Source organism: Pogona vitticeps, chromosome 3 (genome assembly GCF_051106095.1).
Source record: "Pogona vitticeps strain Pit_001003342236 chromosome 3, PviZW2.1, whole genome shotgun sequence".
Classification (NCBI taxonomy): Eukaryota; Metazoa; Chordata; class Lepidosauria; order Squamata; family Agamidae; genus Pogona; species Pogona vitticeps.
Window position 1 is genome coordinate 168,443,634 of NC_135785.1, and position 112,557 is coordinate 168,556,190.

The 112,557-nt window shown below is 42.0% G+C and overlaps 1 protein-coding gene across 8 annotated transcripts; it reads right to left on the reverse strand.

The window, feature by feature from the left end:
• Positions 1-4,413: 4,413 nt before the first annotated feature.
• On the reverse strand, positions 4,414-105,403 carry LIMS1 (LIM zinc finger domain containing 1). 8 transcript variants are annotated; one of them, XR_012085282.2, is made up of 11 exons: positions 33,518-39,932; positions 31,745-31,904; positions 25,754-25,820; positions 23,488-23,608; positions 22,335-22,484; positions 21,677-21,827; positions 19,451-19,543; positions 15,776-15,824; positions 13,454-13,529; positions 11,435-11,641; positions 4,414-7,556 (listed from the first exon to the last, which is right to left on the reverse strand). XR_012085282.2 is itself a non-coding variant. In XM_072994551.2 (11 exons), exons 1-10 carry the CDS (start codon positions 105,065-105,067, stop codon positions 11,494-11,496), a joined length of 1,047 nt encoding a protein of 348 aa, XP_072850652.1. In that variant the 5' UTR covers positions 105,068-105,403; the 3' UTR covers positions 4,414-7,556; positions 11,447-11,493. The 8 variants fall into 8 exon arrangements, 7 of the variants coding, with proteins under 7 accessions (XP_072850652.1, XP_072850655.1, XP_072850651.1 ...); XM_072994551.2 differs by lacking the exon at positions 33,518-39,932 and adding an exon at positions 105,036-105,403 and having other exon boundaries at positions 11,447-11,641; XM_072994554.2 differs by lacking the exon at positions 33,518-39,932 and adding an exon at positions 68,605-70,971 and having other exon boundaries at positions 11,447-11,641.
• Between the last annotated feature and the right edge of the window lie 7,154 nt (positions 105,404-112,557).

Sequence of the window (112,557 nt, forward strand, 5' to 3'; positions counted from 1 at the left end):
TTGTTGTGAGAATAAAGGAGAGGAGGAAGGGGGCACGCTGAAAAGTGGGGAAGACATGTACTTAACCCCTGATACACAACTAACAGCTATTCATTAACCTGGAGTGCTGCTGTAATGACAGGCATAGTGGGAAGAGGCAAGGCCCGTCTCATTTGGCCGTTTTTCCCTCCCATAAAAACACGACTCATGACGCCCGTTGCGGTCCCCGCGCGTGCCGAAGCTCGTTCGTTTATAGAACAGTTTTAAAAACAGACAGTTGAGAAAACCATTCACCAGTTGCTTTAGAACGCTTCCAAGAATAACGGAGAAGAGGGGGAAAAAACCGGAAGGAAGCGGCGCGCTCACCCCCGCCCCTCCCGCGCGCACACATCCCACTCGCGTTCCCCACCCCCTCCCACCCACCCCCCTCACCTCTCTGGGCGAAGACGCCGAGGCCTGCAAGGAGGAGACATAGCGGTCTACTTCCGCCCTGCTGCGCCTCATCATGGGGGCCACCGAAGAATGCCGTGGGGCTCCCGACCCTCCACCGTCTTTTTAGTCTTGGTTCGTTTGTTTTTCCCCTCAAGCCTGAATCAAGCGCAAGAGGAAGGCGGGCGGGAACCCGAGCCGGTCTCGCAGCGACGCCTCTCGCCTCCCAATGACGCCAAATCGAAGCGCCGGCCCGCGCAGCATTAAATAGCGCTGCGGCGTCAGCGGTGCCCCGACGGAAATGAGGCGTGAAACACAGGAAGTGATGTCAGCACGCTCTGACCCATAGAACTTGGCCGTATTGCTTGTGTCCCTTTTTAGACTCCAATGCGAATATGGGGCTTTAGTGTGAGAAAGTGAAAGTGACTACTTATTTTATACGCTTTTCAAAATTCCCATAGGCAAAAAGGAGAACTTCGCATGGCGAAGAGGCTAGGAGTTTATGCAGAATTGTCACCGAACAGCTGGGCGTTTACATAGGAGGAAAGGAAGATTACGTCTTTATTAGCACAGCTCTTACGTTTTTTTTATCGATCTATAAAATCCCTTGGGGTGTTCTATGGTAATTTATCTAATACGTACCTCAAGGAATTACACACACACACACACACACACAGAGAGAGAGAGAGAGAGAGAGAGAGAGAGAGAGAGAGAGAGAGAGAGAGAGAGAGCGAGCTGCGCTAATAATGATGTGATCTTCCTTTCCTCGTATGCAGAGAAAAAAATGTAGGCGAAGGAAAGAGGGTCTATCACTCCTCTCCGAAATCCAGTCATTTACTTACAGTTCTTCCAAGCATATAGCTAATAAGGGCACTGCTTCACCGAAACGCTGGATTTCAAGTATCTTTTTTAAAAAAAATTCTATATGAAGCATTGCTAATTAAAAAAACTAGGCTTTTATTATGGAATTGCCTTGCCAAACAACTTTGCAACACTCCCAGACCAAGAGTTTATTAATTTATGGACATGAGTCCCACAGGCTTGAATGGGAAGTGGGGGTGGGTGAGTGAAAATAGCGATCCCAATACTGAAAACCATTCCTTTCGTATGTCCAGCAGATCACGGGACATGGCACAACTGAACACACAGCACATTATCACTAGCATATTGACCTCACAGAACATGACAACTCAGAAAACCCACTACAGTATTATGTTTATTTACCCCGACTTTCTCCTTTAAAAGGATCCAAAGTGGCTCACATCATTAAAAAGACAATATTTAAAAGTAAGATCAGTTTTGTATATGGATATTTCTTCAGTGATTCCCAACCTTGGGTAACCCAGACATTCTTGGATTGCAGTTCCCAGAAACCTTCACCAGCTGTGTTTGCTGGGATTTCTAGGAGTTCCAGTCCAAGAACACCTGGGTTACTTTAGGCTGGAAACTACTGCTTTAGGTTCATGTATGCATGCATAACTCACAAGATGGAACTATAACAGGAGAAACAGTGGCCAAAGGGAAAAGAAACAGTAAATAACAGCCCGGCCTCAGAACAAATATGGGAACTTTCATGGAACACATTGCTAATGTTTTTTAACTGGAATCCTAAAGAGTATCTCACCTCAGGATATTCAATGTGGTGCAGAATATAGAATGATGGATAGGCCTTGGGAGACTTGGGTTCTAATTCCTGCTCAGCTATGGAAATTCAGAGGGGGTGGGATCTGAACTGGTAAACAACTTTTTAAAGATTTCCCATACCTTGAAAGCCCTATTAGGGTTACTGTAACACACATCATCCTAGGTTTCCAAATGCAAGTCAGCACTAAATTCCACTCCAGTGTACTTACCAGTGATTCTAGGAGAGAACACTCTACACAGGGAAGCTAGGGATGTGTTATACACTATGTATGCTCTGCTTCTAGTATCTTCTCTGATCCTCCTTAGCATATATGAGCACTGTATCTTGTGGGAAACAGAGCAGATGTGTGAACAATCTTTTCCTTCTCTCTACATATACCATGATACAGAATTTATTCAATGAACAGTGTTCCACAAAACCAAGCCCCATGGCCCACAGTACCACCTGCTGCCTTATGAGTGGGCCCTGAGAGAAATAAATGCCCCATATGTCTCTGCCCTCTCTAGCTATGACTGAATTGTTAGGGAATGGCTCTGTGATGTTTGCATGTGGATTCAAGTTACTCTCTTTTTCTTCAGATACGGCTTCTCCTTGCCAAAGCATAGAAAATATGTGTGAGGATGTTTTCCTTTTTCCCTCTGGTTGGGCCGAAACTTCTAGTCTTGGTGTTTCAGCCCTCAGCCTTACTCAGGAAGCCACTGAAGGCTGCTGCTCAGCTTGTGTCCACTAGACCTACCCTTATGGCTCACCGCCTGGCTGCTTCCATAGCTACTTGGGAAAAGGGTTATTCCCTTGATATTAATCTGACCGTGCCAACCTTGAGAAAACATTGCCATCAGCAGCAAGCATCAGAGCAGCCATTGTGGACAATTAGAAACATACAATCACAGTGGAAAGTCTAGCTTTGTACAAATTGTAACTTTCGTTGAAGCAAAGTGACAGTCAGTATGAGAGCCTGGTATCTGGCCCGAAGAGTTGCAAAACACTTAGTAAGAAGCTGATCACAATATCATCAAGTGGTAAGGAAATTGTGAAAACATAATGCACTTGGGCTGTTTTGAAAAGATGCTGATATGAAACATCTATGTGACAATGGAAGGCAATGTTATTCTTCCTCTAGGAATATTTCTGAGGTGTACAGAAGTTGGATATCTATCTCATTGTGTGTTTTATAAGACAAGTGCCAGCTTGGGTGGCCTTGGGCAAGCTACATGATCCCAGAGTGCCTCTAGAAGAATGGAAGGAGAAACCACTTCTGAATACTTTATACCTAGAAAACCCTGGGAAAGGTCACCGTAAGTTGAAATCTAAATGATGGTACACAAGTATTATCACTGAAACATTCTAATGTCCACCTCTGAACCAGTTGCACAAGAGTTTGATTCCATCAGAATTCCCTGCTTATTAGAAGAAGGGGGTCTTGTGCTCTTGTCTGAGGAAGAGCCTTGCCCAAGAAACTGCGTAACTGGTGTTTCTGTAGGCTTTCATCCTTCCCAGTGCTCTTCATTGCATGAGTTATGCTCAGAAGAAACAATGGTGAGAACAATCCATTTCTGTCGAGGATGGCTAGGAAAAAGCAGCAGTGGGTTCACCACTGGGTTCACATGGGGTTGATGAAACATCGTTTTGCACGTTGTATCTGCTTCCCACATGATGCTCTATTTGTTGCTTCCTTGGTTTGTTCCATAAGTGGATGGCATCTGAACATTGCTGCTACAATTGTATCAAGTGGACATCCTCTGGTAGCATTTGCTGGGACAAATGTTACAGTATTTGTATTTTGTAGTGTTATGTGGTTTTCTCCTCCCGGTCTTAGTACATGGTGGACATGGTGGCTGGTGCACCGGATTAGCAATGACATCTTCTTCATCCGACAATCATCTCAGATGAATACAGGATTGCTCTGCCCAGAAATTGTATTTAGCAAAGAAAAGTGCAATATAGATCTACTAGGTGGCCCACACTGCGGAGTAAGTAGGAAATACGGCAGTATGTACGTTTATTCTTTCTTCCATGACCCATTTAAGAAAAAGAGAGATCCATTCTTGCCAGGACATTTGATTGTCAGCTCCAGAATATTTTTAACAATACTTTTCAAAGAGAACTGCCAAATAGCTCAGTGGTTTAGGTATCTAAACCTCACTGTGCCTCCTTGTCAGGGGCTGGACTTGATGATCCACAGAGTCCCTTTCAGCTCTGCAGTTCTAAGATGATAGCTATATAAAATGAAAGGAGTTGCAGCTACCATAGGAAACGAGGCAATATGAGATGGTTCAGACATTTTGTATTTTTGGAGTGGCTATGAATTTACAGTTAAGATTCATGTTGAAGAAATGTTGAATTTTTATATCACTATAAAATGTTTTTTGGATTTTTTATTTTTATACTGTAAGAGGCCCTGAACTTTTAAGACAGCAATGGTAGTAATAATAAAATTAGTTATAAACAAGAGTTCCTTTGTAATTCTCCAACCAGGACATGCTTATTACAGTAGAATCTTACAGAAGACTATTCAGAAGTTAGTCCCATTAAATGCAGCTCTACAATACACAACCAACAACAAACTTCACTGAACTGGATGGGACTTTTGATTAGATTTATACAGAACTATAGTATTAATAGAATTTAATTCATATCTAGAACGTTTAGAAATTTCAAACAGTTGACACTGTATTTTATTGACTAATTGACACAAGATAATCTCAGTTTGAACTGGGACATGTTTAGCTTTTACCTCAAATACTATTTTAAAATAAGGAAGCTGAGGGAGGAAAAGAAGAATGCTTTAAAAAAAACCTCAAGCATCCTCCTTCATTAAAAAATATGCAAGTCCAAAATGTTTAGTACGGTGTATGACTTCTACTGAAAGACATGGTATATATTTTCTGCACAAAAATACAAGGCAGCAGAATATAAAGGGTAAATATTTTGACTAATATTGCATATATGTGGCAGAATAAGGCACAACAAGGAAACAAAATACAAAATTATAGCGGAACATTGCACAAAAATTCAAGTAGATCCATGCATATATATTTCTAGTGATATAGAACTCTTGCCATTTTCCACTTGGGTTTCTAATCTTGAATTTATGCTTTCTGGTGTTATCCTACTATAATTTTATCAAACCTATAACCTTTAACCTTTTGTATACCGATCAACTGAAAAAATATCTGAAAAAAAATCTGCATTTATTACATTGTGAAATAAGGCTTCTTTAACATACACATCCCAGGAGCTGTAAAGTACAGAATCTCAGCAGACCCTCAATGTGGACCCACCAATCTACCCATAATATACTGAAGCCTCTCTGTTTTGGGAAGCTGACTATGTTCCGGGCTCGTTAGTACTTGGATGAGAAGACTGACATAAAATACCAGGATTCTTAGCTACAGCTAAAAAAGAATCCAGTCTGAACTCCTGGACAGATCCTGCCAGTCAGTTGACAAAACTGCACTGGATGCATTAATGGTCTAACTTAAAGCTAAAATACTATTGCTTAGTGTGGTAAGATGCAACTAAAGTAGGCCCACTGAATCAGTGAGGATTTTGTAAGTCACCACCTACATAGGTTCCACTGATTTAAAGGGTCTATTCTAGTTGCAACTTAATATGCTAAACAACAGGATTTCAGTCAGTATTAGATAGTACTCTGAGTTTTTTCTTCAATAATGTAAATATCTCAGGTTCTTTCTCATAATTTAACAAACAAGACTAAAAAGACTTCCTGATGGCATATGGTTTCTTCCGAAGTTTTGAGACTGCTATTTCAAATTTATTACTACTATTATTAAATCTATAGCCAAGGCAACAGCATAACATTTTTTAAAATCTAGCTGGTATTTCTCATTAGCTCAAAAACAGATATTAGTTAATGAAAACTATTGGTGTTATGTGCTGTCAAGCACATTGTTTTTATGTGCCTTAAGATCCCATCACTTTAAGTTCTGCTCAGGTTTTGTAAACTAATTCTGTACCTTTGTTTTCTCTGTCTCACATTAGGTCTTCCTCTTTATCTACTGCCTTCTACCCTTTCTAACCAGAACTACCAGTTTCAGAGCCCTGATCATTTCTAGGCACTGGTGTCACAGATTTTAATATGACTACACACAAGCTCACAGTGAGTAAGAGATATTCCAGCAGTTAGAATGATCCCCAAACCAAGCACAGGCAACTTGCCTCCCTAGATTTTTCTTGGACTGAAACTCCTTCTAGAACAATGAATGGCAGAGGATGCTGCAATCTGTAGTCCAACTCCATGGGGGAGGGGACAGGTTGCCTTAAATTTTCATTTACACTGCAAAGGCTTCAGCAGAAGAGATTCTTTGTGATACAAGAATGCCTTAAAACACACACATGTATATAGATATTGGTGACCATTTAATTATATGCCCATGAGTAGGTGATTTTTTTGGACACTTACCAGTTTATCTTATATTTTCTACTCAGAAATAAGCTCCATAAATTAAATGTAACTTAATGGCTGAAATCCTTTTGTTTAGCATAAGAAGACACATTAAAGCAGGACCACTGAATCAGTGGGGATTTGATGATTCAATTTCTCCATATGTTCCATCGATTCGAATGGGCCTATTCTAGCTGTGACTTGTTATGTTAAGCAACAGTATTCTTGTCAACAATTCCAGCCTCTGATGATCTATTTGCACCTTTTGGGTATCCCTCAGTGCAGTCCCCCATGCACCCCTCAAAACCTATTCTAGAAGGATGGAAAATGTTCTAGAGCCAGTTTTGGGGGTTAGGTGGGAAGAAATCTGTCACATAGGCTGCTGGGCACATCTATGACTCTAGATGTAGGCTTTAAATATCTTTTCTATTTTGCTCAACTATCTTCACTTGAGAGACAAATTGTGTTAAGAGTTTAAAATGGGGTTTGGTCTATTTGTTAAGGAAAATCTGCTAGATTATTCCCAGTTAAGCTATTTAGCACCAGCATCAACTCATTTTTCACTCACTATCTACTGAGCAAATATAAATGTATTTATCTACAAATTTATATAAGTGTAATATATAATTTAAATGGTTGGATATGAGGTTACATAATATGAAGAGTGGAGCTAGGGAATGCATGGGGTTCTAGATGTTATTGGATTACAACTACCATCATCATTTATTATGCTGGCTAGGCCTGATTTTATCTGCAGTCCAACTACATCAGGAAAACCACATATTCCTCAGATGTTAAGGGGCTTCGAGGTATTTTTTTAAAGGCAAGGCAAACATTTTAGTATGAAGCTAATAATGCCAGAAGAAAAGAGAAATACTTTTTTTTTTGAACTTAAGTTTCAAATACTTAACGAAATGACACTTGTAACAAAGTTATCCATTCATAAATGTTGTACTGCATGATGAAATGTGAAACAGGGTGTCTCACTTCCTTCCCAAAGTTTCAGCTAACTTCTTTAGTCTCTTCTTGAGTTCCAGAGGAAATTTCTCATAGCACTTCTTACAGACAGGCTTCATATCAAATTCCACAAACTTGTTCCTGAAAAAAAAAGGGGGGTGGAAAAAAATAGTTTCAATGGTGATGATGATCTCCCCTCTATGTGTTTATACAGTCAACTGAATACAAATTAAAATTCAACATACATTTTTAAAAGTTTGCAAAAACAATGGGATTACCAAAAAAAGGTTTAGTACTAATCCACAAAAGGATTAGTGGATTTAACATTATAGATAGGTAGGTATTTTATTTCCATCACTAGACCACTACACACAACTTATAGCATAAAACACAAAATAAAAACCGTGCACACAAAAAAGCCAAGTGTATAAACAACCATTAAAAGGTAAAATTTAGTACAGTGGTGCCTCGCTTAGCGAGTGCACCGTACAACGACGAATCCGTATAGCGATCCCCTTTTTCGGGATCGCTATACGGAGCACCCAATCGCCGCAACTCGCTTTGCGACGATTGGGCGTCCCGTGGCCATTTTGGAGCCGCCGATCAGCTGATCGGCGGCTCCAAAATGGGCGCGGGAGGACCCGAAATCGCCCCGCGCTGTGTTTTCGCGCCCTCGGCAAGCGAGGGGAGGGCACGAAAACGCGGCGCGGGGCCATTTCGGTTCCGTTTTGAAGCCGCAAAACAGCTGTTTTGCGGCTTCAAAACGGCCGCAGAGGACCCGAAATGGCCCCGCGCCGCGTTTTCGCGCCCTCCTCTCGCTTGCCAAGGGCGCGAAAACACCGCGCGGGGCCATTTCGGGTCGCCCGCGGCAGTTTTGAAGCCGCAAAACAGCTGTTTTGTGGCTTCAAAACGGCCGCGGGCAACCCGAAATGGCCCCGCACGGCGTTTTCGTGCCCTCCCCTCGCTTGCCAAGGGCGCGAAAACCCCGCGCGGGGCCATTTCGGGTCCGTTTTGAAGCCGCAAAACAGCCGTTTAATGCGTTCCAATGGCTTTTTACTTCCCGCTTAGCGAAGATTTCGTATAGCGAAGGTTAATCCGGAACGGATTAACCTCGCTATACGGGGCACCACTGTATATACAATCAAAAGAAATGAATCCTGTAAGTCACTTTATTAACTGAAGGCCACTAGTTTTAATTTTCCATTTTCTCTATCATGTATTAAAAGAACATAAGCATTTTATGCTTTTTGCAATGCCTTTATTAGTTTATTTTTCTGGATATAATAGTCCTCCCAATAAAGAGGTGTGTGAGAGAAATAAATAAATAAATACACTCCAGTGTATTTACACTCCAGTAAAGTTTACACTCCAGTAAACTTTATGTCAGATGGCAGGGAGCAAGGCCCTGAAATATTCTACTAACACACAGATGTATTTAAGAAGCTATTAAAAACCTGGCACTGTGTTCTAATTCACAGCACTGTGTTCTGATTCACAGGTATGCCTCAAATGGAACAAGACACAAAGAATAAGCCCCCTAAATGCACACATAAGCCCATTCTTTAAGGGTGATTAAGAAAATGTATGTAGAAATCAGAAAAGTAGTTACTTTTTATTTTGTTAAAACTTTTTTGGTTAATATTTTGCTTACTAAAATTTTGTTTAATACAGCAGTAATCTAATGCTATAATGCAATTTAATAGTTTTGTGCTAACATTAATAAGGTTTCCTGTCATTAAATATTGTTAATCGTCATTTAATCCTCTGCTTCACAGACCCCAGCTTGTTTGACATGGTAATTCCTACGGTATCTAATGGGAAGGGTGCTGGGATGAGGGACTGATGCATTCCAACCCAAACTGAGAAAGTCAATTAGATCAGGGGTTGTCAACCCCTGGTCCATGGCCCATTGCCGGTTCGTGGGCTTCCTGCAGCTGGACCGTGGACACGGATCTCCGCCCCCTTGGGCGTGCCGCCCTTGTGGAGGGGCATGCCTTGTTTGCCCCCTTCTCAGCTGGCTGGGTGGCTCACTCGTCCCCCCCCCATCCGCCTTCCCTTATGTGCTCCCAGGATGATCAGAAGGAAGCCAAGTGAGCCAACGGGCGCTGGGTGGCCACCTTGGGGAGAGGCCATGGGCTCCACAGGTGTGTGACAGGGGTGATGGCCATCTGTGAATGAGAGTCTCGGTCCCCCCTCCCTCCTCGGGCTGCACTGCAGCTAAAACTGTGCTCACGACCTGGGGTTCAAATCCCAGGTAGCCGGCTCAAGGTTGACTCAGCCTTCCATCCTTCCGAGGTCGGTAAAATGAGTACCCAGCTTGCTGGGGGGGGGCAATGTGTAGCCTGCATAATTAAAAATTGTAAACCGCCCGGAGAGTGCTTGTAGCGCTATGGGGCGGTATATAAATCCAATAAACAAACAAACAAACAAACAAATAAATCAGCCACCGTGGCAGGCGTGGCTACGGTCGCCCCGGCACACAAAGTGCACGTGCGCCCAGCAATTGCCAGCCACAGGGGTGGCCAGGTGCAAGATGCAGTGCGGCGTGAGGCGGACGGGGCTCAGACTCCAGGAGGCCAGCGTAGAGTCTCCACCTCATGCCGGAGAAGTTGCGGCGGGGAGGAGCCTGCGCCGGCTTGTGCCATTTTGCCTGGCCGGTGGTGGCAAGGGCAGTGGCAGCATTGGTGGCTTTGGTGTGCTCTGGGCTACAGCTGGGCTGGTGTGCCTCTGATCCCCGGAGTGCCAGCGCCGCTGCCTCCTCGCCCCCCTCCAACACAGGCGTGTGTGTACCCGCGTACCCCCTCCCTCCACACACACACACACCACTGGGCGCACTGCCTGGCCAGCAGCGAGACGCCCCTTTCCCCTCCCTCACTCTCCCTCTCCTCCCAGGAGACCCCAGCGAACAAAAGGCGAGCCCAACAGCCATCCAGACCAGCAATGGGCTCATCAGGCAGGCTTTCTGACCTGGGCCCCAGCGCCAAGCTGTGATCCTTAGCTCTTTTGGGGCAGGGAGCTTTTGAACCCAGGACAGGTGGATGTTTTGGGTGAGCAGCCACTTAATCCGCGCGGCCTGAGCGGGACTTGGCTTGACCTTCCTCGCTCGCCTTGGGTGGTAGGCAGTGTTGCTATGGCAGATGGTTGCCCAAGCCCAGCAAAAGCCGTACCGGGCACCTTGGCGGGGTGAAGCCAATGGGTCCGCCCAGAGCGGCGGCAGGGGGGATGGGACAGATCAGTCGAGTGGTGAGACGGGCACCCACATGTAACCCCCCCCAGCTTTTGTGCACTTGCTTGTTTGGCTGTTGCTGCCGAGGTTTGCCCTTTACACATAGAACAGGGGTGCCCACGCCCCCCCAACCGGACCACGCATGGACCCTTCATCCCCCAAACAGTCTGTGGTCCCAAAAAGGTTGGGGACCACTGAATTAGATGTCAGGACTGAAAAGTTTTTGAAATGGAGAAAAGTCAGTTTGCTCAATACTGAATAAGATGTTGCCTCTTAATTTTTGGCATTGCTTTTAAGAAAATCATGTTTATATCCATGCTACACTTCTGATTTGTTACCTAAGCAATCTCAGTGTGTGTCATGAGGTATTAAATGATAATCGTTTCTTTCTGTTTATTCAACCAGAATAAAATGATAGCCCTGATTTATGATTTTAAATAAGTTCCTATTTCTAAACCACTCCCAAGTTATAAAAAATTATAATGGAACAAAACAATAAAGTTAATTGAGGAAGGTGGGTGGGAAAGATAAAGAATAGTCGTTGTTTAGTCATGACCGACTAAGCAAGGGCCACTATATGCACAGCTCCTGTGCAATGCATAAACCAACCAAGGCATTCTCTTAACACAAAGCTTTCGTATTTAAGAAATCTGATTAGTCAAAACAAAGTTGTGTATTTTGCAATTTGCTCACCATGCACAAAAGTCAAGCTCTGCCACTGAACAGTTTGATTTAACCACTTCACAATAATGGAAAATATAACACAAAACAAAATGTAAAAGCAAAGCCACACCTTCAAACTAACCAAAGAGAAGGAAAGAGCACGGTTGGTGGGAGATAGGATTGATACATTTACAAACAGACAGGTTTTTTCTTTTTCTGTTTTTCCTTATCCTTTGCTTCACGCTCCCGTTTGGCCAGTCTCCGCTTAAATTCTTCAGGCATTTTCTCATAACAGTGTTTGCAGACAGGTTTGAGATCGATTTCAACAAACTTGTCCCTTTTAGGTTATGCAGTGGAGAAAGAAGAGGAGAGAACAGGAAAGAACTGAGATTCAGGTCAGGTGGAAAACAGATGGAAAAGAGAATTCAGCAGAAGACAGAAGTGAACTGAAAGCAATAGATATAAAAATAAGGAGGGACAGTCCTACTGTTTACTAGAGGCTACATTACTGCAGTAATAATGGCTACATCACTGTAGAGTTAGGAAACAATCTCCCATTGATGCAAACATCTAAAGTTTCTTAAGGTGTTATAGCCTGAATTTATGCAGAGCTTTACATGTTATAGAACTGGTTGGATAGCTCAGTGGTTTAGATCTGCCTGTGGAGCCACAGCTTGGGAGTTTAATTTCCTCCTGTGCCTCCTGTGAGTAGAGCCAATCTGTGTAGCCTTGGACAAATTGCAGACTCCAAGCATAACCCCCAGAAAAAGGACCTGGTAAACCACTTCTGAGTACTCTCTAACTGAAGAACCCTGAAAATCCAAGTCAAAATTGACTTGATGGCAAGATTATTATTGTTATGTGTTTGGTGCTGCACATATTAGTTATATGCCTTATAATTCCGCCCCCCCAATCCAGAAGTTACCCAGATCTTCATGCATTTAGTGCAAAGGTCTGAAAAGATGCCCGTAAGTGTGTTTACTGCAACATATTTGCATCCGAGACCTTGTCAGGGCAACCAATCATACAAGTGCTGTTAAGTATGCTCAGGTGAGTGCCGTTCCCAATTCTTCTTCAAACCTTCACATGGAACGTGTGAAATACTGTGTGACCTCTGGGGGAGAGAGAGCAGAACTTACTTGCACTTCTCTACACACTAACACTTAAAAGTTTTACTGTGTAAGTTATCATTGTTTCAGGTTAAAATGCATGAATACCTTTTAGTTTATCGAAGCTTCATATGTTAAGACAACAGAAGCAAACATGACGTAACTCCAGATACCGGGGAGAGAAAAATACTAAAACCAAAGCACTTGCATATACTGTGGAGAATTGCAGAGCTAACTAAATGCAGAATGGATAGACAGTAAAACATAAACATGGGATGGACCGCTCATCTTTTGTGTTCTAAAGATACGTACATAGGTTATGCCTGTTAAATCTAGATTGTGTCTAGCAACCCTAAGTCTCCAAATGGAAGCTTCCCTTGAGGCTGAGCATCACTAGCTGCCTCCCAAACACAGAGATTAACAGAGAATTTATAGTAATTGTTATTAAACGGGAGCTGCAACACCATCTTACCTACATGATTTTGCAGAGAAGCAGAGTCATGACCTTTATGCATTGAAATTTCCTCAAAGTAAGCAGGATGGTATTCAAATAGGTAATCTTTTGAACTGGTTCTTCTCACCTTCTCCTATTCAAGAACATCAAACTGTTTATATGCAGACACAGGACTTTTGTTTTTTGACTACAGCCACCAGGAGTCTATAGGAGTTCCTCCAGCCAGAGGTCGAGGGGCTTCAGCCAAAAAAAAATCAAAGTCCTCTTGGGTGTTTTCAAGCACTGAAAGCTGAGGAATAAAGGCTGAGAGAGGCTAACCTCTGTGAGAGCTCCAAGGTATTGAGGTCCTTGCAGTTTCCTGAGAGACAATGATGGGCAAGGAGGATACTAAACCCCTAGCCTAGCCCTTCCCAGCCATCTCTTCCAAAGCCCCAAGGCTCATCATGTCTGAGATACCATTTGGGAGCTATAGTCCAAAAAATGAAAGTCCCAGACCTGTTCATATATAGAAATATACTCTAGTGGGCCAGAAAACACAATCAACATCACGACTTTTTTCACTGCCACAAAAATCTAAACCACTTACTTGAGTGTTAACTTTGTGTTGCAAGTAGAACATGCGAAGCAGTTCACACACCATGCCTTGTTCAACGCAGACACAACTGAGAAGAAATGACAGGATCAGCCAGTTTTTACAAAGAGCAGAGATATTTACATTTCTCACCCTACTTCATTGCATATATTGCCACAATCTATTTAATAAGATATTTGTTGTTGTTGTTTAGTTGTTAAATCATGCCCGACTCTTTGTGACCCCATGGACCAGAGCACGCCAGGCCCTCCTGCCCTCCACTGCCTCCCGGAATTTGGTCAACATCATGTTGGTAGCTTCAATGACACTGTCCAACCATCTCGTCCTCTGTCATCCCCTTCTCCTCTTGCCTTCACATTTTCCCAGCATCAGGGTCTTTTCCAGGGAATCTTCTCTTCTCATGAGATGGCCAATGTATTGGAGCCTCAGCTTCAGGATCTGTCCTTTCAGTAAGCACTCAGGGTTGATTTCCTTCAGAATGGATAGGTTTGTTCTCCTTGCAGTCCAGGGGACTCTCAAGAGTCTCCTCCAGCACCACAATTCAAAAGCATCAATTATTTGGCGGTCAGCCTTCTTTATGGTTCAGCTCTCGCTTCCATACATCGCTACTGGAAAAACCATAGCTTTGACTATGTGGACCTTTGTCGGCAAGTTGATGTCTCTGCTTTTTAAGATGCTCTCTATGTCACCATCTGCAGTGATCATGGAGCCCAAGAAGGTAAAATCTGTCACTGCCTCCATATCTTCCCCTTCTATTTGCCAGAAGGTGATGGGACCAGTGGCCCTGATCTTAGTTTAATAAGATATAAAGTCCTCCAAATCATTATATGCTGTTTGTAACTACAGATTTGCACAGCTTTTGCTAACAGAATCCTAATGCAACTACCCTGCACGTTTAGTGTGATGTCACAGTTTGACATGCTATGCATACGTCCTGACCCATCGGGTCACCCTCACTTAGTGTTTATATGTCTACATACCAGGCTGAATTTCAGCACCTGGTGTCCTTGGGCAGCTGTCAATGCTGGCATGCAGCCCTATACTGAGACCTCTTAACCACCTCTAGTCTCTGGACTCAGACTCACTGAGCAGCAGGGGACTGGAAAACTGCTACAAATGGCCGCAAACCAATGATATACTAAGGAACTTTGGATGATTATGGTAAGGACAACGTCCTCAGGCTCATAAGTGGTTCACAGGTCTAGTTTCCTTGTTGCTGTGGCTGAAATTAATACCAGGTTCACCAATGAGGAAAATTAAGAAAAATCTAATATCTGCATTGGGGATGTATTTATCACATCAGCCAAGTCTCAGAAGCTCTGCTCTACATCCCACATACTCTGCCTTTTTCGCAAAACTGGGATGCAAGATAGTTTATGTAAGTAAAACCAATACTGACAAGAAAATCACAGGAATAACTACAGTGGTGCCTCGCAAGACGAGCGCCCCGTTTAACGACAAAATCACATCACAACAAACTTTTTGCAGTCGCAAAAGCGATCGCTTTACGATGTTTTAAATGGTTTTTTTCGCTTTGCAATGATCAGTTTCCTGCTTCAGGAACCGATTCTCGCAAAACGACGATTTTCGGCCAGCTGATTGGTGGTTTCAAAATGGCCACCGGGTTAAAAAAAATGGCTCCCTGCTCTTTTCTGGGAGATTCCTCACTGCACGGGCAGCGAAAATGGCCGCGTTATGGAGGATCTTCGCTGGACTGTGAGTTTCAAGCCCATAGGAACGCATTAATTGGGTTTTAATGCGTTTCTACGGGCTTTTTTATTTCACATTACGACGTTTTTGTTCTACAGCGATTTTGCTGGGACGAATTAATGTCCTAATGCGAGTCACCACTGTATAAGCACGCAAAAGGTTGGCTGTGTTAAATTAACGATAATATTACTGCTGAGGAACATTTTCAGACAAGCTATAGTCTATAAGGAAAAAAGGGATTAAAACACAGCTGGCGCTCCTTTGTGGTTTCATGTTGTTGGAAAAGAATTTATTAATGGTAAACAACTTTTCTTCCACAGAAATTTTCCTGCTCCTGATGTATTTATCATTGACAAGTTCTAAGAAATTCTAAGCTTTCCTTGAACAAGGGAAGATTGGTTACGGTGACCAAGTCCACTATATTTTTTGCACTATATTGATTTATGAATGTTAGTTGGACTTTAACTTGTGAGTCCACTGGATTAAAAAGTATTTGGTGCCTATTCTGGAATTGACTTGATCATTTGCTTACATTGATCTTCTTTGCTAGATACAAAGTGCCCTTTACTGGAATGGTGGAACATGCAAATATCTGTGGAGACTTACCATCTCCTTCAATGACACGATTGCAGTGGAAGCAAACGTCACCAAAAAGCTGTGGAAATGGAAAATATTTCTAAGTAAGACACCTGTTTCACAGAACTTTAGAAGCATGTCATCTTAATATTACATATTTTCCCACTGTTCCTTGTGCTTTTAAAATTTCAAATAAAATCCAAAAAGTAGGCTGAAACAGTTTACCTACATGACAACTTTGAGCTGGTCATGCTAGAAGCTGTACATCTCAAAGTACTCTGGGTCTAAAGCCCACTAAACTCAGTAGGTCTTTGGCCCAATTCAGTGTACTTAGGATTGCACTACCCAAATAGTAATCATGGCTAATTTTAAAGAAGTTATACAATAGTAGCTGCATATATTACATTTCCACTATATACCTGCAAGTAACATTTGTATTTCATTCACACAAGTCTCATTTGATTTTGGAAGCGAAAACATGCCTGTTTAACAGTTAGACAGGAGATCACCAGGGAATACCAGGGGCTCCAGCTAGTGCTGCAAAAGAATTCTATCTGAACGCTTGGACAGCCATTGCTAGGGTTGACAATTCTAGAATCGACAGGCACATGGTTTGACTTACTGAAAGGCAGCTTTCTCTGTTACCATGTGTGATACCAGAATCTTGATGTAAGAAAACCTGGTACTTAATGAAGTTTATCCTAAGATTGTCTTCATGCATATGCCAGGATTTGGCTCTTAATTATCTAATTAGTCTAAACTGCTCATTTTTGCAGGTCAATCTGATTAGGCTAATCAGCTTCTGACAGCATCCATCTCCAGCCAGTTTCATTGTCTGCATCACTATTAAGTCACTGCTGCACTAAATTTATAAAAACCTGGAAGGAAAAGCCAGACAGAATTTGTTTTATGATGAGGGAAATGAAGCACATGGGAAACACTCAAGTCTCCAATAAAAGTAGTACATCTGCTTCACCACATATTTGAAATCATAAAATTAAGCTCAGACTTAGATATTACAGAGACATCAACGTAAATGATAGTGTGTGAAAACGTAACAAAAACACTACCACAGAATTAACAGTATCTGTTAAGAGAGAGAGGGAAAAAATGACACAGAAGCAAGTTCTTGGGGTTGGTGAATGGCTGTTTCTTTCATACGGATAAGCACAATTTTATTCCTGCATATTATCCCTAGTAAAATAGTACAAACATTTTGGTTCCAATTCTAAAGGGAGAGCTTCTGAATGTGTTTTGGATAGAAGTGTGTTAAGAGTGCCTGTATGTATCTCCAACAGAGGAATTTAGTTTGCAAAATTGTGACAGGCAGGCACTTCAGTACGATCCAGTTGAGCAAGGAACCCACGGTGAAGGTGGTTGCAAACTGCCAACTTTTAAAATTACAATCACTGGGCACTCATCTGAATCTAGTTAGAAAATTGGAAGTGTTCCACTAAATAGATATGTTGTCAAAACTGTAAAATCAGAGACATCAGCCCAAGTCCTAGTTACGCTGGTGTAACACAAATTACATGACTTTTAAAGGAAAATTGTCTCAAGTTAAGAAACCACCGCAGGCGTTATTTGTTACACACTGAAGAGAGGGATTCAGCATGCGATCAATAGCACCTATGACGATTTCTTAACTTGGGGCAATTTCCCTCCAAACATTATGCCATTTGCATAGCTATGCAAGTGGATTTTGGTCACAGAGTATCTGTCGTTTGCTGAGGTCCTTAAAACTCTCTACTATTCGTTCAGGAGAAAGCACAATAGGTCTCAAGCACCAGGTCAATCACCGACCTACAAAACCTGAGATTTCACAGGATCGAATCATGGCAATTAAAGTGGGATCAAACTGCAGCAACAGTGTAGATCAGACACACGCATTAAGTTATTTGATGGTGTGTCAAGCTGTTAAGTTCATTTAGCTCAGCACTGTCTGCACTGACTGTTGACTCTCGGTTCGGGCATGTTGTTTTACCTTTGCAGAAGATTCAAACTTGCACCTTCAGCACGCAGAGCATGTGCCCAAAGTTATAGCCCCAAATGGCCACTTGGTGGTGCACAATGAAAGAGCAATTTGGTGCCTAATTCCATGTAGATGTTCTTAGGAACGTAAATCTTCACTTATTTCATTCTCACAGGAGGGAATGAAAAATTTAAAAAAACCTTCTCTTTGCTGAGATTACAGAGTTTTTTGTACATTTCATACCGTTCAAGGATGTGTTCTGCACAGAAACCCTTGTATTCAGCCGAAAAAATTATATTCTTCCTAAAATAATTTTTCTGTGCAAAATATGTTTTCTGTACAAAATCCAGTTGGATGTTTTACTCCATAGTTTGTGACTTCCTAAGGCATAACAGTGAAGTTTACATTTCCATATTTAAGACAAGATAAAATGACCAAAGAGAAATGCATCTGAATTTACAAACATGATTCTCACATTGCAACATACTGCGAAATTAGCATGCAAACATAGAAAAGGGAAAGTTTTTAAAAAATAATGACGGAAAGAATCCTGTTCACATTCATATAACTCCAGACAGCTGACAAGGAGCTCGAGGGAATCTTGGTTGTGCAATCAGGTACACAACTGGCTATGTGATCAGATCACGCTCTGGCACTTTCTCAATTAGATGCAATCAGTTGTTATGCTGACCTTATATAAAGACCAGACAGATTATGGGCAATGAATTACAGTTGCATGTAGGTAGTCATTATTTCGGTTACATTTTAACAGTAACTCTTTGTTACTTTAGAAAAAAATCTAAAGGCTACCTTGTACAAGACAATCTAAGGTACAAGACCATCCACTTGTAAAAATAAATAAACATTGCAACAATGCAAAGAAGCAGTGCCGTAATTATTGCAGAAAGGAATAAATTATAAGTAACTTGTTAATTGTGATAAAATGAGGACAAAGTGAAACAATTATGCCTTTCCAAATTAAAATTAGAAACAGCTCTCATCTCAAATTATGTTTTGAGATGAGAAACCAGTGAATAAGATATATTCGCAAAGGCTTTCATGGCCGGGATCTAATGGTTGTTCTGGGTTTTTCAGGCTCTTTGGCCGTGTTCTGAAGGTTGTTCTTCCTGACCTCTCGCCAGTCTCTGTGGCCGGCCAACTACACCAGAGTACAGGTTGCTGTCCTCTGAAGATGCCGGCCACAGAGACTGGCGAAACGTCAGGAAGAACAACCTTCAGAACACGGCCAAAGAGCCCGAAAAACCCAGAACAACCAGTGAATAAGACTTTACCTTCTAAATGTGGAGTAGTATGAAACTGGTTTTTAAAATAGATCAGTATTAAGACTTTTTAAACAAGAAATGCTGACAATCTGTTACATTTCAAATCTACATGGTCTTCTATATCAGAACTTGTTACAAGATATTAAATGTCAGAACAGAAGCTTCTGCTGTAGTATCCTGAAAATATTAGGAAAAGGTTGTGTGGTGCTTAACGTAACACAAATGCACAAGTAGGCAAGAGCTTTATTTAGACCACAAAAATAATAATTAAAGAAACATCAAGCTTTCATTGCTAAAATCCACTTCTTCAGGCCACAAATATTTTATGGATAGTGCAAAAATAGTGTAAATAAGAATCTCAAAAATTCATGGCAGATGTCTGTGTCAGGTCTATGCAGGAGTCCTGAAAAGAGTGGCTGAATGATGAAAATACACCAAATGAAACCATACCTGGTTGTAGTGAGTTTCACAGTATGCCAGTCCCTTCCTCTCGTAGTGACGGTGGCCTAGGAATGGTTTTTCACATTTCGCACATACAAAATGCTAGAGAAAAGGGAAAAAGGGCAGGGTACCTTTAGTCCAGTTCCTGTGAAGTATCAATTGCTATGTGGCATTGATCCCATTAAGTTTAGCTCTGGTTCTTCATATACAATCATCAGCCATACCTCTTCTAGTACTCTATGCCTCTCTCTTTTTCTGACTTGTGGGAATAAATACAGCTCTCTCTCATTCTCTCTCTCTCTTTCAAACACACAAATAAATAAATAAAAATTAAAACTAGTATTTTACAGTATGTTGAAGATCTTCCTTATGGACCTCACTGGCAGCTTAACAAAGCACTAATACAGTATATCCACATTATACTGAGTGCTCACTAGAAGGACAGATCCTGAAGCTGAGGCTCCAATACTTTGGCCATCTCATGAGAAGAGAAGACTCCCTGGAAAAGACCCTGATGTTGGGAAAGTGTGAAGACAAGAGGAGAAGGGGACGACAAAGGACAAGATAGTTGGACAGTGTCACTGAAGCGGCCAACATGACTTTGACCAACTCTGGGAGGCAGTGGAAGACAGGGGGGCTTGGCGTGCTCTGGTCCATGGGGTCACTACTTAACAACTAAACAATAAAATACTGTCTAAAGTGGCTGCAGCAGACATGTGCACCTATACAGATCACATGCAGCTGTCAGACCCTTGCCACACCACCAAATTTATTACCAACTTTTGCCATGCCAGCACTGCGGCTGCCTTGTCTGCCCTGCTGGCGATCCTCTTCTACCTCTCCCCAGCTGCCCCTCCCTCTCCCTCCCAGTTTGCAGATACCATTATAGTGTCACCACCCTAACAACAACTCCTTGGCCTCCCACAGTGCTGTCTTCCAGGAATCACATCTGGCAATTGCAGTCAAGAGAGCTTTAGGGTCCTCTCAGGGCTGCTTCTGCCAGTATTGCAGCTGTCATCAGGAGAGTTAGGAGTGCATTCTTCCAAGAAGCAAGCAAGACAGAAATTAATTTAATTAGCATGTAAATGTATAGCAACTGAATTAGTTACTTTTTTGCTTACTTCTTGGAAGAATGCACTCCTAACTCTCTGTGGCCACTTTTATAAAAGGCTTTCCTGCACTGTACTGTGTTAAGTTTATAGAATGCGACGGCGGCAGGGGGAGATTAAAGTGTGGGATAAATGTTGATAAAGTAAAAAAAAATGGATGGCTTGGAGCACCTGACTATGGAATCAGGAATGTGATTCCCCCTTGGGAGAAGAACCAGCCTGTGTAGCCTTGGACACATAACACAGTCACAGAGCACCCTCAATAGGAGAGAATGATAAGCCACTTCCGTTAGGATTACCATAATGCAGGACTGGATTGACACTACACGGTAAATTACCTTTAAAAATTAAGCTTAAATGTAAATAACTATGTGTGCGCGCGTGTGCACCACCAGAGGATATGAAGTTGCTGCTGGAATGGGGGAACAGTGGCACCATTCTGTATGTAGCCATGCAGGGAAGTGTTCTAGGTTGTGTGCCTGTTGTCATGAATCCACTGCCCCCTTTTTATGGATGGCCTGCAGGTGTCTTTGCTGACAAGAGTCTCTGGCTGCTGTGCTTTGAGAATGTTTCTGTGGACGCTGGGGCATGGTTTCCAAATTGTGCTATACTGGCATTTTCCTCTAGTACATGAACAAGACCGGAGCTCAGTGCAGTTGTCTGCCTGAACATGTAAAGATTTTCAGTGCACAGAGGGCCCCAAATCCTATCTTCTTGCACCTACCCTTCTCTCTCCAACCTTGCAGTGTTGAGCTCAATAATGTGATGTCCTGCTTACGCTTCCTTGAATGTGAGTGGAATGCTCCACAAGATTAAAGACCTTGACAGAAGAGGGTTCCCAGTCATACTCTTATAAACATTCAAATGCAGGCACAGAACCCCTCCACACCTCTTTGTTTAAGGTGGAGAGGTTTGTGATGGAAGGAGTGGCACCAACATATGTGCCCCTGAAGCATCCTGACACAGGCTTTGCAAAGCTTTGCAAGGTGTTTTCAGAAGGGACCAATGTTTCTTACTGACGGTTTTCTATGGCCAAGTATTACAATTTGCTGAGGACTCCATTCTCTAACCTAGCATTTTCCAGGCCAAAGATACTCCCGCTTACAAGAGTACACATGAGATTTACCTCGACATGCCACTGCTTGCCCATAGCATTCACTACACGCCCTTCAATTGGCCTCCTGCATGCTCCACAGATGGGGACACCCATTTTGTCATGGCAAGGCAAACAGTACAGTTCCCCTTTCAGTTCTCGAGCTTCAGCAGTAAGTTCCTTCCTGTTCATGAGTTAATGAAAGAAAAGTGAAGATAAAGCAACTGAAGCAGAGAAATTCGTTTCCACTGATAGATATTCTGGGGTGGGGCAGGGAGGGGACAGTCTGAATGTATTAAGCTTGAATTATTATATGGTTAGTTACCAGTTTGGAATTAACAATGCAGCAACATATTTGTGAATAATTGGGCTGGGCCCAGATCCAGATTTGGGCCACTTGGAACAGGGCACGGAAGATTAAAGTTTAAAGTTGCTCTTATAAACTGAAGAATCCCAATACAATTTGTTCCCCGCAATTACTTCAGAATAAAGGAGAGAGGCAAGACACAGCTTCTAGTTGCATCTTTAAAACAATATGTATCTTTAGCCTCAGTACACATATGCTGGATATGGCTTTTATCCAATGCTTACTTTCCAAGGGATTCAACCATACCAAATACAATAAGAATTCCTTCTAGGTAAATATATAAGAAAGATGGAGTTTTATTTTTAAAAATTCAGTTCCTGTTACCCGCAGTTCGCACAGCTGAAGTGATCAGGGTGGTATGGATCGTTCTTGAAGATGAGAGGCTGTTCATCAATGATAGCATGGCACTTCTGGCAAATGTATTTACCAAGGCCTCTGGCTTTCTCCCGATTATGGCAGGGACGACAAAGGTGTCTAAGAGAGATCAAAGGAAGGAAAACCCTTGTAGCAATGTACTTCCCCCCAAAAATAAAATAAATTAAAGGCTTTTATTTCAGTTTTCCAGGTTCAAAAGCAACCGATAACCGTCAATAGGAGAACAAAGCTCTTCTGTGGAAAATATTTTTTAAAAATCAGATGTCATTCAAGAGAGAGACATTTCTCTCTGTGTGTGTTTCTCAAATATAAGATTTAGAGAGGGGAAAATCTTATATTCAGTGAAGAACACTGAAGTTGTCCAAGCAAAGCAATCCTGCAGCCCATGGGTCATACGCAGCCTCTCAAGGCCGTATGTTTTGCAGCTCCCAGATCTCCCTATTAAAAAAAATCCTGCCAAGGAGAAAACTGCACCTCCCTGAGGTATGGTTCTCCTCTAAAACAAGTTGTTGAGATCGGAAATGGTTTTTGGTTTCTGATTTTACTTGGAGAGTTTGGTACATACCATGGAGGGTCCTGGGGGCTGGGAAGGTCCCAGCTCCCTGCCACTTGGGTAAAGGGCAGAAATATGTTTCTCTACATCTATCTGGCAGGACAAAAGCATGGGCAAGAGACAAAAAAACATTCACAGGGCTAGCCCTATTAAGTCTGTCACAGCAAAAAGCTACACCCGTCTGCACCTTGTTAGGAGTTTGATCCTTCACTGTGTCTCCCGGGGGAGAGTCAGCCTGTGTAGCCTTGGGCAAGGTGCATGGTCTCAGAGCACCACTATAAAGAGGGACTAGTACTTCTGAGTTTTTTAGACCCAGAAAATCTTGGGAGGGTTTTCCATTAGTAGGAAACAACCTGACGACACATAAATGTTAACTAGATAGTTCTTCAGCTACATGGAGTGCTATCTGAAATTTTGTTTGCATCCCTAGAATCCATGGTGGGAGGAATAAATTGTTTTTAATCAAATGCAAGAAGCAGTGACGCTGAGAATCACAACATTAGCATTGGCCATTCGCACAGTGAAAGAAAAGAAAAGGGGAACACCTACCTGCCGGCATTCTTCACAAATCCAATGTCTGCCAACACCTGCTGGCAGATGTCACAGCAGAAGCATTCCGGATGCCAGCTGTTGTTCATTGCTTTAATAACGCGACCAATAATGAACTCCCCTGTAAATGAACAGCATATCAGGAAGTTTCAAAAGAGTCTGAAGTGTCAAAAAAAAGTGCCATTTGTATTCTATGCTGAATTATAAGGGAAAACACATTATTTTAATGTCACTGTCTAATCCCGATAACACAGACTGAATAATTTTCCTGTTGGAAACTGATACCAGATTTTGCTATCAGCGGATTTTGATTCCGAGGTGTGTGGCTCTTGTAATAGCTCTTGTAAAAGCTCAACTGACCAGACATCCCAGTATGTGGCAAATTGATACTTCAGCAATTTTTCTCTGGACCAATCTTGCATTCATTTTACAACTCTAAAATGTGTGTATCTTCTCCACCTTCTGATTTCTTGCTATATGCACTACCTTTGCTTAGGCCACTTTTGTAACATTGCAATACTCCTTATAAACACTGTTACCCAACACTACATTTTTTCCTTCCTTTTAGACTACACAGCTACTTCGTTTTTAATCTGATTTTTGGTGCTCTGAAAGCCATGGAAGGACATTGCATAAAATGTCTCCAACTTTATGTGAAGAAGCTTCTCATGTGGACATGTATAAATGTATTGTGGAACATCCCACTTGCCTCCCCACAGCAAGTGTTTGTAATATGGTTGCAGTCCCTGATTTGAACATGTCATCAGCACCCCTAAATACAGTATTTCTTAACTGCAATAATTTTAATACTCATACCCCAAACTTTCTTCTACCCAAATAAACCACTGACACCAAGATGATAAAGGAGATTGGAGAAATAATTGGACCTCAGTGGATAACATAATAATCAATAAAGAACTTAGGGTAATTGTTCTCAGTTCTAAGTATTTCCATCACCTGCCATCTTCTGTTTGAGAGCTACCTTTCATTTTCCAGCCCATAACAAAACTTATCTTTAACTCTTCAACAGTGTCTGCTGCAATCCACACTGGGGCCTGTTTCAGACTAGGAATAAACTATCTCACAATTCTTCCTACTTTTAGGCCAGTAAACATAATTGCCATTATGCAGGGTTTTCTATTATTGGCTATGGGATATGGTGGATACCTGGCACACTTCCTCCTTTTCCAATGGCAAGGCCATAATTAGGGAGAGACAATTATGAAAGGGAAATGAAGTTATTTAATAACATTTTACTTTCAGCCACAGGGGACAGGTTTCTTGCCTTGTGTGTAAAAAAGAAAAACTGTCTAGGGTTGGCAACTAGGCTTCCTGAGCTGGCACAACAAATGAAGCCTGTGCCAGTCCTGCTAGCTGGCCAACAAGAAGATCCATTTTGGCACATGGTTGCTTCAACAAAGTGTGACCCGTGACTGGTGATCACTGCACACAAAAAACTAGCTAACGACACCCATTAATCACAGTGAAAGATCATCTTCCTCCTTATCACAACAATACACCCTAAACAAAAAACACCCTGATCATAATAATCACCCAATCTCCTGAAAAGAACAAAACCTGATCCCACAGCTACAAATACTCAACAATCCCACACACTACACCAGAACACAGACAGAGTTCTAGCTCCTGTCCTCTGAAGATTCCAGCCACTGAGACTGGTGAAACATTAGGGAAAAAAAACCTCCAGAACACGGCCAAACAGCTCGAAAAACCTACAACAACCACTGACAGAACTCCCAATTTCTTCCTATTGATCTGCAGGAATTTCCCGTTACTCCCAGAAAAAACAAGTTCCTGCTTGACAAAAGGAATATTCCTCTCACTTCATTCTCAACTGACAGAAACTTGGGAGGTTTAAGCAAGTTTTTACATGTATCGAAATCTACTGCCCCAGTTCAGTGCAACACAGGGATATACAGTACCTCAATTTTCTATAGTATGTTATGGAAGACTTTCAGGCACTACTACCTCATAAAATATTGCAGAATTAAGAGTATTGATTTTTGAGTAATTCATGGGTTGTTGTTTTTTATCAATAGCATTTGGGTTGGAAAAGTGTTTAACAGACAAAACAACTATCATCGTTCTAGTAGATGTACTGTATATCCTAACAGATGTATCTTGTGTTTGAGTTACAGGCCTTTTAAAAGTTCTTTTACTTTATAAACAGTGCATGAAATGTTCCTCTCTACGCACAATGGACTTTGCGTAAATTAACTTCACAAAGCATTTTTCTAAAACTTACCACATTGATGACAGCAAGGGGCAAAAAGCATCTGAAAGTCATGCTCACAGTACTTCCTTCCTTCAAACTGAAAACAGACAAGAAATGCCATAGAAATTAGAAGATCAGAATCTATCAAATTTCACACATGTAAACAATGGGTGTATCCTGCTAAATTGTAAAGAGGATCCAATGCATGTTTATGGTAGAAAGGAATTGTTTCTATATAGCATTTAACATAATGTGTCTGAAGAAGTGGATTATATCCGCAAAAGCTTGCACTGAAATAAATCAGCTAGTTTTAAAGGTGCCACAATATTTTTAGTTTGTTCTTTCTTTCATTTTTGTTAGTTCTTGATTTGTAAGGTGGCTGAATTCTGTCAGGATGATCAAAATCTGGGCACAGGTAATCAGACTAACATTTGCTTTGCTGAGTCCAAATGACGAATGCCTGTTTTGCTGCTGAAAACAGGAAGACTTTTCTGCTCACTCATCTGATCTTTCTGTCTTTCACATTTCCTGAAATGAGGCTCTAGGAAACATATGTGTAAAGATGGAAATGTCCATGCCAGAAATCTCTATAAATGGCCATACAAATCCTTTACTCATATACTGCAACCCCCGCTTCAGAGTGGCAAAGTATGAATGTCAATTGGATTACTTCCAAGTATATGTAAAAATTAGGTACCACTGAGCAATCTTAGAGGCAACTGATTTTATCTGTATCTACTCGGAACTAAGTCCCACTATACTTAATGGCACTTCCTCCTAGCAGAGTGAACATGCAATTATGGTTCCAGAGAATAACAACTGTGCAAAGGGGGTCCATGTCTAAGATTTCCAAATGGTGGATTGAGAATCAGCTATGAGATGGTAGAATGGAGTGGGTAAATTTCTCTGCTTGTTGTATTTGGGGGTGTATTTAATATTGCATACAGAGTCTGTACTCAGAAGTATGTCCAACTGTGTTCAGTGTGTTAGTCCCAGATAAACAATCATAAGCCTGCAAGCTAAAGGAGGATTGTAGTCCAGATCAGGTATGGAGTCTAAACAAATGCAATATTTCAGTGGTGGGCAGATGTAATGAGTTGATGTATACATCACCTACATTTGGAAAGAAGAGTGGCTGGCAATTTGGTGTATCTAAGTGGGCTCCAAGAGGGGTTTCCAGACACACTTTCAGATGGTTGCTTCCCTTACCTCAATGGATAAGGACCAGAATATCTCAGAGGAAGAGAGTGATAAAGTGCAAGACGACTTGGTAGACCTAGTAGGTCATGGGAGTATCAAAGAAATGAGAAAGGACAATGTAACCCAAAACATACTTAAAATGACGAACATATTTCAGGTGTTCTCAGTATCTTTCATAATTACATTTTAATATGTTTTGGCTCATCACTCCTGTTTCTCTGGCCAAGTCTACTTTCATCTTCTCCTTGATCTGTCAGCAAATACTTCAAAGGTCTGTAACAACAAATACTTTGAAATAAAGTTTGACACTGATATACATGTTCCCAGGAGTAAAAGCTTCTAAGAAGGAATCTTGCCTCAAGTTTCCATAAGCCAGTTGCAAATCTCTAGGGCATTCACTAGCACTCTGGAAACCCCCAGTTTTCCCCACAGCTGCTTTGTGTCAAATGTTTCCTTAAGTGAGAGGTGTCTTCAGGACTATTATTCCTATATTAAACAAATACACTGACACTATTCGTAAAAGCAGTATCAATTGGTATCTGAGAGACCTGCAGCACAAACCTAATACAGTGGTGCCTCGCATTATGATTGCCCTGCATTACGACGAAGCCGCATTACGACAATGTTTTTGCGATCACTTTTGTGATTGCAAAACGATGATCTAAATGGGCTTGTTTCGCTTTGCGATGATTGGTTCCCTGCTTCGGGAACTGATTCTTCGCAAAACGACGATTTTTCTACAGCTGATCAGTGGTTTCAAAATGGCCGTCGGGTAAATAAAATGGCTCCCCGCTGTTTTCTGGGATGGATTCCTCACAAGACAGCCACCAAAAATGGCCACCCTATGGAGGATCTTCGCTGGATGGTGAGTTTCCAGCCCACTGGAATGCATTGAAGGGGTTTCAATGTGTTTAAATTGGCTTTTTATTTTTGCATTACGATGTTTTCGTTCTACAGCGATTTCGCTGGAATGAATTAACATCGTAATGCGAGGCACAACTGTAAAGATTTACTCAAGCAAATCTTATTAATTTTAGTGGAACTACTACCTAGTAAGAAAATTTAGGAGTATAGCCTTTAGAAGTTGACTATAAAAGAAACACAGGAGCTCTCATGTTGTAAAAATGGTTCTTGGCTGTTCAGTCTCAGGGAAAGTGTATGAGCTCAAATAACATACACCACAAATAGCATACTACCATGTTTCCCCGAAAATAAGACAGGGTCTTATTTACTTTACTTTATTTAGACTTATACCCCGCTCCTCTAGACAAAGTCTACTGTATTAATTTTTGCACCAAAAACCGCATTAGGGCTTATTTTCAAGGGATGTTTCATTTTTTTCATGTACAACAATCTACATTTATTCAAATACAGTCATGTCATCTTCTGGTTGCTGCATAATGGTGGGTTTTTTCACTTAACTGGGGCTTATTTTTAGGGTAGGGCTTATATTATAAGCATCCTGAAAAATCATGCTAGGGCTTATTTTAGGTTAAGTCTTATATTTGGGGAAACAGAGTGGTTGCAATGACCAAATAGGCGGGGTATAAATGGAATAAATAAATAAATAAATATTTTGTTTTATTTTATTTTATTGTGTATAACATTATGCTGGAATATTACAGAGAGCACTAATTAAATAATTAACATTTTAAACCAGGCATGAGCACTCTGTGTCCTTCTAAAGGTATTGCCGCACTGCTGAGAGGAGTTTTAGTCTAGCAACCTTCTGACAGAGCCAAATTCTAAAACATAATGTCTTGAGTTATCAACAACAAAATTGTGATAGTGATACTTAGTTATTGCTGATAACACAGAGCTCCAACACTGTGCTAGGGCTGAAGTGGTTGGGTCAAAAGGAATAACAACATAAAAACATTCTGAATCCCAATGAGATTAAAGATCATTGCCTCAACTGTACGGGAGGAGTGAGCAGGACGGAAATCTTAAAAGTCCAGAGTAGTGCCCTTTGGGGCTGGGTCAGGGGCAGCTTAACTCCCTTGTGTTGTGCTACACAACTAACAGAAAACACCTGAGGAAGCTATATAGTGCAGAAAAGGGAGTTTAGCTATCCCTGGCTTAGGATAGCTAGGATATATTTGAGAGAACTGCTTCAAGTGTCCATTCAGCCATGGAAAATAACCTTGGGCCAGTCTCCTTCTTTCACACCTTGCTTTGATTGTCAGAGTTGGGAGAATAAACTACATATGAAGAGAGTCATTATATACACTGTTTTCTCATTGGAGGAAGGGCAAAAATGTTAACTACCTAATAAATAAATAAACTGATATATCATTTTAAAATCCTCCCGCCACCTCTGCCTTGCAAACTGGAAGCAGTTTTTTTTTTCCTAGTGGAAACAAACATAAAAATGGACTAGAGCGTTTGATCCAGACCCACATTTCAGTTCCCTCCATGACTCTCAAGAACGCCTCTCTGGCCTGCCCTAACCAGGTTGGCAAACATTGTCTTAAACATTCAGTGTGTTCCCCACCTTACACACTGTCGAATACCCTGTTGCACAGCATAGTAAATTATGCTAGAGTAGGTCCATTTAATCACTTGGGATATGCGGAGTCAAGTCCTCCGTATGTTCTATTTATCCAAATGGGTCTACTTTAGTTGCAGCTTACTTTAGGCGTACTTGAATCAGAGGTACACATGGAGGAGTTGGCTCCCCCATAAATTCAATCGGCCTGCTCTAACGCTACTTCCTATGCTAAGCAGCAGGATTTTAGCCACTGCTAATTCCACCTTTCACCTCTGATTTCTCTTCCAGACTACAGCTTTGTTGTCACTTCACTAACCAACACTTCAGATAGGAAAGTCTGTCACATACTATATTTGACTACTGTGCTTGACACACCACCTTAAAGTCCACAGTGGTGTTGGACATGACGGGCATTTCTTAGCCGTGTGCCAATGTTCCCCTAAACTTCCCAGTGTACAGTCAGCAAATGTATATTAGCACAGTTAGGGTTTCAGTTTCATTGACTCCTGGGAAATCATGGCACCAACACTCCTAATTTAAGTAAGCTGTTATTACTACACATGTATATAGTCCAGTCTCCTATGCCAGAGGACTGGAAAACAAAGCTAACTAATTCAACAGTTATTTGTATCAGAGCCTGGAGAAGTTAATTAATAAGTGGGGTTTTTGTGGTATCATTACACAAACAGAGATAATCAGTCACTTATTGAACTGTAGAATTTGATAGAACTGTGCTATTTGTGGTGTTGTTGTTTTGTTTCAAGTTTAGATCCCAGAATTTTCAAGAATTCCACAGGCAGAATTCTGGGAATTCCAGTCCACAGACCCATAGCTGCAGACACCTGTATTAGATACATGTGTTTCTCTTGCATGGAACAAGACCTGGTTCAGAGGCTACATTCTAGGTCTTATTTCCTGCTGCAATGCTTCCTGGGATTGTAATTCTTCAGGAGCACCCTCTTGGGACCCTAAAACAGCGGTCTTCAACCTTTTTAGCCCTCCGGACCTGCCGGGGAAGGCGGGGCACCCCCCTGTGCTCATGTGCATGCACGAAGGAGCGCACACGTGCTCATGCGCATGCACAAAGGGTGGCACAGTGCTTGTGCAGATGGGCACGTGCTCGTGCACATGCACAAAAGGTGGTGCAGCGCTCCTGTGGGTGTGCGCCTGCTCACAGGTGCAAACGGGCTGTGTGTGGGGGAGTGTGTGCAGGGGTGGGGGAAAGGTCTCTCTCTGTGGCCCGGTCCGGCTCAGGCCACGGACCAGCACCGGGCCACAGACCGGGGATTGGAGACCTCTGCCCTAAAGGTCATTGTGATTATGACACCCAGGAAGTAATACAGCAGGAAAAGAGGCCTAGAAGGAAGCCACCAAGGTAGGATTTGGGAAATGAGGTAGGATGAGGGAAATATAGGTTTTTATGGATGGAAACTCTCAAAATTCTACCTGGGGAATTCTTGGAGAATTCTGGGAGTTGGAGTCAAAAAGAAAATATAACACACACCAAACAAACAAAAGGCACATTCCAATTGAAGCTAAATTTTGTTATCTACATCTTAGTATCTAAGAAGAAGGAAGCTGGGGGCAATAAGGTGCATCATCTGATGAAGAGGCTTGGTTTTCTAATTCCACAATCATTGGAACAGACTACAGTGGTGCCCCGCATGACGACGATAATCTGTCCCATTGAAATCGCTGTTTAGCGAAAACATCATCTAACGAAAACTGTTTCCCCATTGGAATGCATTGAAACCCATTTAATGCATTCCAATGGGGAAAAATCCTCATTGTTCTGCGAAGATTGCCCATAGGGAAGCCATTTTGCGAAGTGCTGATCAGCTATTAAAATGGCTGCCCTGCGAAGCATCGGTCCCAAAAACACCTGATTGCAAAGCGCCAATCAGTGGCAAAATTGCCATCTTGCGAAAATCGGTTTGCGAAGCAGGGACCCAAACATCGTCCAGAGAAAATCGCCCATTGGAATCACTATAGCGACCGCAAAACCTCGTCATGCAGATTGGCCGTTTTGCGAGCTCGTTGTCTAGCGAGGTACCACTGTATATGTTGTGATTTTGCAACATGAAACTGAAGTGGGCTCTAACACCGAGAAACAGATTCAAGGGCTGAGGTGAGCCCACATGAAAAACTGCCATGTTCTGTGGTCAAATATGAGCAAAGAGAGCAACCATGGATCAACAACCACCTGTGCCACTTCAGGGAACGAAACTATTTTGAATGCATGCCACCAGCCATGCACATAAGTGTTTGATGTAACTGTTAACAGATTTGTGAAATGTCAACCAAGAACCAAAAGGCTCAGGGACACCAACCTCGTAGAAGAGTCCTTCAGGGAACTGCTGGAAGCACTGGGCACACACAAAACACTGTTCGTGATACAGCTCACCATTGCTGTTCACAATCTTCTCTGCAGGCGCAAAGCCTCCTCGACAGCGCTCGCAGATGGCATTGGCAAGAGCATTTGCCATGTTGCTGTAAGAAAAACAACAGATAAAATACCGGACAACATAGATTTGCTGGTCAAATGTCTATGTCAATATGGTGGCTGCTCCAATTCAGGGACAAAGAAAAGAGAAGTATTATCTATCTTTGGTTATTCTGAGAAATGCAACAATTTATTTCAGGCTTCTGGCCCGACCTGAAGACTAGCGATAAACAACATCCTGCCTACTGAAATTATGGGAAAGAGAGGAATACAATATTTCCCATTCCCGTCCATTAGCTTTGCATCCTATTCCTGGCATGGGGAGAAGGAAGGCGAAGGCAAAGGTCTGTTACACCCAGCCTGCAAGCTAGCAAGGCCTGGGACACAACAACCACTTTGCCTTCATAGGAAAGGCTGGTGGTATGGCAGAAGGGAGGCTTTTGTCACTGAAGAGACTCTGGAAAACTTAAGGGCCCTCACTTCTCCTTTCCTTCTCCAGCCACCCTCTCTAGTTTTGCATTGTAATTCATCTTCTGGAGTAGATTTTGGGAGAAAGATAACACAGCCATGACCCTCCATTGTTAAACAGATGTGGAAACGGCATTCTACGCAAAGACCAAAAATAAAGATTTCTGCCACCATGTTGTGGTGAAGTTTACCACATCAACAATCAGGTGTTGGACATCCTCTGTCTTTATAATAGCTATCCAGCATGTCATTGCACAACCCAAAACTCAAGTTTAATGGTAACAACCGAAGTATGAGATTTCTATATATGTTGCCATACTTTGAAATCTGTTCCCCTAAAGTTAAATCTTAATTTCAATGAAACTTATTTTTAAGCATTTAAGTCTGGGTAATGATGAACAGAATTCTGCAGGGACTTCTAGATGTGCACTGTTGTGGCAGGTGGCATAATGTATACAAAACCCTCCTTTTTTGCAACAAAAAAGTCTTTAAAAATGGAAGTATGAGTGCAATATTGATTTTATACCTGCATTTTATGAATCATAATGCTTCTGTGCAGAATAGCAGCCTAAGCTACAAACCTATACACAAGTAAGTCCCACATTTCAAAGCAGGCATATACGTCCAGATGCAGTCTTACAGACACTAACTAAAGAGCATAAGAAGAGCCAGGTCTTCCTGGCTGAGCAGTCTGCTTTCAAGACATCTATGGAAAGCCCACAAGAAAGAAAATACTGTAAATAAATCAGTATCCTCCCATTTGTGTGGGACTTACTAGTGGGTAAACACAGAATCGGTATGCCTGACTATATCTATATCTGCACCCCATCTCAAATTTCAGCTGCTGAAATGAAGAAACATCAGTAAGATTACATTGATGAAGCAGCATTCAAATGACTGCAACCTAATACTGTATTTAAGGTCATTATACGAAACAGAGCTGCTGTCCTTCATATATGTAGACTGCAATGTGCCCAAGGAGGATTATGTAACCTGCTGTTAAAAATCCCACCAAACATTTCCCTTGTTCCAGGATGAGAAATGGATACAAACATATACACTCATACTACACAGTACCAGGACTGAAACACAATTTCTCAGTACTGCATTTATAACAAATTCTAAACCTGTCATAAAATGATGATTGAGAAGATGCTAGCAGTTCAATTAATGCTGACCAAAATAAACTTACAATCTTGCATAAAAGTCACATATTTCTTTGTATACTTTGATGTCACTGTGCCTTCTCTGCAATTTTGACACGGCTCTCTCGCCTTCGTTTCCATGATCGTTGTGCCCATTCTGGCAAGTGTGCAAGACTTCTTCATTCTCTGGAATCGCATAGGAATGCCCTCTGTTTTGGGAATCCATCCTCCACTTGCAACCGTCTAAATGTTACTGCACCAGAAAGTCCCAAAGAAGTTGCAGAGAGCAACAGTAAGAACTAAAACAATCTGTAGCGTTTAGCTGCTGTGCTGTATTAAGAGCTCCAAGTTAGAAGTTCAAATTGCCAGAGCAGTCTGAATGTCACAGTGAGCTTCCGATTCACTGGAAGCAAAGCAACGCATTCCATAACAAGGTGGTAACACCAACTTGGGCGGGACATATGATCACTGCTAGCTAACTGCTAACAGTAAGAGTTCCAGTAAGGCAAAGTTGTTTAGGATGAATGTAAACTAGAGCATGGTAGCTGCCACCATCAGTTTAATGCGGAAAAACTTACTCCACTGTGTTAGTGCTTCTTTTATAGGTAAATAGATCTCATTAATGTTAATGTCTGGAAAATTAACAAGCAAATAGGAAGAGGGTTTTTAAAAGCTCTTCCTTGCAGATAACTACATATTTCCAATTTCTCTCCTATATGACCCATTGGGAGTCGTTGATGGCAAATTATTTCCCCTAAAACTGGCAAACTCAGACATCCAGAGTTCGCCAGGATGCAACCTCTTCTGCTTCAGCACAGCAGCTGTACTGCTGTTCTGTGACCAGGAAGACTATGAATATCATTCATAGGATGCTGTGTTTTGAATATGGAAATGAGTTGCCATGTGATGAGAAAAAAATACTAAAGATGATGAAATGTTGTTATGGTTTCTGAGACAAGGCAGGATATAAATCAAACAAACAAACAAACAAATAAAGCCTTTTCTCCTGAGTTCTCAAAGTGTTTCATACCCGTTACTGCATTATGGTATAGTATGCCATGCACAACTGATTGTGAATGATGACAACAGTGAGGATGTAGCCACTTGATCTTAGATGTTGCTTCTTTACTGTTCTGCTTCTGAACTTTCTGTTGCAACTGATTTTAACAGAATGGAATTAAATAAGGAATTGCACAGAGTACGGCACTCTTATCGATGCTCAGAGAATGATGAGCTCTTGCACAACAATTCTTCCACAGGTCAGGTCACAAGCATAGCAAATTGCTTAAGGCTACTTAGTTATCTAAATCAAGAGCTGAAGCAGACACTTCTTGATCCCAATCTCTTAATCATTGCCACAATTCTGCACCAATAATATAGCCCCAGCCACCAGATCTGGTGTCTGGAAGGGGTTCTGATAGTACAGAGGCACATATCCATTGCCAGGAATGTACACGTGGGAGAAGGCCTGCCAGTCTACATGGAACACTGGTGCCGGCCTGTTTTTATTTCATTGTCTGCCTTGAGACAAGGTGATAGTAGGGGCAGGGGGAGTTTTGGATTTGCTGGATCCAAAGCTCCTCCATTCCACCTGAAAGCCTTAAGACTTAGTTTCCTCTCAAGCTTGCCATTTTCCCTACAATTTGTTTCAGTGGAAAGGAAAATCATTAAACAACTGGAAGGAGGGGGAAGAGGGAATAACTGCTGCCCCCTCCCCAAATAACAGAAAGAATTCACAGGCAATTTCATGGCTTAGGAATGCAAACAATGATCAAAAGACCCATCAGTCTCCATTAGAATCTAGAACAAGCAAGCACTGAGTCAACCTTTTCTTCTAGAATTACTGACTTCATGTATCTATACAAGCGGGAAATGTGGAAAGCACCAAAGGTGCATTTGAGCATTCCTGTCCTATCCTTCAGGTGGGGAACGGTAGAATCAAACTTTGCAGATGCAGGAATACTCCAATGCAGTAGTACTCTCTGAATCTGCAGTAGAACTCTGATATTGCCCCACATCAAATCCTAATCCTCCATACCTCACTCAGAAGGTCCATGTAAAGTTCTCTTATGGAAAAGGCATTGCTGTTGCAAAACTCTTAAAAAGAATCAAGTTCAGTGGAATCTGATAGATGCAGTTTCCCAACAACAGAAGCTCTGGGAAGCTCCTAAGATAAAGGAATAATATAGCTGTCCTTGCACCAATCTTCTGACTCAGGATAACATAACTCCTCCATAACAGGTCTGCGTCTTTTCCAGTAGGAACCACAAATACACATGCAGTTCTGATCCGCTGGCTGCCAGCTAATCCGTTTTGAAATGAAGTGTTATTTAATATTGCACAGAAAGAAGGCAAACATCATTTTAGAATCCTGTCTTTATTATATTTGCTGTTAAACTAGGAAACAGAGTCTTAATCCATTTCAGCCATATGTTGTATCAGAGAGTACCACCTCCACATTCTTTTTTTTTTTTTGTGGAGCAATCACTAACTTCCCACAAAGCAAAACTGCGTGTCTGCTTGAACATAATGTACCAGGGATATTCTAACAATTGAAAAGATAAACAAGATATGGAAATGGAGATGTTGACAGAAGTAAGAGCACATGTTGTACCTGTTTGGTAAAAAGCAACTGACTGGATCCCTGTTCAGTTGCTTGGAACAATCATACATCTATCTTTGTGTCTGGTGTGCTAAGGGTCAAGCTGCCTTACATATTAAAGACACGATATTTCAAAATGCAGTTAGGCCTCACCCAACTTTCTTCCTCAACAAAAAGCAGCCACCACAGCCTTTGACTCCAGAAGTACAATTTAACTCCTTCCCTGTGCCATTCTCCTCACTTCAGGTTCTCCCTGAAACAAATTAGCTTTGAAGCTACTGCTTGGTGGGAGTTAGCTGAGGAGGAAAAAAGAAGAACTCTGATCCTCCCCCTTTTTTGGACTACAGTTCCCAGATTCCCCTAGCCAGTAGCCATGCTAAGAAAATAGCACTGGTAAGAGATTAACCTCCTGCCCTCAAGGACCACACTCTCATTCTGGTTCTTCCTAGGAAAGAAAAAAGGAGTGGCAACTCTTGATCATATAGTACTGAATTCTTTCGACTTCAATAGAAGGACTGATGCTCCAAGGGAGTAAAAAGGCAGGGTGTGAAACTATTGTGAGCCCCGCATAAGTGGTAGAGGGAGTGAAACAAATCCAATAAATAAATAACTTAGCTTCTCAGCATTCCCCTCCATCCATCCTATCAAGTGGCCCAACATTCCAGACACGCTAATTATCTGTCACAGCATACTCACACATTAAAGCCTGCCTTACGACTCTTCCTGTGTTGGCAGTGTGTGAAACCATTATGTGGGGGGAAAAGTGGAAAAGAATGTACTGTATACACTTCATTCTAACTCCACTTGCTAACTGAGAGCCAATTTTAAAAAGTAGGGGTTTACTATAGTTTGCATTTTTTTAAAAAAAGTAACAACTACATACTGGTTCTGATTGCCACTGGAATAACAATGGAGAAAGGAGGTAGCAAGAACCAAACATTCAAATATGTATCAGCTTTGAAAATAAATCTTTAGCCAATAGGATGGGCGAGAATTTAATTTCAGTTTGTTCTTGATAAGAATTTAATAAAATTTGCACATTCCTTCACATCTGCTAGGAATACTTTTTAAAATATATATATATATATATATGAATATGGGAGAACCTGAAAAGGACAAAGCTATGTGCAACCAGACTCAGAACCTTGAATGCTTAACTCTTAAAAGCCTGGAGCTGAAGCCAGCTGAATTCAAATGCCATTTTATAGCAGATGGTATATAGCAGAACATCGAATCTTCCATGCTGGGAAGAGACATGCCTGCTGAATTTAGCCAGTGCAGATCACGAAGATTTCTACTTCAATCTAATTTTGAAGAATTTATCCTAAGTTGAAAATTTCTTCATATTCGAGATACACAGAAGTTGAGTTGCAAATACAATGTTGAACAAAAAGAAGCTGACATATTTTCCATCTCTAATAACCAGTGACCAGCCTACCTAGGAATACAGGTGCTGCCATTTCTGAAACACAGATACAGTAGTTAGAAAGGACACAGAGAACAATCCTGATTACAAACGGAGAACTGCAGTTTTCCCACAAAATTGAACATCTCCAGTCTGTTTTATGGTGTTTGGTTTCTTATTGTTCTCTGCCTTGCTATTCTGGTGGAGGTGTTCTGTTTCAGGTTGTGATGACATGCTTCACATGTATCCCTAGAGGATGTGAGCATCTGTGCAAGGGTGTGCACCTTCTTCCTGACCAGAATGTCATTGCTATTTCCTGTCTATACCCAACTACTGTACTTCCCCCAATCTGCCATGAGCTTTGTCCTCATGGCATCACAGCTAAATCATGCCATTTCCTGCATCATCTGAGTGCACTGATACAGGTCCAAGTATAAGTCTACTCTTCTCTTCTTGGCACCGACTACCTATGCGTCATGACAAAATAGTAAAAATTGTCTTAAAACCATGACTACCCCGAGGACAGGAAACAAATATGCAGTGCAAAATTCTGGCCTCATGGTATGTTTGAGATAGTTTCACTCTAGTTTCATATGTTTGACTCATAATGTTGACACCATGTAAACATAATGGAAAAGTATTATCATCAATTACACAACCTCCTTACCGCCCAATTGTCCAGCCAGCAACATAATAAAGGAAGTGAACATGGCACGGGACACACACAGGTGCGAGGAAGCTTTGGAAACTGCAGAAATGGTTTCACTTGTACAGTTCCCCCTCACCTATGTGAGAGTGGCAGACACTGCAACTGTGTACTGCAAGCCATAAAACTAAAGAAGAAGGGCGAGGGGAAACAGTATGACTACTGGGGAAGTGCCATGCAGTAAATTGTGGGAGGAACCACAGGGGAAAGAAATAAGCACACGGAGGACTAACATCTCTTTTTCTCTCAGAGATCAATCCTGGACTAATAGTGCTTCAGCTAAGATAACACCAGTGTTCCTATTCTGCAGTTTTCCTAAACGTTTCAACTACTGTGGGCCGCTTCAACTTAAATTAGGATGTTGCTTAGAAATAAGAATATCCGTTCCCTCAAGTGAGGTACAGCATCTAGGATTCATGATACCAGCCTCATTGTGTGCAGTAAGGATTCTTGCTAGAATCTTCCTCCATTCACTGGGCTGGTCTTTCATCTTTCAATATAGTGAAATATGGCTGTAGTATGTTAAATCTGACCATTTTTAATAAGCTGCTTTTAAAGCATGGAACAGTTTTTCCACACCAGCACTTGCTCTAATAAACAACTGACACTAATACACTTTAAAAAGAAAAGGTAAAGCAATTCTGCTGCAGCTGTGCATTTTTTTATTCCTTTAAGACAATGATTAGAACAGTTCATCCAGTAGCTATAATTAATACTCTGACCAGACCAGACCAAACATCCAGTCTGCCATGAAGGACTTCTTGCATGTCCATGAAGTTCCTTATACGGCTGGGATAACTGTCAACACCAGACTTTCTGGCTCGAAAGGACATTCTTATTATAGCAACGACTCCATCACAGATACCACACTGAAGGCTGACCTTCAGCTAAGGTGGCAGGGCCAATGCGGATTCCATTACTAAGTAGCACGTCAGTCCCTCAGGTCCTATACTACGTAAACAATCATGTACTAAGAGGACTGAAGCATATTATTTATTTTAATAGGCACATTTAGGTCTTATAAAGACAGTGATCAAACAACCGCTTCCAACTAACCGTAATTTTAGCCTTCCTTTAATAAAAACAAAGGAAAACACTGAGCTCATGGCCAGTTAATAAAATTTCAATTCTAGTGTTTCAAGCACTTATATTTGGAATAATGTTGGAAGAACAGATGAGTAAAAACCGTTCACTGAGATGAAGCAAGAATGATTCTTGGCGGTCCTTTAAGACTAACACATTTATCCAGGCACAAGCTTTTCTGAATTAAAATCTACAAAATGCCATAATATTTCTTATGTACTTCAGGAATTCTCATTCACAAGGAACTAAACATAGCTACTCCAAGCCAGAACCATTAACAACTGTTTTATTCTGTTCAAACTGTTTTTGAGCTTCATACATTGGGCTGGACCCAAGTCATGCAACAGCCCCATCAAAATAAACACCGAGGAGTGTAAGTACAATGTTTGCTCTAAGTTCCAAATTCAAGTTATATTTGTTTCTTTTCTCCAGTCCAAAAGTAATATTTGTGTAGCAACACTCGTATTATGCAACCCTAACTGCATTCAGTGCAGAGGGTGAATGATGAAAGCAATCTCCTTTAGCCATTGCCTTCTCTCTACAGAGCTTCAATCTGCACCTGCCCAAAAATTCTGTGCAGAGAAGTAAACGTTGAAAAGCTTCATGTATTGGCCTTAGTCAAGCCTGGAGCTGAATTCAACAAAATCACATAGCAGAGGTCTTCCTGGACTGTGGTTTTCAAGTGCAGGTTAGAGATTCTGTTTAAGAATGTTAGCCCTGAGGGTGTGGGAGGTGGGATCTGTACATAGTAAATACCTGTAAAGGGAACGAGGAAAATATTCTAGTGTAGGGTTACTCCAAAGCCAAATCAGTTGTTAAGCAGAGAATCTGGGACACAGAACTACAAGAACATTTATGTTTGCTGAGTAAACATACTGCCTTAGGAAGTAAGATCTTTGTGCCTTCTGCCTAGTTGGCTAATTTAGCTTTTCCTAAACTCAGGAAAGTGTTTTCACTAGCCCGATTTAATGCCTAGACTTCCGTGCTCCTGGAGAGGAGGTATTTGGGAGTATCTTATAAGGATCGTTTATGTCCCAGCAATAGTGGGGAAGTAGAAACTGTGGGACATGTTCTTTCACACTGTTCCTTCTACCAGGACCTTCGTAAAGAACTTTTTAAAATCTATTCTTCAAAAATTCCCAGGTAGGACAGAATAATTTTATGTCTCATTGTTTCTTTCTGATCAGATCCTCCCTATGACTAATAAAGTGACCAAATTTTGTGAAGCTGCCATAGTTTGCCACAGTTCTCTGATAACACAGTGATTCCCACCTAGCCCTGCCCTGGTTTTGATTACTTGTGGTATACTGTGTGGATGCAGCGTTTGGCATAATGTATGTTGCATGTTCTGTTTTCTTTTGTACTGTACAAGTTGTTTGGTGTTGACCTTTGACTGTAATAAATTCATTCATTCTAGTGTAACTTACAGTCACTGTTGTGCATATTTCTACACACAAGTTTTTTTTTAAAAAAGTTGGAGAACTAAAACAACAACAAGTATATCTTCATCTGCAACATTAAGTGGTAGAGTTTTGTAAATAATCTACTATCAAATTTCCCTAAATATACTAAATACTTTGCTAAATACTTTAGCTTTTAACTAATGCAGCAGGCTGCAGTACGATAATTACAAGCTTTGTCTGGATTATATGTAGCTCTTGTATGACAAACACAAGTTGCAAGTCAACTCACTATATTCACTGTATAACTCCAAAATACTAATATTTCAAAGAACAGACACAAAGAGCAGTCTTCTTGAATCTGGGCCACATTCCCCAAACATTTTGACAGCTGATCTCCCTTGCCAAAGGGATTTCCTCCCAAGGGATGCCTGCTTCTTTTCCTCACAAAGACTTTCCTGGCAGCTACCCCTTTTGGGAAGGCTTGAAGAGTGTCATTTTATTTTTGCCATTTAAAAACTCTCCACTTCTTAGTATTTTACCTATTTTTGACAGCTGCTGCATTTTGTGTGTCTTTGGCTGCTGTCTGGGACTGACATGCTATGGTGCAAACTTGGAAGAAATTCTAAATTGTTAACATATGTACTGTAGTTGTGAGCTGCCTGAAAACTCTTGCAAGACAAGAGTATCAACACTTAAGGGCAAGCAAACTGGGCAATCTCCAGATATGTCAGGCTACAACTCCATCCTTCACAGTCAATGGCTTTTCTGGCTTGAGGTATTACCCAAAGCTCCTGGGAGGAGTTGAGTTTGGGAAAGCTGCTAGAGTGGTCGAAATGACTAGATAGGCGGGGTATAAATACAATAAATAAATAAATAAATAAATGAATGAATGAATGAATGAATGAATGAATGAATAAATGAATAAATAAATAAATAAATAAATAAATAAAAATTATCACATAGAGAGACAGTGAAATATAAATCAGGATGAGCATCATTCAAGCATTGCTTACCCTGCTGAAGTGAAAACCCGCTACAACCCAAGCATGCCTGGAAGTGTGCAAGCAGTGGCTCCAAGTCCTGAGAGGGGAAAGAAAGGCAGACATAGAGATGCCACTATACCAACCAGCTGCCTGAGGTTTGACTGATGTTAGACATGCCACCTGATATTCATTTAGCCAATTTTAGCCGGGTTAAGAACCAGCAGCACCTTGAATTGGGCCTAAAAGAGACTGGAAGTTAGTGCACCTCTTGTAATCATATCTAATATGGACTACAAAGAATAGACCAGGAAGCAATCAAGCTGCAGGTTCCAAAAGGGCACCTCCATATAGAACGGTGTCCAGAGCCTTCCTCACTGTCGCTGGGTCCATCTTCTCTAAAAAGTGAAATATCACCCAATGGTGGAGAAAAACTGTCTGGCTCTGGCTGCCACCCCAGGACCCATTATGCCAGAAACACTTCCCAAAAGCACAGCTGATCTCTCAGAACAGTGCCACCCTGTTGGCATCAGTTCAAATGGAAGATGAGCTGGGTGTTGTCGGCACTGTAAAGAGAGCCAGTACTAGCTTCCTGAATAGCCTCTTTGACTGGCTTCCTGTAGATCACTGGTTCTTAACCTTGGGTTACTCAGGAGTTTTGGACTGCAACTCCCAGAAGCCTTCAGCACCAGCTGTCCTGACTGGGGTTTCTGGGAGTTGCAGTTCAAAAGCATCTGAGTAACAAAGGTTAAGAACCACTGCTGTAGATCATTGATAAGCAAAGTGCAGTCCATGGGCCACATGTGGTCCTCCTGGGGTGCAAATGGAAGGCAGCAATCCCTGACATATTGGTTCTAAAATCTTATGCCTCGACTGTTCTCTGTGACTTGTGCCAATACCTCTAACTTCCTACCCCAAACTTTGTAATTAAAAAACAAACTTGGCCATTAAAGGGCACGAAGGAACTTTTTTAGTTGTAAAAAAGATTGAAAAATATGCTTTTCAGGGAGATGGGGCTGGGTGTGGCTATCTTAAGTTGGGGGGCACATGTGTTTTACCTTGGACCTCTGGAGATTTCCAGTTCCTGATGTAGATGCTAAACAGCAAAAGAGGTAAAATAAAACCCTGATGAATCTTATATGCCAACAATAAGATCTGCAACCCCCCTAGCACCATTTTCTAGGAACAGTGAATGAAGTCTGGATTCAACCCATAATTACTTATTTAAGTTAATTTAAAAATTATTAAATTATTTATTAAAAACAGAAAAAATGAGACCTGCATATTTGTATTTTAACTTCCTCTGTGTTCTCACTGTCCTTGAAAAAGTTTGTTTAATTAACCCCTTTGATTCTCATTCCTTACATAACTACAGTACTGAAATCTGATAGCCTATTTACACTTTGTTTAAGAAAACAGTGCATTTTCCTATGCAGGGCACAGGATGGGTGAGATGTACCTGGCACCATTTTTGAAGGACAATGTAGAGGCTTGCCTTGTTTTAGAGGTTGTGTGAAGAGAGGGGATCCAGCTACTTTGTTGGTCTTGATCAAGAATATATGGTACTGTACATTGATCTAAGACCACTAGCTATATTGGTGAGGGATTCCGGGAGCTGTAGAAAAGGAAAGTTTCCCCCTAAGATTACTTGTAAATTCTGCTTGTTTCCACATCTGTTTTATATATTGCACTAAGAACCTTGCAATTTTAAAAAAAATAAATACATGAAATAAAGATCAGCTCACAGGTAAATCAATTATGACATGTTAGGTATGAATCAAGTTCCTTTTATTTTAATGAATGCAGCTCAGCTGCAGTACAATACTAAGCCAGACACAGGCTGACAGTAGGGGGTTATGGTCAGACACAAGACTCTACTGTTGGCAGAACGCCCCTTCTGCCAACGGAACCATCCTGCTGGCCGATTCCAGAGATCTACTGACAAAGCAATCTTCCAACTGAACTGCTTTGCTGGCTAAGATCTGCCCCCAAGTGGTGGTGCTGAAGCCACTTTTTCCCCCCAGAAATAGATTGAGACCCACTACAGCTGTCATGGAGAGTGGTATTTGTAAGAAAATGAAGTGAGGCTGCAACTACATTGACAAATACTTTGGGATTTGTTCCTCAATTCATACAGGTGAATTCAAAGTAATTTTCAATGATCACAGGACACAAGGTCAATTTGAACCAGCCCAGCCATTTTCACTTCCAGTTTGGAAGCTTTCCCCCCGACACTGGAAACGTCTACAGTACTTGTTTAAAGCCGGAACAATTCAAACAATGTTTTCCCTGTGCGATCATTTATTTTGTTCTACAAAAGCATGAGCAGGATGATTCTGGGTGGTGTTATGGTGACGGGCACGGTGTTTTGGAACAGAAGGAACAACCATCCCTGAAATCTTCCTCCCTTGTCACCCTGAAGTATTTTACTTTTATTTGTAAAAAATGTTTAGCGATAGATCACTTTATCATTGCATTGATACATTACTTTAGCAGTAGATCACCTCTGAACAGACAAAACAAAAAAGGTAAGAAAGGAAAGCCGGGAATCGCCAGATGGGTGGAATCAAGAAAAAAGAGGCTCAAACTGCATCAGATTGAGGACCGCTGTGGACACTGGGGCCAAAACAAATCCAGGGTCTTTGTGTGATTACCTAAACTGAATACAACCATGAAAAAAGACTGTGAGTCAAACGGCAGCAAAGCCAAACTGCTCCAATTCAGTTTGCCAGTGTAGACACAGTATGAGTGTGAGAGGGAGATAGAGAGGAAAAAAGACAAAAGTGAACAGATACAAAAAGAGAATAGAGCTCTTTCAGGCTTCATAAGAGCAGAGAAGAAGGAATGGTACAATGTCCAAGTTATCTAATCCCAGCACAAGTTTCAGCCACCAAAGTCCTTTCTTCTTTACAGCTGCTAAAGCTGCAGCTGCCTCATCTCTGTAGGGACAAAGTCTTGATCCTCATAGACAGGGAAGGAGAAACATCAAAATATACTATTAAAAGATTAAGACGGACCCAACATCAAAGGTTTAAACTAAAAAGAAGTTTCAGACTGGGAAAGATCGTACCACTAGACACTTGCACACTGAAGGAAACATGTATAGCAGAGAGGAAACGTCTGTATTTGCCCAGACTATGAGCTACATGAGGCCTCGGGGCTGGATGCAGCCCAAAAACCCCAGATGCATCCCCCAGCACCCTCAATGTTTGTTTGTTTGTTTTAAAACAAATGTTGGGTTGCTGTGTGCTGTCAAGTCACTTCTGATTCAATGCAGTCCTCAGAATTAATGACTTCAGAAGGTTCTGTCATAAAAACCTGCCACCAAATTCAAGGAATTGGGGGGGGGGGTTCAGAAAGCTCTCTTATGGCCTCTAGAGCAGTGGTCCCCAACCTTGGGCCTCCAGATGTTCTTAGACTACCACTCCCAGAAGCCTTCACCATCACCTCTGCTGGCCAGGATTTCTGGGAGTTGAAGTCCAAGAACATCTGGGAGGCCCAAGGTTGGGGACCACTGCTCTAGAGGGCATGAAGGACTAATCTCTCATTTTAGTTTTTTTTTTTAAAAAAATACTTTTTTGGGCCACCAGTAGGCGCAAGAGGGCTCTTTTGAGGGGGGAAAAAGACCCATTTTGTAAGGATTTTTTTAAATTAAAGAATGGGATAGGGGTTGCAGTTGTAGCTCTCCAATTTCCAAGGAAGGTTGTGTGCTACCCTTAGACTTTGGAGATTGCCTATCCCCAATCTAGGCCATACTTTGGCTCTCAGTAACAGGTCTGGTGGCATCATTTCTATGTGCTACTTGACTCTTTTAAAGGGAGACGAATGGCATTGACCGAGGGATCTTCTGCATGCAAAGGTTTTTGCTCTGCCACTTGAGTTACAAGCCTGCTGCCCTCCATGCACCACATTGTTGCAGCACCGCCCTTGAAAGAATGCATGAACTGGAAGAAAGAGGGTCTAAACTGCATAGGGCTGTTAATTCCCTTTTGCAGCTTCACAGATACCTGCCTCTGCAACTCCAAAGACCAGACTAAGCTCATGCTGTAACTCAGTGGAGGCTGCCTTCCATCACACTTGGCAGTAATAGAGCAAGCGGCCCTGAAAAATGTTTCATGCTCATTTTCTGGGATGGAGAGAGAGAGAGAGAGAGAGAGAGAGAGAGAAGAGGCGAAGAGGTAAGATATACAGGAAGTGAACAACATTTCCAAAAAGTATTTGCAGCACTGACCCAAAGCTCTAGAGACTTTGCCAGCTGGGTGTAATCAGCTATGATTATAAGGAATTCCAAAGCAGATTCTGGCATGAAGCTGCTTTCAGAGGGGTGATGATGGAGTCATCTTGTAAGCAGACTGCCAGGCAGCCATCCATGAATTTTTCCCCAACCCTGTCCTCCAAAGCTGCCTTGAGGTAGACTTGCTCACCACCCACTAATCTCTCACGAAATGTAAAGGCCAGATGTCACAGAAGAGATAAGTTGGCTCCAAGCAAACAGCTGTTGATTCACACTCTCTCCTGTTCTCCCCTGAACAAAAGAGGATGTTACCTCCTGCTTACCCTTCCCACCAAGTGTGGCCAAACGTAACATAGCTCAAGGAATCTTTGCCCTTAGCAAAGTCAATGTCTGCAGTGCCTCCCCCATTCGCCCATTTTGGACTCTAGGGCTTGTGAGTAAATCAAAAGGCATTTTTGAAGAATGATCAAGCAACCTGCCTGTAAAAAATATCTAAGGGCAGGGCAAGGGTGAAAGAAAACGGGAAAAAAACAGAGGTGTGTCCATCTGCAGATATTCAAGAAGGCTTTGAGCACAGCAAATAGATTGTATCTCATACAGTGTCACAAGTAGACCAAGCATGATACGTGAAATGTGATCACTCTCTCTACCAAGCAAAGAACATGCATGGCGAAGAAAAATATTCACAACATATAGCAATGAGTTGTATGCATGCAACCTTTCATGTACTTTTTTCTGTATTCATTTTCATTCACACCTTTCTATATCTACCTAACATTAGTTGTCTGTGCGCATGTGTAAGTACAATGGAAAACAGTGCGATTTTTTTATCTTAGCTGAGGGCCTGAAGGCACTGCTGTAATTCACATGATAGTAATAAAGCAAAGCTGCATTAAAATTGTCTTAACTTTGAACTCCAAAGCCAGTGACAACTTGTATTGCACTTCAAAAGGGACTGTTCAATTTGCAGTGGAGCAGCATTTTTAAAAGGAGAGGTGGGGAAGGGGTTCAGATGAACTCATAAGGAGCCAAAAAAGTACAGACAAGGAAACATTTCTCCAAAAATAGGATACACAAAGCGCTTCTAATTAATAAAAGAACCCTAGCTAAGGACAGATAAAACACAGGACAATAAACAAACAAATAAGCAAACAAATAATCCAAAATCCAGCAACAGTTGACAAGTACAGGCCCCAAAGAATCACTGAGACTAAGAACTTGGAAAAGATACTTCTTGCACTAAAGCCACTAGAATCCCCAGCTATGCTGGTTGGGGATTCTGGGCATTGTAGTCCGAAAGGTAGTTTTTCCTAACGCTACAAGGTAGCCAACTTTGATTAGCACTTTGATGTTCCAAAAGCTGAGTACAAGGTATTTCCCTACACTCAGGGAAATATGATGGCACCCTGAGGTAGAGAGTTTCTTTTGGTACTGTGCTGAACTCTGTGTGTCCCCTGCAAAGCATGAGGGCTCCTGGCCACTCCCGGTCGCGTGCAGAGCATATGTGAGCAAGAGATGGCCATTGGTGTCTCACCTATTCAACGTCCTGAGGCCCTCTTAAGTAAGTGACTTGGCTGGTTCAAGTCATTTGGACACCTGATGTGAAACTCAAACACCCCACACGAAGTCACTGGCAATCAGTCTTTAACTGTACTAACATTTGTCTTCTGACATTCCGTCTGATGGCACAGCCAACCAAGAGATAGCATTTCTGACTGGAGAGAGATTTGCACAGTGGTTTAACATTCAGGAAGCTACCTCGCCCACTGGTTATAGGTTGTTGTTGTTGCTGTAACTGTATGGGCACATGCTGCTCTTTTTACTCCCACACGCTACACCAATTAAGTCAGACCTAGCAACAGGGCTGGGGTTTGAAGCAGTCAGGCAAAGCAATCTGTGAGTCCTTATTCTGGAAGTAAAAATCTCACAACATTAGTGGGACATAACAAATAAGCAGAACTGCCGATCCAGTTTTATTTTCATATGATTTCCATTTCAATGGGATTTTATTTCAGAATGTATTTTTTTCATGACCATTGTTCTGCTGTGCTATCAAGTTGCATATCACTGATGGTGACTCTAATTGTTGTTAACTTATGAGTTATTAAAGGTGTGATTTTTTATCAGTTTTACCTCTCCCCCTCCCCTCCAGAGAACATCTATGGCCAAGTGGGGATTTGAATCCGTGTCTCCTGAGTCCACATCCATCCCTCAATCCATTATGATACACTGGTTCTCCTTGCCTAACTATGATGTTATAAATAAAAAAATATGTATTCACGGTTTATGAAAAAGGTCATAAAGGTTAACAATTTTTTTCAGAGTATAAACTTTTATTAGCTTCCACGTTATATCTGCAATACAAAGTGACACAGCGACCCATGCTTTAGTTTCATCACATCTGGATTACTGTAACACATTCTATGCCTCTGGAAAATGTTTGGAAACTGGGTCCAAAACAAAGCTGCCAGATTGCTAACTGGGGATGGCTACAGGGAAGATATAACTCTCCTGTTACAGTAGCTCTACTGCTGATCCATCTCCGGGGGCAATTCAAAATCCTGTTCTTCACCAATTAAGTCCTAAATTTTGAGATTTTGGTCTGGTAGATCCGATGGCATAAACAAATAAACAGCCAAGAGTTCTACCGATGCTCTATATTTTTGTGTTAAAACTCTTAAAAAACAAATTTGAGTTGCAAAAGCAACGTACTGGTCATAACCTGACAGGTAACTTTTTCCTTCACCAAAGCCTCTTGGCATCATATGCTCAGAGAATTATTTTATTTTTCTTTTAATAGCAAAATGACACTGGCTAGTTTCCAAAGCATGAGATTTTTCACTAACCTATACTTTTAAAAGTGCATACTTCTAAAACACATGTTGTGGAGGGGTCATCTCATGCTACTTTTAGAAATGAACTTGGCTTTTGGAAACTAACCAGTGCCTAATGTTATTTTAAAGTGTGTGTTTTTTTTTTTATTCTTCTATCATACGGTCATATAAAGTGGTTCAACTACATTCTTTTGTCACAAGGCATACTTCGATTTTTTAAAAAGTTCCTATCATAAAAAAAAAGGCAACATGACCTGACAAGTAACACCACATCCGTTTTTCAAACCCTAAGAACATGAGCAGTGGGACTCAAAGAAGAAACCCTTTTAAACACAATTGTGTTATGTTTGAAGCTATAACCTGAAAACTAATCCCAGTCTGGAGGAAAAGAAGTGGTGATTAAAAATCTGTAGACAAAGTTGTGGAGACATCACGCTGTCCCTCCCAGTGCTGTTGGAAACATTAAGTATTGTACTGTAAAAACATTCCAAGTGGAATAAATTGCCAACAGCTGCTTCCTCTTAACTCCTCCTAGATTATCACATACTCTAAGACTATTTCCAATTTTGCACGCTTTGTTAACTAACTTTTATTACACTTCACCGGCTTGTACTATGTTTCCTACAAGGGTTTTTGCAAACCACATAAACTCAAAAGGTACTTTGACTTCTTGTTAACCGTTAACCCTGACCCTCCCCACCACTCACCTTAGGTTCTGCTCAGGTAATCCGTGAAGACCCAAGCTATCTGGGCGATCTCGTCTTCTCCTGTACAGACCTGAATACGACAATTCTTTCAGCTGCAATGTGGTCATTTTGCTCTACCCACTGTTTCGCCACCAGACATACACACACACACACACACACACACACACACACACACACACACACACACACACACACACACACACACACACACACACACACACACACACACACACAGAGGTTTCTGTCCAGCCACACAGCTGCCAAATTGCCTGGGCAGAATACTGTATCTTGAGCCGAGTGCCTGCACACCTGCATTGATCAGAATTACAAGCCTTTTACACACAGGCAGCTGCATTGCTTCCTGTTTCTCACAGGTACACGCCCTCTAGGAGGGCACTCTGTTTCCTTTAGCAGTCAGCCTTGTACCTAAGGGATGCTTCTCTGACAAGCCAGCTGTTGTGCCCAGATCAGAAGCAAATCAAACCACTCACTGTGGAAGGGGGGGAGGGAGAGAAGCTCCATAAACCCAACAAAACCTGGAGTAAACTTATTCAGCCCACTTCCTGCCTCTTGCAAATCAGCTCAAAAAAAACAACAAAAAAAACACAAAAAACACAACACAACACACACACACACAAAACACCACCTCAGGAGTGACTGAATTGTTCTACCACCACGAAATGTCCCAAGCAACACCTATTAGCACATCACTGATCAGGGTATTTCGGTGACTTTCAATCTCGAATTGATTCCACAGACAAGTTAAAAAAACAAATAGTGAAAGAAAATGATGGAAAACCTAAGACTGAAACAATTCTCCAAAAGTCGGCTGCAGGCAGAAAATAACAAATCAAACCCCTTCTAAATAAAATCCAAGACTGAGTAAGGAAACTACTGCTTTCAACATGTTTCTCCCACATCAAAAGTTGTCATCTTACATCGCTTCATCGGGACATGGCCTACTGGAAACTATGGAAACATGAAAAGAATAAAACCTTTCCTGAAAAAGAGGAAGCTGACAACCAGCTGTTTACAAGTCATATATGCCCCAATGAACCTTGCAACAAAACCTTAGCTCTTATGAACTGTAATAATAAACAAACTGATGTACAATTCAACCAAAACCTGAAGGAAAACAGACCACTATGTGCCTCCCATGTGCACGGTGCAGGCAGGGGAGGGGAAGAGAAGGCTGCATTCATACTGTAAAAATATATGTGAGATGTTGAATTTTATATTTACAGAACTGAGAGTCAGGTCAAAAAGTACCTTACAATAAAAGAAATCCATCCATAACGTTTGGAATTGCTTGTCTGTTTTTGTACAGAACATCCAGTCACACCAGACTGCTATGAGCAGGCATGGTGGCTGAGAAAAAAAGGCCAATCTAGCCCAGCACCTTATTTCCTACAGTGTCCACCTAGGTATGTCTCAGAGACCCAAAGCAACACCAGGACAGCAACGGCACGGAAAGATACAGAGTTGCAGAACGCAGACATTCATTTAGAAGAAGAAGAGGAAGATTATGGTTACCGTACTCTTCATCACAGGAGCTTAGGAAGATCTAACTATCTGTATACAGAAACACATAAAATCACAATGTAGAAGCATATAAAATCACAAATAGCAGTGAGCACACTTATTCTCTGCAAGTTTGTATTTTTAACTGGTTCTTAAGGGACAAGAAGGCAGGTGATGACCAGATCTCTAACAGAACCAAGTTGCCATTAAAAAAACAACAACAACCCTGCTGCAGTAGCCTTAATCTCTCCCTCCCTCCCTCCAGTCAAGAATTTAGACAAAAGCTTTATTGTTCCTCTTCCTTTGACCAGAAAAGATGTACAGTGGACCCTCGACTTACAGACGGCTCGACTTACAGACTTTTCGAGTTACAGACTTCTCTGGCTGCAAAATTTAGATTTGACTTGCAGCCAGAGAATCGACTTAGAGACCAGAAAAAAACCAAAATGGAATAAAAATAGAATAAAAACCACTGGTTATGGGATTAATCGGTTTTCAGTGCATTGTAGGTCAATGGAGATTCGACTTACAGACTTTTCAACTTGCAGCCACCATTCCAATACGGATTAATTCCTTAAGCAGAGGGTCCACTGTACTGGAGAAGAAAACTCTACTGGTTGTGTGCAAATAGAACTACATCCAGTGCCACCTAGTGACTATATTGTATAATAGCATCATGTGCACAGAAATACATTTTTAATCACTTCAACTAAGAATCTCAGAGTCTTTTTATTTAAAGATTTATTTGTTTAATGAAGCTTATAACTAACACAATGAAGGCTCTGGTAATGAAACATGATATGCTTTTATATTTACAGTGGGGTCTTGACTTAAGAACGGCTTGAGTTAAGAACATTTTGACTTAAGAACCGCTCTCATAGGAAAATATTGACTTAAGTACTTAGATTTGAGTTACGAACTGAAAAAAAAACACGTGGGAGGCAGGGAAAGTGCAAAATGTGAACTTTCAGTTAACTGTTGGCCAGTGAAAAGGGTGCCTGTCTGCTTCCTCACTCCTCCCAGCGTTTAGAGAGTGGATTGGGAGACAGTCTTCAGACTGCCTGGTACTGTACTGCCTGGACTGTATTTTCCCTGCCTTCCCTGAACCTTTCTTGACCTAAGAAAAAAAGAAACAAAATATCCCCCTCTAGTGGTCGAAGGTGGAATAGCAGCTTCCCATTAGTTTCTATGGACGGAAAAGAGCAGACACGGATCAAATGGTTTTCAATGCATTCCTATGGGAAATGCAGATTTGACTTGAGAACATGACTTGAGAACCGCCTTCCAATACGGATTAAGTTCTCAAGTCAAGACCCCACTGTATATGCCTTCTTTAATGTGCTCAGTACTTTACATGAGTCATTTTAATCTTCTTATCAAACTGGATACAAGCCCTTCTCTAACCTCAAATATATGTAATTTAGCTAGAGCTAGCTAGAAAGTATGTAGAAGAATAGGAACTATAATGATTGGCCTAAACTCAATGCAGGAGAATGGAGTCATGGAACTGGAGTTTAGTGCAATAACTTCTAAGAAGATAAATTTTTATTCCTTAAGAAACCAAGCTGAAGACCTGGCTCTTCCACCAGGCTTTTCCTGACCATTAAGTTTTTAAGATCTCAGCCTCCCTTTTACCATCCTTTAAACCACCCTTTCGTCATCCTTTTTACCATCTTCATAGCCATCTGTTTTAATTTATCCCGCTGGTTATAGTATGTGTTTGAATTATGTATTGTTATTATTTTTATCATGTTTTGATATTGTGTTGTTTATCTTGTTAGCTGCCCAGAGTGGCCTGGTTGCCAGATGGTGCATGGTATAAATCCAATAAAGGAATAAGCCGATTAAACTATTCTGTATACTACAGCAATTGTTGCCAACCTTGATTCCCCAGATGTTCTTGGACTACAACTTCTAGAAATCCTGGACAGCACAGCTAGTGGTGAAGGCTTCTGGGAATTGTAGTCCAAGAGCATCTGAGGGCCCAAGGTTGGGAACTATTGGTCTACATTATTAACATACCTTTAAGAATCATGTCTTATTTGATAGACTTGTGTCCAATCCTTCCTCCAGGGAATTCGGGACCATATGTACATTTCTGTCTTCACAAAAAACATATGAAATATATTAGAAAGAGAAGAAGCGGGGGGGGGGAGGCTAGCCCACAGTTATTCAGAGAATTGTTTAGCTGAGTCAGGATTGGAACTTGGATCTAATTTAGCATTCTAACCACTAATAGTCCTTCCTCACTTCCTAGAAGGGCAGAATTCCAAACTTAAATATTAACAGCAACCAAGGCCACTCAATGTGTCTATCATGTAGCCATGTTTTCTGGCAATTCTCCAAACCAGAAAACTCTCTTGTTTTTTTAGTGGTTCCCAAACTTGGATCCCCAGATGTTCTTGGACTAAAATTCCCAAAACCTTCACCGCTAGCTGTGCTGTCCAGGATTTCTGGAAGTTGTAGTCCAAGAACATCTGGGGACCCAAGGTTGAAAACGGGCTGCTCTTAAAACATCCATTAGCAGATGGTTAATGCTGCTACAATAGCGATTAAGTCTAGTAATTAACAGTTTATACAACAAAGAAAGCTCTGTTTGGGTCACCTTTTCAGTGCTCTTTCTTCAGTGAACAAATCAGCAGAATTATTGTAAGAACATAATCAGCATATAATAGTATTACATTTCCATCGACAGAAAAGTCAGCCCCCAGGAAAGTACATTAAACCAAACAAACTCCAAGATTTAAAACTCTGATAGCAATGCAAAAAATAACATACAGACTTTATCTGCCAACGCAGTAGTCTGAATTATCCGTCACGTTTGCTATACAAACCAACATGCAGAATTAGAGAGAGGAAAAAGGCTACTGCATATTCATTTTGTAGTAATTGGAGTGTACAGTACAGTATTCTCCAAAGCACATGACGTGAATGGCAGCTTGTTTTGCATGAGCAACTGACAAGCTAGCAGATCAGATGTTTACGGGACCATATCTGCACCATCTAACATAGCTCCAAGGTCAAAATCTTAGTTGAATCACGATGTGCAGAAGAACTTATAGGAGATGCAAACAGACCCAGACAAGAACTTAAGAAACAAACACATCTAAACTTTCTAATGACGTACAACATAAATTTATTAATCTTACAGGTGCTGCTAGACTCTCCTCCTAACATAATTTCTTATGCTTTGTTTATGCAACTGAATTTGGAGAATATTTCCATGGTTCCATACTATGGAAGTAAATCCTCACTTGTTTCTTTCTTGCATGAGAGGCCTGCAAATTGCAAAATTATTCTACCTCAAACGGTTATGGTTTATTGTTTTGTTCTGCTTTGCTTTTAGTGTGGTCAACAGAGAGGAGAGTGAGAAGGAGATGGATTTTTTTGGGTGTGAACTGAACAAAATCACACTGTAACGCAAATGATGCAAAGTGAAAAATGACAACGGCAGCGGCTTTGTTGCACTCACTTTTGAGGATCAGAACGGTCTGTGCCTTTTAAAATAATTCTTCAGTTGTTCTGTGCCCACTCATTGTTTCTGCTTTGTTTGCCAAAGGGAAGGGATACTAGTTTTATGCAAATTATGCATCATAGAACAAGATTTACATCGGATACAAGTAAAACAAGAAAAAAATAACACACCTTGTCTCACTCTGATCTTTATACATGTATTTTAATTGTTGTATGCTGCCTTGTGTTCCTTTATCGGAAGAAAGGTGGGATGTAAATAAAATAGGTAGGTAAGCAGACAAGATAGACAGGTGGTTTGTAAATAAAGCAGACAGACAGAACATAAAATTTTTTATTTGGCTTAAATTCTTTTTCATCAAGTCAAAACCACCTACATCAATGAGAATAATTTATTATGTTTCGCATCCCTGCTTGGTGCAGCAGTCTAAGCAAATACTGTACACTGTTTATCCATATACAGTGGACCCTTGACTTACAGACGGCTTGACTTACAGACTTTTTGAGTTACAGACTTCTCTGGCCGCAAAATTTAGGTTTGACTTGCAGCCTGAGAATTGACTTCCAGACCAGAAAAAAACCAAAATGGAACAAAAACGGCCTGTTACGGGATTAATCGGTTTTCAATGCACTGTAGGTCAATGGAGACTTGACCTACAGACTTTTTGACTTGAGAACCGCCTTCTAATACGGATTAAGTTCTCAAGTCAAGACCCCACTGTAGAGTTTGGAGAAGTTGCTTTTTGGATCACAAGAGGCTGTACTGGCTGAGGGGCTCTGGGATGTAATGTACTGTAATATAACTAATCATTCCAAGATATGGAATGAAAAATCTAGCAGCTTTTCAGATAAATTCAGTTGTCTGTCTCTAACCCATTCACAGAAACACACACAGTCTTAGGCTATAAACTTACACTCATACACCTAGGAACATACCTCTGAGTAGACACACATACTGTAGGTTTGCATGCCCATCAGCTAGATGCATGCTGCAACTTTCCATCCTCGTTACAAAATTTTATTTCATATACCTCCCACACGGACTCTTTCCTCAATTCTCCCTTCCCTTTGGTCTTTACTTTCGTCTTCCCTAGTTCCTCTAGACCAGTCTCTCTTTTATTGGCGAAATATGCTACCCCTTAACAACATGGCCTACTTTTTTCCTAGGTCCCTCCAGCTTTAATTCTCACAGGCTCATCTCCCAGTCTATGCCCTGTTGGGTCTAATTAGGTCATTAATCTGTGCATCAGGCTGGTCTCACTAACTGCTGCTAGAGATTTCACCATTACCTGCAGCCAACTTTTGTGTACTGTACAACAAGATGTACATTTGGAACAAGTAAAACAATCAAAGAACAGAGGTCAGAGATACACCTGGGGAGAAGGCTCTTAAAGGTAAGTGTGGCAATGCTTCATAGAAAATTGCTTTCTCCAAAATAGATTTTGAGGTGTATTTTAGTTTAGAACACTGCTTCTTCTTGTTCACTGCTACTGGAGGCTGGAAATCATCAATGCCAGACTGATTTGGGATATGGATGATAATGTGCTACATCAAAAGTAGTCTCAAATTTTCTTCACTCAGTACAGTAAGTTTTCCTACACTGCTTTTCCCATTCATTTTTACTCTGAATGATCAGCTGTGAAAATGTGCATTATTCATTTCTCAAAAGATGACCAAGGTACGGTATTCTATTTTCATTCATTTAATGAGTTTTATGATACCCTGGTCTTTATTAATCCATCTCATTTCTCCACTGCTGACTACCTTCTCAGTTAAAGAAATTCATTTACATCTTTTAATATATAAGTTATTCCTTATGATTAAAAAACTAAACTGCAACAACAGTTACTAATACACAGCTCTGCAATGTTCTACAGAAGACACAAAAAGGTGCTTCCAGATTGAGAGGTCTTATTGCTACCAGTCAAGAGACACTGTGCAGTTTTCCATCTTTTCTTTCTTAACGTATTTTATATGGCAAGAAAAAAATGTAAGTAGCAGAAAGGAAAAGACAAGGATTCTAAGGGAAAGAGATGTGATCCTCTCTTTCCCCTCTAAATTTCTAGGAATAAACTTGGGCAATAGTTCTATGAGAACCTTATCTGGAAACATGTAGAATTTATAAGGCTGACAATCCTCATCTGTCAAAGAAGAAGAAAGTCTTTTCTTCTGATACACCTGGCAATTTCAATAATTTTTTTATTACACCTACCTGTGTTTGTGTTCTGTGCCATCAAGTTGGAACCGATTTAAAGTATAACAACCCTAATAAGGCTTTCAAGGTAAGTGAGATATTTAAGGAATGGTTTGATCAGTTCTACTCCCACAGTGAACTTCCATGGTCAAGTGACGATTTCAACCCTATTCTTCAGAGTCTTAGCCCACCACTATATCCACTATACCAGTGATCCCCAACCTTGGGCCTCCAGGTGTTCTTGAACTACAACTCCCAGAAGCCTTCACCACCACCTCTGCTGGCCAGGATTTCTGGGAGTTGAAGTCCAAGAACATCTGGAGGCCCAAGGTTGGGGACCACTGCACTATACTACACTCCGCCTAGTTGCAGGGAAACAAACTCACAGCCTGAGTTTATCTATATAGTTTAAGCTCTCTTGTACTCTGTCTCAGGTACTTCTTTGCTCATACCCACCTCTGCACTGGTTTAAATGGTTATTTATTCCCCAAAACTACACTGAAATGACCCATAACCTCTAATTACATGGGGGTAGATTGCTGACTTTCAATTCATTTCAGCTTTGGGAATAACCTCTTGAGTATGTAAGCAAGACAGAGACTGAGGTGAGGTTATGTGTGTGTTATTTTCCAAAAATTACTGATTGTGTAAACTGGTATTTGGTGTAAACCACCCTGATTTGACATGTTCCAGTTTAATTATGCTGATCAAACTTTTCCTAAATAAACATTACAAACAGGCTACATTATTTTATATTAGATGTAACATCTACCACTTGCTCAATCTGAGAAAAATGAGAATTAGCCAACATATATTATTATATGCCAGGAAAATTTAACCTGTTTCATGCCTCTTCACCTTCCAGTACCCTTGGGGTAATGTAGCTAAAAAGGTAATTGGTACACTTTTTAATTTTTTAGAATTAGGTCTAGAAAAACATGTCCTGAATATCTTACAACTCATGCTGCACTGAAGCCTCAGAGGACACTTGGATCTAGTTCTTATAAAATGCACAAGCAGGTAAAGTGAACTCCCAAGAACACACTACAGAGTTCAATGGAAGAAAGTAAGTACAGAGCAGATACCTATCACTGGTTTCAGAAAGAAACTTGCAGGTTTAGTATCAGCTAGCTAATCTATCACAAATTAAGACTTTTGGTATACTGGCACCACCAGGAACACTCTGAGTAACAAATATTCCCAATGGATATTTCCTAAAAATAATGCACTATTCCCAGAATTTCAGATTTTGCTCTGGGTAATCCATATACTTGTCTTTTTCCAAGCTGTTCTGGAGTGACCCACAAAGATAATATCACTTAGTTTCCTTCTTTACATCCAAGCAGCAAGAGGCTCCTCAATCTGGAATTATGAAGATGATGTTTTACAAACTCCTGTAATTCAATTCTCGTCACTGTTCAAACTGTCATTCATTTTTCCAACAAATGACAGTTTGATCTGCTTGCAGAAGCAGTAAAAGGTCTTTGCAAAGCTAAGCAGAAACCTCTGAACAGTCAGGGACAGAACCCATGAACAAAGGTACATTTTAATTAGAAAAGCCAATGGAATCTGAAAGAAAGTTTTAAAATTCTATTTGCTATACTATTTAAGTGTGTGATGTAAAAGCATCATGAACTAGGGCTTACTCCTGCAAAGTGATATACTCTAAAGATAAGTAGAATTTACTTAAGGGACGTGGTGGCGCTGCGGGCTAAACCGCAGAAGCCTGTGTTGCAGGGTCAGAAGACCAAGCAGTCGTAAGATCGAATCCACGCAATGGAATGAGCTCCCGTTGCTTCTCCCAGCTCCCGCCAACCTAGCGGTTTGAAAGCATGCAAATGTAAGTAGATAGGTGAAAAGGTTTGCCAGAATTGGAGCCCACCATTCACAGTTGTTCTTAATGAGTTCAGGAGGAATACCATCGCATCCTGGGGCCTTACCAATTTTCAGTTGGTTTACAAGGTCTTTTATTTCAGAGACTGATACAGGGTGCCATTCTGGTAGATTCATATAAAGACGACTCACATGAAATGAGGAATTGTCTCTTTTGGCATAAAGCTCGTGGAAGTGGGCTTCCCACACACGAGCATTAATATAGGAGTTCATCCTAACTGAAAGATTGTTGGTAGTAAGTGTTATGGATTCCCAAAATGATTTCATATCTTTCCCCCTGACTGCTTTGATAAGTTTTTCCCATTCTATCTGTTGAGCTCTCCTTTTTTTCTCTTTAATTAATTTCTTATAGTCTTTCTTAAGTTGCAGCAGTTCCTCCACTTCCATTGATGATGGGTTTTTGTTTTTATTCTGTTTAAATTTTGAAATTACCAGTTTTTTTGCATCAACACACTCCTTATCAAACCAGTTATAGGACCTGCGCTTGTTAGTATGGGTTTTTGCTGATTTATTTGAATCAGCTAAGTCTACTAGTTTATTTATTAGTGTTTCATACAGCGCAATTACATTGCTACTTTGGCCCGCTTTGAGAAAGGTGGAATGGATCTCAGAGAACTGATTGTTATTAAGTAGATTAGTGAAATAGATTGCGGCCTTTCCTGACCATTTGATCCTGGAGTTGGTTAATATCATCTCAGGATTCACAGGCAAGGCCTTCTCAATATGAGTGTGGTGTTCTTGTAATTTCAGGTATAATTTTAGTGGCAGATGATCACTATCAATCCTACTGTCGATCACCAGATTAATGGCGGTATTCAGTATGTTACAGCTGACAATCATATAATCTATGGTACTCATCCTCGTTCCCGACCAGAAAGAGAATTCCCCTGGTATATCACCTGAAGTACTTCCATTTAATATGTGTAGGTCAAGCCGATAAACTAACTGTGCCAAATAAGACCTGCATAATTACTGATAGTATCTTTAAAGAGGCGCCTAGTAACTATGGGGAAGTGTAATCCATCAGGTGGGCATAAATTATAAGCAGCATAAAGAGCAGAGTCATTTGTACCCAATCTGGCATTAAAATCACCACCAATTATCATTTGGCCATCATTAGTTAGCAAAAGGTTTTGAATATAGGTTTCAAGATCTTGGTAAATCCGTTCAATCTGGGCATTCCGTCTCTGGGGTGGTAAATATACATTGATGAACACTATTGTACTGTGATTAAATTTGACCTTCACTGCTGCAGCATTTTGATTAAGGGAGGGGAGTTTGGTCATTATAATATTGAGCTTAGTTGAAACCAATATAAGAAGGCCACCCTTGGCTCTGCCCCTCTTTTCACTGGGAGTGGCACTTATTTGGTGGGCAGAGTAACCATTAACTTCAATTTCCCCTAGTGCCCAAGTCTCTTGCAGCAATAAGATATCGAATTTAGAGAGATACTTGATGAAGGAATTGTCATTGCTCTTTGCATTCCATCCTGCTATATTCCATGACAGAACAGAGATGGTGTCATTTATAGCTATCTGTCAGTCCATAAGATCAGGAGATAGGGAAGGATCCTGGATGTTAAGATTGAAAGGTGCAGCCATGTCAGTCGTTCCAGAGCAATGCATGTCTGCAGATTGAATTGTGCTGTGTAGCGGTAGAGTGGGTTGAGTTGCCGTTTTTAGAGGGCTGCGTTGAGAGGTCGTGTCCTTCTCCGAAGTGGTTAATGTTCGAAGTTCAGAATCAAATGATTTTCGTGAACTAGCCCCATGCATGAGATGTCCTTTGTTGTTTTCAGTTTCTTCACCATCTAAGGTAATCAGAGCTGGTATATCCTGATGAGGTACCATCTGATGCTTAAGATCTCGCTTAGGTTCTTGTATCTGGCTGTTATCATTACTTGCTGTTGGATATTGATTGAGGGGTGCAGCTTTGGCTTGTAAACCCGAGTCATCCGTTGTTAGGTAACTTCTCAGTGGTATGGTCTTATTACATACGGAAGCAACACTAGCTTTGACTTCCTCCCATTTATTGTTAAGGTCAATCAAGGGAGCTTGTGTTTCTTCTCTATTGCAAAGGGAAGACCTGTGATCAGATAAGGGGAAGATCATTGAGTTCTTTGACTGTACCCTTATTGATTTCCCAGCATTGGAATCAGATCTAAAGTTGAAGTCTTCCCTGGTTACTCTTTGAGGATTGCTCCCAGGGATCAAGGAAGTAGGCCTGCTCCATAGAGGGGGCAAAGTTGATGGTTCAGAAAAAACTCTTGAGGGAGTAATTTGCAATTTGCCCAGAAAAGTTCTCATTTTTAGGAGAATGAGAGGGATCACAGCATGTTCAAAGGTGAGACAAACTCTTTTATGACCATACTTGTGCGGGAGCCATCGAATATTCTTGAGGTCAATCTTCCGCACTTCTATATTTAACAGTTGACTCAGGGAGATCATCACTGATCTATGTGTCTCCCATCTCTTTCTGTTGATGGCAATTGGAGCAATTTGTAACATCACCTGAGTGCTCTGAAAGATCTTTGATGACTTTGTCTCCCTATTCAATTGGGAAGCCAATTGTTGTGGAGCCAGTTGCTGTATGCCATCTTTACGGCTGAATCTGCCGTCTGCCTTTTCTTTGAACCCCCTGGTTTGTGTATTATCCTTGGGTTGAAGAAGGGTCTCAGTAAGTTTCCCCAGAGCACTTTCAACTGAGTTCATTTGGTTGCAAACCCGTTGTAGGTTATCAAAGATGGCTATTACTGTTTGGGCTGTTAGGAGACATTGTTCAGCTAGAAATTTAGCATGGTTACTTTCAGAGGTGAACTGAACTTTTTGGGGGGTAAGGGGAGTACAAGGTGTCGAAATTGCAGATAAGTCACAAGCACCCGGTGGGGACGAGAGTGTTCCCTCTCTCAGCAAAGCAAATCTGTTATTAGTGAGAATGCTGGAAGCTATAGGTAATGTAGCAAGGTTACTCACAGGACAGTTGGCTGTTACAAACTCATCCATCTTCAGTTGTTTCACCGCCCTTGCAAGCGGCTGCTCCGGGCTGGCTCTGCATCGTTTACCCCCCATACAGTTCAGCCTTCTCTTTTCAACAACTAGCTACCAAAAGTCCAACTCAGAGCTACAAGTATAGCAATTACGCCTTGCTGCAATTAATCTTGAATGGAAGAGTGGGAGCAGTAAAGCCAGAGATAGCAGCGTCTTGTTATCGTAGCAGCAGCTTCAAGGTTTGTAAATAAGTACTTTAAACTCCCAACTAGGAAGAGAGAGAGCTTGAGACTTCAGAGACAGATTTGGATGTGTCCCAAAAGGAGTCACTTGAGCACCTAAGTGCTCTGAAAATATTAAAAATAAAAATTAAAAAGTTTAAAAGGATTAAAAGGGGAGCAGAGCTTGATACAAACGCTGTTCCTCCCTCAAACCGGAACCCGTAAGTAGATGAATAGGGACCACTTCGGTGGGAAGGTAACAGCGTTCCGTGTCTAAGTCGCACTGGCCATGTGACCACGGAAGATTGTCTTCGGACAAAACGCTGGCTCTATGGCTTGGAAACGGGGATGAGCACCGCCCCCTAGAGCCGAACACGACTGGACAAAAATTGTCAAGGGGAACCTTTACCTTTACCTTTGAATTTACTTACATCATTTGAAATTAACTCTCTCTCTCCTACACCTAAGCAAACAGTGACTCAACAAAAGGACGGACTGAACACACCCAATCATTATAGGGTATTTCCATGGTGTTTTTTTTTAGTTATAAAAACTGGATACATTTGGCGAGGCAATCACAAACTCCTGAACTAGCAAACTGGAAAGAACAGTTGGTACAGAAATCAGTCCAATCCACACTATGTTTCCTAACTGAGCTTGAGAAGTTAGGAGCCATTTATTTATTACTTATATTCCACTCTTCAGCTAGAAAGTTTCATAGAGTGGTTTACATCCAACCTGTAAAAGCAGCAGCATGAAGTTGGCCAAATCATTAAAAAGATAAATTTCAAGGAAGGCATTAAAAGATGGTCAAAAAAGTATGAAGAATATGTTATCGCCGCTCTCAATGCACTACAAATCACAACCAGTTAGTCTTATGGAGTTTCACTTTCAGAATTGCCACAGAATACACAATATGGTTTTATTTCTGCCCCTTTAATCACAACTGATGCTTAAGAGTGGTCTTTTAGGCCAGATGGGTGGGGTATAAATCAAATAAATAAACAAAAATAAATAAAGATGCTCTTCTGTCTTCTAATAGAAATTTTGCCTAAATATACTGTATAGCACTTAGTTTTCTTTCTAGACCTCAGCATGAAACTCACACGTGGTGCTGGTCCAAGGCTTTGGAAAGCTGCAACAGGACAAGGCGGAAGATACAGCCATTCCACCCATTTGGCCAAAAGACCAGGCTGTCCTTTTACGGACTGCTTCTATCCTAACTTGGTGATAATAATATTACACTTAATGTTACAAACTGGTGCTTATTTTTGATTTTTTCCCCCTCTTCCTTACCAGTTCCTTTTCCTTTCCTATCATGTCTTCTAAAGTCTAAGCCAAGTGAAAAATGGGGTTAAAAATACTAAAGGAAGGAAGGAAAGAAGGTCTGTCAGAGAGTTCTTTCTACCAAAGTGGAAAGAATAATCTCCTTAACATTATTGCCTCTGAGATGCATCAAGGTTGGACATGACTCAAGGAAATGACTGTTCCTTATCCTTGCTCATCTTCCTGCTTGCTCATTCTGAGAGGGTAGATGGACTAGATCCACTAGTAAGGACATGGTATACCAAGGCCAGGGAGCTTCAGAAACTGCTGATGAGAGACCTCTACAAGAGTGCGGACCTTAGCAACTGTCCAAACAGTGCCAGCTTCTGTTGTCTGTCTCAGCCCACTAGAGGCAGGGTAATTGGCCATGAGAAGCTCCCAACCTTGTAATTTAAGGTGGAGCTACAGTGAATCCCAGCACTTACAGAAAGAAGACAGATTTACATTATCATGGAAAGGTACATTCAAATCCTTCCTATACCTTGACCCTTTCAGTATGCCTAAGCAACCCTAAAAAAGGGAGTTCCATCAGGATTGAGAGAACCCAAAGAGTTGGAGAAGTGCAAAAATAATCTTCCAAGGGAAACCCTATGGGAAAGAGGATGGAAAACCCCAAAGGGTCCACTGAGGATGGAGTGTTCATGGAATGCTCACTGTTAGAGGAGGAAACAATGTTAAGAGTCTGAACGGAAGAGAATACAGTGGAACCTCTACTTAAGAACTTAATTCGTTTTGGAATGGTGTTCTTAAGTTGAAACGTTCTTAAGTTGAAGCAAAATTTCCCATAGGAATGGACTGAAAACCAATTAATCCGTTCTGGCTGTTTTTTTGTTATGTAGAGGTACGTTCGTACATTGAAGCATTAGTTCCCATAGGAACTAATGCAAAGCTGGTTAATACGTACTCTACCACTAGGGGGAGAATTTTTTTTTTAACCTAAGATGACCTAAGGTTAAAAAAAGAGCAGGAAAGGTTTTTTTTTCCTGTTCTTATCTTGGATTTCTGTTCTCAAGTAGAAGCAAAATTTAGCAAATGGAGCTGTTCTTAAGTTGGATTGTTCTTAAGTAGAGACGTTCTTAAGTAGAGACCCTACTGTATCCTGGAAGAGGAAACTGTTTTCTCATATATATCACTTGGTAAAATAACAAATAGGTGTTAATAAGTGGACACTTCCTTTGCTATTTCCACTAGAATCTTTTCTGTCTTTTTTTGAATGATTCTTCCTTCATTTAACACCACTATCTTGTAAGTAGTTTGAATGTTTCCTTTTGATATTTGCAACTGAGCCACGAAGCCTCCTCTTCTAGAGAAGTGTGGGGCTTCTGTAGAAGAGGAGAATTTAAGACAGAGAAGTATCAGCAGGGTGTAGCAAAGCTTAGTCATTTCCCCATTCCGTATCAGCCGTCCAAGTGACTTCCCTCCTGACTGGTTCAATATGCATGCTTGCCAAAGGACAACTTCCTTAGCAGAATTCTTCCTAGGGGCTCCTTCATATAAAACCATTTACACTAAAAATGAGTTGAGTACAGTAATAGAATTCTACAGCTACATAAAGGCTACAAATAAATGGAATATTTCTTTCCTCTTCTGTTGGCATAAAAGTTCACAGACACACAATCAGCATTGCAACATCTCCCTCTGCTGCTGGAAATCTTCATTTGCTATCTTCCTATGGAAATCATATAAAACTGTGTAAATTGTATTTGGACAGTTCAATACATACCCCAGAATCCTGTTCGGGATTTACAACAGAATACATAATACTGCACAATCAGTTGTATTGGGGTGGGGGAACGTTCCAAAAGGCCATATCTAAGACCAAGGTACACAAGCAGTAAGTATTGCATGCACAGAGTGCTATGGAACCTGTTGTGCTTTCTGAGACCCTGCAGCATTGTACAGTGTGTGCCACAGGCTTATGGTTTCCATTGCACAGCTAGTTGCACAAGAAGGTGGTTTAACACAACTTTTGCATAACTCCATGTTATGCATGTCATATGACTGCCTACATTAACATATATTTCCCTTCTCATTCTCCTTAATAATAATACTGTATTCATGTCCTATAAAGTCAAATTTGACCATACTGACCGTTTCCAGGGTTTCCTAGGTAGAGAATACACAAAAGTGGCTTACCATTCCCTTCTTCAGGGGGTGGGGGTGCCCTGGGACTGTGCAGGTTGCCCACAGCTACACAGGCTAGCTCTTCTCTTTATTCTCCTCAGCTAATATAAAACTCTACTGATGCTGGTTTTTGAATTCATGTTTCTTTTAGATCCTTAGCAACTGGTCCACTTAAGTCTGCCCTATTGCTAGTATCCATGTTATAAAGGGAATCTTAGTCAACCAATAGGTCAAATCTAAACTAAATAAATCTAAATTTTAATGCTGAAAATATTTATGGGAGGAAAATACAGATCAAATTACAGAACGGGCTAGAATAGGAGGTAGTATGGTTGCTTTCTCTTCCACATGAAAAAATGAATTTCTTGAATTTCTACTTCAGAAGTTTCCTGGGAGTACCCATGTTAATTTACAGCCTGGTGTAGGAAAATAAATAATGGTCCGGTGACACCTTAAAGCTGACAAGTTTTATTTGGCATCAGCTTTTATGGACTGTAGCCCACTTCTTCAGATGTTGCTACAGTTGTGAGTGGTAGTTCATGAAAGCATATGCCAAGAATAACTTGACAGCCTTTTATGGTGCCACAAGATTCTTTTGAGCATTCTGAATTTCTGCAAACCACATATCTGTTAAAGACATACAGACCTTTTATATGCAATTTCCCCAGATGTGTGTGTTTTTCTATGTATCTTTTATCAGAAATCTGTATTGCAAAATTCACAGAAATGGAAAAAAAATGAGGAGTTACTGCATTCCAGTTTGTGTATTACTTGGAGAAGTGAAAATTACGTTGGTTCTCTTTAAAATCTGGAACGAAACAAATGTCCTCAAACCACCCATGGTCTCTTTAGAAGTATGTTTGAAGGAAACTGACTTCCTGATATTGCATAAAGATTTTACTTAAGTTTAAGGGGCAATTTCTTTCCTTTATGGTAAGTGTGGCTTCTCAATAGAGAGAGAACTGGAATAATTAAATTCCTCAGACAGTTGGTGTAGGAAGATCAGTGAGAAAAACAACATGGCTGGAACATGTAGGGGAGGAATTGGAAGTAGAGGAGCTGGTGGTAACTAAGAATTATTCTGAGCAGGAGTTCTGTCTGTTATTGACCAATCTATGTGTAGAAACACAGTTTGAGGAAAAAGAGTTTGAGGTGTGTATGTGTGCTTTAAAAGCATATAGCTTGCACACAATCGTAATGGAAAATGTTTTCAAGAGAATTGGGAAGCAAAAGGGAAACAGCTGAAGGTAGAGTTTAAGTTGCTTTTGTCTAACTTGGCACAATACACAGAACCATTTCCTTCTCCGACCAGGTAAGAAGAGGATCATGAGATGTGTAGCCCACCATATCTGGAGGGCATCAGGCTGGTCTAAGAGACCACTACTCCACCACAACCCATACCTTTGCTACTATAAAGGATCAAAGCAGAATTCTGATTTTGTTTGGGGAAATCGTTGCAAGAAACCGCCAAGTAAAAGCAATGACATGGTAACACAGAGATGAAATCCAAAGGAAACTCTCCTCAGTAGGACCAAAAGAGCCATTCTGTTCCATTCATGTACTGTATTCTATGGTTATTCCAGAAAACCAATTTTCCTCCTCTTTACCAGTCGCTGCCCATGAAAGCTTATCTTAGTAGTAACTTATTTTGCTAGGAATGCCATTTCCTTGAAATGCAGAGATAGTATATAATACCACTAGGTTACAATTCATAACCAAGATACTCAGCCGCAAATCCGCTAAGAAATGGCACCTTAATGGTACATCACTTGAATATAAGATTGTTTAGAGCAGTGCCAGGGGGAAAGCAAAATTATCCAGCAGCACCAACAGCGATGCTGCTGTAGTCATATGCATACTGTGTGACTATGAGGAGTACAAGTGAGTAGTGTTCAGGACAGAGATATCACACTGAAAAGATGAAGCATATTTAGCGGGAGGGGCTGTAGCACAGGGGTAGAGCTCCACCTTTGCATACAAGAGGTCACCAATACCAGGTGTACAGTTGGGAAAACCTGATTCAGTACAATGGATGTACACAGAGTCCTTTAAAACAAAGGTCGTCAATCCCCAGTCCACGGCGCATTGCCGGTCTGTGGCTTGAGCCCGACTGGGCCGCGAAGACAGACCTCCCCCCCGCAAGCACTTCCCTCCCCACAGCTGCTTTGCACACGCGCCAGCGCTGATGTGAGCACTCCCTCACCCCTTCACGCAAGCGCCCCCGCGTGCAAAGCAGCTGTGGGGAGGGGAGTGCATGCAGGGGAGCAGGGGGAGGTCTGTCTTTGCGGCCCGGCGATGGGGGTGGGTGGGCAGGAGCCGGGAGGCAGGGCAAAAGCCGGGTGCTCCAGCTGCTCTCCTCCCGGCGGGCTCCAACCACGCTGGGGTAGGCGCTCCTCGCTGCCTTCAGCAGTCCGATGCCGCCACTGGTGCCTCCAGCTCCAGAACCGGCACCAGTGGCTGCATTTGAATTTCCCGTGGAGGGCGGCAAGGAGTAAAATAAAATTTGAAAAAGACTCCCAGGGTTCCGCCACCACTGGCACACACTCCCTCACCCCTTCAAGCATGCCTGCCCGCGTGCAGGGGTGGGGTGGGCGCGCAGGGTGGGCAGGCGCTCCGGCGCTTGCGTGAAGTTGGAGAGCGCAAGCACGAAGGGCCGCCCTACCCCCCTCAGAGGCTCTGCCGGTCTGCACTACTAAAAAGGTTGGGGATCGCTGCTTTAAAAGGAGAGTAGCAAAAAGCAGTGAAAGGATGCCTTGTTTACACCCTTTCAAAAACACTCTGTCCACTGATCAGCCAGCTTTAATTGCCATTTACTGTATAATGAAACTGGAGACCAGAAGCGATCCCAGGGGACTTCAGTGAGTTTTGTGGCTCTGTGGCCTGGCGTGGGTCTAGAAGTGGCTGCATTAAACAATACACAATAAATTCTGTTCTTATCTCGTTCCCCGACTTCCCAAGACACTTTGCAAAGGAAAGAATGGCTGGACCAATGTGCATTAACCCTGATGAAGGGGAGGTCATCTCCACTGCACTTCAGAGGCTATATAGTCTGTATACCAGCCCCAGTAGGTTCTTTCCCCTTTCTTCTAGCTCTTCTGAAAACAGAGGCAAAATTCTTCACAACTCTTCATCCAAGGGGCGCAATCGTGATGCAAGAAGAGCAGCAGACGTAGAAAACTACCCTACCCTATTGCTGTAACTAGAGTTTAGCTACAACAAGTCAGCCAATCTGGCACTTTCTTATTGGTCTCATCCCTCTCCAGAAGCATATGCCTAGATACCTATGGGCAGTTATGTTTATTAGACACATTTCTGAAATAACAATGACTACACATTAAGCAATGCACCAGTCATTCAAACTGAAAAAGAGAATTTTAACTTGCAGGCACAAGAACCGACAGCATCCCTGAAAGAACGAAATACAGTATTAAGGTGAACATACTCACATTTTGTCTGTCTGCCAGCAAATGAGCTAGTGAACGAACCATAACCATATATAGCTTTATGTTAAATATTCTGTGTTCAGTCAGCTTCCCTATTATCAGTAGTGATAAAAAGCAGCATGACTTAGCAAACCACTTCCTATTATTTTCCACCATGAATTTCTCTTGAAAAAAAAATTAATACCCAGCATAAACAAAGTCTACAATAGACTACCCTTTCAAACCCAATGGTCAGACACCGGAAGAGGTATTATTAAAATGCAATTTCCTCCCATTCCTTCACAGGTTACATTTCAAAACACAGTGCTGCCTAAAACACAAGGAGAGCTGCATGTACAGCACCCAACCTGGGTAAAACAAAGAGAGAAACCAAGGCAGTGGACCTGAATAAACCACCTGCATAAAAATCAGAGGTTACCAAATTCCCAAAGGCTGCTCATGTCACCAACACCTTAATACGGCAACACTGAGATCTGCTGCTCCTTAAGACACCACTGGACCCAGAGTTCTTTTGTCACACCGTTCTCCTGTTGCCTCCCTAATCTACTCTGCCTTTACCACTCATAAACCACCACTCTGTCCCTTCCTGTGGCTCCCATTTCAACTCTGTATAACTTGCTTTTAACATTTCCTTCCATTCTAATGCTTGTTTCCTTTTTCCTTTTTCCTTCTTCCCAGTTTAGGCTGGAAATACCTCAAGGAAAGGTGCCATGTTTTTTCTGACATAACCTAAGAATGCTATATATTACATCTATACAAAAGCGAAACACAAAGCATGCTGCTTATAAATTGCCTCACAGTGCTTAAAAGTCTGGGCAGTTTACAAGTTAATTATGCAGGCTACATATTACCCAATGAGTTGGGTACTCATTTTACCAACCTTTGAAGGACAGAAGGATGAGTTAATCTTGAGTTGGCTACCTGGTATTGAAACCCAGGTCCTGAGCACAGTTTTGGCTGCAGTTCAGCAATTTAACCACTGTGCCACGAGGCTCCTGTGGCAGCAGGAACAGCAATTAAACAGTGGTTTAATCAACTCTCAGAATCCAACTTTAGCATACACAGTAGTGTTGTGATTTTGTGAGGTTGGGTGTTGTTTTGTTTGGGAGGACAGGAATGGGAGATTTGAAATGTAGCATGAAAATATTAACATATCGGTGCCTTAAAACAGCTAGGTACAATCAAGCTACAAATCAGACAATTCATAAGGGAATGAATTATGTATTCAAAGCTGCCTGTCTGAATCAATTGCACTTATAAGAACTTAATAATAATTGTATGCTGTCAAGTCAATTCTGGCTTATAGTAACCCTTTTCAGGGTTTTCTAGGTGGCGAGTGCTGAGAAGTAATTTACTATGCCTTCCTCTGGGACTGTGCGGTTTTGCCCAAGGCTAGCCAGGCTGGCTCTTCTGGGACGCACATTTGGAAATTGAGCTCCTAACGTCTGGCTCTCCATGCAGATACCTTACTTATTGAACTAATGCTGATTATATTCTGCACAAAGTTCTCAAAATGAAATTCCTACAAATGTGCTATAGATAAAAAGAAGCATATGTATTCCTTTACAACATGAAAAGTGTCTCAAATATATAAACTAGTGCTACATTAACCGCTTTCATAGTAGCATACAGAAAAATAAAATGTTGATTCATGATGTTATTAATATTTTTGTGGCTTCAAGGAAAATGGAGATAAATGTACAGTGTGAGACAACTAGGGTATTGCTGCCACGTTTTCCTATTTTTTATTTTGTTTTGCACCCACTCTCTATGAAGCAGGTTTCACACAGTGGGCAGACCGTGTGGACTTCAAAGCAATGGCTCCAGAGCCCGCCCTTTCTGAAGTCTCTTGAACCAACTGTAACAGGATGGAGGATTACAGATCTGTTTACACAGAATGAGGAATTCAGGTTCCCTGAGACACATTTTGCACCATGAGTCAGAAAAAGATAAACATTTAGCCTGACAAACAGTGCAAAGTCCTGCTTCCTCAACACTGCCTCATGGCACTGTTTGCCAAAATGAAATGAGCAAAAAACATGGGACACAGGGCACACTGCAGATGACGCCGTGGCTTAAGATAAGAAGTAGGCAGTTTTAGTTGATAAAGTTCCACAATTTATCAAATTCTTCAGGCTGTTTTTTTAGAATGCAAAACCTTCTCTTGGCAGCTACTAATGCACGAAGAATACAACCATAAGTATATTTAAAGAAAAACCCAGAATTAATTTTTTAAAAATTCCAACAGAAATAGTATAAAAGACATCCTATGCCAAAAATACATACATATTTTTAAGCAATCAAAACCATTACTACTCTCATTTAACAACCAACCAAAGAGAAAGGCATGGGAATTGAACAATCTTTCCTCCAGGCCTCTGGTAATGGGGCTTGATGAACTTCAGTTGGCAAAACATTCCAGAGACATGAGGCCATTTTGGTACCCACTAGTCTAATTGCTCTTTGAATCATACAAGCTATGTCAACTATCACTGTGGAGCTTAAAGTACAAGATAGGCTGGTAGAGAGAAACACAATCTTTAACACAATTCCAGGCTTTTTCAGTTAAAACACACAGAAACAGATGAGCATATAGCTTGCTATCTACTGTACTTTGCTTCTGCTGTGGTTTGGTCTGCCCTACTTTCTAGCGAAGACGTGTTTTAAGCAAGAGGGATCCACCCCACCACTTTTTCAAGCTATTCCACTCCTGCACAGCAGATGGAACACTGGGTGCGGCACTACTCTGAGCTATATTCTAGAGAGAATGTAGTAACCGAAGAGGCATTAAATAACATTGAGTGCCTGCCTGTCTTGGAAGAGCTGGACAGTGAAACAACTTTAGCAGAAATAAAAGCGGCCTTGGATTCCCTTGCCTCCAGCAAGGCCCCTGGGATGGATAACATTCCTGTTGAATTGCTGAAGTGTTGTAAAGAGACCATCACCACTGAGCTGTATGAAATCTTTTGTCTTTGCTGGAGGGAAGGTGGAGTACCACAGGACATGAACGATGCAAACATCATCACATTGTACAAGAACAAAGGAGACAGAGGCGACTGCAATAACTACTGTGGCATCTCTCTTCTCAGCGTTGTAGGGAAGCTGCTTGCCTGTGTTGTGCTGAAGAGACTCCAGGTACTTGTAGACAAAGTCTATCTAGAATCACAGTGTGGATTTTGAGCTAATAGATCCAACAATGACATGGTATTTTCCCTCAGACAGTTGCAGAAGAAATGTAGGGAACAATGACAGCCACTTTTTGTGGCCTTCATAGATCTTACAAAGGCCTTTGATTTGGTTAGCAGGGATGGCCTTTTTAAAATACTTCCCAAGATTGGATGTCCACCTCGACTCCTTAACATCATCAGGTCCTTTCATGAGGAAATGAAGGGCACTGTAGTTTTTGATGGCTCAACTTCTGAACCCTTTGACATCCGGAGTGGAGTGAAACAGGGCTGTGTCTTTGTGCCAACCCTGTTTGGGATCTTTTTTCTGTCATGCTGAAGTGCGCTCTTGGAACTGCAACAGAAGGCGTCTATCTCCGGACTAGATCATATGGAAAGCTCTTTAATCTCTCTAGATTGAGAGCAAAGACCAAAGTCCAACTGAAATGCATGCGGTACTTCCTCTTCACCGATGATGCAGCTGCTGTTGCCCACTCTGCTGAAGACCTCCAACAATTCATGAATCGTTTTAGCAAGGCCTGCTAAGACTTTGGATTAACAATCAACCTGAAGAAAACACAAGTCATGGGCCAGGGAGTGGACTCACCTCCCTCTATTACCATCTCTGCACAAGAATTGGAGTTTTTTCATAATTTTGTGTACCTTGGCTCAATGATCTCTGGCACTTTCTCCCTAAATGTCAAGCTGGATAAACACATTGGCAAAGCAGCTACCATGTTCTCTAGACTCACAAAGAGAGTATGGCTCATTAAGAAGCTGATGGCATACAGTATACCAAGATCCAGGTCTACAGAGCTTGTGTCCTGAGTACATTCCTGTACTGCAGTGAGTCCTGGGCCCCTTCTGCATGGCAGGAGAGGAAGCTGAACACATTCCATATGCGCTGTCTCTGACGCATTTTTGGTATCACCTGGCAGGACAAAATTCCAAATAGAGTAGTCCTAGAATGAGCTGGAATTTTTAGCATGTAAACATTACTGAAACAGTGATGTCTACGTTGGCTTGGGCATGTCGTGAGAATGGCTGACAGTTGGATTCCAAAAGATCTCCTGTATGGAGAATTAGTGCAGGGAAATCGCCTCAGAGGGAGACCACAGCTGCGATAGAAGGATATCTGCAAGCAGGATCTGAAGGCCTTAGGAATGGACCTCAGCAGATGGGAGACCTTAACATCTGAGCATTCCGCCTGGAGGCAGGCGATGCATCATGGCTTCTCCAATTTTGAAGAGACACTTGTCCAGCAGGCCGAGGCAAAGAGGCAGTCCTGAAACCAGCAAAATCAGGGAGCTGGACAGGGGACAGATTGGATTTGTCCTCATCGTGGAAGGGATTGCCACTCTCGAATTGGCCTTCTCAGCCACGATAGATGCTGTTTTAAGACCTCTATTCAGAGCACGTTACCATAGTCTCTCCAGACTGAAAGATGCCATTGCCTGCCACTCCTTTCTTGCACAGTTCTAGAGATGCAGTTTATTTGGCATGATGGGGAGAACTCCTGATGATGCCATTCCGCAGTCTGTGTGGTCGCTTAAATTGCTCCCATATACAGCTGCAGCTGTCATGCTCTTTGGTGACAATCCTGTGACGTATGCAGTGAGTTGTGACAATAGAAATGATAGTGGATAAACCCTATTTTCCTTTTCTCATAATCCTTTAAAATATTCTCGCAAGTCAGGGGTCTCCAAACTTTTCACACGGAGGGGCACATAATATATTTGCAATATTTTCAAGGGCTGAAGAAAGATGTGTGTACGCCCACACTCCCACCCACCCGCCCACTGCATGCAAGCACTCCCACCCACACGCACTCCCCCTGCCCCCACATCTGCTTGCCCACACTCACGCCTATCCGTGCACACACACACACACAGGCCGGATAAAAAGGCCAAGTGGGCTGGATGTGGCCTGAGGGCCGTACTTTGGAGACCTCTGTCCTAATTGATGCAGTGCTAGTTCAGATATATGGGAGTATTCATTCTAGGTTGATGTATTACTATAGTGCTATGCCACTTAATAAATTAAACAAAAAAAGTGAAATCGTTGTGGCCCATGTAATGACAGCAGTGACAAAAGATGAGGAAAGGGGGAAACTGAAGTGATCTTAATTGCTGTCTGGATCCTTCTCACAGGAGAAGAAAATCCCCCCTGTGAATGGAAGTACTGATTGATTTTTATTACAGTCACTGACCAGACAATGTATTAAAATACAGTGGTGCCTCGCACGAGTGCCTCACACAACGATAAATTCACACAACGATGGCTTTTCCTGAAAAATTTGCCGCCTCACACAACGATGTTTCCTATGGGGAATTTTCGCACAACGATGTCCCTTTTCGCTCCTGTAAAAGTGCCTTAAACTGTTTGAAAAGTGTTTTAAATGCTTGGCATTGATAGTTCAGCTTGTGAAACGTAAGCAAACTTAATTTGGTGTTGTTCTGAGGCGTCCTTAATTTTTGGTGATTTTTTGTTTTCTCCATTGAAAGCCATTGGACGGACTTTTACAGGCACTTTTACAGGAGCGAAAAGGGACTTCGCAAACCCATTCAAATGCATTGAGTCGGCTTCAATGCATTTCAATTGGGGAACCGCGTTTCCCTCAACGATGTTTCCTATGGGGATTTTCGCTTAAGGACGGCAATCCGTTCCAATTGGAACGGATTAACCGGTTTTCAATGCATTCCTATGGGAAATGGTGTTTCACAGAACAATGTTTCACAGAACGATTTTTTTTTGGGGGAACCAATTAACATCGTTGTGCGAGGCACCACTGTATTAGTATAACATGAAAATACAATAAAAATATACAACCTATTGCAATGTGACAAAATTTTATAGAATCTCCATAATTTCACAGAACTGAGGAGATCAGTAAATCAATTCAGTAAACTTTGTACTGCCTCCAGTCCCATGATCCTAAGTAGTGTGGCATATAAAGTAAAAGGTGGCCAGTACACATCATTACAAAACATATTGCACTGCTTTAATCGGTGCAAGGAGAGAACAGCAACACTTCATTGCTGCCGCACAAAAGTTCACCACTGCTTTAGTTATACCAGATTTCTTGTCTGAGAGTAAAATTCTCAGGACCTCCCTTGAAATTGTTGCAGTATGGACTGGAGGTGATCCCTCCGAATATCTTGATAGAAGGAGCACTTTAAGAGAACATGATCAACACTTTCAATCTCCGCCTCATTGCAAGGGCACATGCGATTAGTGACTGGCAAACCTTGTTATCTACCTTCTAGTATGGAAGTATCACTCAACTCAGAGATTAAATAGATCGTACCCAAGGTTCCCTCAAAGGCGTACACCTGCGTGTGTGCACTGATAGAATTGTTTTTAGCCCCTTTTGTTCCAGTTGTGATGGAACCGCATGGGGGGGGAATTGTGTGCATGCGGGTCTAAAGTTGTACGAATGAGGAGCAGAGCCTTGCCCAGCAGGGCTGAAAATTAGAGGAAATGTTGATTACACCAAAGAAAAGAGCCTTTTAAACATGACTCAAATTACTCCAAATTTTCCTGTCTAGTTGTGCCTTTAGTCTCAGAAATTATATGGTGTCACATGGGTATCAAATAAAAGGATTGCTAGCTTTCAGTTGAGTGACCACATTTTGCACCAGCTGAACCTTTCTTTAAGACAGCCTCGTACACAGGCATGTTATAGTTTTCCAGTCTGGACAGCATCAATGCTTGGGTATCTGAAGCAAGGTGGCCAGGGAGCAAGAAAACATCCAAAACTCAGCCACAAACCTTGAACGAAGGACCTAAGTACTGTACATGTGTTCGAGAACTAGGGTATTTATTTGAGCTTTGATGCTTCAAAAAGTATGGGATTTTTAGGAAAGTTGTTGCTGAAAGGGCAACTTTAGAGCCAAGCAGCAACAGAACATGTCATTAAAAGTTACTACTCTCAAAAATTGCTTTCAAATGTATATGGTTGGACACAAATGTATAGGGTAGAAGCACTGGAGATCTAGTTGTAATTATTTATATTTTTAAAATTAGTTTTCATTTAATAATGATGATAAGAGCACCAAAATATTTGACAACTAACTATACTTAGAATAGCTGCTATTCAGATATATTTACTACATCTACTTCTGAATAGTTCTAGGGAGACAAAATGATATATGAGTACAGTACTGTTTTGGTATGTGAGATCAAGAAAATACATGCTGTCTTCCTCACAGGTTTTCTACTGATGGAACAGATTCAGGCAACTGGCCAGAATCCTACTGGGATTTTACTTTGGAGTGAATGAAAACATGTTCAGTCACAGCATCAAATTGCAACTAATTAACAAGGTGCCACTTCCATGCCTGGGTGCACACAACTTACAGAAACAATCATGCAATGAGACACCTCATGAATTAGCTGCCATTCACTATGACTTACATAACTGCACTTATTGTTAGCGACTGGTTGGAAAAGTATTTTGTTTCTTCCATAGTGGGTCCTTCTGCAGTGAAAATATAGAGCCCAGGATCTTGTGCCCATCCCTTCTCTGGATCACAGATGTCTTTCTCCACAGACCAGGCTGGAAAGAACTACACTTGCAACATTATCCTTGGGAGCCATATGCGTGGCTGCAGGGACAGAGAGCTTCTCTTTGGTGTCTGCATGGACCTTTGATTGAAGCAGCTATGCACAATTTCCTCCACAAAGCCAAAGCTGTGAATTCCTGTTTTTATCATCTAGAGAGGTGCGGCCCAATTGACTGCCACTTGAATCAGAATTATTTGTTTTGTATCATACAGGTTCACTATGTTGCTGAAGCACTTTAAAGCCTTCTACAATGACATCTGCAAGAGTTGCCTTCAGAATGTAAAGAATGTGGTGGCCGATGTTCTGGCATGCTAAGCTTGAGGAATGTCTACTGCCACCAACACGAATACAGTACAAGGTTGTTGTTTTTGAGGGAATAGCTGTGTTAGTCTGGGCAAGAATACCAGACAAAAAACAAAACAAAAACAAAAGAGAGAGAGAGAGACAAAAACGTTGTGCCACTTTAAAGACTAACGGCTATATTTTAATGTGAGCATTCATGGATCAAATCCACTTCCTCAGACATAAGAGTGAGGCAGTATGACTGTCATATATTTATATATGACCCCATACCAGGTGGGGATATAGATAGATAACCCACAACATCAGCACTCTATGGATGGTGCTGACAGACTGCCTGCACTGGTCTTACCCATCTATTTAATGATCAGCCTTGGGTATGTGGAATGGAAGAACTGACATGTATAGGTTACAACTTCTAGACTGTAAAACGGACACAGATTATATAAACAGAGGCAGTTCAAAGGCCCACACAGTGAAAGGGACAAATGGGCAGAACAAGAAGTTGAGAGGATTCTAAGGAGGTTTCAGTCCCCATCGAGAAATGAAAGCCTATGAATGGGTGACTTTGTCGCAGTCACCCTCTCTCAGCTTTGCCTTCACCTCAGAATAGCTATGAGGACAAAGCAGAAAAGGGAGCCTTGATCTTACTAGAAAGAGGCAGAATGTAAAAGCAACAGACAAACAGATCTGCCCCAGTTGATGAAATTAACAAATAATTTTGTTTATTATTGCTTGCTCCCTCAGTATATACTGAGGGAGCAAGTACTGTATATACTGGTCCACCTCAGACAGTAAAATGTCCTGGGCAGTACTGATTAACGGTACTACCTTAAAATTCCAGGCTCTCAAAAAGATAAGTAATTCTAAGCCATTTTCAGAACAGATGCTTGTCATGTTTTAATTGATTAACATTCATATAATAAACGAAGCAGTTTATATTCACTGATATACCCTGCCTATTATGCAGGATGTACAGATAGTTTTAACAATGCAGAAATCTTAGTGGTTGAAGTGGCAACGGAAGGGGGAATCCCAGGCACATAGGTGCCTCCAGACCCCACTCTGGATCCACCTCGTCATGTCAAACCCTGCCACTGCCTATGCCTATAGCTTGGCTGGCCTGCTGCCAACAGCACGAGCTGCTCTGGATCCTGGCTCACTGCCTTTCGGGGCACTAGCACTGCGGCTGCAGCTATCTCCTCAAGGTTTGGCTGTCAGGGATAACAATCCAGCGACTTATGGCTCACGTGCCCATAGACAGGGCTCTGTGTGCCAGCTGTGGCATGCATGCCATAGGTTCGCCATCAGGGCTCTAGGGCAATTCTGATTTCCCTTTCTTCTCCTTTGACATGCATACTTCAGTACAAAATATTTAAATGCTAAGAGGCCTTTGCTTCCAAGTGTTAAAAAGACAGTATGCCATTCATAATGAATAAGTAATCTTTGTGCATCTAAAATAAAAACAACAACAACAAAGATTCCAGTGTTATTTATCTTGGTATTTAGGCAGCTGGCATAAAACAAAATACAAAATATGCAGAAGGTGATGAGCAACTACAATTCTACAATCACGTGTAAGCTTTCAGGCTCCCCAGAACTCTTCACCAGACTAGGTGGTTAAAAATTAAAGATGTGTGGGGACAGATGATATTCAATACAGGTTTATTCAATACTTTGTCTCCAATACCCTTTCTTCCTGTCACCCGCTTATTTGCCAACACAGGAGACCATAACATGACATATTTGCATTATTGTTTTCATGACTACTGATCACAAGAAATAAACTGTAAATATAAATTTAAAATAAGCTGCATTCTACTATATTGCTCTGCCTGTTGAAGGTAAGCTCTCAAGTCTACCTGGCCTTAATTACACAACTATGCTTTATCTTACTTACAGACAGTTATATTTTGTTGCATAAAGAAATGAATAGTCTTGTTGTTGTTTTGTCGTCCAGTCGTGTCCGACTCTTTGTGACCCCATGGACCAGAGCACTCCGGGCCCTCCTGTCTTCCACTGCCTCCAAGAGTTGGGTCAAATTCATGTTGGTAGCTTTGTTGACACTGTCCAACCATCTTGTCCTCGGTCGTCCCCTTCTCCTCTTGCCTTCACACTTTCCTAACATCAGTGTCTTTTCCCAGGGAGTCTTCTCTTCTAATGAGATGGTCAAAGTATTGGAGTCTCAGCTTCAGGATCTGTCCTTCCAGTGAGCACTCAGCCTTGATTTCCTTTAGAATGGATAGGTTTGTTCTCCTTGCAGTCCAGGGGACTCTCAAGAGCCTCCTCCAGCACCACAATTCAAAAGCATCAATTCTTCAGCGGTCAGCTTTCTTTATGGTTCAGCTCTCACTTCCGTACATCACTACAGGAAAAACCATAGCTTTGACTATCCGGACTTTTGTTGGCAAGGTGATGTCTCTGCTTTTTAAGATGCTGTCGAGGTTTGTCATTGCTTTCCTCCCAAGAAGCAGGCGTCTTTTAATTTCGTGGCTGCTGTCACCATCTGCAGTGATCATGGAGCCAAAGAAGGTAAAATCTGTCACTGCCTCCATATCTTCTCCTTCTATTTGCCAGAGGTGACGGGACCAGTGGTCATGATCTTAGTTTTTTTGATGTTGAGCTTCAGACCGTTTTTTGCACTCTCCTCTTTCACCCTCATTACAAGGTTCCTTAATTCCTCCTCACTTTCTGCTATCAGAAATGAATAGTCTAGTTGTAAGCATACTTATGGTTCAATGAGGTCTCAATGAGAACCAACTTATAACTACCCTAACAGGGCTTTCAAGGCAAGTGATATATATTTAAGAAGTGGCTTTATCAATTACACACCTCCAATGAGTTTCCATGGCTGAGCAGAGATTCAGACTCAGGTCTCTTGAATCCTAGTCCATCACCCTCCACTACAACACACTGGAAATCTACAGAGTCCTTATAGTCTGCATGTTTTTTCAGGGTGTGGAGGAAAAGGAATGCAGCAGAGAAAGGAATAGCTCTCATCAGCTGATCTGCTGCCGTTACATTTCACCCTATAGACTAAGTGAGAACTCCAGAAACTTTAGGTTCTCTATAATAAACAATACACATATCTCCGAGTGAACTCAAAACAGCATTCATCCTGTCTGAGTACACAGGCTCTTTGGTTGATGAAAAATGGGAGAGCCATAGAGCCATCCTTATAACGTGTATAGTGGAATTAATTCTAAGTCATGGATTACGCAAAAAAAGGTCAACGTAGCCAAATGATGTACTGCTACTTATTTTCTTTAGTTGTGACAGAAATCCATTGTCCTGTTTTTCCCCAAAGAAACTATTTATTTTTCACTTCACAAACAACCATTTCCTAAACAGATCTTATTCCCATTCCCAAGTGTACACACACACACACACACACACACACACACACACACACACACACACACACACACACACACACACACACACACACACACACACACAGGTGCCATTCTCCTGTGACGTACATTTATCTATATATACAGTACACGTCTGGTTTTCATCATGTATTGGTTCGATGGCCCCAGGAGTGCATTCTGAAGGTACCTGTGCGAAAGCCGACACTTGTGCTTCTCTCCGCCTTTGCCATTTGTCTCTATGCCATTGTTTCCCAGATGTAAGTGCTCCAATGCTGTTGGGCTACAACTCCTAGATGCTCTAACCATCCTGACCAATTGCCATTGAATGAGCAGGAATTTGAACCTGAGTCTCTTTAGCTATAGTCTAACACGCTGTCTATTTCACCATTCTGACTTTTTTTTTTTTGTTCACAGTTAGGCTGGATAATTTCATTGCTAACAGCTTTAGCCCTGGGGCAAAATTAAAATTGTTTCCTGATCTCTCTTGGTTTTCAAGCAGGTGAATTGTTTTAAAACATTCAAAATAAACCCAAAAAGAAATGCACTGCTTCCTCTGCCATTCAGCTTTTCTAAGCATTTGTGGGAGGCCCAAGACTGAAGTTCTACCCAGTGTGTAGTGGATAGAGCACTGGTTCCCCAGCCTTGGGCCCTCAGGTGTTCTTGGGCTGCAACTCTCAGAACTCGCAAGGTCTGGGTTCAAATCTCCACTTAGCCATGAAATCTCACTGGGGATGTGGAACTGGCAAAACCGCTCCTTAAATAACTCACTAAGCCTGAAATCTTTATTAGAGTCACTATAAGTTAGTTCCAACTTGATGACACAGAACAACAAGAAGGATGCAAGATCATCTCTTCTCCCGCTTCCAGTTGCCCTGCTTTAACACTCACCCGATGTAGGGGAAATATTCTTCAATGCTTGTGCATTTTTGCAGGCTTCTGCACACTTTTTGTACATTTTTTTGCTTGGCCTATAAAATGTCACATTAGAGCAGAGAGAAAAAAAAAAATCAATACGCAGTGCTATCAATTTTCCCACCAGCAGATGGAACCCAAGATCTTTCCTGCCAGCTTTTACACCATCTCACAGCTACTGGGAACCAAGGAATGGAATCAAGATTGCCGCTCTAAACACACTTACCAGGTGGTGAGTCTTACTGAATATTAAGGGGTTGGTGTGGCTCCAGCTATAAGGACAGATGTTAGCTGTCAGTAACAACAAGCAGTTAGAAGTTATCATGCAAAGTCTCACCTAACATCCCTGGGAACTGACAGAAAGCCTATCAGTGTGGCCATCAATCAAGTCTATGATCCAACTATAGATACTGAAGAAAAAGAAATTTAAAGTTTTTATCCAAGAGCCCTGGAGGACATTGATCATATACCAAAACAGAATGTTTCTCTGCAAAGACAAGTAATTTACTTACTCTATTAAAGTTGAATCTGCTGAAATATTTATAGTACTTTCAAAATTATCCAGTTTTGTGTGCATGTGAAGGTAATAGAACAAACAAAATGTCATCAAGAGACATTCCTTGTACTACTTAAGGGTTAACAGCAAAAAATCTGGGGGAGGGGATAGTTTATTAATTAACACACAATCTACATAACACAGGTCATGGCACTAAATATATCAGCATGACAATAGAAGGAAAGAGAATGGAAGAGAACTTGAAAAGGAGCGAGGCTCCAAGGGAGTAAGACATGCCATAGTTCTTTTGCTATTCTACTCCTCATTTTAGAGCATTTCCTTCTATTAGACCTATGCTTGTTACATTTACTATTACGGTAAGTGATGTGACCTGATGCTTGTCAATGCCCAAACTAAACATGACAATGTATATGTAGCGTATATAGACAGAGATATGTCTCTGTATGTTTTTTTTTCCAGTTAGAGAAAAACAAGTAGCAGTGAGAAAGCTGGACTACGACTCAGGAGGTCTGGGCTTAAATACCTGTTTGGTCATGAAACTCACTGGCTGACCTTGCGCCAGTGAGTTTCATGCTCTCTGTATCTGATCTGCCTCCCAGGAGTGTTGTGAGCATAAAATGGACCACATGAAAGCATACATGCCAGTTTGAACTCACTTGAGGAAAGGTTGGATATAAATTATGTGTACATATATACACGTATATGTATTATAAGACATGCACATACATGCACAGACACACAATGGTAGCACAAAGCACAAAATCCATTCTTACCCTCACAACTACTATTTGTCATGGAAAAGAAGATTTGATTAAGACAGCAGCCAATGAAGGGGCTCTCCCTCTCCCTCACTCTTTGTGTGCTTGTGTACAAGTAAGCACAAGAAGGCCTGGTTAACCCGAGATGAAGTGAGACCTGAGTTACACTGCTCAGCCACTTTCTTCCCAGGCAAGCTTGACCCTATCTGATCTGCCACTTCCGTACTGAGTCTGGCCTTACTGAAGGAGGGGGGCCTCTTTACCTCTTCCTCCCACTCCTCTGCCAAGAACTCATAGACAGCTGGCTCACTGGAGGTTTCCTTCCTGCCTATCCAAACGGTTCTTGTTGGCCGCCTTGGTCTGTGGCCTGGCTCCCAGAGAAGAGGTCTCTCTCAAATCTTTATTCATCTCTTGAAGTTTAATGCCAAAATTTTTCTCAGTATGTTACACAAGCTTCTCCAGAGAAAACTTTTGTTCTACATATAATTTCTAAAGATATTTCCACAAGACTTCCAAATGTTCTTTCTTCAAATTACACTCCCCACTTCTCATCCTTAATTACTCCAATCAAACTGCTTGCCCCCCAGCCCTTACATTCTGTTGCTTGCCCCTCCTGCTGGGAGAGCCTCACTAAGAAGAAAGGAGGAGAGACTGTTGCAGGAAAACAGATCTGAATAAGTAACGTTTGTATAGTCTTGGTCACAGATCTCATATTTTACATGTGCATGTGCACACACATCAGGGTTTTTAAAGCATGCATTTGGAGCTAAAATTGTCCAATTGGGAACTATGCTGCACTGCTATTTAAATTTTTAATAAACAGATCCAAATAACCTGCCTATTGTTTTTCTCTGTTTCTCCAACTGCACATCTATCAGTTTCCAACTGCATTCCACCCTCCCCATTTCCTACCTGGTGTCTAATGACATGCTGCATAGGCATCCTTCAGTCTCAAGAGATTATGGTATCGTGCTCTGCATGGAGGACTTGGAACAGCATCTAGTGTGGCTGAGAAGGCCAATTCTAGAGTGATAATCCCTTCCACACTGAGGACAAATACAATCTGTACCCCGTCTAGCTCCCTGATTTTGCTGCTTGCTGCTTTCATGACTGCCTCTTTGCCTCGGCCTGCTGGGCAAGTGGCTCTTCAAATTGGGAGAGGCCGTGATGCACCGCATGCCTCCAGGCTGAGTGCTCAGATGTCAGGGTTTCCCATCTGTTGAGATTCATTTCCAAGGCCTTCAAATCCTGCTTGCAGATATCCTTGTATCGCAGCTGTGGTCTCCCTCTGGGGTGATTTCCCTGCACTAATTCTCCATACTTTGGAATCCGACCATCAGCCATTCTTACAACATGCCCGAGCCAACGTAGACGTCACTGTTTCAGTAATGTATACATGCTAAAAATTCCAGCTCGATCTAGGACTACTCTATTTGGAACTTTGTCCTGCCAGGTGATACCAAAAATGCGTCGGAGGCAACACATATGGAACGTGTTCAGCTTTCTCTCCTGCCGTGCATGAAGGGTCCAGGACTTACAATGACTATCAGAGGGTTACAGAGCATCATCAGTAGGTCTGGGGTTTCTAAATGGGTTCAAGTAGGTGGCTCAAGGTTTACTCAGTCTTCCATCCTTCCAAGGCTGGTAAAATGAGTACCCAGATTTCTGGGGGGCAAAGTAATGCTTGCATAATTATGATGTAACTTGCCCAGAGAGTAATCCAGCACTATGGGGCAACATATAATTTGAAGTAACAACAATAAATATAATGTTTTTATCGCTTATGAAACAACTGAAAGATGCAAGGCGACACTGCACCAGGTAAGGTGCTTGCTGGTTTTTGAGATCCTGTGTATTCAATAACCTATGGCTACCTGATTAGAGCTTTATTTGGTAATGACCAAATTATGGCAACCACAATTGTTGAAGAGGGCACAGTAGCCTTACACCCTCTGTCACTGCTTTCAACATGAAAGCAACAATTCAAAAAGGGGGAGGATGCTGGATCCATGTAGCTTTTCCACATGAACTAGGAAAAAAATAAACAGGGCTATAGCTTCACATGAAGTGACTGCTTGATTACAGCAGCAATCTCCTTTTCAGATTGTCATTTCCATGTGTTGAAACCAAAGAGAGAAAAGGGGCTAGCCTACTCATTGGAACGTGTGTGGCTCCACATACCATATTACTCAATAGGGCTAAGCACCAACAGAGAATCCTGCAGGTGGGGAACTTCCAGCCCATCCAATGTTTTGGATACCAACTCACAAAACATCAACTGGGATGTTTGTAGAACAGGGTTTATGGGAGCTGTAGTCAGAAAGATCTGGAGAGCTGGTCCTGGCACAGATCGTCTCAGGCAAACCTTGGGAGCTTATTGGTAAGCATCCCGGAAGACAGAAGAACCTCCAGCTTGTGGAAAGCGTAAGAGATGGTATTAGATACTACCCACTCTCAGAATTGTAGCATTAAATGTATACTGTACTGGAGGCAAAGATAAAACAATGGACAGAAGACCAAAACTCACAGTATGGACTCTGTAAAGGCTCAGCATTGGGACCTGGTAAACCTGATTAGGCATCCTTCAGTCTCGAGAGACGATGGTAACGTGTTCTATATGGAGGACTTGGAACAGCATCTAGTGTGGCTGAGAAGGCCCGTTCGAGAGTGACCATCCCTTCCACATTGAAGACAAATACAATCTGTCCCCTGTCCAGCTCCCTGATTTTGCTGCTTTCGTGACTGCCTCTTTGCCTCGGCCTGCTGGGTAAACCTGGGTAGAGTGATATTTCTCACATTTTGAAGCCATATTAATGATTGCCTTGGGCTATGTGCCCCTATTTTCACTTCTCCAAAACAATGTAGAGACTTGCTATGTCAACACCTTGGGGCATTATCAGGAAATTAAAATGGCAGCTTCCCAGCTGTCCACAGCTGGTATCAGGTGAGCACAAGTACCAGGGAAGAGTCCCCAACGTATCAGGCAGTAGTAGATTGATGAGGGAACTTTAAACCTTGAAGACTGTTATTTCTCGGTGTACATTCCTGGAGATCTGTCAAATTAACTGTGATATCATCCTACATATACAGGTATTTGCAAAGATGGGAGTCAACTCTTACCCAAAGTAACTTCCCAACAAAGAGCAGGCAGCTAAATAAAAGTTCAACAACAAAGGCACAATAATAAAACTCAGTATGAATGCATTAATGGAGAATTATTTCAACTGGCTTACTAACTCTGCTTAATAACAACAGCAGTGCTAGCAGAGGATTACTTTCGATTTGGAATAGGAAGCTAATGATTTTAAAGCCATCTGCCCGCAAACAATAGATCATTTAGACAGTGCAACGGCAACTTATGGGTATGACTCAATTAGCTTGAAACCTGCCATCTATTATATTGCTCCTACCCAAACCTCTTTCACTTTATGAAGTCAAAACAAAACAGATGTAGTTCCTTCATATGGATAGACGTTCTCTTAGTCATACTGTTCCTTTGGGCTATAACATATTTCATCTGTAAGCACACCTATTCATCCTAATTTCCCTAACTGAAGTATTGCAACATCAGATTTTCTTAAGCCCACAATGGAAATCTGTTTCCTTGTTTCTTCCTTTACGGTGAACTGTAATTGTGCAAGAACCGAAAAACAAAATAAAATACATGCATATTTCAGTCATTTGCAAAAGGGAACAAACCACATAAAAATCACTTCTCTTTTTGAACACAGTTCATTTAACTGTAGACACTAAGCAGGAACAGCACGAGGGAAGGCTTTTATTCCCCTGCTCCCCCCCCAAAAAAACCTCTCTTTTTTAATGTGATGATAAATCCAAGCAGACACAAACTTGCATTCACTCACATCTATAAAACACAGAAAAGATGTTTTTGAGGTGACAGCACTTAGAACAGCAATGACATGTTTTTACTGAAGGCCCCACCCAAGCAGTAGATGTGACACTATATTTGCAGTATATTTTCCACAACAGTCTTGCCACAGCACGATGCCAACATGGCTAAACAAAACAAAAAAGCAAAAACCCTCACTAAGCTTTGAAAGAGATAACTATGGCCACAATTCACGCCACTCTTCATCTGTTACAGCTGCAAAAAATGGACCCTAATGTTTTCTTGAGCTACTGAGATGACAATGAAAAAAGAGCACGCTGCAAGGGTGGATGATAGGCTGTATTATTTCTTTTGCAGAACTATCCCAGCATTTACTTTTAAATTTTTTTCATTTTTTTACAGCTCCTGTATTTTGGCAGCTCACTGCAGATAGAATATGCAAGAAACACAGACCTTGAGCTCAGCTTTGTGCCTACTTTCAGTTCAGCTTGGCAGCTCCTTTAGCTCGGCACCCTGGATGACCAGCCAGTTTATTCTCATCTATGAGGCTGGTTTAAGTGACTGACATATTTTCTTTGCTAACTGGTATGGGGCAAAATACTTCTTTGTTAAACAGAGGCCCATCTGGCATTTCTGTTATGGTACAAGGGTCTCTAGATCTCTTCCACTTGTCCACTTCTCCAACATTTTTGGACAACATTGTGTTCTTGAGAAACCCTAACTTACTCATGTTTGCTCAATGCTTCCTGGTATTCTGTTTAAGATTTTCACAGAAAAAGAAATTGGTACAGTAAATTAAGAGTATAAGATTATCCCAAATCTCAATATATAGTTATAACATAAAGGGACCTCTCCCCAGTCAAGATGACGTAACTATTTTACAAAGTTGTGCATGAAATAGGATAGGTACTAAATCGATGTTCAAGTGATTGTTGAAAACTTTGGTCAAACTTCACCTGGCTGGCTGTAAAATGAATCCTTATGGCAGAAAGAAAGATTGAGAGAGAGAGAGAGAGAGAGAGAGAGAGAGAGAGAGAGAGAGAGAGAGAGAGAGAGAGCTTATTAACTTATAAATGAATGTTGTTAAGTGCTATCAGGTCACTTCCAACTTATGGTAAAACCTAATAAAGTTTTTTGAAGTGTACCAGATGTTCAAGGAGTGGTTTACCAATGGCGTACTTTCCATGAGTTTCCGAGACCGAGTGCGGATTTCAACTCCAGGCTCCAAAATTCTAGTCTGACACTTTATCCATGCTGGATGTCCAAACCAACCATGGTCACATAAAATCTTTATGTATGTCTGGGCAGCAAAAGATATAAGAGTGGTAAGGCAGAAAAGAAGGTACAAAGAAAGATGGGGGAGTGGATTCTATGTCTAGTTCTTGCCCCATAAAGAATTCCAGCAGCACCAAAGAAAGTTCATTCAGGCAATGAGTAACATCTAAGATTGGTGCCACTAAAAATAATTTCCTCTAGCTGTTGCCACAGGGAACGGTGTAGGGATGGGTGGCGGTCAGGCCTTTAAGGAAGAATCCTTCCCGTGAACAACAGACAGGGTCAACTGAAAGGGACAACCCAAAGAGCTACAGTATGAGATTAAGCCCCAAGAAGCAAAAAGAAGCACTGCCCCCAAAAGACTGGAATTTGGAGTAGGAGTAGGTACTCAAACGCAGCACAACCCAATCTCTATGCCCTCATCCTCATGAAAGAAAAAAAGATAAAGCATATTTAGCATTTTGCTTGATCCCAGGGCAAGGAGGGACACAGGTAGCTGGTGCATCTACTCATTCTCACTTGTCATTCACATCTTTGACCACACAAATATGTGCTCTTTATGGGAGTAGTAGCAGCAGGACCTCTGACACCACACCACTCCCAGGCCTCACAAATCCGCTGACTGAGGCTGTAACTAAACAGTCAAATGCTGTGGGATTTGCTCTGATTATAAAAATGATGAATTTGAATCCCCCCCATCATACAATGCAAAAAGGCTGATTCCAACCTATCCAACCTTTTTTTCTGCTCCCAATGCTGCTTTTTTCTCTCTGCCACTGAGGGATTCTACTTTTTTCAAGACAGAATGATCTGAATGGACTTTTTCCCACGTGATCAGTTTATTCATTCTTGTAAAGTATCTGTGGGTGGTGTTTCGGTGACACAGGTAGTTAGGGAGTGATATTCAGGGCTACAGGAACACACACACCCAACAGTCTTTCCCCCAATTGTCTTCCATTTTTAATTTTTTGTATATATATGAGAGCAGCAATAAATCACTACTACTGATATACCAGTTTAGCACTAGATCATTTCTGAATGAGAAAACTTTAAAAATTACAAACAAAACAGAAGCAATCCAGACAAAATCAAAGACATTATTGTGGAATGTGGTATTTCTGTACACATATTAAGAAGAACTTTGGAATGATGACATCTCTTTCACAACAGTGTTGAACAGTTTCAAAACCAAGTGGCTCGACAGTGAACCATAAAAAGATCAGCAGAGGTGGGACCAGAGGAAGGAAGGAAAGAAAGGGGACTGTGGGCTGGAATATGAATTGTATTGCATCAAGTGTGAACACTGAACTCCCAAATCAATCCACAGCCCCTGTATGATTACAGACTATGAATTCAACCATAATACATACTGAAAATCAAACTGCAGCAGTGTAACCACAGCCTTACCCTGCAAACTAGACCACTGGGATGCATTGAAGGAACGTCTCACACAGGATACTATTTATCCTGGGCTGGCCATGAGTAATCCTATCCATCAGTGTAAAATCTGAAAACCAGTGCCCGTCAAGAATGAGTCAGTCTATTAACATTTAATGTCACAATCTGTATCGAATCAGCAGTATTTTAAAAAGCTAAACGAGCTGCGAAAGTCTCCAAATACTGGAATGTAGTAGCAACAATTGCCAACACATGGAGCAGGAGGAGCCCCATTCCTCACAGGAACACCCAATCTGGAATTCACTAAAAAGGGACAACTGGAAGAAAAGGGAAAGTGTTGTTCATTTTACTCCTTTTTTTACTAGCAAGCCACAAGCTTGGCACAAGCCCCTGGACAGTAGCTATGGAAGGAATTCATGAATGAAGAGGGTGGAGAAAGAAAACATGCTCTTATAATGTGCATATTTGAATATGAGCCATTTTCCTGTAAAGTCAAAAAACTGAGGTTGTATCTTCCTCATCTGTTTGTTTTTCGTCCCAGAAAAGCTTCCTGCCAAAATTAGGATCAAGCAGGTCTCTATTAATACAATTCTTTAACATCAAAATCTGTAGCAATTAAATGCGGACATACCGGTACACCCAAACTCCAACAGCCTTGCTTTCACCATGGACTAAAATTACTGAATGCTCCTCCAATCACATATGTGGGCACACATACAGATGCTGAATGCCATATATTGGGGGATGGGGGGGAGTTTCTGATTTTACAAGTTAGCCTTTCAGGTGAAAATCCATGTGTAAGGAAGAAGGTTGGGCTTTATTGCACCAGGAATCATTCAATCATGGAAAACATGACAACCTATGTTTCATCCCCGATATGTGAGATAGCTCAATGAGAAGTCAGAGCCTGGAAGTTTGATTCTCTGTTGTGCTGCCAAAGAAAAGATCCAGCCTGTGTAGCTTTGGTCAAGCTGCACTGTCCCAGGATGCCCCTTGAAGAAAGGAATGGTAAACTACTTCTAAGTACTCTGTATCTAAGAAACTGTGGAAAGGGCCACCATAAGTCAGCATTGACTTGACGGCACGTTGTTGTTGTTTGTTTGATTGTTGTTGTTGTTAATGTTTAGCACAGTAGTTCCAAACCTTGGATCCTGAGAAGTTCTTGGACTAAAATTCCCAAAAGCTTTCACCACTAGCTGTGCTAGACAGGATTTCAGGAAGTTGTAGTCCAAGAACATCTGGGGAGCTAAGTTGGGAACCACTGGTTTAGCACCTCGGCAAGAACTAGGCTTCAGATGTAATGTATGTGAAATAACAATAGTTATTTTATTATTTTATTTATGTAGTTTCTATACCATCCGTATGACTCACAATAGCAAAAAGAGGCTCCTTCTGAAAATATACAGCTATAGTACCGATCACTGAATTAAAAAAAAAAAAGAAAAGAAAACTAATTGCTACACTAAGCATACTTTGGAAGGAGAACACTAATTTTAAATTGCCCTGAAAGCCATCATAAGCACTGTGACGCCCCCTCGTCTTTGACAGCTAGCACCACCCATGGAAATGATATGCTCACTTGGTTTCACAAGGAACTCTGTGAGAGGTTTACTGTTGCCTCACCCACATCTGTCATGAGCCACACCATGTCAAGACTGCCACACTAATGCTTACATGTGGGTTGGAAATTAATAAGAAGCAAGGCCTGCAGCTATGAATTTTCCAAATTCTGGCTACATGTTTGGGCAACAGAGCTAACTAAAAAGCTAGCTAGAAAGGAACCATGTTCTGGTGTAACCTATAACCTATATACAGTACATATATCACATATTCAACTATATATATGGCTGAATATATGTTTTGCTACTCCCTTTTCCCTATTATGCATTTAGAATTATTTGGGCAGACCAAAGTGCAGAACCAAAACATTTGATACTTTACAGTAAAATCCAGTGCAAATTCAAAGTGGTCAATCTCTTAACTAAGAATCAGATGCACTCATTAACCTGGCTGGGATATTCTGGGAGCTGCAGTCTGATGAAGTAAGAAATAGGGTTCAGGACTGAGACACAGAATTACAAGCATCCTCCTGGCACTTCTCAATGTATAAGGAAGTGGGCCTGTCCACAAAATCTCCTATTAAAATGTAGCAGTTGGTTTTTCAGGGGCCACAACAGTTTTGCCTTCCTTATTTTTGAATTTTCTTTTGTTTTTGACTGTTTCTGCCTAATCCTCACTGGAAAGCATCACATTCTCTCACTGAAGATGGTGGGCTGGCAATTTGACCAAGAATAAGAATGAGTTCCAATTTAACCACTCCATTTATTTCATGAGGTGAATAATAATGGTACCCAAGTAAAGCTGACAATTTATTTTAATCTTTAAATATCCCTGAATTTATACAGAAATATAAAATGAAGCAAATGCTGGATCTAAAGCAATGGATGAAATTCTACTTAGCAGTTCTACTGATTGGGGCTGCCAGGAGTTGGAATCCAACATATCGTATTTTTCCGTGTATTTGCACCCTCAGCTTTCCTCACAAGGAAGTGCTTTTCCACTTCTCTTTCTTCACAAGAAAGCACTTTCCTTGCAAGGAAAGTGCTTTCCCTCTCTACTTTCTTTGCAAAAAGTGGAAGGGGAAAGGTGGAATCAAAGCACTTCAATGATTCCTGCTTTCCCTCTCCACTTTCCTTGCAAAAAAGCACTTTATTGCAAGGAAAGTGCTCTCCCCCTCCACTTTCTTGCGAGGAAAATGAAGGGGGAAAGCACTTTCTTGTGAGGAAAGAGGAGGGGGAAGCAGGAATCATCAAAGATGAACAGGTTCCATATGCATTGTCTCCGATTCATTTTTGGTATCACCTGGCAGGACAAAGTTCCAAATAGAGTAGTCCTAGAACGAGCTGGAATTTTTAGCATGTATACATTACTGAAACAGTGATGTCTACGTTGGCTTGGGCACATCGTGAGAATGGCTGATGGTCAGATTCTAAAAGATCTCCTGTATGGAGAATTAGTGTAGGGAAATCGCCTCAGAGGGAGACCACAGCTCCGATACAAGGGTATCTGCAAGCGGGATCTGAAGGCCTTAGGAATGGACCTCAACAGGTGGGAAACTTTGACATCTGATCGTTCAGCCTGGAGGCAGCCTCTCCCATTTTGAAGAGACCCTTGTCCAGCAGGCCAAGGCAAAGCAGTCCTGAAAACAGCAAAATCAGGGAGCTGGACAGGGGACAGATTGTATTTGTCTTCAGTGTGGAAAGGATTGTCACTCTCAAATTGGCCTTTTCAAGCACACTAGATGCTGTTCCAAGACCTCTATTCAGAGCACGTTACCATAGTCTCTCGAGACTGAAGGATGCCTACACAATGTAATTGATATCTGTTTATTTGTAGTACATCTCTTAGAGATGCTAATGATGCTCATTTCATATGCAGATACAGATAAGGACTCAAGAAAGTACTGTGTACAAAGGTGGAATAAGTTTTCACCACACTTAAATTATGAAGGAAACATATTTCAACACACATAAATCATGAACTCTTTTTAAAAGCTAGAAATGTTGTCAACTGCCGAAAAATGACATTCTAGTTGAAATATTCTACTGTTTGCACTAATATAGCCTACACCAACAACTCATGGCAGAAACCTACCTGAAATAAAGTAAAATTTGTGTTAAAAAACGTCACCATGCATCTTGAACCTTAAATGATGGTGTAGCTCAGTAATGGCGAACCTATAGCACATGTGCCACAGCTGGCATGCAAAGCGCTCTCTGTGGGCACTCAAGCCATAAGTCTCCATTGAAAAATGCTTACCCATCCTACGATCCTGGATTTTGGGAAGAGGTCTTAGGGAGAGGCAAGAAGGCAATGGCCACCACACCACACACCCACATACACACACCTGGACACCAGGTATGGAAACACCTGGCTCCTATCACCTGCACCTTTAAGGACTGCTGCCAGAGGAGAGCAGGGAGTGTCCTGGGCAGGTGGCTGGAGGTTTGCGGCCAGATGAGTGGGACTCTTGGGAACGGTTGTGGTTGGTTTTGTGTTGCAGTTTGGGCACTCAGGCTCAAAAAGGTTTGGCATCACTGGTCTAGCTCCTCCTCGATCTCTGTTCAGTTTTAAACATATGGTAACGTGCTTGTGTGCTACAGAAGGCTCCCAAGCTTACCACAAACCATGAAGAGAAACTGTCAGTCATGCTGTGTATCCACTTTCTGTGCAGTAACGACAATATTGATCTTTTCAACACTCTCCTGTCTGAACACTTAAATTAAAACTGTAAAACTGTACTGGAAGCCAGTGTGGTACAGCCGGTAGAGTGACAGACTAAAACTCAGGCGACCTGGGTTCAAATAACTTCTCAGCCATGAAAACTCATAGGAGAAAGAAGTGGCAACAGCAAAAACACACTTTAAATGTTTAGTTTAACACTGAAAACCCCCATTAGAGCTGCCACAACACACACAAAACTGCATTTTGAAGGTTGGTGGGAGAGATTTATCAAAACCTTTGCTCAGAAGGCAAGTACAAGGTATTCTAGGAAATGTCTACACTAAAAAGCTAAATTTACATTCCCTGAAGCTGAAGGTGCAATGTGGTATAGGTCCCTTGGCCACTGGCAATATGCTTATTACTATTATTTATAGGAACATATCCATGTGTAAGGATGTACAGAGTGACACAATCAAGAGACATACAGGAAAATAAAAATTGCCTTATACTGGGACAGATCACTGGTTTATCTAGCTCAGTATCAGCAGCTCTCCAGGACTTTAGGCCTGATTTCCTCTCAGCTTTACGAGAACATCTCTGATATTCTCTTATGGTCTCCCACCCAAATACTTTCAAGGTCCACCAGGATGGTTTTGATTTAAATCAATTTAAATCACAATTTAAATCACTACTCAGTAAGACTAGATTTCAATCTATGTAAAGGGTCCGACTCCGCTTAGCTTCTAAAATCAGGTGAAATGAGTGTGTTCAGGAGGGTATGGTGGTATAGCACTGGACCTTTTGCCAAAGACCTTCCTCAATAAGAAAGGCAGGACTTTGTCCCTATACTTTACAGTCTAAATGTCATGTGTGGGGCGGGGCATAAGGGCAGAAAAGGAAAGGGTAATAATGCATAAATGCAAATCCACCCCAACTGCTCTCTGTCCACACCCAGTACATGTGCATCAGTTACAACAAAGCAATAACACAGTACAGTACATGTCTGAAGAAGGCCACTGTTTTATTCTTATGATCTCTGATGGTCAACTGTGTGTCAAAAAAGACAGTTCTAACTATCACCAGGCTGGAAACAAAGTGCTGGAACTCTGGACCCAATTAACTTCTCTCCCATTATCACCATACATTGTGTAAACCAGAGACCAGGTAAGGTAAAAAAAGGTAAAGGTTCCCCTTGACAATTTTTGTCCAGTCGTGTTCGACTCTAGGGGGTGGTGCTCATCCCCGTTTCCAAGCCATAGAGCCAGCGTTTTGTCCAAAGACAATCTTCCGTGGTCACATGGCCAGTGCGACTTAGACATGGAACGCTGTTATCTTCCCACCGAGGTGGTCCCTATTTATCTACTCGCATTTACATGCTTTCGAACTGCTAGGTTGGTGGGAGCTGGGACAAGCAACGGGAGCTCACTCCGTCACGTGGATTCGATCTTACGACTGCTAGTCTTCTGACCCTGCAGCACAGGCTTCTGCGGTTTAACCCGCAGCGCCACCACGTCCCTAGAGACCAGGACAAGCATGAAGTAAATCAGAAATCAAGCACATGGACTTCAAGAATGAATATTTTTAAACAGAATTTCTTCACAAATGTCTAAGTCACAGAGAATTCATTTGAACAAATGCTAGGCTACAAACGGCAGGCTTCTTTCAAATCCCAAGTCCTGGGTTTTGTGCTTACAATGAAAATACGCAGAAATTTTCATTCGAACCATTACAACAATAGTGGCTGAAGTTAATTGTCAGCAGGACTTGGATTTCACAGCATCTCCTGCATTTTAATACATAAAAATATCCTTCTCACGTGTTTTAGCATTTGTTGTCCTTCCACCAGTCTTTCTAGCACTGTGACCAGACTTTGGAAATGTTACTTTTTGGGAACGCAGCTCCTAGAATTCCCCCTGGCTAGGGAATTATGTGAACTGTAAATCAAAACAGAAAACTTCCAAGCTTTGGTCATTATGGCTGTGAAATTTTGGGAGTTGTGACAAAAAAAATTTGTATTTCCAAGCTCTTAATGATTGCCTTGGTTATGGCAAATATATACTTTTTACTAAATTCACAATACAAGAGATCGATATAAAATAAATCCTCAGAAATATTTCATGCTACTGAAAATGAAATATTGCTTATTTTCTCCAACCACCGTTCCCGTACAGTTGTATATTGCTGGCTGGAAGACTATGCCATGTGTTCCCAATCAGACTACTAAGCTTCCTTTAAGTTACATCTGTATACAAATCCATTATTTATCTCTTCTCCAGTACTGCATACCATAACTCAACACAGAGAATGCTCTTGGAACTTGTCTTCCAACTCTGGTGATTTTGATTTCTGAGACATCTCAAAGTGAAGATTTTTGATGAAGTTTCTAATTTTAATCCTTCAAAAGAAAAAAAAAAGGCAAGCACCCCTCAGTGCTGTAACAATATGCCTCTCTCTCTCTCTCTCTCTTTTAAAAGAAGTGTCATCAGACTTTGGCATGACTGCAAAAAGAGTTTTAAGGAAGAGCCAATTAAGTGAATGAGTGGTGACTAATATACAGTCCTTTTGGGGATGAACCATCTCAGCTATGAATGGGGTGGTCGTGATTTACATTCCACAAAATCTTCTTTTCTCTGCACAAAGGCAGGCTATCTGGTAGAAGGTTTTAAGTCTAGCTTTCTCTTTGATGGGCTTAATTTCACATCCACTAGAAAATTCTGCTACAAGAGGGATGCATTGAAACATATTATCCCCATGCACAAATGTCTCAGATATTTCACTGACATGCTCAACATCTGAAGCAATCTTGATATGGCTAGCAGTTATGCTAGAGAAATATGGCATGACGTCTCCCCCTCCGAACGTGGTACTTTGAGAAGTACAATCACCAGTCAAAAAATTAAAATCAAAAATAAAAGAAGTGGCCTAGGTTCAAATTTTCAAATGAAACTCTAGGGACCCAGGGCTTGACACCAATGCTCAGCCTAATGTACCTCATAGAGCACGTGAAGATAAGGTTGGGGAGGGGAATCGTGTATTCAACCTCATAGAGAAAAAGGTAAGATATAAACTAAAACATAAATAAGTCCTTCCAGTTACACAGGGAGCTTCACAACCAATGATAAACAAATCCAGAAGCACGCAGCATTAGTTTAGAAGAGGATCAAAGGCGCCTATATGCAGAACAACATCAAAACTGCAATGCTACACACACTCTTCTATGAAGCAAGCTCTGATAGGCCTGACTTTTGAGTAAACCCTAGGACCGCATGTCAATGTCACAGGTAGAATTAGGAGTCTCCCCTCATGAGAGCTTCTGGCTGATATAGCCTGCAACAGACCAAACACAACAGGAGTTGCTCTTGTGCATCTATCTGAGTCAGAGAAATCAACAAATGGAGCCTTACATTGCTCAGAGAACACTAAGAGCAGCCAGAGAGGCCAGCTGAAGATTTGGCAACACACAGAGACAAGGTGTCAAATCCCTGAACCCTAATATGTTATAGCCAAAGGGCAATACAGAGAACTTTCAGATGTCACTATCTTAAGAGCTTGGTGAAGAGGAAAGGGAGATACTCAAAGGTTTATTTATTGAAAACCTTCATATCTTGCCTTTCACCTAAAGAGCTCGAGGGAGCTAACAAGAAAACAAAACAAAGCAAAAAAAAAAATCTAGTATCATTTGTCATGAATTTGCATTTTCTGTTTTTCACAGGAATTTAACTACAGTTTTTCCTGACATTGCCTAGGTGGGCCTGAATTCACAAGTACTATACTCATGAGAACTGGTTTTCCATGCAGGGGAAGTGGGAGTGTGGGAGAGAAGCAAAATGCTTAGCTCGACAACAGAGACAGGAAAGATTTTTCTTTTAGTAGCTCTCACGATCCCAACATGACCCCAAGAGGACTGAGGCAAGCTTTGAAGCATCGCATTATCCCCAGCAGTCAATTCAAGGAAAACAAACAATGCAAAGAACTGGCCAGTAAGGCTTGCTGACTGACAGGTTTGCATGCCAGGCCTTTTAACTCTATGCTTAGAGGCAGCAGCAAGTAATCCACAAGTAGCTTCCCTATCTCCCTTCTTTAAAAGATTAGCCAGCGGTTCAGACCCTTGAGCCAAAAACACTTTCCCACTCTATTCCTGAAATACACACCCTCAGTCAACATATATTCAATCTATTTCCTGAGATTGACAGGAATATTTGGCATCACCCTATTCTATCACATCATCATTTTTAAATCAAGTGTATAATCCTCATGATTCCAGAAACATGGTAGGGAGGATTATTTAAAAAGAGTAATTAAGATAGATCATGTGTTTGCCTTAGGAGAAAAGTGGTCAGCCGCATGATTGTCCTCCCCAAGGTTGTTAAGCCACATTGTTTTTGTAGTGAGGGCATACTCTCCTAGCAAGATGCGGCTGCTTCTGAGAGGCGTGGCAACTCATTCTTCCTCTTTCTCATAGTGATAGAGAGGGCTTCAAAGCCTTTTCTTTGGGCTAGTCCTAATGGCATTATGTAACCATTGTTCTATCTGAACTCTATCAATAATCTGCATACTGTCAACTATCTGTGAGCTTGTAAGTTTAATAAAAGAGAGTCCTTCTGGGGGCGTTGCCCCAGAGCTGGATCCAGAGGTGTGTATGGAGGACTCTGCTGGCAAACATCCCTGCGTGTGTGGCTGACTTCTTTAACTTCTCTCTTTAAGACGATTTGCTATCCTAATCATCTTGTGATCACATAAACTATCAGCCTTCTCATTTCGTGACCCTACACTCACTCTCTTCCTCTACCAATTCTTCCTCTCTCTCCTGGTCTCCTCTCTCTTTCCTCCTTATCCCAGCCACTTTCCTTTCTCGCCCACGGTGCCCGTTTACTTTTTTCCTCTCTCCTTCCAGCACCCCTTGTGTTCCCCACAGTGCCACAAGATCACTCTTATGGGAGGTTGGAGCTCAGGTGAAGACCTGCACGGAACTGAGCCGGGGGCTCAATCCTCACTGTTTAAAGTGGGGAAAACATGAATGGGCCAGGCAGGACTATGCAAATGACAGCTATTTTCTGAACTACTAATTTATAGTCAACACACGTTAGTGGTGACTGTACACCACATTTTTCTCTTCAGAGTTCTGACAGTAGTGAAGAGGACATTTCAGGATTCTGGTGGAAGCTGCCAATGAATGACTGTATCTCATGCCCTGGCTCATTAACCTTTACTACTGCTTTTCAGAACTGCTTCAACAGCACACCACCCATACAGAATCATTATAATCAGACTGTAGGAATTTACTTCCTCAGACTTTTATGCCAAGGATAACCTTTTAAAGGTACTTTTAAAGTAAGCATTTCTTCTTGCACTTCTTCTGCCTGAAACTGAGCCTTTCACCATGCCCAAATCATGACTACAGACCTACATGACTTTAATGGCGACAATGAAGAAACTGAAATAATGAAAGATTTTGTATACCTCAGTTCACTCATCAATCCAAATGGACACCGTAGCCAAGAAACCAGAGGATTGACACTAGGAAGGGCACCAATGAAGCAGTTAGAAAAGATCAAGCGTAAGGATGTGTCACTGGACACTGAGACAAAGATCATCCATGCTATTCTATTCTCAAACACTATTTATGAGTGTGAAACCTGTACGGTAAAGAAAGCTGACAGGAAAAAAAAATGATTTGTTTGAAAGAGAGCTTTGCAGATACCCTGGACTCCCTGGAAGGCAAACAAGTAGGTCCCAGAGCAAATCAAGCCTGTGAACCATCTCTGGAGAGAAAAATAATGAAATTGAAGCTGCCATATATTGGGCACATCATGGGAAGACAAGATTTACTGGAAAAGACAATAATACTTGGAAAGGTTGAAGACAACAGGAAAAGAGGAAGATCAAGTATGAGACGGATTGACTCCCTTAAAGGAACCCATTTGCTTGAGCTTACAAGAGTTGAGCAGGGCTGTTGAGGACGGAACATTTTGGAGATCACTCATTCATAAGGTTGCCATATGTTGAGGGCAACTTTAAACCATAAGTGATGTTTATTAAACAGAAAACTCCATGAGACAGAGCAGCACATTTAGTTTTTCACATGCTCTGAGCAGATGAGCAAAGGTGTTCAGGAAGGATCTGCCTCCATGTCCAACCCCCCCCCCCAGGCTATAGGGTGGGCACTGACTGAATCCTTCCCCCAGGGAACTAATCAGAAGTCAGTGCTTCAGTAGGGAGAAAAGGCTACAGTGGACCCTCGACTTACAGACGGCTCGACTTACAGACTTTTCGAGTTACAGACTTCTTTGGCTGCAAAATTTAGGTTCGACTTGCAGCCAGAGAATCGACTTACAGACCAGAAAAAAACCAAAATGGAACAAAAATGGAACAAAAATGGCTAGTTACAGGATTAATCGGTTTTCTATGCATTGTAGGTCAATGGAGACTCGACCTACAGACTTTTCGACCTGCAGACACCATTCCAATATGGATTAATTCCGTAAGTAGAGGGTCCACTGTAGAAGAAACCAGAAAGGAAGAAGGGGGGGGGGAGTGGGAGAGAGCTTGCTGTGGGAAGTTCCCACCAGGAAGGGAATATAAGAAAACAGGAGAAAGAGTTGGGGCAGTTGACAGACGGGAAGTGGAGACGATGGAGGGCTGGGTGGATGCCCCTAAGTGAGGAAATGATAAGCAAGGTTCTGGATGCATGTTGGCTTCATGGCCTTCAGAGGAAACCCTCCTCTGACAGATTATTAGGTTCCGCCTCTGGCTTTATTATATTCCAGACTATCTAAAGGAACTCCAGCTGGAAGAGCCCAATGATGCCCCAAAAACTGAACTTCAGCTGGGGAAGCCCACCGCCAGGCATTAAAGCAGAGACTGGTCAGTTGAGAAGACTCAACCGCAAATCAATACTGCTGTCTGCACAAAGAGAGACAGGTCCAGTGGCTGCATTGGTTGGCTCAAGGCACAAGAGAAGGGTAGCTGAGACAGTGCAAACCTTAACCGTGTTGTACATCGGACAATAGTTGACTCCCCATTACTGCATGTTGGAGAACTTATCAATGTAGTAGTGTTATAAACCATTCCTAATAAAAGTTGTCTTTGGATACTGACGCTACATTTCCTGATTAACAATGGAAGACACTCATTTGATCCCTATTCCCTTGGAGGAGGCTTAACCTTTCAGAAAGCCCATCCAGTTTACATATAAAGTAAGGAGAAGCATGCAAATTTAGCATCAAAAGGAAGTGATGGAGCTTCATATAATCTTGTTTTGCCTCCTCTCAAGCTTTATTGGAGCTTCACAGACCTCTTATCCATCTCTGATACAAAGGATGAAACAGGCTAAAAAGATACTGATGGAATGACAGACCACAAGGAGGGATGACAACCCACCTCTCCTCATTTCCATAAACCATTTGACAATTCAGTTAGACTGAGTATATCTACCTCTTCCCCCTACAGGTGAACAAAACAAGAGTGGCTGCTGCTATACCACTTAGTCTGGCACAAGCAACCTTCCTTTTTTGTTCTAACATGCCAACAGGTTGCCTCTGAGTTATGGTGACCCTATGAGCACATGATTTCCAAAATGTTATATTTTTAATTTCTTTTTCCATGGTGAATTGTATATTTGTGTGGGTGGGAAGGGTGCCGAAGCCAGGGCCTGTTTTTCGAAATGCTCCATGTAGGATATGTGGATGACACCTTCGCAATTTGGAACCACGGTGAAGAAAAACTGGAAGAATTTCTAAACCATCTCAGCAGCATCCACCCAAATATACAATTCACCATGGAAAAAGAAATAGAGGGCCAACTCTCGTTCTTAGATGTCATGGTCATACGCAAAACTGACCTCCTATTGGGACACAAGGTCTACAGAAAACTCACCCACACAGATCGGTACCTACATAAAAACTCCAACCACCACCCATAGCAAAAAAGAGGCGTAATCAAAACACTGGTAGACAGAGCAAATCAGAACTGTGAAACTCAATATCTCAGCACCAAACTCAACCATCTGAATTGGGTCCTACAGGCAAATGGCTACTCCAAAAATGAAATCACAAGAGCCATCAAACCAAGAAAACAACACCAAACTGAAGAAGAAAAACAGCCACCAACAAATAAAGTATTTCTGCCATACATCAAAGGGGTCACGGACCGCATGGGGAAACTTTTGAAAAAACACAATCTACAAACAATATTCAAGTCCACCACAAAAATACAACAAATGTTACGGTCAGCAAAGGACAGAAGGGACCCCCTCACCACTGCAGGAGTATACTGGATACCTTGCAGTTGTGGACAGGTATATATTGGAACCACAAAACGAAGCATCCACACCAGAATCAAAGAACATGAGAGACACCACAGACTAAAACAACCGGAAAAATCCACAGTAGCTGAACATGCCCTAAAACAAGCCGGATGTGAAATTCTATTTCAAAATACTGAAATACTGGACAACACCAGCAATCATTACATTAGGCCACACAGGGAAGTCATTAAAACCCACAAACACCAGCAGAGCTTCAATAAAAAAGAAGAAAGTTTAAAACTCAACAAAGCTTGGCTCCCAGCACTGAAAAATACAGCCTGCAAAAGGTGAACGAACTCTACCCAGCCACAAGGACCGGTGATCACTACACATAAAAGACCAGCTAACGGCACCCATCAATCACAGTGACAGATCATCTCTTCCCCTTATCACAACAATACACCCACAACAAAAACACACTGATCACCATAATCACCCATCTCCTGAAAAGGACAAAGCTGATCCAACAGCTATAAATACTCAACTCCCAAACAAGCTGCACCAGAGCACAGAGTGCTACTCCTGTCCTCTGAAGATGCCAGCCACAGAGATTGGCAAAACATTAGGAAGAACAACCTTCAGAACATGGCCAAAGAGCCTGAAAAACCCACAACAACCATTAGATCCTGGCTGTGAAAGCTTTCGCAAATACAATAAATAAAATCTTGCCTTGCCAGTCCATTTTCAATAACAATGGGATCATATCCAGCCAAATTTCTTTGACTTTGTTTTGCTTCTTCCTCAGTTTCCCAATTTGTATAAGATCATTCCCTAAAGAAGGACTAAAAATTTTGTCTTGCTTGTAACTTTTTTGGGATCCAGCAAAGAATTTTTCAATCCCAATTTTAGATTGGGTGGTCTATCAGCAGCACTATTGGCTTTCCAGCAATTCCAGTGAATGAATGGAAAGACAGTGCAATCTGCAATCTGTGATACAACCAGAAATAGAGATGAAACTGTCTAATGCTTGGTAGGTTGCAATCAGCACTTCAAAATTCCAACAACAACAAAACAACACTCTGCATCACTATCCCACTGACTACCAAGTATGTATTAAAGGAAGTGTACTGTATGTGGCAGTGTCAAAAGTGGGAAATCAGGCATTCCATGGTCTAGCTATGCATTCTGAATTTTCTTTCCACAAACCTAGACCACCTTTGTCTTGTTGCAAGACAGGCATTACAGGAAATTATTCTGAGCACATGAAATCTGGAGAAGATGCAAAACAACTCAAGGTCCTAGGAACACTGCAGTGCATAAACGATACAATGCATACACAAAACAGAAGTGTGGGCTTTGTGTAAAAAGGATGCCGTCTATACTCTGAATGTGGAAGAACACCTCACAGGTTAGAATGTTAAGCACAACCATTTGTGCATAGTCCGAACACTACTTCACAGGCCACAACTCTTATGCTGTTACACTAAGGAGCCCTGGTTGGGCCTTGCTCCCTGACACATACACATACTCACACACATACACACTTAGGTGTTAAGGGAATGCAGAATCTGAACTGGGATTGGGGCATTACGCTGCCATTTTGGCAGTGGCTGCTCTTTCCCACTCTGGTCATAACCTGCCTATGATTAATATTTTGCTTGCTGTGGAGAACATACACAGGATGTTCACATAATGCGTGCAGGTGGTGAGTGTGTACTGATTTCTAGGAATCCCATGCTTGGTAGAAGAGACTGGCCCTATATTAAGAGAGAAAGAAAATGTCCTACTCTCTCAGAGTTTTTGACAAACCTCACTGGTTATATCCTGCCTTTCTTCCATGTGGGACCCAAGGTAGCTTATAATATATGCTTTAAAAACAACAACAATTCCTTTCTTTATATCAGTGCTGCATAATTTAAAATTAAAGATATATCTGAAATATAGATAAAATTAAGAATAAATTAAAATGTTATTAGACTATTTTTGACCAGAAGCAGGCTGCTTCAATAGCATTGTCTCGGCCATTTGCTAGATCTTCGTTTGTACATGTTGTGGGGCATAAACTGCATGCGCATAAGTGCTGCGCTTATTGGATTTCTCTAGTCACAGAAAACTTGTCCTATATCCAAATAGTCCCATTTTACCTGATTATTCCTTGATCTTCCTACTTTGCTTCAAAGTCCATTGTGACTTCCATAAAATACTATATAATACAATATTAAAGTACTACTAAATAAGTTATTAGATTAAAATGAACCTACAGCTAAAAAAGTCTGGGAAGAATTTTACTGCTTATCTATGACAGTGTTATGTGCAATGGCAGAAACTGCCATGACAGACTGTCACCAGTTAATGAGTCATGGCTTGCCACTTGAGCTACTTACAGGACAATGGATAAAAGTGGCAATATATTAATTAGCAGCTATTTTCTGCAGCCATTTATGCCATTGCACTTAGGCCAGCATAACTAAGCAACCAGATTCTGCACATTATGATTTGATTTACTTGTACACCACAACAATATATCTAGGGTTATATCAGGTGAGAGAGAATGACACAAAGTTTTAAGGACTAATAATTTCTGTGGGGTGATTTACCAAGTGATGCATTTGCACTGGAGAGCAAACAGACACAGATATAATTTTCCCAAATGATCATGCAGGCTTTTCCCATCATGCGCAACATGTAGAGGAAATGCATCCTGCATGCTTCATGCACTGCACAATCCATGGCCACCCAGATGTTGGATGGATTCCAACTACTATTGGCCCCACCCAATGTGACCAATGGCCAGTGATGATGGAAGTTGTAGTCCTACAACATCTGGAGCACCATGAGTTTCCCATCCCTCCCTTGTAAATTTAGGCATACACCTGAGACGTTTGAAGGCGTTTGGGACAAAAAAGCATGGTGGGGGAGGAAGGGAGTATCATGGAGGCAAACTCATCACGAGTCGGCTGCAGCCCTCAGTCCAGTGCACCCTTCTCTGCGAACTGTAAGGCGTAGAATAGATGCATGTGAGAGACAGAGGGCAGGCTTTGCGCTGATCCCTTGGGGAACCAACACGCAGCAACAGCGTCTGTAAACTGAGGCCACAAAAACCCAGAACAGCCAGCCAGCCTAGAAGGAGGCCATGCTTGGCGCTTCCCCCCCCCCCCCCTTTTCTTCCCACGACCGGACCTCCTGTAACTCCCGCTCGTGCGCTTCGAACTTTTCTCCACGTGACCAACGCGAGGTTTGGGCTACGAGGACAAGCGTGGCCACCTTATCCCCCGCCCCCACCCGTTGTGGAGAGAGGAGGAGGAGGAGGAGCAGAGCGGGGAGGGCCACCCGAAGTCTGCAACGCCCTCCAGCGCGGCGATGCCGCCCACGCGCGCCCTGCAGCCAGCCAGCCAGCCAGCCGCCCTCCTTCCTTCCCTCCGTCCCCCCCCCAAGTCCCCCATTCTTAAAGTCCCGCCAGGCGGGCAGGCAGCCGCCACAGCAACCTTGGCGCACCTTCCGCCGGCTCTGGCAGGCGGCGGTGGAGGGTGCGGTGGGACCATCATTCACACCATCATCATTCCCACCTTCCTTCCTTCCGCTCGCGAGGGGAGGGAGAGGAGGAGGAGGCGGCCAGCTCCTTCCCACCCACCCCCACCCCCGGGAAGTTCCTCGGGACGTTTCCTGGGCAGAGCGGGAGTTTTTTTGGGGGGTGGGGTGGGAACAGCCGAGGGAGTTCGCGAGGATGGGAAGCGCCTTTCTCTCCTTCGGAGGGAAGAAGAACCGGGCGGAGCGCAGCCGCCGAGTGGCCTGCAATGAATGGGAAGAAGCGGGGCGCAGCTGTCAGCAGCTGGCTCGGGGGACCGACGTACCTGTGCGTCGCTCCAGCGGCGACTCCCAACATCGCGAAGGGCGGGCGGCGGCAGGGCGGTCTCCCACCCCCCTCCGGACCCGCAACGCACCCCCGAAGTCCGGGAAGCGGCCGCGCCAGGCGCGCCCCTTGCCTTGCTGCCGCCTTCTGGCTCGCGCGCTCTTGGCTTCCCCCGGGCCAGAGTTCCGCGCAGCGGCAGCTGCAGGCAGGGCCGCCCCCACAGGAAAGGAAAGCGGGGAAGGGAAGGAGGCGAGCGGGGCGGGCAGGCGGGCGGCGGTAGTAGTAGCGGCGCGTCCCCGCCCCAACCGCTCTTGCTCCGGCCCCCTCCGCCGTCTCCGCCCGCGGGCAAAGGGAAAAGGAAGCAAAAAAAAAAAAGGGGGGGGGTTGTTCCTCCCCGCGTGTCTCGCTGTGGCGGACGCGGCGCCTCGCAAAGGGTTGCCGGCCCACAAATTGTGTTTGTGCTCGAAGTACTTTTGTTTTTGTTGTTACAGACTTATTTTGAGGGGTTGGAGGCGCGGCAAAGCCAACAAAGAGCCGAGGGCTACCTTAGACGAACATACGGTTTGTTAGGCGCTTCGGGGGCTTGTAGTCCAGCTTTCCAGCTGCATGGAGGGAGGCAGGGCAGGCTGGTTTGAGAGACCTCGGAGTACCCGTGGTCGTGTGGGGTTCAGTCCTCCCCCGCCTGTGGATACGTGCTTCTGAGGAAGTGGGAGACAGGCCAGGAAAGATGAGGCCAAATCTCGTCTCTTCAGACTTCCAAGCGCTACCACACTTCTTGTGGGGTTGGGTGTCAGGAGCTACAGGCGAACGTGGCTTCTCTTGCTAAATGTCCCAAACACAGTGAAGCCACCCAGTGGCTCCGGATTTCATGCCCTCCATGTGGGGGACCACGGACCTGGCCCGGGGGTGTCTGCTGCCCAACCCAAGCTGCAGGGCATACTTTCTTGATTTGGTTTGGTTTTTATCCTGCCCATCTAGCAAGTCTTTACTCTGGGCGGGGTACAGTAGAAATTATATAGATCTAAGTTATATAAAAGTTTAACAAGTAAAAGTAACAGGACTGGCAGCAAAATGAATGTTGGTTGGTGTAATATCTCAATTAAGTGGTTTAGACCTGTTTTTTTTTTTGTTTGTTTTTTGTACAGGAGTAGATGGTGGTGTGAAATACTCTGCATTTCCCTTGTCGTGAACAGATTATTATCTGGTGGGGTTTAAGACTCAGTAGCTCTGACCCCTCTACAGGGGTGGGGTGGGGACCAATGAAGATGAACTGCCTTGAGAAACTGACCACTCATCTGCAGTTTCCTCTCACTTGGTGGATGACCTGTGCCAGAAACTGGACAAGGGGAGCATGTTTCTGTTGGTTCTGCTGGACCTGTCAGCGGCTTTCACCATAGTACCCTTCTGGGCTGTTTCTCTGGGATGAGACTGGTACTGTTTTATGGCATTTCTGGTCTTTCCCGGGGTAATTCATAATGTGGTGCTGGGAAATTCGTGTTCGGCACCCTAGCCATTGGCCTACATAGTCCCTCAGGGTTTTGTTTTGTCTCCTATGCTATTTAATATCTGCATTAAACTGCTGGGAGAGGTTGTCCAGAGTTTTGGAAGTTACTGTCACTAGTACGCGTATGTAGATGACACCCAACTTTCTCTCTCCCATCTAAATCCAAGGAAGTTGTTTCAGCTCTAGATCAGTGTCTGGTGTCAGTAGCCACCCTTTCACAACTTCTTAACGATGCCAGGCTGACAAAAGGAACTGAAGATTGTGGGACAACTCAGTTCTCGCATGTAGAAGGGTCGTAGAGTTGAACTGAGCAAATCAACCTAGGGTTAAAGAAGGCCTTTCACATACAAGCACCGTAGGAGCCCTGTATTGATGAATAGTCTGGCTCCTATGTAGTCAGTTTTTATGGTGTAGTGGATAAGAGTGATGGACTAGTTAGTACTCAGGAGGCCTAGGTTTGAATCTCCTTCAGCCATAAAAACTCACTAGGGGTGCAGAACTGGTAAAGCCACTCCTGAAATATCTCACTTACCTTGAAAGCCCTATTAGGGGTGCTCTTAGTCAATTCTGACTTGACTACATGTAACAATATGCCCTCAGTGACTCTCATCCTCGACAGCTGTCATCCTAGAGCTGAATGGTACACTCTTACAGCACCATGCTGTTCGCTTCATCCCACGACGCTAAATGAGTTCTAGCATGTTAGGTGATAATGCCAGGGCCAAGATATTATTCCTTCTCTTCCTTCATATGAAACAGCCTTTTGTCTTCTGGGCAAGGACTAGAATAATAATGGTACAGTACTTACAACTTTTTGTCCTCTTCACCCAGTCTGCTATAATGCTTTAATCTGTGCACTCAGTACTCCAGTCTGTGCAAATCAATATTTGTAGCTGGGAGGTTTAAAGTAAAAGTTACAAAACAACATTTCCTTTGGTGACTTTTGTACTGATAAAATATAAAATATTCTAATGCTGTTTTAAGGGTTCTAAATTTTGATTGTGGTCATAACAAAGAGGCCAACCCCCTGCTCAGTGTAGGAGTTGAAGCTTTTGTACAGTTGGGCTCCCTTATCTGTGGGATCCATATCTGCTGATTCACTTATCCACAGTCCGAAAATATTGAAAACATTAAAATGAAAAATCTCCCAAATATATATTTCTTAGGATGAAGTTACTAGAACTAGCCACTAGAGGGAGCCAGAGACCATGCTAGGTATAGCGTTCACAATTATTTAATTTTTATAGTACTGTATTTTAATTTCATACATACAAATACACAGAACTGAAAACTAAAACCAAATAGAAATAACACTAAATAACAACAAAACATCAAAACTAAACATACATACTACACACATAGATCAGAAATTTAGCCATTGTCTGGACATCTAAATATCAAAGGATTCTAGTGAGCACTGATTTGCCATAAACTGTTTCTTCCCCTAAGTTCCTGTCTTTTCCTGGGCCCAATTATATATCAGCCTCCAGCTTTCCTTTACAAAGTGTCTTAGTTGATCCCATAGTGCCTCTGAAAGCATGTCTAGTTCTGCCATATCCAGTAAGTTCTTTAATAAGTCTTCCATCATTGGTGTTTCTCCATTCTTCCATTTTTGGGCCCAGAGTAACCTAGCTGCAGTAAATATATACAATAGACTATATTTTCTTATCAGTAATTTCTGGCATTATGTTCAATAATAACATTTCAGGTTTAAAACTTAGTTTTTTTCTGAATGATTTCTTGTGACATTTCCCAAAACTAACTTTTTTTTCTTTTTCGCATGACCACCATACATGATGATAAGTCCCTGGATTTTTTTTTTTTTTTTTACATTTCCAACAAACATTACTGATCCCTTCTAACATTTTTGGCCATTTTACTGGAGTAAAATGCTATGAAACATTTTAAGGATGTTTTCTCTAAGATTAACTGGTTTAATCATTTTATAATTATCTTTCCACATTTTTGTCCAGTCATCAATATCAATATTATAGCCAAAGTTTTGTGCCCATTTTACCATCGTCCCCTTCACCCTCTAGTCCTCTAGATTATACTCTAATAGATATGTGTATACTTTTGATTATTTTCTCTTTCGTATAAATCCATAATTCATCAACCTGACCTTTCCCCTCAAAAAAGCACAATTTTTGTCCTTTTTATACCTTTGATTCTAGTTTCAACATTGACCACCAATCTGTCGCTAGACCCAGTTTCTCTAGATCTTGTTTATCTTTTATAGTTTGATCTTTAGTTAACAAATCTTTACTGTATATGTAGGTAAAGCTCCCTTCTGATTAAATGTAAATGCCTCTATTGGTGCTACCCATACTGGAATTTTCTTACAAGTGTGCATTTGAAATTTTTGCCATACTAGACATAATGCTTTCCTCACAATATGTTCTGAGAAATGTATCTGTTCTTTGAACTTTCCATACCAACCATATGCATGCCAGCCCATTTTTAAATAATGACCTTCCAGTTTCAACAGTCTTTGATTTCTAATGTTATCCATTCTTTTATCCAAACCATAGCACAGACCTTGTAATGTAATAGCCAATCCGGCAGTCCTAAACCTCTTCTTTTTTTTTTAATCTTGCAGTATTCTAAGTTTTATTCTTGGTTTTTGGACTTCCATGCAGATTTTGAGATCAGACTGTCCATGTCCTTAAAGTATTTATAATTTAATAGAATTGGTAAGTTTTGAGCCAAAAAAAAAAGGTAGAATCATCTTTATTATCGAGATTCATCCGATCATTGAGATTTGTAGCTTATTCCAATCTTCCAAGTTTCTCTGTATTTCTTTCTGAATTGTAAAATAATTTCATTCATCAAATTACTTGTTTTTTTTTGTAATGGTAATTCCTAAATATTTCACCTTTGTACCTCCTCAAAGCTAGTTTTCATTATCACTTTTTAAACGTCCTCTTTATTCATTTTTCAAGTCAAGAACTTCGTTTTTTGGTAGTTTTTTTAAAGACCTACGACGGCTCGAAATTCTTCTGTAGTTCCCAATAATTCTTCCATACTGTCCAGGAGATTTTCTAATATTAGTGCAGTGGTGCCTCGCTTAGCGATGTTAATCGATGCAGCAAAAATCACCGCTGACTGAAAACATTGCTAAGCGATTTTTAAAAGCCCATAGGAATGCATTGAAACCCCTTCAATGCGTTCCTATGGGCAAAAAACTTACCTTTAAGCGAAAATCCTCCATACGGCAGCCATTTTCGCTGCCCGGTATGCGAGGAATCCGTCCCAAAACACAGCGGGCGGCCATGTTTTTTACCTGGCGGCCATTTTGGAACAGCTGATCAGCTGTTGGGAAAACATCGCTATGCGAAAATCGGTAAGCGAAACAGCTTACCGATCATCACAAAGTGATTTTTTCCCATTTAACATCGCAATGCGATCTCTTTTGCGATCCCAAAAACCAAATTGCTATGCGATTTCGTCGTTAACCAGGGTGCTCGTTAAGTGAGGCACCACTGTATTAAATCTGCAGCATATGCTTATAGCTTAAATTCTTCTCCCCTGATTCTAAGGCCTCTAATTCATCTGTTCAAAATCTCTAATATTAGGATAAATAACAACGGAGAAAGGGGGCAACCCTGCCTCGTGCTTTGTTCAGTTTGGATATCTTCAGTTATTTGGCTATTGACTTTGATTTTGGCCTTCTGTTTAGTATACAGTGGTGCCTCGTATAATGAGTGCCCCGTTTAACGATGAATTCGCATAGCGATGGCATTTTTGCCATCGCTTTTGCGATCGCATACCGATGTTGCCTATGGGGAAAAATCGCTTTGCGATGTTTTCCCCATAGGCACCATTTTCCCCCAGCTGAGCGGCGGGAGCCTCCGAAGGAGTGCTCCCGCCGCTCAGCTGGGGCAAAATGCCTGCGGTGGCCTCGGAAGGACCCTTCCGAAGGGTCCTTCCGAGGCCACCGCTGGGATTCCCCTTCCACGCGGCCAGCTTCCCCGGCCATGGTCGGACTCTCAGGAGTCCGACCATGCATGGGGTAGCCTGCCGCGGGTCGGATCCAAGCCGCGGGGAGAGGGTGGGGGGATCTGGATGCCTGAAAGGCATCCGGATCTCACCACCCTCCCCCCGCGGCCTGAGGAGGATGGGAGGCATGGCCGGACTCTTCGGCAGCCACCGCGGCTCGGATCCGAGCCGCGGCGGCTGCCGAAGAGTCCGGCCATGCCTCCCACCCCCCCACCTTCTGCGGCTTGAGAAGGGTGGGAGGCATGGCCGGACTCCTCGGCAGCCACCGCGGCTCGGATCTGAGCCGCGGTGGCTGCCAAAGAGTCCGGCCATGCCTCCCACCCTCCCCCCGCGGCTTGGATCCGAGCCGCGGGGGGAGGGTGGTGGGATCCGGATGCCTTTCAGGCATCCCGGGCTTGGATCCCACCCGCCGCCGGTTACCCAAGCCATGGGTAACCGGCGGCGGGTGGGATTCAAGCCCGGGATGCCTGAAAGGCATCCGGATCACCCCTCCCTCCCACCCTCCTCTCGCGGCTTGGATCTGAGCCGCTGCGGTTATCCCAGCCATGGCCGGACTTCCGATCTCCCCCCCTCCACACCGGGCGGCTTCTCCCGCTGCTCCCGATGGTTGGGAGGGGAGATCAGATCGGCTTCTGCCTTTCTTCTCTACAGCCCGGCTCCTCCCAAAGGGCTGTCCCGAAGTTGCTTGCAGCAGCGGAAGAGGTGCCCGGTGGAGGAGAAATGACAGATCGGCTCCTGCCTTCTCCTCCACCGGGCACCTCCTCCGCTGCTGCAAGCACAGTCGGGGCAGCCCTTTGGGAGAAGCCAGGTGGTGGGGGAGAAGGCAGGAGCCGATGCCGTCTTCCCCCCCTCCCCCAAGGCTTCTCCCAAAGGGCTGCGCCCGATAGTGGGGGAGAAAACCGGATAATCCGTTCCTATTGGAATGGATTATCCGGTTTTCAATGCATCTCTATGGGAAAACGCGTTTCACTTAATGATGTTTCCCCATAGCGATGTGTTTTTTTTGGAACCAATTAACCTCGCTATGCGAGGCACCACTGTATATTGCTTTGTTTGTAGAAAAGTTCCTTCTGCTCCCATCTTCAATTGCAGCAACATAAACTCCTAGTTGACATTATCGAAGGCCTTTTCTGCATCCAGGAAGATCAACATCATTTGTTTTCCTGGATGTATTTCATAGTATTCCATAATGTCTATTATTGACCTTATATTTGACATTAGTTTCCTTTTAGGGATGAAGCCTGTCTGGTCTTTGTGTATCACTTCCATAAATACCTTCTTTAATCTAGTTGCCCAGATGGTTGTATATATCTTATAATCAAAATTCAAAAGAAAGATTGGTCTATAGTTCTTTTTCCCCCCACCCATTTTATGATTTAGGGAAATATGCACTTCTTTCCACGAATCCGGAATTTTCTGTCTAGTTTCAGTGTAATCTGCTAACTTTTTAAAATGTGGACTTAATATTTCTTCTAACGCTTTATAGTATTCAGCTGGAAGTCCATCTGGTCCAGGGGCTGTCCCATTTTTCTGTTTTTTCCATGCCCCCAGTTTCACTTGTCGTGATTGATTTATTTAGATTTTCCAACTGTTGAGGACTAAATCTCCAACCCATAAGTTTATCCAAATAGTTCCATTGTTGCTCCTGATCAATTTCTGTGTGCTAACCATCTTCCTTGTTTATTTAGCATTCTCAAAGACATTTTGCTTATCCAATTATAATAGCATTTGCTATAATCTGTTTTTCAGCATCCACCAGGGGGGGGCTTGGAATCGTTCCTCAGTAGATATAAGGGTCCTACTATATCTGACATATGGCTAACAGCAAAATCCAGCAATAAAAGTGTTTAATTTTAAAAACCTGCTTAGAGCCACATTACTGCTACAATTTACCTAACCTGCTTAAGCATTAAAGTGAAGTCAAGTGGGCCTTAGAAAGCCTGGCTAACAACAAGGCCAGTGGAGGTGATGGCATTCCAGTTGAACTATTTAAAATCTTGAAAGATGATGCTGTTAAGGT

Bases quoted from the DNA above. Each gene is read 5' to 3' on its own strand.
- LIMS1 (XM_072994549.2), bottom strand. From the start codon at position 33,696: ATGGATTCCCAAAACAGAGGGCATTCCTATGCGATTCCAGAGAATGAA. The intron at 15,825-19,450 runs GTATGGTTTCAT...CCATTTCCACAG, and splicing joins GTGAAACTCACTACAACCAG to CTTTTTGGTGACGTTTGCTT. The intron at 11,642-13,453 runs GTAAGTGGTTTA...ATAACCTAAAAG, and splicing joins AACACAAAGTTAACACTCAA to GGACAAGTTTGTTGAAATCG.